Raw genomic sequence first — 122,590 nt, forward strand, 5'->3', positions numbered from 1 at the left:
GTAAAATTGCAGACAGATCAGGAGGAGGTGGAAGGGCAGCAGGATGGCCACCTGGGGAATTTTACAGGACCCTCCACCTACAAACCCGCCAGCAGGGGACCATAAAATTCTGCCCCAGGAAACCACAGGCCAGTGAGTCTGACATCATTCATTGGTAAAATACAGGAATCTATTATTAAGGAAGTGATACAGGGTACTTAGATAAACAGAAATTGATTAGGCAGAGTCAACATGATTTTATGAAAGGGAAATTGTGTTTAACAGATCTAATAAAATTTTTTGAGGATGTAATTAGTGGTAGATAAAGAGGAATCAGTGAATGTAGTATATTTGGATTTTCAATGGCCAGGAAACAGAGTGTAGGAATGAACAGGTAATTTTCGGGTTGGAAGGTTGTCACTAATGCCACAAGGATCAGCGCTGAGGTCTCAACTACTTACAATCTATGTTGGATGAATTAGATGAAGGGAATGAGTGTAATGTATCCAAGTTTGCTGATAATATAAAACTAATTGGAAAAGTGAGCTTTGAGGATTACACAAGAGGCAGGATTTCCCAGCAGGCTTCAGGGCCCCAACTTTGGGACCAAATGGGGGTCCCGAGCCTGCACTTGCCAGCAGCATGCTTTATGATGCAATCTTCCGTGACACAGCTTCCTGTGCTCAAGAGTGTGATCAATGAATTTTTCAATTCAAAGGGAATGAAGGAATATGAGGATCAGATAAGAAAGTGGAGTGGAGTCAAGAATTCACCATCATCTTATTAAATGGCAGAGCAGGCTGTAAGGCTTTCTCCTGATCCAATTTCTTATGTTCTTATGTTGTCACATTCTCCTTTACCCTTTACCCCTTATCTCACAATCTTTTCTGATTTACAATCCTCAGCTGGTGTAAGTATATAATTCTTGCTTTCCCCCTCCCTCTTCACACCCTACCCATCTGACTTTCTCCTTTCAGATACCCGAGAACTGCAACATGGCCAGGCAGTGATGCAGGGACAAAAGGTGGAGAAGAAATACGACACGAATGGTGAAGGAACACTGTCAGTCACTCTGATACTCACATCCGCCACCTCAGATATTGACACTGCGCGAGCTTTAAAGGGAAACTTAGAAGCAGGAACAGCACATGCTGAGGCATCGGGTATGGCTGGCCTGCAGGGAGCGCAGGGGAAAGGGTACCACAGATGCCAGCATATTGGAGGGTGAGGTTGCGTACGACTTCTATTGTCAAGGACTCAGATGGAGACTTCGATGGGGCGGTATAGAAGAACAGACTGCTGAGCACACAGAAATTCTTGGTGTTTTGGCAGACCTGCCAGAAAGCCTGAGACCAGTGTCATGGGGCATAGAGGAGACCTGCACAGGGTTTTGTGCAGAGCTTGGAGTCCATCCTTTCCAGCATGGAAGTGGCAGCCAACAGCACACTTGTGGACCCAGCCATAATGCAACATCTGATGACTGATTCATTACAGTCAAGCAGAAGCCACACAATGTCTGAATGCTGCAGTGGAAGCTTGGACTGAAATCACACAGGCTCAACTTGTCACCATTCAAGCACAATTTGTTGTTCCAGCCACATGAGGAGAGGTGAAATGATTCCCCTATTCTTCCAAGTCTGACCGTAACAAGGTATTTTTGGAATTTAGAGAGGATGTGCTTTGCCAATACTGCAGGCGTCCCATTATTTACACCTTCAGTTTGTAAAATATTACTCAGACAGGTTTGCGTAGGCTAAACAAAACATGATAAGTTTATTGAAACTATTTCCCAAATCAAAAAAAAGACTAGGGGTGGAATCGTCCGGTCCCGTTGGTGGCGGACGTCATGATGGGCGTAAGCGGACAATATGGTGAGAAGGCCAAAAATCAGATTCACGCCATCGTGAAACCAGTTAGCAATCATCCTCTCCTCCCATCAATGGCGGGCCACGTTGCCTGCTTTGCAGGAACATCGTATTAATACAATGTATTAACGCACGCTGGAATCAAACCCCCACGTCAAATATAACGCCAACATCGGCGTGGCTTCAGATCAGCGTCCTTCATGACTGCCTTCAAAAGGCGTTCACCTGGTGACCTGAACTCAGAGGTGAGTGCACAAAACATTGCGCAGCGCTCACAAGCATCACACATAGGGCATCAAGGAAGACGTGCCACACATTCAGTGGTGGGGGAGCACAGGCAAGTCGTTTTTTCCCAGCTGGCTTTCAGTATGGTGCCGGAGCAGGGGCTCCAGTGCGGGTCAGGCCGAGGGGCAGTGGCGGGGGTCGGGGGGGCGCAAGGCAGCACAGACTGAAGGAAGTACACAAGCACATGCCAGGAGCTCCAAGGGAGGGGTGTGAGGGAAGCGGCCACGCACTTGGAAAAGCTTGTCAAAAGTGAGCATTCTTCTGCAGCTGAGACCGTTCAGCTGCAGCTCCATTGGCATGCTTGGAGTCAGGCCTCTAGAGCATTTCTGCCCACTCAAACAATGCAAAAGCATAACTGTGCGACCAAATGCTCCAGAATTTTTAACCCATCGAGACCGGACTGCAAAGTAATGTGCATTTTAGGGGCAGCAGAACAAATGGCTGACTGGGCAAGTTGTAGAATCCCCTTGTGAAAGGTGGCCTTGGCGCAGTCACTGGTGGAGGCGCTCACAGCCCCTTGCAATGTATTTATTAAGGTTTGGACCACTATCCATCACGGTCCAAGCTAACAGTGCAGCCTTGCAGTGTGGGTTAGGAGAATGGCTGTGCCTGAACTGAGAGCACAACATGCAGCCCAGTGGACAAAGCTGGTGCCAATTGGTCAGGTGGAGTGGGACGGAGGTGGGTGGGGTTTCAGGCAGCCATGAAGCGTACTAGAAGCTGGCCATCCAAGTGGTGACCAAAACTCTCCAGCATGCGTGAAGGGGCCTTGAGACTTAACAAAGAGAGGTTCTTCGGACACCTATGCTAACCCATGTGACCCTCTCTTTGATCCTGCAGCAGAAGAACATCAGGGGCAGACTTTTCCAATGTCATCGTGCACTCGCGCAATATTTCGGTCAGCGGGCACGCACGAGAGTTGGCAGCGTGCCCACCAACAATTAAGAGGCCTGTTAAGGACATTAAAGTATTAATTAATGGGGGTTTTCTGCTGCCCGTCCAACCTTATTATTGGCAAGTGGGCAAAACGGCCAGGCGGCCTTTGCATTTTTCAGGGTGGGATGAGGTTTCCATAATTAAATAAAGAAAAAAAATCTATGCATAGGATTTTTATAATGTCCGCGCACAGGTGACTCATCCTGATGGGTGCACATTTTTTCTGGATTTTAAATTCTGGTTTTATTGAGTTTAAATTCATCAGCTCCCTGGGGCAACTTTCCTTCCGCGCCCCCCTGCACCCGGGCTGACTTCAGCGCTCGTCCTCCTCCCACCCCGGCAGCACAGAGCCTTTCAGCGCGCACTTCACGCAGGCTGGCCCTTGATTGACCAGCCAGTGTGAAATTACGGTCAGGGCCCAATCGCAGGCGGTGGCCCATCTCCCGGCTGCGATCGACGGGCCCAGGTGCCGGCCCGCAAATTCTACCCCAGGATCATGGAGCCTGGTGATCTAGCGGTATGTCTCATGACTCACTGGGAGCAGAGAAGAAGAAGTGGCGGAGGCACTCAGCTCAGCAAAGGGAGCGGCACCACCTTCACGACCCAGTGTCTATGCACGGCGCCTGCCATTCCTGCAGCTGACTGAGAGCCAGTGTTGCTGAAGACAGTGCATGTCTAGGGAACTGGTCTGTCACATATGCGACCTGCCGCAGGATTTGGCGCCACAGCGACATGGAAGGCATCCACTGCCAGTGGCCATGAAAGTGACCACGGCGCTCAATTTATATGCCAGTGGCTCCTTCCAGGGCTCCGCAGGTGACCTGTGCAGGATCTCACAAGCCTCCACCCACAAGTGTATCCAGGAGGTCACAGATGCCATCTTTGCAAAGGCACAGAGCTTTGTGCATTTCGCACGGGATCAGGAAAGCCAGGAAGTAAGAGTGCTGGGGTTTGCACAGATCTCTGGTTTTCTATAGGTGCAGGGTGCCATCGACCGCACTCACGTGGTGCTCAGATCTCCATGGCAACAAGCAGTCAACCATGTCAACAGGAAGGACTTCTACTCGTTGAATGTTCAGCTGGTCTGCGACCACCACAAACACATCCTACACGTCTGTGCACAGTTCCCAGGGAGCGCCCATGACTCCTACATCCTTAGCAGGTCTCAGATCTCCGACATTTTCCAGGATCCACAGAGGCTGGAGGGTTGGCTCCTCAGGGACAAGGCTGAAGCCACCCATGCGACGTCCTCAGACTGCAGCAGAGCAAAGGTATAAAGGAGGCTCGTGCCACAACCCAGAATTTGATGGAGCAAACACTTGAAAGTGAGGTTCTGGTGCCTTGTCAGGTCCGATGGAGTACTACAATTGTCCCCAGAGGGGGTCGCACATCATCATAGCTTGCTGCGTGCTACATCCGGCACTGCAACTGGGGGAGGACTTGGCTGAGGATGAGAGGGAAGAGCTGCACGTCTCCTCCAATGAGGAGGACATCGAAGGGAATGGCGATGACGAGGTCCTTAAAGGAAAGGATGCCGGCAATGAGGCCATCACACTGCCCAGACGAGGCAAGCACGCTCAAGGGGTTCTCGCAGCCACAAGATTCGTGGGGGATGATGATGAGATGCAGTGAGGACAGTCTTGACATCCTCACCTCACATCCGTAAACGTTTGACTCCTGCGTGGCTGATGGCAGCGCACATACCCTCAGCACTCAGGCTCATGTCATGGAGATGCAGTGGAGGCCCTAAAAGTCGCTAGATTCTGGGTGGATGATGACGACATGCAGTGAGGACACTCCATAGATCTTCACATTGCTTCTGTGAATGCCTGACTCCTGTCTGGCAGAGGGCAGCTCACTTGCGCTCTGTGATCAGAGTCATATTATGAAGATGCAGCCGTGAAATTTTAAATGCACCTAATCCTTTGACAGCCTTCAACGGCTGTCCCCTACAGGAGCACAGCGTCACCAGTCACAGCCCCATATCAAAGGTGCTGAGAGCACAGAGAGAATCACAGAACTCTAAGACACCTGCTTACGACATTCTGGCAGCAATGACAAGCACCGTCGAGGTGCAGGCATCAGTAATGTGTCCAGGGAGTGTGAGGCCGGACCATCACTTAGCTCTGAAGGATACACACTGCACAGGGAAGAGGCCCCGGACTGAGGCACCTGCCTTTATCTTGTGCAAGGGGGAAATGCTCTGCTGGTTAGAGTCATACCTAGCACAAAGGAAGATGGTTGTGGTTGTTGAAGGTCAGTCATCTCAGTTCCAGGACATCACTGCAGGAGTTCCTCAGGGTAGTGTCAAGATGGCCCAACCATCTTCAGCTGCTTCATCAATGACCTTCCTTCCATCATAAGGTCAGAAGTGGGGGTGTTTGCTGATGATTGCACAATGTTCAGCTCCATTCGCGACTCCTTAGACACTGAAGCAGCCCATGTCCAAATGCAGCAAGACCTGGACAAATGCCAGGCTTGAGCTGACAAGTGGCAAGTAACATTCATGCCACACAAGTGTCAGGCAATGACCATCTCCAACAACAGAGAATCCAACCATCGCCCCTTGGCATTCAATGGTATTATCTTTGCTGAATACCCCCCACTATCAACATCCTGGGGGGTTACCATTGATCAGAAACTGAACTGGGCTAGCCATATAAATACTTTGATTACAAGAGCAGGTCAGAGGCTAGGAATTGTGTGACGAGTAACTCACCTCCCGACTCCCCAAATCCTGTCCACCATCTACAAGGCACAAGTCAGGAGTGTGATGGAATACTCCCCACTTGCCTGGATGAGTACAGCTCCCACAACACTCAGGAAGCTTGACACCATTCAGGACAAAGCAGCCACTTGATTGGCACCCCATCCACAAACATTCAGTACCTCCACCACCGATGCACAGTGGCAGCAGTGTGTACCATCTACAAGATGCACTACAGGAACTCACCAAGGCTCCTTAGACATCACCTTCCAGACCCACAACCACTACCATCTAGAAGGAGAAGGGCATCAAACACATGGGAAGATCACCAGCTGGAAGTTCCCCTCCAAGTCACTCACCATCCTGACTTGGAAATATATCGCCTTTCCTTCACTGTCACTAGGTCAAAATCCTGGAACTCCCTCCCTAACAGCACTGTAGGTGTACCTACACCACATGGACTGCAGCGGTTCAAGAAGGCAGCTCACCATCACCTTCTCAAGGGAAATTAGGAATGGGCAATAAATGCTGGCCCAGCCAGTGAAGCCCACATTCCATGAATGAATAAAAAAAAAGGAACCAAGATTTCGCATCTGAATAACATGAACACTGCTCAGCATAACATTTCCCAGACACACCTGGGTGAATGGCCCTGGGGTGTCGAGCTGCTGGTCCTCCTCCCTATGGATGCCTGACGATCCCTGGCTGACTCCTTGAGGAGAAGGCAAAGCTGGAGTGAGATTGAGCTTCCCTGCAACCCCTCCCGTGTTGACACTTTTGGAGGCCAACTATGGCATCAGCGATGGAGTTCAGCCCACGCAGCAGTGCAGGACTGATGGGCAGGTCTCCGTTGTAACTGCCATCCTGCCAGAGTTGACCTCAGTGCATCGGTATGCCGGTGCCATCACCTCATACTGAAGGCAGGTGGAATCCTCCATCGTGCCTTGCAATCTGAGGAGTGCACTGGACATCCCTTCTTGATGTTCCTGTGATTGGTTTTCCAGCTCCACCAACTGATTGAGGACCAAGTCCAGAGGCTCATCATCTGACTCGGACTCAGCAGATCCCTTGCCTCCACTAGTCCTCCATGTGCTAGCAACCAAGGATGTCCCTGCCTCTGCCTGCTGTGGAACAGGTTGTGTGCTGTGCTCACCAGACTGTGATCCCAAGGCTTCTCCATATCTAGGTCCCGCCGAGGTGCATGTTGCTGCGCTGGCGGAGGGTCTGGGTGACCGCTGTGACGGGTCTTCAGCGGTGCTGCCATCAGGGTCGTCATCCGAAGTGCTCTCGGCGCTGGGGTCAGGGTCAAGGTTGCCTGAGGGCGATGTGTCAGATGTGCCTAGGAGAGAAGGTGGAGATTAATCATGCTTGGTAGCCACGATGAACATAGAACAGTGGACTCAGAGTAGCGTTGAGAAAGGGTTGATGTGGTAAGGATCCTCATGTGGGTGCTTGCCGGCGGCCTCACTGTTGCTGCAGGAATGGTCCTTGTCCTCTCTGGCCGGCTCCAATGTGCGACTCTCGAACGGACTGAGGACCTTGATGGCTGGGACGCCACCCCTGGTCTGGGACCTCTCCCGGTGATTGTGTGCGATCTTGTTGCATATAGACAGATGGAGAGAGTGTGAGCAAAGTGCATGCCAGGCCAAATGAGAAGGATGCCAGGTGTGCATGTGCGCTGAGTGGAGCCATGGACAGGAATAGGAGGCAATCTCCAAACTCCAAATGAATATGTGAGGGTGTGTGTGAGAGAGTGAGCGGTGATGTCCCTTGATCGGGCAGCGAGTGAGATGCCAGTGAATGTGTGATGGCCTTGTGAGTTTGTGTTTAGAGTGGTGAGATGGTTGACTTACCCTAGTGATATGGATGAGATCATTCATCTGTTTTCTGCACTGGATGGCCGACCTCTTGTGTGCAGCATTGGCACTGACCACCTCTGCCACCCCCTCCCAAGCCAGAGTGGTAAGACGGATGGGCCCCCCATGGCCAGGGCTGGAGAGAGGACATTGCGATTGGCCTCCACGACATCCAGAAGGCATTCCAGGGGTGTGTCACTGAATCGGGGGACTGCACTGTTCTTGGCTTTTGGGGTCACGTCTTCACTGGAGCAGTCCTGGCCTGCAAGCATTGAGAAGTGTGTGCATGGTTGCAGTTTAAATGTGGTGCCCGGCATAAAGAGGTGGCAAGGTGGGCATATCGGAGGCCACCTGCCAGCAATTCGGTGTGTTTCCTATGACTGCATAATTAATGAGGCAAGAAGGGACAATATGGTGTGAAAACCCACCATTGCGGCTGATGGGTAAAGCATCATTTTTCACGCCCGCTACCACACTTACCGCAAATCTGGGACAATTCCCCCCTATGTAAATTGCAACCACCACTTATAAGTCACACACACTCGCCTGGGCCCACAAACATACAGGTACAGATAGTAGAACAAGAGCTTTGGCTTAAGGATTTTTTTTTAACAGTTTATGAAGAAGGTAAAACAAAGGAGTATATGGTTAGCTGACCTTTGGCTGGTCTCAAAGCGGTGATTCCACATAGCAGCTGTTTTGTTAAGTTGTCTTCCTGTCTGTTTTTGAATGGAGCAGATCTCCACCTTTTCTTTCCAAAAGATCTCGGTTTATAGTAGATTTCTCTTCTCAGGATGGTTACTTTGCAAATCCGGGCACAATAATTTCAAGAAAGAGGGAAAACAGCTTTAGCCACCTGTTTCAGCACAGCATTGTCTTGATCTATCACCTTCTTGAAAAGGAGCCCCATAAAGTACTGTACTGGCTGTATATTCCAGAGGAATTCAATTAATCCATGTCTGCTGTAGTCATTGTTTTTTAGAACAGGCAATTGCATTTTGATATCTCATCTCAGAAACATTTGAAAAGTTTCAGGATAGTGTAAAGCCAACAGGAGATGGGGGTCTTTCACACTCTCCCAGAGAGTTGAGTTTCTTTTTTTCCCATCCCACTTGGTGGAATGCAAGCTGTATATTGTAGCCATCTGGACAGACTCCATTGTCTTTAGAGTATTTCAGTTTTTTTTAAAAAAAGGTCCAATCAGGAAAAGAAAAATTAGAAATTATACCTTTTAAAAAAAGCACATCCTTGTAATATTGTTGCCACACTTGCTCAGTCTGCAGCCATCAATGCAGTGGAACTGGTGATTGCAGAGTCTTACAGCAGTCCAACAACATGTCCTCCAACACATTGCTAGGATTGCTGAGGCACCATCTTATGGCAGTGGCAGTGGATCAATGGAGAACAAACCTGTTGCCCTCTCTCAAGATGACAGCATTCATCCTCCCACCTCTGTGGGAGCGCCAGTGCCCTTGTTGCCTGTCAGCCAGTCAACCCAGACTATTGCCACCCATGCCGAGATGGCGCAGTCTGAAGCTAGCCCATCTCGGCTCAGAATCCCTCGAGGGCATCCTGCAAGGCCATCTGCCCCTCTGAAGATCAGCAACCTTCCAGCAGCCATACTGCAGTCACTGGATATCACTCCGCAGCAGCACAGGCAAAGGGATAAGGAATACAGGCATTAAGAAGGTGCAGAAGAGTGACCAACAAATAATTTTTGTCACCCAGTTCTCGTGGCGGCTCAAACTGATGGTACAGCGGCCTGCTGCAGAACAAAAGCATCAATGACTGTTGCCTGGATGCCAAGCATAGACCTGGATGAGGTCACACTCCAGCTGGACATTGAGCGAGTGGAATGTTTTACTGTTGCAGGACATTTTTAAATATACATACGGCACCCGCGAAGCAACATGTGTACAGTCAATGACACCCTGAGCCTTGGAGGAGCCCAATATCCCGGCAAAGCTTGCTCCATTTGCATTCTCTGAAAATGGATTCCTCTCTTTGCATCCTGTGTACCCGTCACCTCCCTTAAGTAGCAGCAGACAGCAAACTGTGAGGTATTGGGCAGGTTGGCTTTAGATCTTAGCTATCATGAAAGATTGGATCAGTTGAAGTTATTTTCTTTGGATCAGAGGAGGCTGATGGGAGTCTGAGAGTGATGGGAATCTGAAATTCAATGCCTGAAATGGTGGTAGAGGCAGATACCCTCATTGCATTAAAAAAGCCCTTGGATATGTACTTGAGATACTGTAATCAACAAGGCTATGGGCCAAGAGCTGAAAGGTAGAATTAGACTGGATAGTCCTTTTTCAGCCAGCATAGACACAATGGGCTGAGTGGCCTCCTCATGTGTCATAAATCTTTCGATGTTTCTATGTCACCTGCTCCAGCCTGGAAGGAGCCCAACATAAAGAAGTTCATGGCCACCAAGGCCTTTAGAGCCACAGTCAATGCTGCCCTTCCACTGCTCTGAGGCTGCAGCTCTGCCTGCAGCAGCTAGCGAATTTCAGTGAGCACCTCCTTAGTGAAGTGGAGACATCACGCACTGTCTTAGGTTGAGGTAGGGGAAATGCTTCCGAAGACCTGGGTGAATATAGCTTCCTGATAACAGTCCTTCTCCCCTATGTCCCCTCTCTATTCAAGCAGCTTGTTTTCCTCTGTGTCATTCTCCCTGTCATGTTGCAGGGCAAGGGGGATGGATAGAAACTATAGCATCTGTGACTCGGAGGAGCAAGTGGCCTAAGTAGAATCCTTGAAGTAAGAGCAAGGGGCTTTACCTCCTGCCACAGCTCTCCCTCCAGGCTTCACCAACTTGCAGTAGCAGTGCAAACCTCCAATAACTTCTACTAACTCATCAGCAGCCAGTAGAAACCTATCAGTTACTAACCTGAAGTTAATGATCCCTTTAAAAAGCACTGGTGGTGATAGGGGTGGGGGGTTCCTTCCTGCTGCTGAACACATATGTGAAGTTAGTTGGAGCATTCAAGTCAAAATGGCACCACTAGAACCAAATCAGCATTACACATGGACATCACAATCTGTTCTTCATACTTCTGGTGCCACGCCTAACATAAATGCGAATGACCTACCCAAAATGGCATCTGCGCAGTTTGACCCAGATGTGTATGCGTGTAGCGTGGGTGCCATTTTGGACCTCAGACAGCACCAATAGAACCAAACATATAGGCACAACACAACCACATTTTGCAGCTTGCTGAGTCTTAATATATTTTATATTAGTCTTTCATGTATAATTTACTATCAGTCTCTGAAGTAGATCTCAGAAATATAACAGCTTGATGTACTTGGAACAAATGGATGCTTTTTCATTACAAATGTCCATTGGAATGAATGGAAGCCAGTGAATTTGACTGCCATGCAATGATATTCCAGCAGAATTCTGGGTGCTTGTTTTAACGAATGTACATTTTTGTCAAGTGGACTATGTACAAGTAATGGCCAACACACAAATGCAATTTAAACAAACTATACAGTTATAATATGTTAGGAGCAATTTTTCTCCTCCCACTCTGCTCACTCGCTGGTCAAGTTGTGCATACCCAATGTGTGCTCTGGCTGATATGAACTGAGCCCGCCTGTTTGTCAAGATCCAGGTATTGACATGGGCCAGATGTTGCCTGCCAGCGCCTATTGTTTGGAAGATGTGGGGAAGGAAGTCAACCTGAGAAGCCTGCAGCTGCAGTAATGGCCACCAGCTGTGGAGCCTTTGGCTGATGTCCAAAAACAGCAGCCAGAAATTCCACCAGCAACAAAGGCCTTGCTAAAGAGAAAGGTGCTTATTTTCTCTCACTCCCATCTTCTTGCTGCTAATCCCTTTTCAGAACCCTTTTCAGGACTAGCACATAAGGCCTAGCTGTCTTCATGGTCACTAGGGGAATTCATGACTGCTGGGCAATGTGTCAGCAAAATAAAGCTGGCATTGCGGTTATGTCACTCTCATCTCATTTGCATATCATCAGCATACATGAGGGAGCCCCTCCCTCATGGCATAGTCCCAGGGCACAAAAAAGGAGAAAAGCTAATGGGATGGATTTTAACCCCTAAAGCTGGTGGGTTGGGGTTTGGTGAAATGTAAAAACTGAAAATCTCAAGCTGACCACAACCCTTGTCTAACCCACCCATTTCCGGTTTTTGTGGAGGTGGAACAAGGGCAGGGCAGCCAGCCTGCTTGCAGGAGGCAGGTTCACCATTGAAATATTGTGATGCAGCTGAGAGTTTCATATTTAACCTGCTTGTCAGGTCGAGTTTTCGGGAAGCTCGGCAGGTGAGTGGAGGCAAGGACAGAATTGCAGAGAAGGTAAGTTCTTTTGCAGCACTGCTTGTGTGCCAGGAGGAGCACAAGTACTTACCCCAAGCCTCTTCCCTTGGATTGGACCCACAAACAGCACCCCTTAAGTCTCCTCCCCATAAAAAGACCCATGGGGTCAGGGATCGACCAAATCCCCTACACCTACCCCCCACCCCCAACATAGGGTTGGGTGTTGAACCCTGCCTCGGATCAAAATCCCTTCCCCTCCCCCACCCCCAGCCCAGGGACAGGAATCTGACACCCATCCAATGTAGCTGCTGTGGCCTGCTCTAGATTGTTCCAGTCTGACTGGAAGGGCGGAGTATCCTAGTAAAAGGAAATATGCATGCTTTGGTGTCAAAACTCCATTGTATGGATTTCCCCACCTAAACACCACACCTCACCACCCACTCCTCTCACTATCTACACAACCCGCCACCTCCCCCCCTGCCCCCCACCCTTCTTCATATCAATGCCAAGGATCTCCCACCCTTAATCTCCACATGGCTCCCAGGATCATTCCCTGGACACAAATCAGAGAACACTAACAGAATTACCTGGAAAAACTCAGCAGGTCTGGCAGCATCGGCGGAGAAGAAAAGAGTTGACATTCCGAGTCCTCATGACCCTTCAGCAGAACTGAGTGAAGTTAGGAGAGGGGTGAAATATAAGCTGGTTTAAGGTGGGGGGGGGGAGAGAAGTTGGGGGGGGGGAAGGGGGTGGTTGTAGGGACAAGCAAGCAGTGATAGGAGCAGATAATCAAAAGATGTTACAGACAAAGGAACAGAGAGGTGTTAAAGGTGGTGATATTATCTAAACGAATGTGCTAATTAAGAATGGATGGCAGGACATTCAAAGTACAGCTCTAGTGGGGGTGGGGTGGAAAGACTGACGACAGGGTATTACAGTTATAGATTTAAAAATAATGGAAATAGGTGGGAAAAGAAAAATCTATATAAATTATTGGAAAAAACAAAAGGGAGGGGGAAGAAACGGAAATGGGGGTGGGGATGGGGGAGGGAGTTTAAGATCTAAAATTGTTGAATTCAATATTCAGCCCGGAAGGCTGTAAAGTGCCTAGTCGGAAGATGAGATGCTGTTCCTCTAGTTTGCGTTGGGCTTCACTGGAACAATGCAGGAAGCCAAGGACAGACATGTGGGCAAGAGAACAGGGTGGAGTGTTAAAATGGCAAGCGACAGGGAGGTTTGGGTCTTTCTTGTGGACAGACCGCAGGTGTTCTGCAAAGCGGTCGCCCAGTTTGCGTTTGGTCTCTCCAATGTAGAGGAGACCGCTTTGGGAGCAACGAATGCAGTAGACTAAGTTAGGGGAAATGCAATTGAAATGCTGCTTCATTTGAAAGGAGTGTTTGGGCCCTTGGACGGTGAGGAGAGAGGAAGTGAAGGGGCAGGTGTTGCATCTTCTGCGTGGGCATGGGGAGGTGCCATAGGTGGGGGTTGAGGAGTAGGGGGTGATGGAGGAGTGGACCAGGGTGTCCCGGAGGGAATGATCCCTACGGAATGCTGCCGGGGGGGGTGAAGGGAAGATGTGTTTGGTGGTGGCATCATGCTGTCCACTTTGATGATTCCATTTACCAAGCTCTTAAACTTGATACCAAAACGACATCTAAACCTGCATATACATGAAACATAAATCAGTCTTTTCTCTTTAAAGTCGTAGACTGGTCAGTTGTGAATTTCCAGCATTTTTCTGTTTTAAGTACCCACAATCTTTTATTTCTTTTGTTTTTTCTGTTTTCAGTACCCACAATCTTTTATTTCTTTTGTACATAAGTGAAGCTAATTATTTGCTGTTCCAACCAATGTCAAGAGCAACAATACAAAAGCTATAGCAACCAGTTTCACTTTGAACTGAACAGGGAAGCCAGTAGTGCCAGTCACGATACACTGAAGTTTGAACCCGTCAAAGGTTCAAATCATCATTGATATTGTTGAAGAACACCATGCTGGCCTCACAGTACTGGCCCAGAGTGCTGCCTACCCCCAGGGAATCAACTTGGGAGAAGCAGCGCTGTGTGAATAAACTCTTCCTCAATGTTTTAAAATATTGTTCTAGCTATACCCTCATGCATGTAAAGCTACATTGATTTAAGCTATTACAAGTGCACTTTGTGGATTGGTTGTTCAATTTATCTCTTGTTAGTAAAATTTATAAGGTATTAGTTTTTAATTTATGTCTGTATTTTGTCAAGTGGCCAACATATGAAAGGACCTTTAAGTGAACATGCAAATGCAATGTTTCATTCTCCAATACCCGCCCCCCCCTGCCCCCCATGCCCCCACCACCCCACCCCACAACTGTTCCCCAGCACCTGTCAAACCTTCACATCCACCTGGATGGAGGTTAGGTGGAAAATGTGCGGTGTGCTCTCTGACTGTCATGACTTCAAGCATTCCTGCCTTCTGCCTTGGTTTCCTGATTCCTGTCAGCTGTATTGGATTGGCATTCTCCAGATGAAGGCCGGTCCTTGGAATCGGGACCAAAAGTCCATCCACCTCTGCAGGTCAAAGTGTAGGAATGACTACAAAGCTTGAAGCATAAAGATCCTTGTGAAAACATGTTTCAATTCCTTCTTGAGGCTCCCTGACCTTGCTGCTCGTCTTTCTCACTTTCTCCAGTTTGCGAGGAGCCCAGTGCAAAACTCCTGCTAACTTCTTTGGAGTCTCAAAGGGGCACCTGCCTGGAGTACCTGCAGGAATGTGAGGAGTAGACACTGTTAAGTCTCTCTCGGCTTATTTTCAAGGGCCTCTGATGCTTGGCCCTGCATTAGATACAAGCACTTGGCTTTCCATGGGAAAAGTTCTGGAAATCTGGCAAAAGAGGAAAAGACTCAGCATAATGGCTGTTGCACATCTTCTGCCATGGCTTCCAAAAGTAGGCACACTTGGATTGCCTAGTAGGGGAAAATCAGCACTTCTGTGTTTCCATTTACCAAGTTTACACTTGACTTTTTGTATGTTAAACCAATTTAACTAAGAATAATAGCAAAAGTAAAAGCAAGGAAGAGAGGGAAAACCTGAAAACTACTTTGAAAGAACATGAAGTATTTAAAATGTCATTATGTGAAGAATACAAAAGAAATCTTCCACTCGCTTTTCTGTTTCTTTTGGGGGGCTTTGGGGGTCGACCTAAAGGATAAAAGGGGCTCTAACTCTGGGTCCCTCCATTCCCACTGGTGAGTGCCTCTGGAAGGCACAGAATGCCCAGCAGGGAGGGATGCCCACTTACCAGGACCTGGGCCTACCCAGCAGGGTTTTCCTAGCAGTAGGCACACATTAAATGCCAGCAGAAGCAGGACGAGGCCCTTGAGTGGGCCTTAAGTGATGGTTTGTGGGCCTCAATTGACCATTGCACTGGAAGGCCATCTGCGAGCCTTCCCGTCCATGACTGAATTGGAGGGAGGCGGGGAGGTACGGGATCTCCACGGTGCACCTTCCTGCCTGATCACATACTCCTCCACCCCCACCTCCAAACCCACCACAGAGGTGGGGCATTAAATACCACCCCATGTCTCCATTTATGGACCCTGTCTCACCCATATTGTGTCCTGAGAGAAGGCACTGCCTGTTATGGGGAGACGGTGGGGTAGTGGCAATGCTACTGGACTAGTTGCCCAGAGGCCCAGGCTAAAGTTGCAGGGACATGGGTTCAAATCCAACCACGGTAGCTGGTGGAATTTAAATTCAATTAATAAATCTGGAAAATAAAGCTAGTGTTGCTGTATAAAAAGCTAGTCTAGATGTGTAAAAATGTTAAAAAGACAAGACTAAAGGCACTGTATCTGAGTGCACAGAGCATTTGCAATTACACAAACAAATTAACAGCACAAATATATGTAAACAGGCATGATATGATTGTTATTACAGAGATATGGCTGAAGGATGACCAAGGCTGGGAACTGAATATTCAAGGATACTCGATATTTAGGATGGACAGGCAAAAAGGAAAAGGAGGTGGCGTGGCGTTCTCAGTAAAGGATGAAATCAGTGCAATAGTGAGATGGGATATTGGCTCAGAAAATCTAGAAGTAGAATCAGTCTGGATGGAGCTAAGAAGCAACAAGGGGTGGAAAACATCAGTGGGAGTTGTCTATAGGTCTCCAAACAGTAGTGATAAGACAGGGGACAGTATTAAACAGGAAATTAGAGATGCATGTAACAAGGGTGCTACAGTAATCATGGGCGACTTATATCAACATATAGACTGAGCAAACCAAATTAGCAATAGCACTGAGGCAAATGAATTCCTGGAGTGTTTATGATGTTTTAGGCCAGTATGCCAAGGAACTGACTAGGGAACAGGCTATCCTAGATTTGGTATTGTGCAATGAGAAGGGTTTAATTAATAATCTTGTTCTGTGGGGTCCTTTAGGGAACAGTGACCATAACATGATAGAATTTTTCATTAGGATAGAAAGTGAAGCAGTTCAATCAGAAACTAGGGTCCTAAATCTTAACAAAGGAAATTACGAAGTTATGAGGCATGAATTGGCTACGTTGATTGGGGAACTTCATTAAAAGCCATGATAGGTGGATAGACAATGGCTAATATTTAAGGAATGAATGCATGCATTACAACAGTTATATATTCCTTTCTGGTGCAAAAACACAACAGGAAAAGGGGCACAATGATGGCTAACAAAAAAAAATTAGGGATCGTATTAGATCCAAAGAGGAGTCATATAAAGTTGCTAGAAAAAGTAGCAAGCCTGAGAATTGGGGGCAGTTTAGAATTCAGCAAAGGAGGATCAAGAGATTGATTAAGAGGGAAAAAATAAGAGTATCAGAGTAAACTTGCAAGGAACATAAAAGCGGACTGTAAAAGCTTCTATAATATGTAAAATGAAAAATATTTATGAAGATCACTGAAAGCAAGCATGCAGGTGCAGCAAGCAGTTAACAAGGCAAATGGTATGTTGGCCTTCATTGCGAGAGGACTTGAGTATAGGAGCAAGGATGTCTTACTGCAGCTATACAGCTGAGACCACACCTGGAGTATTGTGTGCAGTTTTGGTCTCCTTACCTAAGAAAGGATACATTTGACATAGAGGGAGTGCAGCAAAGGTTGACCAGACTGATTGCTGGAACGGCAGGATTGTCGTATGAGGAGAGGTTGGGCTGACTATATCTGTATTCGCTGGAGTTTAGAAGAATGAGAGGAGATTGATTCATTGAAACATATAAAATTCTGGCAGGGATGGGCAGACTGGATGCAGGGATGATATTTCCTCTGGCTGGGGGGTCAAGAACAAAGGGTCACAGTCTCAGGAAAGGGGATAGACCATTTATGACTGAGATGTGGAGAAACTTCTTCACTCAGATGGTGGTGAACCCATGGAATTTTTCACCACAGAAAGCTGTGGAGGCCAGGTCACTGAATATATTTAAAAAGGAAATAGATGGATTTCTGGACTCTAAAGGTGTCAAAGGGTATGGGGAGAACACAGGAGTACGGCATTGAGATACAGGATCAGCCATGACCATATTGAATGGCGGAGCAGGCTCAAAGGGCAAAATTACCTGCTCCTACTTCTATTTTCTAATTTTCTATGGGCAGAACTTTTCATCCCGTGGCCGGACACGTGCCCAACCCAAATGGGAGTAAAATGGGGCACAATGACGTCGGGTGAGCACCCCGATGTCATCACGCACTCGTGCGATATTTCGCTCGGCGGGCACGCGTGGGTGCCGAAGCAGCACCCACCATTAATTAAGCGGCCACTTAAGGCCCTTAACAGTACAACTGGCAGTGACTTTTCCTTACCCAAGAAAATTTCTGCTCCTTGCACAGGCAAAATGGGCAGGCGGGCAGCTGACATTTTCACAAATCTCATCCAAAGGCAGGATAAAAAGGGTCAGCAGCATTGCCAGTGTGATTAGTGAGGAGTTTTGGAGATAGTTTGCAGCTGGTTGCTTGGCAGCTTCATCTCTGCACAGGACTTCATTCTTAGCATTTCCAGGCCTCATTTCAGGACTCATTGCTGCGTGCCAGGTACCAGGAGGATTCAGGCCATGTGGACCTTTCCAGGTATCACACAGACTTCCCTTACCCCGGTAATGGGGATTGTGGTCACCACTGGAGGCACTTCCTCTGAGGAGGAAGAGAGGGACAGGGAGAGGAGGCCAGGTGTCCCAATGCAACTTCCAGGGAAGGGACCTGTGGGAGGAGAGGCGCAGGCACAAGGGACGCAGGGCCAGCAGGTAGTCCAAGGTAGAAGGGGCCCCAGAAAATGCCACTATCCTGCTGTCAGGGTTTATAAGTGGCGATGCAGCTACCTCAATATGTCTGAGGTGCAATGCCGAAGGAGGCTCCAACTCTCAAGGGAGACAGTGACCTTCATTTGTCAGATGATTGGGCCTGAGATCAGCTCTGAATGTGTGGGTGGACACCCCATGCCAGTGGCTCTGAAGGTCACAGTGGCCCTCAACTTCTATGCCTCCGGCTCTTTCCAAGGGTCAGTGGGGGATCTGTGTGGAGTCTCCAAATCAGCTGCCCACAGTTGCATCAAGCTGGTGACAGAAGCTCTGTTCAGGTGGGTAATGATATTTATTTTTTACCATATGGACGAGACCAGCCAGGCTGAGTGAGCCAGAGGCCTTGCAGCAATGGCTGGGTTCCCCTGTGTCCGGGGTACCATTGACCACACACATGTGGCCATCAAGGCATCAGTGGGTCAGCCGGGTCCCCTCATCAACATGAAGGGATTCCAATTCATGAACATGCAGATAGTGTGTGACCACAGGATGCAGATTCTGCAAGTCTGTGCAAGGTACCCAGGCAGCTCCCATGACTCCTACATCCTCAGACACTCCCAAGTGCTGAGGCTCTTCAGTGATCCAGCCCGACTGGATGGATGGCTGCTGGGTGACAAGGGCTATCTACTGAAAAGGTGGCTCATGACGCCTCTCTGCCACCCAAGAACAGAGGCAGAGCAGCGGTACAACAGGAGCCACACCTCCACAAGGGCGGTGGTAGACAAGGCCATAGGTCTTCTCAGGATGTGCTTCCGATGCCTGGACCGTTCAGGGGGCGCACTGCAATACCCCCCAGAGTTGGGGTCACTGATTGTGGTTGCATGCTGTCCTCTCCACAACATCGGACCAGTATACATAAAGTTAACAAAAATGGACATAAAATTACCCGTGACCTGCCCCTCTTGTGTTCATGGTGCCTTCAACTTATGTATGCGAGTGCTACGTCTAGGTGCTCCCCCCTCACAGGCACCAGCATTGGAGGCAGCTTGCTCACTTAGCTGTCTTGTTGGCCTTGATTAACTTGGCAGTCGTCCTCTGGCCAGTGGAGCCTGTGCTGGCCCCACCTGGGACGGGGCAGCCAGTGCCACACCTGGGCGTCTCCCCAATCGTCGCTGCCTCATCAGATGCCATGGTCACTGGCTGAGGGGCGGGGAAACTGCTGCCGTCATCCAAAGCACCCTGAGAGGAGACCGCAGAGACGACAAGCAGCTCGTGCACCAATGTGAGTTCGGTCTGGATCTCCCAGCCCACCACTGATGGACGGGCACCTAGCTGAAATACTGGGTGCCTCATCCATCTCCAACACTGACACTGACCACCTGAGGTCATTGCCTGTGTGGGGGATTGCAGGTCAACCCCAGGAACCCCTGATTCTTTCCATGGAGTCGCCACTCTCTTAATGGAGGAGGCAGTGCGCTCCGTCATAACGGTCAATGCAGTGCTCATGCTCCACATGGACTCCTCCATCATGGAGACCATGGCACACAGACCCTCATGGATCTCCGCCAGATCCTCCCGTACATCTCGCTGGACATCCAGCATCTGCCACCTAATGGACAACTCCAGAGGTTCATCATCAGCCTTTGACTGAGCATTGTCCTAGTCCTCAGCATCAACATCAATGAAGAGACTATACCAGAATGGAAGCACAAGCCGAAATTCTCACCTCTGTGCACTGCACTCTTACCTTCATTGCCTGGTTGCACGTGGGGCGTCCAGCTCTCAAGCTCCAGGGCATCTTCTCATACCTCGAAATGATTAAGAGGTTAGTGGAGCCTCTGCCAGTCCACGATCTTTCTATATTGTGGTGGGCAGTCTTCTCCTGAAACAACAGAGGAGCATTGATTACTCCACTCTGTACCTGCAGCACCATTGCAGCCTGACCAACCCCAGCTGAGGAGCACCTAACAGGGCACATCCGGGTTGTGGCCCTTGAGCCACAAGACAATCAGTCCAAGCAGCCAGGGCTCACCTCCTTGGCCAGCTCCGGTGTGATTGACAGTTGGCACTCAGACTCTAGCACCCCTGAGGTCCACGGGGGGACGGCCACACCTTAATCTGCACATTGACCCATGCCAACATGGTACTCACCCTTCCTGAGTGCAGCAGGTCATTGAGGCGCTTCCAGAACTGCACCCAGGAGTGCCCCACCACATCATGGCTGCTGATCAATGCTGTCACATCCTCCCATGCCATCTTGGTGAGGTGCAGTGGCCTCCTCCTCCCATCTCTGGAGACAAGGTTGTCCCTCCTGGCAGCCACCTCCTCCAGGAGGACAGCAAGGCATTCATCAGAGAAGCAGGAGGTTGTGTGCCCACCCAACCTGCTCTCCCGCCTGCCGTGTCCATCTGCACCCGACTGCATTGCGAACGTACAGGAGACACCCTCCATGGCAGCCTTCCAGGGGCTTAATTGGCCCGCCAGCGTGAAATCACTGTCGGGGCCAATAGCGGGCAGCAACCCATTTCGCGGCCATTCCCAGGCCCGCCCAATGAAGGGAAAATCCTGCCCTATGTTTCTATGTCTTAGTAATGGTGACCACGAAACTATTGTCAATTGTCATAAAAACCCATCTGGTTCACTAATGTCCTTTAGGGTCCTTACCTGGTCTGGCCTACATGTGACTCCCTCCAGACCCACAGTAATGTGGTTGACTCTTAACTGCCTCCACAAAGGTATGGCGAGCCATTCAGTTCAAGGGCAATTAGGGATGGGCAACAAACGTTGACCTTGTCAGCGATGCCCATATCCCATGAAAGAATAAAGAAAAATAAATACTTCCTAGCTCAAGAAAAGTTCCAGAATATTGATTCATCCTCACACCTCCACTATTTAATCTTTCTCTGCTGTCTCCATTGATAATATTATAGCATTCACCACCCCTCTCCTGGCCCCAGCAACATAGGAACCACCATGTCTCCTGAAGTATTTGATTACCATATTCATATCCCTTTTATTTTCAATTCTTCCCTAAACCAGATATTTATCTAGCTCTTTCCGAAGCACTTAATTAACCCCGTATTCACTGTACACTAGAATCCAGCTCCATTGCCCACTATTCTGTGGGGATCAGGCTTAATGAAAACCTTACTGAATTAATTAGATGAGCCCAACTGTAAGTTTCAAATCTACCTCCTGGTTCCCGCACTGGTGGTGCCTAGTTTAAGTGACTGGAGGCAGGTGCCCAGGGCAGGGCTTGGCAGCCAGCACTCCATACAGGCCTAGAGGCCCTCCCTGCCTGCCTGACTGCAAGAGTTGTTACAGGCTGCCCTGTAGAGGTGTTCCCACACCAACCCCCCACAGTGGCACTGAATCTACTTTTTAATTAACAGTTTAAACATCTTGGAGCTAGGGTGCCTCCATGTTGAAATACCCCCATCCCTTACTTACCTTCAATAATAGCCTGCTGCTAGTCTCAAGGTGGGAGGTCTCTGATTGAGCCTGCAGCTTCAAGGGCCAGCCCACCATCCTTAATTGGACAGGGTGCCTGCTTCCATATCAATTAACAGGACATCCTTTTGAAAATCACAGTGACTGACTGTTTCTTCCCAGGACCGGGTTCGGGAGCAGGAAACCATTCTAGCCCTTGATTTCCATCCCTAGAGGGAAAATCCAGCCCCATGCCTAAGGATAATGCAATTAAGAGACAACATGTAAATTAGAAAGAGGAGGAGTTTAAAATGAAGGAATGGGGAAGTCAGTGGACCAGAAACTTATTAAGATATGTAACAGGCAGCCAGACCAATCCAGTTGGCCAAACCAATTAGCAAAGAGAGAAAGAGATAGAGAGAAAGCGTTAATCACGTATGGTTGGTTGCCCACTGGAACAGCAATAGTATCCAGATCAGGTGGTCGGCTGAGGCTTTGGAGTAGTGTTGCATCCTCTGGAGATCTCTAGGGCAGCATTTAATGTAGTGCTGGCAGCCTCGTCCACTGGCTGAGAGCCAGCGAGACATCCATTTGCCGCCTTTGGGGAAGGCATTCTGAATTAAGTGCCAGAGAGCTGGAGCCAATTAGAGGCCACCAGCTGTGCATTGCTCACCCGTGCCGCCGGATACACCATCCACTGTTTTATTTACCCTCTCTGCAAGATTCAGGTCAGGTAAAGTCCATTCTTTCGAAATAGCCTTCCCTTGTTCCATACGTTGCTCCAATGTCTCAAGAACAGGAACCTTTCTGTCCTGTACCAACTCCGCAGACCAGCTACTAACCTTTCTGACATTCTTCTTCTTAAATTCTCCAGCGTGAGGCACAGGAAGCAATCCAATGCCATTCTTGAAATCTTGTTTTTAAATTTAGTGCCTAGTTCCTTAAACTCCTTCTACAAGACCTAACGTATCTCAATTTAAATCGTTGTTTCCAATATCAACCATGGCTTTTAGCTGCTCCCTTTATAAAAGTTCTTTCACCGTTCTATGGAATCTTTCACCCTGGCACTAGGGAGACAGCATATTACCTGGGAACCCCAATTCAGACTGCTACACAGGATATCTATATTCCTGACTGCATCATCTCTCGCTCCTATTCTCCTATTCATTTAATCTGTTTTTCACACCCTCCCTTGCTTTCCATACCAACACCTACCCCCCATTCCCAATACCTCATTTCTCCTTTTCTCCACAGCGCTACAATGTTGGTCAGGCCCAACAATCCCCTCATTCACCGTCCTTTTCAAACCAATAGGCTCATTAAAGGCCTAGGTTTGATGCAAACCAGGAAAGTTTCCCATAATGTTTGTGGAGGGTCTGAGCATGGAAGGGGTTGGTCAAATTAATCCAGTAAATTATTGTTTTCCAAAAGTTTTAAATACCACTGTACAAAAGTTCCGAAGGAGGAAATTGGACTAAAAAAATAAATCCAGGAGATCCAGGAAATGTTATTATGTCATCTCCATTAGTTGTCTCAAAGGAGGTTGTTCTTGATCTGGGCTTACAGCTAATGCTAGAGGTTAGTAAATGTTATCTTTTTATTGAACATTATACTAACTACGTACAGTACAGGCTAAGCACGAGGCTCTACATAGAACTATCTCTCACCATACTCTATTGTCATGTCATCTTACATCACTGATGATGGAGACTATTTATTTACATATTTAACATTAATCATTTATATTATAGTCATGTAAATGAATAGTGTAAGTAAGTTCCAGAATATTGAAACAATTGTACAATGAGATAAAAAGACAGGTGTGTAGAGTACAGATTAATCAAAAAGGCACAGTGTTTATTAGTGTCCATAATCTCTTCTTGTTCATAGAATAATAGAATGGTTACAGCACAGAAAGAGGCCACTCAGCCCGCCGTGTCTGTGTCTGCTCTCTGCAAGAGCAACTCACCTAGTCCCCGCTCCCCAACCTTTTCCCCAAAGCCCTGCAATGATTTTCTCTTCAAATAATTATCTAATTCTCTTTTGAAAGCTGTGGTTGAATCAGCCTCCACCACACTCCCAGGCAATGCATTCCAGATTCTAACCACTCACTGCGTAAAAAAGATTTTCCTCAAGTCGCCATTGTTTCATTTGCCAATCATCTTAAATCGGTGCCCTTTGCTTGACCCTCTGCTAATGGAAACAGTTTCTCTCTATCCAAACTGTACAGGTCCATCATGATTTTGAAAACCTCTATCAAATCTCCTTTTAATCTTCTCCAAGGAGAATAGCCCCAGTTTCACCAAGCTATCCACATAACTGAAGTTTCTCATCACTGGAATCATTCTCAAGAATCGTTTTTGCACCCTCTCTATTGCCCCCTTACATCCTTCCTCAAGTGTGGTGCCTAGAACTGGATATAGTACTCCAGTTGAAGCCTAACCAGTGTTTTATACAGGTTTATCATAACTTCCTTGCTTTGATACTAGATGCTCCTATTTATAAAGCCCAGGGTACAGCGTGCGTTATTAACCACTTTTCTCAGCCTGCCTCCTTCAAGGCTTTGTGCACATAAACCTGCTTTAGAAGTGTACTCTTTATTTTAAATTGCTTCTCCTCGCTCTTCCTACTGAAATGAATTACCTCATATTTCTGCATTAAATTTCATTTGCCACTTGTCCGCCCATTACATCTGTATCCTTGAAAGTTTAACATTATTCTCCTCGCAATTCACAAGATTTTCAAGTTTTGCGTCATCTGCAAATTTTGAAATTTTATGTACAAATAATAAGCCCAAAATCCCTCAGTCATGTAGAGTACTTTTGAAGGTAGAAGGTGAGGAGATAGTGGAAGTAGAGCAAGGCTCATCCTTTTTGAATGGTGAGAAATTCCAATAACATGGAATGCACACTTCTTCCCATCCACAAACCTCAACCCGTACCCAACTCTCCCATTGCTGACACCAGAAGAGGAGGTGAGACTGTCAAAATGCCATCTGCTCTCCAACTCACCAATTCTGCATAACTACACCCTCCACCAGCCCCTGTCCCACTCTTCTCAACCCCCCACCCCCACCCCAAAACCACTGCAAAAAAAGATATTTTCAAAAATGATTTGATTGTTGGCTGGAACAATCCACCCCACCTCACTGAAGGAAGTGTGTGGCCCTGCACTGCTCCAGTTGATATGCAATGGAAATCCATGAATGGCACATTTCGCAAGAGCCAACTTCATTTTGTGGAAATGACTCTGATCCTGAGGCCTGGATTGAAGTCAGGGAAAAGGTGGACTGCTAGATGGAATTAATTCACCCCACTACACTCCTGACAATGCAGTTGGCCTCCAGCAATCTGAGGCAATATGGTTTAATTTTATATATCAGCCTTGTGTCATTAACGGGTCTACTGACTACAGTAGCTTTAGCAACTGTTTAATGCCAGGACATCAGCTGCTCAGTCACTGTACAAGCCGCATAACAAAAAGTTTTTAGTTTATTCAAATGTGTTCTGCACTAGAATCATGTGTAATAAACTGTTACTATATAGAAAAACACTGAAGCAATGAAGTAATGCGATGCTTGAGACCTTCAGGATAAAAATATTACAGTAAGTTGGCTCTCAATCAAAACTCTTGGTTATTTGAGTTGGCATCTTTTATAGCCTCAAGTTATGATTCTGAGGCTTTTGATGATTTTGGCTCAGTGTGATGATATGTTATGCTGTTGGTTCAGGCTAGATTCCAACACTGACAGATTTTTTTGATGGTATGACCAATGTAACTTGGATAAACCTGGTCAAAATGTGGCACAAGGGAGGTGCCAGTTCTACAGTTCACAACAGCACCATGCTGCATCATATATTAGAATCTCAAGTGCAAGGCACCAATCATCTCTTCATGAAAACATTCAAGCACCATAGGTAGCTTGCTTTGGGTAAAAAGCATGAAATTAGGTTTTCTCCACCAGCCCATGCATTTGGAAATTTATTCACAAGTTGACAGAGAATACAGGTTAGCAAAATTAGGACTCATCCAGCAATCAGTCCAGCAATTTTCATTCACCCATTGTGCATCAGGAAGATCCTACCAGTCTCACCTCCTCAAGTTCAGCCAGGCAAAGGAGGATGGAGGTGAATGGGGGCAGGTTGGGCTCTGGTTCAAGAAAAAAATGAACAGCCCTCAGACTGTCCTTGTTGATGATCCTTCAAATAGGTGGTGAGGGGCTCTTCCTGCTGCTGAATATTTGTTCAGCTTTGTGTGTTTAAGACTAAATGGTAAAATGGCAGGCCTGGCATCAAATCAGCCTTAGAAGCTGACTGGCATCATGATCATGGTCAGGCTATACAAGTAAAGGCCCGGACCCTCTGTGTAGCAGTATATAACTGCTACAATATGCCTATGATGCACATTATCTTCCCTTCACCTTGAATGAAGTAAGCTGCAATGCGCTGTAAAGTGAGTAAGAGTCACAGGACAAGAGAGCAAGCATACCAACCAAATCATCTAACTTCATTTTCACACTTGGTTATCTTGTGTGATTGAGATGTGCACGTGCAACATGAAAGATATCCTCTTTGGAATGAAAATCATTGGGTTCCAAACTCAAGCAATGTGCCTGTTGATCAAATCTAGACTCTACCATAAGCTTAACAAGTACAATATTGCCATTCCTCCAGCATCACAACCAGGAAACATACACCTTCTTAATCTAACTTACTTACCGGGAAGCTGACAAGATCAGATAGGACACCTATTTTACACACTGACCGACTTTACTTCCCATTGAAGTTAATGGAGAGTGCAGTCAGGCAGGGCGTAAAACAGTCAACTCATCTGAGCCCATTGGTTTTCCACCAGGGAGTTTAAGTTAAAATTATCCCAGAATCACAGTCAGTCAGGTTTTTGAAAGGGAAAGCCGTAAAGGTTGCAGCAAAGGCTTTGAGAAAGTTTGAATGCAGGAAATTAGTCGTTCTATTTAAAACATGCAAAGTAACCCATTGATGCAGGGAAGTGTAGCATTTTCATTATTTTGTATTTTTGCATTGCATTATTTTGATACCATGCTCTAGTATAAAACAAACGCTTGAAATGGTCACACATTCACATTATTTGAATCTTCCTTGCTTTTTCTTCTCTCTGTAACTGGAATGCAGCACCTGCACCAAGATTATTTTCTTTTATACCTTTCTGTGGGATGTTACAACTCTAATTCTACCTTTCTCTTGCACCATTCCTGTTTTTACAGGGAAATGAAGTGGGAGTGTTTTTCAACCATCCCAATTAAATAACAATGACATTTCTGAAGCTAATCTCATCATCACCTGACCACCACATACGTACACTTCCAGCCACAAAGACCACAGGCATCATTAATAAATGTAAAGCTGCTTAGGATTCATGAGTTCTATGCCACCATCTAACCTTTCACAAGTGATATCAGGAGATACATGTGTGCAATGATTCCAGCAAAGGAGGTCCCTGCCTCCACTGTATGCTCAACAGGATTAAGCATAAATACAGAGGGTATCTTTATGTTACCTGGAGCTCTGCTCTTGGGTGCAACCATCCACCAGTGTTAATCAACCTGTGTTAGGAAATTTCTCTGAACTTCTCTCCTTACTCCCTTATTTAAAACTGACATCCTTTTTTCACTGATTTCCCAACCAGAAGAAATATTCTTCCCCTATTAATTCCATCAAAAGTTTCATAATTTTAAAAGCCTTTATTAAATCTCCCCTTAGCCTTCTCTGATCCAGGGAAGAAAGTGTCAGTATCTCACATCTCTAATCATAACTACAGTTTCTAACCTCTGGCGTAAAGTGCTCTCAGAGGAGCAGGACAAGGTATACCTTAGAATGACGAGGTAACCTTGTGAATAAGCAGCGTAAAGTTGCCTACATGCCAAGCACCAAAAACAGCAGGATGCAGAAAAAGATATTAGTGAGTGTACCTATACCACATGGACTGCAGCGGTTCAAGAAGGCAGCTTACGACCACCTTCTCAAGGGGAATTAGGGATGGGCAATAAATGCTGGCCCAGGCAGCAAAGCCCACATCCCATGAATGAATTTTTTAAGGTCTGACAACCAACTGATCAAAACAATTACACTGTAACCTTTCAGTCAGGGATGCTTGGGACCAAGGCATTTCTGGATTTTGAAATGTTCTGGGTTATGGAGCAACATTAGAATGCCTAAACATAAATGTGTGAACCAGATATAAATATGTACCTGATACATAAAAGAGTGACAAAATATTATAAAGCATAAATAAAAATTGTTGTATTTATCCAAATACTGCACCTTTCATGTTTCCAAAGAACTGTATTGTGTTAAAATGATACCGATGATGCCAAGGAAACAGATGGTTCCATACATTACTTTATTTCACCAATAGTTGGAAGGGGCATTAAAGAAAGTGGCTGACCATCAACAGTAAGAGCAGCTAATTCTGGGTCCTGTATTTCGTTGAGTATGCTGGTTGATGGAATTGGGCTTGGAGATACTGATGGCGGGCTTGCTCAGGATCTTCCAACTTTAACAAACATTTTCTGCAACATCATTTGTTTCACGTATTTAGGCTGCTCTCTTCTTAATTTCTCTTGGATCCTGTGCATTACATCTTGTTGGCTTATACAACTTTGCTGCTCTAGAAAGTGAATGAAATGGGAGGCCAGATTTACCCCTTTCCCCATGATAACCTTCTCCTCAGGAACATTATCTTCTTCATCGCCGTCCCCACTATCCACAGACTTAGGGCGTAAAACAGCCTCAATTATCTCTGAAGCTGTAACTTGTTGCACAGCTGGTGCATCATCCTCACAATTTAGTCATATCACATTGGGTAAAATTGTCCCAGATTTGCACTAAGTGTGGTAGCAGGCGGGAAAAAGGATACTTTAGCTGCTGGTCATAATGGCAGGTTTTCGCACCGTATTGTCCCGATCCTGCCTCATTCATTATGCATTCCCGGGAAACACCCCAGGTAAACCAGGCGCCATATTTAAAGGCTGCCCCTGCAAAGAGCTAGCCCTCTTCAAGGGATAGGAAGCTGCTGCAAACTGATGGCTGCCAAAGGAAAGAAACACGCTGCCCCCAGGTTTAGCGATGCCTCCCTCAAGCGCCTATTGGACACGGTGGAGTCCCGCCACAATGTCCTCTACTCCCGATCTGGGCGAAGCAAGGCTACCAATCATGCATGGGAGATGGTGGCAGTGGTGGTCAGCACCAATGCCCTGGAAAAGAGGACAGACACGCAGTGTCGAAAGAGGATGAATGATCTTCTCCAGTCCACCAGGGTAAGTCACTCTTCTCACGCTCTCAGCCCTCACACTCACAAACCCATCACACATCCACAGGGCCCTCACTCGCTGCCAGTTCAAGGGCCATCACCATTCACTCTCCCTCACACACTTTCATGTGTCCTACAGAGCTTGTCCTCATTCTGTCCATGGCACCAGTCACCACCCACACACGTGCCAGGCATCTGGCCTGGCAGGAGTCCTGTTTACACTCTCTCCACCTGTCTTCATGAAGGACAAGCTAGAAAACAACAAAAGGGAGAGGTTGCAGTCTGGTGGAGGAATGCCTGAAATCAGAGTCCTCACAGACTTTGAAAACAGAGCTATCCAGCTGGCCGGCGATGATTTGGACCATTCCTATCCTGACGGTGAGGTCGGCAGTGCTCAACCAAGTGAGCATCCAGCAGTGCAACATCCATCAGACAACCACGTTGTGAGTCAGCTCCCCTGTTCCGCAGTTTCCTGCCATGCACTGATTATCTCTCCTTGCTTTCACAGGCACATCTGGGAAACAGCTGAGGGGTCCACGAGCCAGGTCCTCAGCTCAAGCCCTGAAGGCTCCTCGGAAGAAGAATCTGATGACGGCCTAATTGAAGGCCAGTCCCAGCTCAGCCACACCCTCCACCAGCGCATCATCCTCATGGAATCTAACCACTATTAGGGCCTCCGCTGTGTCTCCATGACATGAGCCTGAGCACTGAGGGTATGTGCGCTGCCATCAGCCACACAGGAGTCAAGGCACCGGAACCTCATTTTGGAATGCCTATAGTTTGCTTCACCAAAGTCCGGGTTGTGGCATGAGCCTCATTACACCGTCTCTCTGCTGCAGTCTGAGCCACACACAGGCGACATCAGTCACGTCCTCTGTGGGCAGCCCTTGTCCCCAAGGAGCCAGCCCTTCAGCCCCTCTGGACCCTGGAAGACGTAAGGGATCTGAGCCCTGTTAAGGATGTAGGAGTCATGGGAATCATGCGCAGGCATGCAAGATGTGGCTGTGGTGGTCGCACAGCAGCTGTACATTCAGCGAATGGAAACCCTTGCAGTTGACGTAGTTGACTGCTTGTTGCCACGGAGATCTAAGCGGCATGTGAGTGCAGTCGATGGCACCCTGCACCTGTGGAAAACCAGAGGCCTGCATAAGTTCCAGTGATTATGCTTCCATTAACCATGTAACATTGTCTTCCTCATCTAGGCCTGTGCCTATGTCTCTTTACATTTTCTTGGCATAACACAAGGGATCAGCTGTCTTTGCTTTCATTAAAGCCCTCAAAGCTTTCCCCTGCTTCCTCATCATTAGACATAGTTATAGGACACAACTTATGCCATGCATTTGGCAGTGTTCTCCTAGTGACACTGTCCCATATATTTGCCAAACACCAAGAAGCATCTTTGATACTGAAAGCATCAACACCACCACTGTAGCTGTTCACAAGATGATTAAAAAAACTATTCCTGTAGTGGCTTTTCATTGATCTAATAACTCCCTGGTCCACTGGCTGAATTAAAGATGTGTCATTGGGGGGTACATGTGTAGGGAAGACATTGTCAGCATCTAATTGTTCCACAGTGTGGGTGAGTTGAAAAACTGCCCAAAAGAAGCACAATTTTTCAGTTCACAGAAAACCCAATGTTACAACAGTGTGCACAATCTTCGGGGACAAAATGTTTATGGAACTAATTACTCATGATCTCCTGGGTGACCCATGCACATTTGTTGGCCTCATAAAGCACTGACATAATTTTTATCCCTTTAAACACATGAAGCTTAACACTTTTACCTATAACCAAGAGGTACACTTATGTGTTCAGCATTTGCGCATGTGAGCACAGTGAGCTGTTCTTGCAATCGTGCACCACCCTCTCCTCTGCACCAGCAAGGGTGTGTCACAGCAAATGCCTTGATAATAGATTCCTCTTGCCCGCATTGTCTATTTGTTCAAAGCTAAGTTCCTCATCCTTCATTAGCTTCACAAATTTAGTTGCATAAAATTTGGCAGCCTATCTATCAGCAGAGGTTTGTTCACCAGTTGCTTTTAAATGGCGTATCCCGTGCCTATATTTAAACTTTTGAAATGAGCCTTGAGGGTAATCATACGTGGCATTAATTCCCAAAGCAGTATGAAAGTGCTTGACATTTTCCATAAGCATTGTCCCTGAAATAGGGACCCCCTTTCTCCTTCTCTATTCATCTTCTGAGTTAAAGATGACCATGTTCATCATCTGGGGTGTTTGGTAGGTTCCAATGGATACATAGGTGACTGCTAAGGCCATTCTGCACCTGGAAGGCTCTGCTGAAAATAGAAGCAAATACTACAGATGCTGGGAATCTGAATTAAAAACAGGAAGTGCTGGAAATACTCAGCAGGTCTGGCAACATCTGTGGAGAGAAAGAGTTAATGTGTCGAGTCCAATATGACTCTCCTTCAGGACAAATACTGCAGACGATTGAGTTTTGGATGTGTTGCTGGCTCAGTGTTCCCTCTTCTTGCATTTTGTCTCTGCATCTGATATGCACTTGCTTTCCAAGGGGACCGCACCATTTCTATTTGGTTGCCCCAGATGCGGTGATACTGGAAGAGCTTCATCTGTAAATAAAGTTAGATATCAGATGGCGAATCTAAGATTTTAAGGTATTAATCCTAAGGTTAGCAGTATCAGACTAGCAACATAAAATGGCAGAATTGACCTCAGCTACTTAAAATGGCTGATAACTTGAATATTGTCTATGTATTTATAAAACAAAGGCAAATGTGAAACACGGACAAAAGAGTTGAATTCCAGAGGTGAGGTGAGAGTGACTGCCCTTGACATCAAGGCCGCATTTGACCAAATGTGGCATCAAGGAGCCCTAGCAAACTGGAGTCAATGGGAATCAAGGGGAAAACACTCCGTTGGTTGGAGTCATACCTAGTAGAAAGGAAAATGATTGTGGTTGTTGGAGGTCAGTCAGCTCAGCTCCAGGACATCATTGCAGGAGTTCCTCAGGATAATGCCCTCAACCCAACCATCTTCAGCTGCTTTATCAATAACCTTCCTTCAATCATAAGGTCAGAAGTGGGGACATTTGCTGATGATTGCACAATGTTCAGCACCATTCACGACTCCTCAGATACTGAAGCAGTCCATGTCCAAATGCAGCAAAACATGGACAATATCCAGGCTTGGGCTGACACATGGCAAGTAACATTCATGCCACACAAGTGTCAGGCAATGACCATCTCCAACAAGAGTGAATCCAACCATCGCCCCTTGATGTTCAATGGCATTACCATCACTGAATCCCCCACTATCAACATCCTGGGGGTTACCAACTGAGCCGGACTAGCCATATAAATACAGTGGCTACAAGAACAGGTCAGAGGCTAGGAATTGTGCGATGAGTAACTCACCTCTTGACTCCCCAAAGCCTGTCCACCATCTACAAGGCACAAGTTAGGAGTGTGATGGAATACTCTCTACTTGCCTGGATGAGTGCAGCTCCCACAACACTGAAGGAACTCAACACCATCCAGGACAAAGCAGCCCGTTTGATTGGCACCACATCCACAAACATTCACTCCTCCACCGCCGACGCACAGTAGCAACGGTGTGCACCATCTACAAGGTGCACTGCAGGAATTGACCAAGGTTCCTTCAACAGCACCTTCCAACCCCACAGCCATTACCATCTAGAAGAACAAGGGCAGCAGGTAGATGGGAACACCAGCACCTGAAAGTTCCCCCCAAGTCACTCGCCATCCTGACTTGGAAATATATCTCCGCTCCTTCACTGTCGCTGGGTCAAAATCCTGGAACTCCCTTCCTAACAGCACTGTGGGTGTACCTACACCACATGGACTGCAGCGGTTCAAGAAGGCAGCTCACCTCCAGCTTCTCAAGGGCAACTAGGGATGGGCAAAAAATGCTGGACCAGCCAGTGAAGCCCACATCCCGCGAATGAATTTAGAAAAAAACATCAAAACGCCCCATTATACAGATTAGCCTTCCACACATTTAGCCTTCCTAATTCTTAAATTGATAAGATTTATTAATAAGATGGACAATGGGGGCTTGTTTCGTTTCCGCAGACCTTATCCTTAAAAATGCACACCATTAGCATAAAGTCAGTCAGTCATCTTTGGAATATAAAGGGTCAAAGTTCTCTTTTGAGAATTCTCCTGGGTTGAGACAGGGATACATCAAACTTCAATATAACCATATTGAATTCATGAGTAAATATCTTACTTAATTGTTGCTGTTTGTTTGAGTTATCCAACAAGATTTGCTGATAAGGTGGATTTATAAATTTCATGTATTCAAGACTTCATTATTGACATTATGTTTAGTTTTAGTTATCATTTATAACTTCATGTGTAAGCTATAACCTATAATGGGCTTCAATAAAATGTGTATGTTTTTGAAGCATATAGGACGTGTAGTCTGAAATATTTATTATCTTGGGAATCTACATAAATACACTACTCTAGAAGTCTTAATAAGATTTCTAAAAGCTGGTATTGGTAAACTTTCAAAGAAGTGGGCCTACTAAGACATGCCTCAGTGTATGTCCCATCCCAAGGTAATTTTGTGGGCTTTGAAACTCCTGGAGGAGAGGACTTGTATTTGAGGACCCAGTCTAAGGCTATGTTCCTTTAATGCTTAGAATCTCTTTAGTTGAGACTTTAAGCTAGCAATAAGTTCAAAGGAATTGCCTACCTTGCCAGGGGCTAAAGATTGTAGAATCATTAAAACTTCCAGGACTCAGGATCAATATCAAATCTCCTAAGTGAAGCCTTCAAAGTGTCATTGTAATGCTTCATTTGACCACCATAAGAGTGCATCCCAGATTCAAGGTCTCCATAGAAGATTCCCTTTGGTATGCAAGTGTCAGGCACTCTGGCTACATGACCAGCCCAACTCAGTTGTGACTGTCTCAATATGGTGTGGATGCTTGGCATGCCAGCTCAGGTGGGCACCTCAGTGTCTTGTATTTTGTCCTGCCACCTGATCTACAGAAGCTTCTGAAGGCAGCTCAAGTGAAAGTGGTTGAGTTTCTTGGCATGACGCTGGTACACAGCCCAAGTCTTGCATGCATAGAGCAGAGTGGGCAGGACTATTGCCCAATAGGCTTGCAGTTTGGTAGGCAGATGTACTCCTCTTCATTCCCAGACTGATGTTCAAAGTCTGCCGAAAGCAATACTTCCTTTAGCAATTCTTGCACATGTCTCGTCATCAATGAAGACAGCTCTAGAGAGTGTTCTGCTGAGATCAGTGAGCTTATCTGTTACTGACAGGTTCTGGTTATGGACTGAAACCTTGAACTCGAGATAGGGCTTTCCTAGAGCAAGCTAGTACACTACATCAGTTTTCTTCATGATGATCCTAAGGCTGAAGTTGTCCATGCTACATTGTATGTCTAGCTCTGGAGCAGCAGCTAGTGCGCAGTCATCAGCAAACAGGAAATCGCCAAGCATGTCCGTGGAGACCTCGGTCTTTGCTTGGAATCGACTCAGATCGAGCAGCTTCCTGTCCATGCGATATTTGATTTCAATACCAGGATCACCATCATGGAAGGCATCAGATAGCATGGCATAGAAAAACATGCTGAAGAGGGTTGGCACCAGCACGCAGCCCTGCTTTATTCCCTTAGTGATTAGAAATGGGTCAGAAGACTCAATGTCATCCAGGACACGTCCAAGTATGACCGTCATGGAACCGTCGAACAATTTTGATAAATTTCTCAGGGCAGCCAGATTTCTTCATTGTCTTCCAAAGGTCCTCAGCGGCCTTGTTCAGGTCAACAAATGTGGTACCGAGGTCCATGTACTATTCTTGGCATTTTAGCGGTTCCTCAGCTTTTTCTGAAATCACACATTCTCTGGCAGCAGATCCGGGTCGAGATGTTGCATTAAGTGGTTCAGAAGGATTCTGGTGAAGATTTTGCTGGCGATGGAGAGGACTGAGAGTCCTCTATGATTGTTGCAAGATTGGTGAGTCCCTTTCCCATTGTACAGGCGGACAATGGATGCATCTTTGTATCCTTGCAGGATGGTACATTGTTCCTGTGTAAGCTGAATAAGTTCAATGAGCTTCTTGACGAGGCATTGGCCTTCAGTCTGTAGTCCTGAACTGGGATAGTATTAGTTCCTGGAGCTTTGCCACTAGACAGGAGTTTGATTGCATTCATTGTTTCTAACAGTGTGAGAGGGTCATCAAGGTAGAAGTTGATGGTAACCTGTGGCAGCCTGTAACTGCTTCTTGGTGGATGAAGGCTAATTGAGGATGTGTTTAAAGCATTCTTCCCAACTTTCTAGGATTTGGGCATTTTCTGTGAGCAGTGTTGGCCTGTCGGCACTGAGGATTGGTGATGAACCAGTAAACTGGGCCCCTTAGACAGATTTCAAAGGATTGTAGAGTCTTCTCCAGTCTTTGTAGTCTGTACATGACTGAAGTTCACCTGCTTTCTCATTCAGCCAATTATCTTACACCTCTCTGTGATTTCACTGGACAGTCCTGCAGATATTTCGATAGGCATCATGCATGGATAGTGATGACTTGTCATTGAAGCAAACTCTGTAGCGATGATGTTTCTCCTCCAGTAGTTTCTGTATTACCTCATTGTTTTCATCAAACCAATCTTGATGCTTATGAGAGGCAGGGTAAAGGGCCTCTAGAGCAATGGAGTAGACTATATCCCTGAAGGTCACCCAGTCACCCTCAATGCAGTAAATGTCCATTTTCACTGTACACAGGCGACTGTCAAGTTCCTCTGAGAGCGATTCCTTCATGACTGCCTGTTTTACCTTTGAGACATTGAGACGCTTCTGGACTTTCATGCCCTGGAGGCGTCAAGGGGATAGATCTCGATGTTTAGCTTTGGAATTACAAGACAGTGGTAAGTCCAGCGGTCAGCACCACAGATGGCTTTCATTAGACACATACCTTGCCTGCCTCACTGTCTGGTGATGGCACAGTCAATTAGATGTCAATGCTTAGAACAGGGGTGCATCCAAGGCATCTTGTTCAGATTAGATGGGCGGAAATTGTGTAGGTGATTAAGAGCTCATGCTCATCACACATCTTCAGCAAGAGGAGACCATTGCTGTTCCAACTGCCAACCTCATTCTTCAGATGACCTCCTTCCCATGATTGCTAATCTGCACCAATTCGTGTGTTGACATCACCAAGAATGATGAGCTTCTCTGATTTTGGCAAAGTAACAATCAAAGAGTGGAGGCTATCATAGAGTTTATTCTTGACTTCATCATGATTGGTCATGTAGCGGCGTACACACTGATGAGAGTTGCTTGCCTGTTGCCATGCAGGGCCATTAGACGATCATTAACCCCCTTGGGAAGGCAAGTCAATTTACTGATGAGATGGTTCATGACAACAAAACTAGCAATAAGTTCAAGGGAATTGGCTTACCTTACCAGGGGCTAAAGATAGTAGAATCATTAAAACTTCCAGGACTCATGAAGCTCATCAGGTAGGCTTTGCTGTCTCCCTCACGTAGATGAATCTTGCTGAAAACAGATGGCTAGACATTGTACCTAGACAGCTCTCTACCAACAAGAGCAGCTCATCTCTCAGATCTGTCAGCTGTGGTATTGTCCATGAGAGTACGCACATTCCATGTTCCAATGTTGATTGGTGTCAGCTTTTTTTGAGATTGACTTACGACTGTTTTGTTAAGATCCCTGCCAGCTGCAGCCTTCTGCGATGGACAGATGTGGCATTGCATTAAGGTGAGGGTGAGGGTCAGTGGTGGATGGTCAGATGGGGATGTGAGAAGGTGCCTAGATAGACAGATGGATGCGCCTGCAAGTTAAGTTAGTATGAGGAGTGATATGCTGTACTAGGCTTGGGAAAGCAGTGAAAGGGGGTTGGGGGACATTTGCAGGCCAAGGAAGGCATCAGTGAAGCGTGATGCTGCCTTGCAATGTTATGAGTCCATTGCTGCAGTTCCTTGTTCTGTGAAATACATGGACTATCCTTGAACTTTCATCCTCAAAGGGGCCCTTTAAATATTTCAGCTGATGTCGACATATGCAGGTCATCATGATGTACACTCGCCCTTAGTAATCAGGAAACCTAGAAGTCAGATACAAATTCAGTGGCTGTATTAAAAAGCCACTGACAAATATACAATTTAAAAGCTCCTGGTTCTCCCTTGCTGCTGGGCTCCCCCAATGGCAGTGGGTCCAAAAATTAAAATTGAGTCCAATAATACATGCAATAAGTAGCATTTATTTTTCCTTTAATTTTGTGCTCTCATGGTGGGAATACGTTACAGTAAGCGCTACCTGCATTCGGGAGTAAATATAGTCAGACCTCCCCCCCAGCATCCTCAGGAAAACCAAAACAAGACAGATATTCTACATGAGCCATTGCTTTGCCTCCTGAGACTGCCTTGTGAGGATGTGGTGGATCTGAGGTAAAATAAATTGGCCTATATCTTGTTAGCTTTGGCCAGAAAATCAGTTACCCTGGCATGGCTTAGAGAGAAGCCTTCTCCATTTAAAGTGGGGCTTGAATTAAATTGCAATGCAATGGCTATGAAGAATTATCATCTATCGTTCCAGTTCAGAAAAACGAAGCTACTTAATAACTCTTGTGATCCAGTCATAAATATTTCAGTGGTATTGAAACAATACATGTCTTTTAAGAGGCATAAACCTGAAAAAATTACGGTGTGACATTATTATACAAATAATTAACATGATATTTTCATCATTTTTATTTTAACAGAGACACTAGCCAATTTATCTTAAATGGGCTAATACTCTATTAACGTAGTGGATGGAAGAATTTTATACAAGTGTGGTAAGTATAGTAAATACATAACAACAGTTTCAAGTTGACTGTTATCATTGTAATAAGGTTTGTCATTAATTATTTTAATGCAGCTTTTGAGAATTGTGTGCTATTTATTCACCCCAGGTTTTGGGAGCAGGGGCCACGATTTGCAGTATGCCCACACCTGCTAAAGATAAGGAGGATAAGATACAAAATTTGTCTATCCAACTCAATTCCCTTTTGGTAGCAGGGCCACAAGCGGCCCTCGCAAAGCCATGGACTCCATTGCTCTATAGGCGTTTTCTGCACACTCCAGGGGATTGAGTACATTGTAAAGAAACCACATGCTCCAAGCCATCTTCCCTTTTTAAAGATGCAGTCATTATAAAAGGGAGGTTGTAGAAATGCACTGCAAGAAGCTGGATAATCATTTATTAACCATTCAGGGACAAGGTATAGCACATGAAGGAAAGGCGAGGCTCCCCATATTAGTAACGTAGTGCTGGACTCAGTATGTAGAGACATCGAAGTCAGGAAGGAGACCATGGCCGAACCTTCCGTGGATTGGCAATCAGCGGCAGACTGCCACTCCACTTCTTTTTACTTACCCTAGACAGGAGCTGCACATTTCTCACCCTGACATCCTACCCGGGCCTGCTGAGAAATATGCAGCAAAGCAGCTCCAGGCACCCCTTCTGTGCAGTGCAGCAGCATAGGGGGGAGTGAAGCCACACTCCCTTTTTACAGCACTAGCTGTCATGAAGAGGTAAGTTTAAAAGTTTCAGGCACTTGTTCTCCCTACCTTTCCTCCTCCTCCACCTCTTCCAGCTGTGATGCCAGTTATGCCTCAGTTTGGTAGCACTCTTCCCTCTGAATCGGGAGATTGTAGATTCAAAACGCACTCCAAGACTTGAGCAAAAAGATCAAGGCTGACACTCCTTTTTTGCACAGCTGCACTTGCATGGTACCATAAAGGACTTGACTTGTGCAACACTAAGGGAGTGCTGCACTGACAGAGGGGCTGTCTTTCAATAAGATGTAAAACTTGAGGCCCCATCTGCTCTCCAAGGTGGACGTAAAAGATCTCATGGCCCTATTCTGAATAGCAGGGGAATTATACCTGGAGTCCTGGCCGATACTTATACCACTGTCAACATCAGAAAAACAGATCATCTGGTCATTATCACATTTCTGTTTGTGGGAGCTTGCTGTGTGACTGCATTTCCTACAACTGCACTTCAAAGTACTTCATTGACTGTAGGTACTTTGAGACATCCTGTGGTTGTGCAAGGTGCTATATAAATGCAAGACTTTATTTTTTTTTCCATCAGCTTCTCAATGTATACCTTGTGGCAAGGACTGTGCCCTCATGATGGCAAGGTTGAGTAGCCTGTAACATGCCAGTGTGAGTGCAGCAGGATTCCTCCAGAGCAGTGCAGGCAATGGGAGCATTGCTTAAGCACCCCAATTGCTTAATGACTGTTCAATGACATTCTGTGTGGCAGTATCGCTCTCGTTAGGTGCTTGGCTGTCTTCATGTGCTTGGGTTACACACCGGAGTCATGAATTAGATGCTCAGTAGATCGCCCTTGTCACCCAATAGCCAGTGTTTTGCTTTGTTGTGGTAGCTCAAATGCTGATAATACAGCAAACTGGAGTAAAGTGAATGCACCATGACTGCTGTCAGGATACCAGATTTAACTGCATAGTCTGCTAAGCATGATCATGCATAACTGAACATTCTGGATGTGGAACACTTTGCAGTTACGGTCCAACTCTACATTTACGTGCAGCATCTGCAAAACCACATGTGTGCAGTCAATGGCACTCAGCACCATGGAGAAGCCACTACCCTGGTGAAGCCATGTGCTCACTCTGCCTGCTTCTCTCTGCTCAGGCAGAATGTAATGTAATCTTCTCACCTGGCACATAGAGCGTCAGTCACTTCCCTCATTCAGCAGTACACAGCAAACTGTGAGAGGTTACAGATGTCGGCTGCTCCAGCCTGAAAGGATCCCAATGTAAAGATGTTCAGGGCGACAACCACCTTTACAGACATTGATAATGCTCTGAGACTTCAGGTCTGCCTGAAAAAGGTGGCAGATTTCACTGAAAACCTCCTTCCTAAAATGGAGACATTGCACACATAGCTCAGTGAGGTTGAGATGAGACAATGTTCCCTGAAGACCCTGGGAGAATAAGACCTCTTGCTGAAGGCCCTTCCCCCCTGCCTTCTTCTCCCACTGTGAGCAGCTTGTCCTCCTCTAATGTTATCTCTCTGACATGATGCAGCCCAGGAGTGATGGTAACTACTGCACTTATGACTGCGGGCAAATGGTCTGAGCAGAGCCTTTAGAGTCAGAACCAAGGTCTACAACAAGTGCAAAGCCCATTCCCTATACACTCTACTAATCGTAAATAGCAGTAGAAAGTTCACAGCAATTCTACAAACTCAGCAACAGCCAGTAGGAATCAATCAGCAACCACTCTGTTGAAAGTTCCTTTGAGTAAAGCTGGTCAACATCCCCTGGACATGGGGCCTTTAAATGTGTTTTTTTGCACAGCTGCACTTGCATGGTACCATAAAGGACTTGACTTGTGCTCAGCCTTCCAGGTTGCTGTGTGTCCACACGGTCATGCAGCTTAGAGAGAACATTGCTGGTGGGGCGTCCTTTCTGCTGCTGGACATATATTCAGCTCTGTGAGGTTAAGGGTGGGCATTAATTGGAGCGTTGAGGTCTAAAATGGCATCACTATCTACCTCCTCTGCATACTTCCAACGTATGTTCCTAAAGCCCACACCAATACCCTTGCCAAAATGACGCCTAAAATTGTGCGCACATGACACCGAGGCCAAAACGGCATCTGCTGCACCAAAAATATAGCATTATGGAGCTGAATTTTGCTTTTGAAGATGAGAAGTAGTTATAATGAGACCATTGTGTACAGACAGTTTTGAGTTCCTTTAAAGGATGACGCTCACAATTAGAAGTTCAGAAATTAATTTGGCCCTTGAAGGTATAGATATGACATATTTCAATATGCATGAACTCCAAATAATGTACGGGAAGAAATTGAATGGGCTTGATGTAGGATTGTGAAGGAATAAAGTGCACTCCTCTGAATCAGAAACAGAGGGACAGGTCTTCCTCTTTAACACTTGATAATAAAACATAGCTTGAGCATAGCAGAAGAAAGAAAATTGGACAGGGAGAATTACACACTCATAGCAGAGTCTAGTCTATCTGGTTTTTCATTCATTCAGATTAATAGTCATGCGACTCCCTGTAAAACAGGTGCTGCATGATTCAATTTCTAGACCCATGGTTTCAGTCTTGCCGACCCTGAATTGAAGTTCTTGTTAATGAAGGACTTGATTCTGTTAAGCAGTCAAAGCTGGCCCTGGAATCAAAGATGGTGGGAGATTTGTGGATTTGGATGTTGTCAACCGACCTCAGGCTTATGAATGATATCGCCAAGGCAATGTCATGTAGATGAAAATTAAATAAATGGGTTCAGGAGGGAGCTTTTGGATAAACCCAAGATTACTATACAGGGCTAGGAGAATTAAACCATTGCAGGAAAAGTAGGAGGTGCTCACAGGGGAAAGAAAAACGAATGATTAGTTAACTTAAAGCCACAAGAAATGAAGGAGGATGAGAATGGATATTGTGGCAAGGTAGAAAATGATTGAATGGTTTTGAAGGGGAGTAATAGGAGAAGTGGGCATGAAGTTGGGCGGTAATGGTGCATTCACAGACTCTAGGGAGGAAAGAAAGCTTGGAAATGAAATGATAACTGGAGTGGACGGAAAGACTGATGGTGATTGCCAAGAAGAAGGTTGATATAAGAAGTCTTAAGACAGAACCTGAGGAGACAAAGCTATTGATGATATCAATGAGTGTTCAGGCCAAGAGCAGTAATTACGTGATCAAAATTTGTGTTGGTGGAAACTGAAGGTTGCAGGAGGTAGACAAGGACCAATGAGGAGATGAGTGAGAAGCTGCAGAATGATATGGGGTTAGAGCGAGTAGATTGAAAAGACAGAAAGGAATCCAGAAAAGTGTGGGGGAAGGATTGGGAAATGTTGCACTGAAGTGTCAGTCTAGACAATGGTTCTGGGGATGAAGATTTTTACATTGGGGTAGGGTGGAGATTGGCAGAGCCAGGAATGTCTGACAAATATTAGAAAAGTGCCCCTGCATAAATTGCGTTCAGCTTCAGGACTTCGTGGAAAAACAGCTGGTCTCATATTGGCAGCTACAAAGAAGTGGCAGGGTTAGAATGTGATGAAGTCATCCATCTTAAATTCCACAGCCTTCAGCTTTCCATCCACCTTGTATTGTGTGCCACTATTTAAAAGATAAAGTTTGCCCGGACCTGCTCATTAGGGCAGGAGTACTTGGCTGAAGGGGCACCGCGATTGTTTATGATGACTTTAGGTCATGTCTTGGGACTCACAGCAAATGTTGCAAAGGTAATTTCACTCATACTTAGGAAAGCTTCCATTACGTTTTGAAGTATCCTTAGAAAGCAATCCATTTTAACACAACTGCTGATTTAGGCAACGAGAGCTGCATAACAGGATTCCCACTTTAGATAATCTATATACTGGAGGAAGCAGAGCAGCAGTAGATTAATCAGATAATAAGAGAGGAGAACCAGACCATTCCAGCAATACCCATCCAGAAGAATCTATGGTTCAAGGAGTTTTGTCAGGGGCTTGCACTTCAGTTAGGATGCTTCGGAGGAGCTCTGTTCATTGCTGCATCGGGATCTATAAACAAATCCACAGCATGCTCATATGGCAGAGAAAGAGACCACTGCCCTCAACTTTTACACCATGAGTTCACTCCTGGGAGACGCAAGGGTAAGCAGATTCACCAGGATTGTTGGGATTACACTCAAACAGCATTATGTGCCGTTAATGTAAATGAATCTCAATGACCTCTATTCCATAAATGGGCAGCTCTTTTGAAATGACATGCAAACATTCTCGTGTGTGAGTTTACAACACGTTGGCAGCTGTCATCATGCTTTTACTTTTTGCCTGTCCAGTGTCTCAGTTCAACAGTAATGGGTAAGGGCAGGAAGGCAGCTGGGCGCTAAAGAACATCTGCAACTTCCTTGGCATATGGGACCTCTTTGAAGGAAGTGCCAGTCCAATGAAGCACACATAAAGACAAGATTGCACAATAAGAAGTTTTAGTATCTGGGTAGCAACAATTTGTATTTATCTAGATTTCTTAATGTAATAAAACGGATGCTCCACAGGAGCATTATAAAACAAAATTTGACACCAAACAATATAAGGAGATATTAGACCAAATGGCCCAAAACTTGGTCAAAGAGGCAGGTTTAATGAGTGTATCGAAGGAAGAAAGGCGACTCAAGAGGCAGAGAAGTTTAGTGAGGAAATTCCAGAACTTAGGGCCCAGGCGCCTGAAGGCATAACCAGCAGGAGTGGGGTGATTAAAATTGGGGATGCCCAAGAGGTCACGGGCCAGGATTATAGGATCACAGATATCTCAGATGGTTTTGGGGCTAAAGGAGGTGGGAAGGGATGAGGTCATGGATGGATTTGAAAACAAGGACAATTTTTTTAAATCAAGGTGTTGCTTAACTGGGAGCCAAAGGAGGTCAGCAAACATAGGTCGAATATGACTTACTGTGCATTAGGACTTGAGCAGCAAAAATTTGGATGACCTTAAGTTTATGGAGGAAAGAACATGGAAAGCATGAATGACGGCTGCAGCAGTAGATGAGCTGAGGGAGGGATAGAATCAGGTAATATTACAGATATTAAGCTGTATTAGTGATGGTGTGTTTTTGTGGTCAAAAGCTTGTTGCAGGGTCAAATATGGCCAAGGCTACAAGCAGTCAAGTTCGGCTACAGACAGTTGCCAGGAGAGGGATGAATTGGGTGGATAGAGAGCAGAGATTATGGCAGGGATCAATGATGGGAAATATTTAGTTGGAGGAAATTTCTGTTCATCCAGTACTCAAGCAGATCAAGAAGTCTCGCGTAACCCTCTCTTGCAAATTGCGGTGTCATGTTGTGTGCTTCACTACTTTGCAATCAGGGAAGGACAAATGGTAAATGCCCAAGAATAACACTGTTAATAAAGAACTGAAAACAGATGTGTTGGTGCCAGCTGTTATACTGTCAAGACGGATTCATTCAGTACACCTTTGCTAAGGGATAGAGTGTTATTAATTGGAAGATGCAGCCCATAAAAAATCTGCCTTCTCTCACCAAGCTGCCTATGGCTTTCATGGTGCCAGCCTCTCTCCTGGTGACAGGTCATGTGACCTTTCTAGCCAGCTTCCTTGGTGCCTGTTCATTTATGTATAAAGATGCAGGGCCAGGCTCCCCAAGCACCTAGAGTGGGGATGCAGTTTGCTGAAAAGTCCCCTCACCACTCAGTAGTCCTGTGACAAGACCCAGATCCCTTGGTTCCAAGGGAGTCACAGTACCACAGCGCAGCTAAGCACCATTGACATGCCTAGAACTAAGGTATCACTTAGGCACAGCCCTCGGATAGGTTTAAGAACAACACAGGCAAGTACAATGGGTAGGCTCAGTTGTAAGAGAAAGTATTTTCTGTAAGTATCACCGTACACAATAAAATCACAGAACTATGAAGGCCAATTTTGTTGCTTCCTGGATTGGGCTGCCCACAGATCAGCGGAAGGACAGATCTGATAATATCCATTAGGTCCTACAGATGTTGATATCAACTTGAAGATTTCAAGGTTACTTTACATTGTTTTCTTCAAACGGTCCTCCAAGATCTGAGGTAGAGTATTCACTATCAAGGGATTGACTGGGGTCAGCGGAGACTTGATGCAAAAGCCAAAAGAGAAAATGTTGGAAATGTTCAGCAGGTCTGGTAGCTGTGGACAGAGAAACGGAGTTAGTGGACGGAATTTTACGGCCCCGGCTTGGCTGGGGTAGGGCCGAAAAATGCGACGAGCCACTCAAAACTCCATTGACTTCGGCGGGAACAGAAGATCCCGCTGGCTGGAGGGGCAGTAAAATTCTGCCCAATGTTTCAGGTCATGACCTTTCACCAGAACTGGGAGAAATTAGAAATGTAGTTGGTGAACTGAAAAAAAAATCAAAAGGGAAGATGTGTGATAGGGCAGAAGACGGGAGACATTAAAAGACAGAAGAATTGGAGGTGCAGGGCCAATTGGAACAGAAATGAGACAAGTGAAGAAACAAAAGATGTGTCCAGAGGAGATGTGAATGGCAAAATAATGAAAAGCTGCTGTCCGAAAGCAAAAAGGGGAAAATAATAAGAGTAAGGCTGACCCATGTAAAGGAAAGGAAGCAAAATGGGGGAGCAGAGATTATGGCCTGAAGTCACTGAACACAATGTTGAGTCCAGAAGGCTGCAAAAGATGAAGCACTGTTCCTGGAGCGTTGGGCTTCATTGGAACATCAGATAAGTCAACATGAGAGCCAGGTGGAGGATTAAAATGGCAGCCCAGTGGAAGCCGGCAGGATGGGGTTTTTACTGTTTGTGAACGTTTTACTCCAAGCAGAATTCGACCCCTTTTCAGCATTGATCTTGAGCTAGTGTTAAGATACATTCGATTAACGTGATGTAATAAAATGTATATGCTGCCATTAAATTCAGAATCGTTGACAGTGTCACACTTACAAATGTCACTGTTAACAATAGGACAAATCAAAAATAGGCTTGTTGAAGTTCTTATTGATCAGAATTTTGCATCCAAAATCTGGTCGACTTTCAAGAGTATTTACATAATGCGATCACCAGCAGTCTTAGCTTCACCACGTTCTTCTTCAAGTCAACTGATGTTTTTGTAATGAGCTGTTTCATGCAAAATGGAAGTTGCTTGCTTGTATTTTTTTGCGGAGAGCGGTAGGAGAGGTAGCCTGTCTTTCCCTGTGGATCATAGTCATTTTAAAAGCATGTCCAGATGTGCATAAAGAATGAAATGCTGACTCGGGCACGACTGAAAAAAAAACAGCCGATATTCCCATTGTCTCCAGGATTCGAGCACATTACACCGTCTATTTAAGAAATAACCGCAATTAAAACAATGTGATCTTGCTGTCGGTTAAAGTTGAAATCAGTGAAAGCGAATATGCCTCCACGACCCAATTTCACATCTGGCTAACATCTCTGCATTTCTTTTCAGAAGTGATAAGAAACCTGCTCTGCAAGAAGAGGTGCTGGGGCCGTCTGCTGCTTCTCTATTTGTCTGGACATGACTTTTCTTGTCCTGTTTCTCCTTTTTTTAAGTGAAATAAGAGCACAGATTTTTTTGTTCCCTTTAGGCGCTAGTCTGTGTTAAGAATTGGCTGATAATACTGGGCATCCCCAAATCAAAGCCACCCTGCATTCCTCCAACTGAGAAAGTTTCTAAATCCAATTCTAAATTTTGTAACACTTATATCTCTTTCTTGTCGCAATTCGAATTAGACACGTCGTTCTGGAGATGTACAAAATGGTATCGATACATAATGTGCTATTGTAAAATTACTAAGTTATTCGGTTACGCAGCATTTTTGTTTGACGTGTGAGTGATTTGCCTGACTCACGTACAATTCAATAGACACAAAAGGAATTTGAATATGTGGCATCTTTTGCAGCCTTTAGCTCCAGATAAGAGGGCAGTGTCTGGTCATCTGGGGAGAACCTCAGCCACGATTACAGCTAACACTGCAGTTTAAATTTAGCCCCCATGCCAAACAGGTCGCAGTGTCATTAGTGGCTTTCTATAGAATATATGTGACATTATGAAATTAACTTACATAGCTAAAGAAATAAGCACGAAGTAAGCAGTGGACAGGTTACATGTTTATATAATTTTGGACATTCGCTATCTTCAGAAAATATATGAAAACCTGTTGTAATACAGCACCACCCCCGCCCACCCTTCCCCCTCACCAGTATAATTGCGTTCATATGATGAAACTTGAATTTGGAACTGTAATGACAATTCCATCTTTTTTTAAGAAACTGACACAATTAAATGCATTTCCGCTAAGCCACGAGTACAGTTTAGATGAAGCCTGGTGGGTTCTGATGCGAACGAAAATCTTTTGGTTTACGAATGATAAGACTTGCAATACCACTATAGCGAGGGCAGCTCTGAATGGCGTTAAGTTTCGAATGAAAAGGATGAACCAACAAGTTTAACATTGTGTTAAAAGTTTTGTCAGCTTTTCAGAAGCTACATTTCACTACATTTGTAGTGAAGCTTATTGAATGAATCGTTTCGTTTACAGAGGCAGTGTTACTTAATCGTTTGACGTTAATAACATTTCGTACGGGGGGCGGGGGAACGAAATGTTTCTCATTCCTATTGTAGCTGATGGGGGGACTTAATGTTCATTTTGTGCCTGTTCATTATTGTCGTGTATAATATTACCATTGGATTGCTGCAAATCACGATAAAATGACATTGATGTAAATTAAATGCAGATTCAAACAAAACCATTCGTGTGTGTATTTTTATAACGGATGGTACCATGCATGTTTAAATCTGTCACATTTGGTTTATTGTAAAGGGATACACTTATTTTGAGGTCTCATATCCTTCAGGATGGCTCTCAAGTTATATCCTTTGTGATAGTGAGCGAAGGAGCGCATCTGTCTCTACGGTGCATCTAAATCAATCTTTAGGTTGATGGCTGCTTTGCAAAGGGTTGATCTGTAATTTTCAGCTCCTGCCGTTAAACAGTTTGTATGCAATCGTTATTGATAAGCAGCTAATGAAAACGTTTAGGAAATGAAACAGGCAGAGTGCTGTTAAAGCTGCATGGGTTGAGACAGCGGAGCAGCGTGAACTCTTGGGGAAAGGGCGTGGAGCTCAACTTGTCATCCTCTGATTTCGATGTACTTTCCTCCCATTGAAATCAGTGTCGAAGCTCCGACTAAATCCACTGGAATTTAATGACTGCCAAGCAGTTACCACAAATACTCGTTCTTTCCGTTGCAAGTTACTGAGACGATCGTTAGGCTTTGCTGCTGAAAAGATCTAATTTGTGCCCAAAGGAAACTATTGAAATGCTCTGTTCCTCGAGTTCGCAGACAAACTTGCACTTTTTCTCTCTCTAATCCTGCTTTGTTAGTGCTAGTACTTTGCTGACACGATAACCATCAAAGTGGGGCACATATTAAATACCCCAGCCAGTTCGCGAAGACTGACCCGACAAAGCAGAGGGCTGGATTTAATTAAGTGTTTCTGGATTCGTCATTGCGATGATGCTGTGCCAGTATTCCTCTGGCGCAGGCTGGGCGCATTGGAACATGCTCCTCCAATGGACCTGTTGGGGTTGAAAGCATTGGGCCGTAGGGTTTCTATTGGTTAAGGGGATGTCCTGACACGCAGACAGGGATCCTCCTGTACTATAAGAAGGGTACATCACGCTGAAGATACGGCAGGAGGGTTCTGTAAAGTCTGGAGCTATCATCACCTCTGTTTTATGCTTGCTGGGTAAAAAGGCTGGGCTATTTTTCACAAGGAGTCTGCATGTCTAACATTTAGACATGCTCAGCTTTGTGGATACACGGATTTTGTTGCTGCTTGCAGTAACGACGTTCGTTGCAAGAGGCCAATATGAAGATGAATGTAAGTGCCCCTTTTAAATCTGACAATGTGATGTATATGTTTGTTTGGACGCTGCAGCCCAGTAAGATAAGGCATGCCAGATTCTTTCAGAAACCCTAAGTTCAAACGTATGAAAAAGTATAGCAGCGAAACAAGAAAATAAAGTATAAATCATATTTTGTGACCCGTTATAAATCCAGTAATTTCTTTAAACAAGTAAGGCAATACAATAGCAATCGCACCTTGCTTATTTGGTAAAATATATACATATCTATTTGCTTAAAATTTCTGTGTATTTAAGTACTTAAAAGGGTGTGATCGCACAAGCGTTGAACTTTTAGCGAAAACTAGTGCGGGTGTATTTAATACGTTCCATCTGTAAATTGGGCGCCAGTTTAAGCTATCCTGTTTCATTAAGCACAGATGATACAAGAATCCGTGGTCAACCTTCAGATACAAAAATAATAATAAATAGGAAAGTATCTAGTCTGGGAAGGGGGATCTTGTGTGAATTGATTTAAGTTATGTTTTCCATGACAATGCTGGGCTGGGCGGAGAGGGGGTAGCGAGTACTTTGTGATGTCGCCACCTTGCGGTAGCGCTTCCACTTTAACTCGGCGCTTTACCTTATTGTTCTGTCGAGGCAGACTTTAGTAATGACCAATTTACTATATTTTATAAATAGTTTTTAAAGATATCTGCTCCAATTTCGGATATCCTTGCTATCACTGGAGAGTCGACAAGGGGATCTAAGTGCTAATTTCTCAAATAAGTGAATGTTTCGCACGCCTGGGTTTTTTTTTAATACCCACCTAATGTGCTCTTTGGAGAAAACGCAGTGCAGCTTAGAAGGTGCCTACATAAAGGGCAGTTTCTGAAACCTTAAGTTTACTTATGTTAAACCCAAAGAAGGCGTGGTCTTTTTGAGCAGGGGAGTTGGGGAAAATGTGGGAGACATCAGCAGGATGGATCATTGGTAGGAATGAGGAACAATCTGCAGAATCTGGGTACAGCCCCAAAAGAATTCCCACAAGTTACAAACTGGGAACATATGTGGTGACGTTAATAACAAATGCGTTTCGGATCGTTTAACGTATTTGACGGATTGTATACATCGCCTACAGAGTGATTTAGTTATACATATATATATGTCTGCAATGTACACGTACATAGACCACACCTCTCTATATATACACGCATACACACATATGTAGATCTGAAACCAACACGAGAACTGTGGAGCCCCCTACTGTTAATTCGAAGTAGGTGCCGATTTGACCATGGAGAAAGCTGGGTTTGGAGAGATTAGTCTTCATTCCGCAAAAGGAAAGTAGCTAGTACAGTTAGGACATAGATAGATGCAACATTACAATTTAATTGATTTTTAACATTTTTCACAGCAATCATTCTTTCCATTTTATTTTGTTTAAGGAGTTTCTTACACGGCAGTTATAATTTTTGGGCCTTTTTTGAGGTGCTGCAAGGCGGCTGGATTGTTTTGCACATCACAAAGTGATATAATTAAATCACATTATTATCACTTATTGAAGTGATATTAATTTGCATCCACTGCAAGTTCAAAACTCACCTGTGCCTAACTTGTACTCATGTAAGGGCATATTGTTAATTAAGTAGTTTCTATCTAATTGTAACGCGGCCAGTATTATAAATATCACGCATCATCATAAACATGGGAGAAATACTTTTAAATATCATCCGACTGCCGTTGTTACAAGTGTATAATCTTATACTCAAATATCATTGCCACCAACAAGCTAGCAAACGTTGACTGTAAAATGCCAAGTAAGCTTGTACTGTTAAGCTTTTTTTGTGAATAACTTTGTTTCAGTGCATTGAAAGCATTTGTGTGTATATATATATATATATATATACATGACTTGTGGTTTGTGGCCACTTGCCATCATCTCCCTGTTGCAGCAGGTCTAGCTAACGGTGTAGGGTGAATCAAAGTACAGGAAATTAAGAGCAAGGAGGTGTTGAAACCTCAGCCTTGTTGGCCAGTTTTGTGTGACAGCAGCCTGATGACATCATTGGAGATTAGGCAAGGTGGCTGCAAAGTCATGGGGGAGGAAATGTCGTCTTAGAGTCAACCTTAATCCTAACACCACTAGCCTTAGTTGGTCTTCCAGACCACACACTTTTCTCTGTTCTGCTTTCATCTGAGTCATTGGACTATTAATGTTAATATATAACAGGACTCCAAACTGAAAGCTGATAAGATAATTATCTACATTAAAGAGATTTATATAATGTTCTTAATGTATAAATACTATTAAACAATTCTGCAAATCTAATTAAACAGCAATTAATAAGGATAATGAATGATTATGACATCAATTTAAAATTCCTTTGCATTTTTATAATAAATATTTGAAGATTAATGCACACTAACCAATATAAAACATTTGCTTCACTAAAATTGGCATTTGAGATAATTTTTAAAACAAGTACAACATTTTAAAACATTTCTTTGTGTATTTCCAAAAGCAGAGGCCTCGTGACAGTTTTAAAGTGAAGAGTTTTTCATTTATACTCATTAATTTCAAGACCAAGTTAGTATGTAACTAATTGCTGATAAATAAATGGATTAGATAGGAATTCTTTTTTTAAATGTTTAAATTCCAAAAAAACTCTGCAAATTTGGTGCAAAGCATACCCACCGATTGGTACAGTGACAACAATGGACATCTGCTTCATTCCCCTTTAGCTGAATATGAGTTTTTCTTCTAAGTTAAAGGGGTCATCGCTATTTGTGACAGGTCTGGATCCTACATTAATAAAAACTAACAGAAAACTGTTAACACTATGTCCAGTTCAGATGAGGAAGGGGATAAATAAGACCTACTTTTAGCTGGTACAGGTGGTTTAGCATTATGAATTCCTGAAACAGCCCAAAGAACAATCACTGCATGTGATAGTACAGTGACATGCATTTTTGTTCTTAAGTCCACATTATATGATAGGATAAATTATTTTTAGTTCAGTTAGCAGTAAGAATTCTATGTGATCTTAGTTTGGATAGTCTCAACCTTGTTGTCAGAATGCAAAGAGCACAATTGTATTTTTCCAATAAATGGCAACCTTGCTTATCAAAGTCTCAAGCACAATGAGCTATAGACAATGAGGATTCATTTCTTACAGTGGGTGTTGGGATTCAGCCACATTGTTGCTATACATCCAGCTCTGATGTGCCTGACCTGGGAGAACTTGATGCTGGGTGCCTGAAATAAGAATGTGTTCTATTTGTCTATGAGTACAAAATTCAACATAAAAAAGCAATATCACATTTCTGAAAAATTACATATGATTCAAAGAAATCATTTATCACAATTATTAAGTGTATTAGTTACTAAGAGTTAAATTTACTTTAGTCATATTTTGCTTTGTAAGCTCCTGGGAAAAGCCTTGGGACATTTTATTACGTTAAAGACACTATTGGAAATTCACACATTGTCCATTGCGGTTTATTTATTGCTGAAAAATATTTAAGGTGTTAAATGTCCTGACCAATGTAAAAAAAGACATTTTTATTTCCTGAGCCTGAATCCTCATCTTTATTTTATACATTTCGAAAAACATCACAGACACCCTTTCAAATATGGGAGAACATTTTATTGTTATTTTTAGCAAAATCACAAATCAGGTGTAGAATGCCATTACAATTTCACTACAAATAGTGAACAGACAAAACATTCCGCCATTTTCACTGTATATATTGACTATTACTTTATACTACTGAATCAACCAGGAAAGGTTTACACCAGTTTACAATGACATTTTATATGTGGAATGTTGTGTATGCACAATGTATGATTAACTCTACAGTTACATATATGGTAAATTCATAACTAATATCTTATTTTCTGCTCTTTTTCCACAGATGCATATGAAACCGAAGTAAGTGTTGACAATCATTATGCTGTTACTGTTAGAAATTCCATTGTATTTTGTTTTTGTCTAGATAAGATAATTAAATAATTTTGTCTTCTCTTGCTTGTTGCAGACCTACCAAGATGAATTAACAGTATGTAAAATTATATTATTTTTTTCTTTGTGTGACTGTGGGCTCTGCGGCATGGGGTATTTCTACAAACTACTGAAATTAAAAATACAGTGAGACAACCTTGAATAGTCTCAGCCCATTCCCAGCAAACATTTGACCACAGTTTAATGCTAATTGGACAAAGCCCCTCAGACGCTATAAGAACATTTCACATATCCATTGGAAATTGCCACATCAGTGCATAATATAAACACAATTCACAGGTGATGCTCATGGTGACACCATACCTAATGTAATCTGTGTCACTCCTGAGTTACACACGTCCACACTCATGTGGCATAAATAACATTCCTTAGGTTTTTATAGCTTGTTGTCTGCATTGTGTGTCCACCAACTTGATAAAAAACAAAGATACAACAAAAAATAAAATGACAATAAGTCAGCATCCTTATAGACACGAATGTTGGTGGCCCACTAATGTTTGAGGTGTGCTGCAGGTGAGATGAGACAGTTGAATTCAGTTTGTCCCATTTCTCCCTTCCTGTTCCATTCCACACCCCTTACCCTTTTTGTGTTCATTCGTATGGGATGTGGGCATTATCCGTAAGGCCAGCATTTATTGCACGTCCCTAATTGTGCTTGAGAGGGTGGTTGTGAGCCACCTTCTTGAATACAATTAAGTATTTGCTGGACCATTTCAGAGGACAGTTAAGAACCAACCACATTTTGAAAGCTGACCTATGGTATCAGCCGCACTGGACCTCTGTTCAATGAAAGATTTAAAGTGTGATTTTTACATGCTTTTATTTGCTGGCTTTTGCCTCTTCACATTTCCTGTGGAACCTCTCTCTGTGGGCAGCTGTCATCACACTTCTTTCTCCAGTTTTGATTTCAGGATGAAAGCAAAATACTGTGGATGCTGGAAATCTGAAGCAAAAATAAAAATTGCTGGAAAAACTCAATAGGTCTGACAGCACCTGTGGAGAGAAAGACAGAGTTAACGTTTCAAGTCCGTATGACTCTTCTTCAGAACTAAAGAGAAGTAGAAATGTGGCGAAATATATACTGTTTAAGGGGGGTGGGACAGGGGAAGCTGGATAGAAGGCCAGTGGTAGGTGGAGGCAAAGGAGAGATTGACAAAGATGTCATATCTCTACTTTGCCTCCACCTATCACTGGCCTTCTATCCAGCTTCGCCTGTCCCACCCCCCTTAAACAATATTTCACCACATTTCTACTTCTTCCCTTTAGCTCTGAATGGTCATACGGGCTCAAAACGTTAACTCTGTCTTTCTCTCCAAAGATGCTGTCAAACCTGCTGAGTTTTTCCAGCAATTTTTGTTTTTGTTTGATTTCAGGATGGTCTGAAGCACAGGTATTTGCATGAATGCCTTGCAGGGGTTGCAGACCAACTGGATGATGTTACTTTGTTTTCCTGCATCCATGAAATAATACTCCTTGTTTAAATATAATGTTTTATTGAGCAGCTTGGCTGAGCACTGACAGCTCACCAAATCAAAGAGGCTCTGAAACAGAATTTAGGTGATGGATCAAGCTGATATGCTGCATACTCTTTCTCTATTCCTTCTACATGTGTTGTGTAGTAAGCAAGCAGCAGTATCAAGCAGCCCTGAATAAACATTTGGCTGCGGTGCTACTGTGAAGCACGCATACAAAGAACTACATTATCACACTTATCCTATTTGCTTACCTTTTAATTAGGCAGCTTTTCATTCTCTCACTTGTCACAGTATCTTCATACACTGACTGGGAGAGACAATGGGCAAAGTTGAAAAGGGAGATTGGAAGCAGCATTCTGTTGTAAAGTATGTGCTTTTTTTATTCAGGTGAAGGAAACAAGTTTGCATAAAAATTGCATTGTCTTTGAATGTCTTTCAACATGCGACATTTTCAGTGCATACAGTGAGACAGCTTCACATGTATACATTCTAAAATAATGATCCATCCTTGATTTAAAAATATTGATGTTAATTCTCTTTTCCCAGACCTTTGCAAAACACTTTTGTTTCAGCCTTGGTTCAGTGGTAGCATTTTTGCCTCCAAAGCAGAAGGCTGTAAACTAAAGTTCCACTCCAGGGCCTCAATTTTTAGGATAGTGGGGTCTTGTTTCCTACCATGTGAGCTGTCACATTCCCGCAGACTCCAACTGCCCCGCAACCAATTTGCGCTCCAGCGACGATTAAGTGGCTACAGACCGGACTTCCGCTCCTCATTCGGGAGGAAGTTCTGCCTTAGAGAGCTGCCGGCCAATCTAATTGGCCAGGAGCTCTCCAGCCCTTGCAGTGGGGACTAAGGCCGGAATTTTCCAGCCCCTCACACCGGCTGGATCTTCCATTCCTGTCGACGGGAACGGAGATTTCAATGGCTCACCGGCCCCGCTGTGGAGGGGCTGGAAAATTCTGGCCTAAGTCCAGGAACTGGAGGCCCAAGTAAGTTCAGGGGGTCCCATGGCGGGGAGGGTAGGGAAGGCCTGAGGGGAGGGTGCGTGTGGGGGGTGCGATCAGGGTCTTGGGGGAGGGTCCAGAGGCCACCAGGCAAGTGGGGGGCACCTGATTTCAGAAGGGGGGCTTCTGATGGAGGCGCTCCTACCCCACCACCTGCCCTGGATGTAACCTTGATATGTTTCGGGCATCCCCCACGCAGAGGTTCAATCATTCACCAGCCTGAAAATTGAAGCTGGGTGGGAAATGGCCCTTAATTGGCCACTTAAGGGCCTCAATTAGGGCAAGGCAGGTTTCCTGCCCTAGACCTTGCCCACCCCAGCATAAAATTGCTGTGTGGTCGGGGTGGATGTGAACCCAGAGGGAATCCTTTCCCTTCAATTTCACGCTCCCCGCCCACTGCCTAAAAACCCGCTGGTGGGGGATAACGCAAAATTTGGGTCCAGAGGTTTGAGCACATGATCCAGGCTGGAACTTCAAAAGAGGATCGAAGGAGTGATGGACTGTCAGAGGTGCTGTCTTCTGAATATTGTTAAACTTAGGCCCACCTGCCTTCTCAGATGAACATAAAAGATACTATGGCATTATTCAAAGAAAATCTGAGGAATTTCCCAGGTGTCCTTGCCAACATTTATCCCTCAACTAATATCATCAAAAATAGATTTCCTGATCATTTACCTCGCTGTTGCTTGTGGGAGCTTTCTATGGCTGCCATGTTTCCCTAATTACAACAGTAAAGCACTTCATTGTTAGGGATGTCATGAGGTTATGAAAGGTCGCTATCATAAGTATAAATACTTCTTTCCATCTATCTTCTTAAACATACCTATGATAAGATCTTATCACACATAAGTCTAGAGGCAGTGTGATATATCAATCTTGTAATCATTTGGTAGTTTCATATAAACTGGAACATTTGGAATTATGTTACAGCTTTGTATATCTAACCTGATTCAAATATTTATGTTTTTAGGGACCACAAGGACCCCCAGGCAATCGAGGTCCATCAGGAGACAGGGTATTTATGCTTGAATTGGATGAGTTTACACAAACTAGACTTTTTTTAAAAATTAAAACTTTAATTTAACCTGTCTTGGAGAAAATGTTGTTGCCATAGAATATTGTCTAATTTTTCTAGCATTGCTTTGTTTATAATATTGAATTGATTAATTTATATGAATTTAAACTAATATTAAAATGGATAGCCACATTGTCTATCTACTATATTGATTAAACTATCAAACCTAAATATTTCCATTTTTAAAAAAATTGCCTATGGTGCATAGTCACAATCGATATTCTTTCTATCATAGGGCCCTCCAGGACAAGACGGTAATGATGGATCACCAGGCACACCAGGCCTTCCAGGACCACCAGGCGCACCTGGCATTGTAAGTTATCAATGCAAACTTAGCTGATTCTGTTAGTTATTAGACCAGTAATTTACACCAATCTCAGCTGCCACTAATTAATATATGTAAATAGCACCAATTAACAATAAGCATTTAGTCCATCTCTCATTGTTCTCCCTTCTACCAATAGCAATAAGAAATATACTTAGTATATTCACTCCTGCAGTTGTTGTTCCTGTACAGTTAGCTTAGTAAAATTACATGGTTTAAATCAGAGCCTATTGATAACAAAAAAAAACTGGGGTGTGCTCACTATTATCCAGTGCTTTATCCAGGCCCTAACTCTTCTATCTTCTAAAGACAGTGTCAGAAGGATAATGCAAAATAGGAACATCACAGCCAAACCTTACCCTGCCTTCACCCGGTATTCATACAGGCATATCTTTATAGCTGGAGGGGGTGGCCGTGCAAGCAGTGGGGTTGGGTGGTGAGGTGGGAGGGTGCAGACAGAAGCTACTGAAAAGGAACTAGAGTCTAATTGATTTGTTTTCTCTTGATTAACTTGTGGACTCTGGAACTAGTTTGTGTGCTCCTCCATATTCGCCTTAACTGAGTTCAACAGAGTCCAGGAATTGATGGGACTGTGATTTTTTTGGTCCACTAGTGGTGAGACTGGAAATTCCCACCAGAAGTCAGCGGATTTTTGGATGCCTCACCAGATTTTCCACCCCGACTGCAACAGGTTCCACCGCAGATGGGATGAAAAACCCTGGCGTGGGATTTTCCTACTCCATATAGCAACAATATGGAATAATTTTCAGTCAAGCCTGTTTTATTTTATTTTGAATGATAACTACTGAATATGTAAAGCTTAACTATAAGAAAAATAAGAACAGTGATGAATGTAAAAATATAGTTTAATATTTCTGTCCTTTTTCATTACCTCAATCCCACTCCTTTCCTTGTAGACAATTGGTTAACAGGGATGTTAGCTTTACACTGTGAAAGAGTTTTGTGTAGGTTTTATTTTATTCTTTTATGGGGTGTGGGCATCGCTGGCTAGATCAGCATTTATTGCCCATTCCTAATTGCCCTTGAGAAGGTGGTGGTGAGCTACCTTCTTGAACTGCTGCAGTCCATGTGCTGTAGGTACACCCACAGAGCTTTTAGGGAGGGAGCTCCAGGGTTTTGACCCAGAAACAGTGAAGGAACAGCGATATATTTCCAAGTCAGGATGTTTTGTGGCTTGGAGGAAAACTTGCAGATGGTGGTGTTTGCATGTGTCTGTTGCTTTGGTCCTTCAAGTTGGTAGATGGAAGGTGCTGTTGAAAGAGCCTTGGTAAGTTGTTGCAGTACATCTTGTAGATGGTGCACACTGCTGCCACTGTTGCTGGTAGAGGGAGTGAATGAAGGAGGTTACTATAATTTATCTATCTATTAACATGGCTCTTAACATGGACATACTATACATACATGCATGTGTTTGCAAAATTCTTCAATTAGTGTACCGTTGGTGCTTTTAAGATAACAAATATTTCCACGACTACATATAAGTTAATAATCAGTTAAGGCCTCTCTTAAAGTAAAAATGTGTCTCTTTTTTTTCCTCAGAGCTTTGCTGCTCAGTACATTAAACAGGACGAGTTGACACCAGGAATTGTGGTATGCATTTAGGTTCCCTTTCTCAATCATTTCACAACACAGTAGGGTAAATTTCATAATCCAATCTCCCCCAGCGCGGAAGCCACATTTGAAGAGATTGTGCAGCTTAAAGTTGCAAGATTGTAGCTTTAATTATTCAGTTTACATTTCCAGCAAATGTGGCTGATCACTTGGATTGTGGGATTACAGAAATAGCCTTTATATAATGTTGTTTCTGAATGTTCTTGTTTTATTTGAGTGTCCTGAAAATAAACCAGGTATTATTTGAAAGCGATCCTTTAAAAAAACTGAAACCGCACGCTACCTTTAAAATGTGCAAATGATATAAATTTGTTTTTATAAGAAAGAGTTAGAAACCCCAAAATATATATAAAACAAGAATATAGGTGAAAGAGTGAACTTAAGCCTTTGAAGCTGTTAAACTACCTTGTAATTACAAAGATCATAGTTGCCCCATGTTGTATCTAGGAACTATTTCTGTGCCAGATGTTCCATATAACTAAGTCACTTTATACTTAATCTTCAGATGTTGTTTTAATGTAAGGGAACATTTCAGGATTAACTATTCCCCAGGCTATTTATTTCAAAGCATGAAGTTAAGGTCTTTGGAAGATGCCACCATTCTTACTCCTGTATCTTCCCAGCATGCATATCCACCATTTTGATCTCTACTCATATTGAGTGCCACTCCATATAGTTAGTCCAATGATATGGGTTACAGATGTCACCAGGAACAGCTCAATAATACAATACAGAATTCAGAGTTTGAAACAAGTTGGATACTACTTCAGTGGTACCTGAGCAAAGAGAATACTGGATTTTCACAGCTCCGAATACAAGAAGAAATCCAAATTGCAAGTTTCCACTGACTGAAAATATAATAATAACCTATATAGAAATTCCCATTTTTTTGAAATTATATCGGTGATGACGGTGTATTGCTAAATCTCTCCAAGTACCTATAACATGACAAACCCTGTAATTCCCCTCCAAAATAAAACAGAAGACGATGGCCAATAAAAAAAATATTGAGTACTTTCACTTTTTCTGTTTTTCTCCAGTAAGGTTAGTTTAGGAGAATGACATAATTTAAATCAACACTTGTCAATGGTGAAGAATTCACTGGCAAAATAAAGATAAATAAGGTGACTATGAATGAAAATATCTCATGTAGCTTGTTCTCTAATTGTTAGCAGAAGATTTGCTTCTATTCTAATCGGCAACTCTTATTGCAACAGTGAAAGAATTTTTGATCATTATAATTAGAGAACAGCTGAAAACGTTTTCCTTTTTCACTTTATTTTAGGCAGTTCCTTTTTCACATGAACATTTATTTTGACATACGCTTACCATTGTGAGCTTGGGTTAGTTGGCAGCTGCCTCTGTCAGAATGCCTGAGATCCATTCCAGTATTTCAGCAAAAATCTATGCTCAGACTTGGTGCAGTACTGATGAAATGCTATATTGCTGAAGATGCTGCACTTCAGATGACCCATCTGCATGTTTCTTTGGTTCAGTCAGGTGTTAAAATTGCATGGCACTATTTAAAGAAGAATAGAGTGCCCTTCCAGTGACCTGAACAACATTTTCTTTCAACCAACACCACCAAAAACAGATAAACTGGTTACTCATCTCAGTTTTTGGTGAGAATAATTGGCTGTGACTTTTCTCCATATAAAAACTCACTGCACTTCAAAGTAATTTATTGTGAGGCTCATGCGACACTTGTGAAGCATGATTAAATCAAATATAAATCCAAATTTTCATATTTACCTTTAATTGGTAGAAAATTAAATATGTAAACAGATTAAATTGTTTGAAACATGAACAGGTTAAAATATTATTAACATAAAAGCAAAATACTGTGGATGCTGGAAATCTGAACTAAAAGCAGAAAACGGTGGACTTAGCAGGCCTGGCAGCAACCGTAGAGAGAGAAACAAAGTTAACGTTTCAAGTCTGTGACCTTCCATCAGAATCCATATCCGCTAGGATACTTTCAATTCAGTTATATGATCACCTAAATTCACATTCACTTATAGTTTAGTGTTTGTGGATTAATTTTTTGTTAGGTGCCATCTGTTTATAAAGTCTAAGCCTAAAGACAGTCAAAAACATACCGGTGTGGATTACTTGCAAGTGAATTATATCATCAGTCACGCCAATCTTATCTGCCTTGTCTCCAGCTATACTGTATTTATGTTTCAACAGATTGTTTTGCTGCTTTGATACTGATTAGCATTTTGTGCACTAATTCCAATTTGATCTATTTTTCTTCAGGGACCAATGGGACCAAAAGGCCCACAAGGAGCCTCTGGTGCTCCTGTAAGTTTTACAGCTTTTTGATATTTTGCACTTGCCCATTTATAATTGAAACTATGCAACACATTGTACTACCTCCATTTGAACTTGCCATGTTTAACAATTATTTTAGATACCTCAGACTTAAAAACTTGAGTCAAATGCATGTGTTTATTTTCAGGGTTCCCCTGGCCCCTCAGGAATTCCAGGCATTGCAGGTGAATCTGGTTCATCTGTAAGTACACTTAAAATCAGCAGTTTCATTTTGTGGCAAAATTAAGTAATTGTGTATCTTTTATTTCACAATGATTTTCATTATCTTTCTGTCTCTATTCATTAGGGTCCACTCGGTCCTCGTGGTCCCCAAGGTGTACCTGGAAAACCTGGTGAAGATGTAAGTATAGATTATGGAGGAATAAAATAGGAACCATGACAATATTTTTAAATGTTATCAGTTCCTTGAATCACAATAACTATATGTATCAAACAGATAATATCCCTCGTTGGGATGTTTCACGTTGTACCTCACCCTATCTGAAACTGATTGTCAATTATTCTTTGTTGCCAAGCAAAGGCAAAGTCTAGAGAAAATAAATTAGAGTTAAGTTCTGAATAATTGAAAGTAATGTCTACAAACTAGAGCTGGTATTTGGATAATTCTTAACTGCAAATTGAAAACGTCATACATCTCCTCACTATGCTAAGGTATTTGTCGAGCTCCAAGTCCAAAATTGAGGTGAGTGAATATGTAGGGAGAAGATATTTCAGAACCACCAGAATTCAGAAATTAATCCTACCACAGTGCCTTTTCTTTATAATAAACTGCATACTTCAAAGAATTATCTAGTTTTCAAGTTGCCCTCGGTTTTTGGCTTGTTCCATAAATAGCCATCAGCAACCTCTAGTGTGTCCTTTTCTCTTTTGTGCCAAAGATAAAGAGCTTGCACTGGAATATAAGGAAGGATCAAGGTGATTCATAGGAAGATAGATTGACAGTATTACTAACACATAGGGCAGAATTTTCCATTCGGCGTGTGGGTGCGCGCCTGACACGCCAGAGCGTTAAATGATGCGCGTTGATGTTGGGCGTGCGTCCTGGTGTCATCACGAAGTCGCGCAGTATCCCGTTCGGCGGCTGCGTGCCGGAGTCGGTTGCACGCCTGCCAATAATTGATAAGCCTATTAAGGCCATTAACTAGATAATGAACTTGAATTTTACGCTGCCCGTCCAACCTTACGGCTGGCGGGCAGGTGAAAAGGCCGAGCAGCCGTTACGTTTTTTAGGAAACCTCACCCACCAGCAGGATGAGGTTTGCTAAAGCTTTTACAAATTGAATAAAAGCTTTTTTTTTGAAAATAAAAACATGTCCCATTTCATGTGACACAGTCACATAAGGGGACATGTTTCATTAAATTTTTATTGCATTTTTTTTTAAAAAGCGCTTCAATCCCCCTGAGGCAGCTGCTTGCCTCAGGGAGATTGAAGCGCTCTTTTACGCGCATGCACGGAAAAGCGCTGGACCCGACTCTCCCTCCTCCCCCTGCCCACACATAAATATAACTTTTTCCCTTTTGTGATTGACAAGCATCTGACTTCCCTTGATAGTCAGAACGAACATCCTTGACCGCCTTTTGACTGTTAAATGCTATTGGGTCCTATCCTTTGTGAAACAATTCCCTTCCTGTAATTTGTGTGTCTCTGGATGTTTTAAGATCAAATCCAATTTCATCTATTACTTCAAAACACAGGGTGGAATTTTACGCTGGTGGGATTTTACAGTATTTATGGACTTTTGAACAGCTCACCACATTTTATGGCCCCACCCCTGCCGTGATGGGACCGTAAAATTCCGCCCACAATGTGAGTTGTGTATTCAGTGGCAGAAGCTGTTAAGTACGTCAATGGCAATGCATAAAGCCTCACTGGTATCGCCAATGGAAAACTTACAACAACATGCCAACATGCAAATCTAACTCTTCAAATTTTTACTCAATTGAACAAATAATGCCATAGATATGAACTAAAGAAGAATGCTATGTATTTCATAATGTAATTCAGTATTACAAATATGAATTACTAGTCTAAAATGAACACCATTAATGATGGGAAAACCCTGGATTTTTGTCCAAGTTCCGAAGAAAGACTTCGCTCATGTTACCCTGACCAAGACAATAGCTAATCACCTGTTCCCAGTTCCTGTTGGTTTCTGTAAGCAGCATAATGCTCATGGGCACATGATGAATTCAAGTCAACTTTCCCATTACAGGGAAACAACCTTAGATCTTCTCTGCAAATGAGTAAGGGTGAAATCAGAAATAACATAGTGTTAATCTGAGCCCTATCTGGCCAGGGTATGGTTTTAGCAATCTACCCCATTGTGCCTCCAGAAAAAGATAAATTCAGCTATCATTTGATCTGGAGACCAGTATGCATTTGAATCCGCCATGTTGGATTTTGGTATACTGTACTGAAAATCTATTCACCTCATGGATATTAAACAGTTTGGAAATGTTGTATGCATGAACATCCTACTTACATTAATAATTTTTAATGTACCAGAAGTAAATACATTAATGACATAACTTAGCAGGTAGAAGAATGGAGCATGTCTCACAAATCTGAATAACAATATAATCTACCTTATATCATCAATATTTGTGCATCTCTTCTTTAATTAATGCTCTATTTGTACTAAGCATGACTTTTCTTTAATAGGGTAGCAATGGCAAACCTGGCAAACCTGGTGACCGTGGTATTGTTGGAGCTCAGGTAAGAGATATTGCAGCGTGAGGCATTATACTAACATCTGGTTTTGTGCTATCTAACTTGAAGGCACAATCTTTCAGCTGAATGCAAATATTTATTTTATACTTTCTTTACAAAGCAGCCATAACAGCCATGCCAAATCTTTCCATTTTGCTGATTCAGTCGTGTTTCTGCTTCCTTTTCATAGGGTACTCGTGGTTTCCCCGGAACTCCTGGTCTCTCTGGCAGGAAAGGACACCGAGTGAGTTAGACATTTTATTTTTGACACTTTAGATATCTTTTTTCTACTGCAGTAAATAATTAGGGCTATACTGTTTAACTGACATCATTTATTATCTTTTATTTCATAACAGGGTTTCAATGGCTTAGATGGTATAAAGGGAGAGCCGGGTGCCGGTGGTGAAAAGGTAAGACATACAGCAGTGATCAGAAGACTGAACTGTTAAACATTAGTTTGGGGGGTATATTATATATGCAGTAAACAAAAGAAAATGTTTGTATCTACTGCTACTTTTCAACTTATAAACAATATACTTAGGTTTCATACCAGAAAATTAAATAGAAACCTTTAACGTTTTCTAATTATGTTCAGATGTAGAGAACTTCATATTTTTCTGTTAAGCATGTTTTGCCATTTGCTTGTTTTAGGTGTCATTTCTGAATATTAGAATTTTAATGAAAACCACACATGAGTACAAAACTGAATATGCCATATCGTACTCATGCTGGGGAAAGATTTCACTGGGAAATTGGAATGTCCAGGACCGGAAAATACAATTGCAGTCCATGTAGGGGATCCCTGAGATCCCTTGTAAAATGCAGGTTTAGAATCCTGTTACATACACCCAACAATGGAAATCTTCCTGCACTGACCTGTCAGCTAAAACTGTCAAAGACAGTTTCCATGTCATTTTAATCTCATTGTGCCTGAATTGTTCACAGCAGCCCTCTTCCACATCATAATACTGACACATCTACACCTATGTTGCCATATGGGTTTTCCTGGAAATCAAAGCTCTTAGTTTAGGCCTTTTATGTGGTTCTTTCTCCTATATGTCTGAGATACATCTTTTTAGTCAATATAGTTAGCATTGCTATTGTACTATGACCAGCTAGCTTCTCGTATGCCACAGCAAGCTATGAAGCAACAGCAGTGTTCCATTAAATGTGTGTCATACTGAATTATGCCATAAAATAATGAAAGTCAGAAGCACTCACTTGCAGCTAACATCATCACAGAAAGTTCATAAAGCGCCTGATTTAGCAGGTTTGCTCTTTACATTCCAAGCCAGTTCTGGAATTAAAGAATTCATGGTTCTCACATGTAAAGATGCCCATGAGGGCTATATAAGACTGATTATTATCAAGCTATAGTCATGCAAATGAAACAGGGATAAATAACTATGATTTTGCCTAATATTTTTATCTCCCAGGAATTGGAGCCTGGTTGGAGGACTTCAGAAACAATGTGCATACAAAAAAAAATAGTTAGAATGAAATATTATGTGGCTGTGACACGTACAAAAGAATACAGTACCAAATGTGCTCAGAAGCTGCTGAGGCTGTTCAGTTACTCACCACAGTTGTGAGTTGATATGCCAAATGTTCTTTCTCCAGACCATGTGTAAAAATTTACATTGTTTCATGAGGGCAATGACTCATTCTTTGTCAAAAATAAACACGTTTTAGCTTCATAGCTATGCATACCCCAGTGCAGAAATGAGAAATAGATTTATAACTTTAGGGCCATTAATTGTTTCCATGGCAGAACATGATAAAGTATAGAAATCAAATGTTAACTGTTTCATCATATCTTTAAGAGAAGAAAAGCTGCTTTGGGGTTTTGAAACTGCAGTAAATAGTCAAGTGCCAGGCTTCCTTGCAAAGTACCTGGACATATTTTAAGTAGATATTCAAGTTCACCATAAAACAACCAAAACAGTTCTCCAATAAACATGCCAGACATTGTTTCCAACATAAATCTCTGGGGGAGTCTTCCCAGCCTCACAGATATGGGTTACCTGTCAGCAGTAGGTAGCCAATTTGGGGGAAAGGTGATGGCACTCCCCTCCCACCCCCACCACCCCCGGGTTTCTTACCAGTGACGGATGGGCCCCCCATTGAGGTCAGAGCCCATAATTGAACGGGAGATGGTGAGCCATTGAAGCCTCCTCTCAATCGCCCCAGCACAGAGGGGCTCCCTCTGCACAATGTCAGCCTGACAGTTGTGTCTTTGCATGATTTTTAATGTTTCATAATGCTCCATTTGAGGCACCCTCAGGGTCTCCTGTCTGCCTCAGCAATACCTACTTGTCCCAGTGTGGCTACCGGCGAGACATTATTGCAGGCCTCCTGATTGAACCTCCCACTTCCCTGTCTGTCCACCATCCTTAATTGGATGGGGCTTCCAAAAGTGTCTTCTTAATTGCTTTCCTCCAGGAAGATTGTGACCAATGTCCTGCTGCAGTCGCTTCTAGGTTCCTGATCCCAAATTAAGGCTGACTTTAGCATTGTGAACAAACCAGAAAAATTCATCCCTCTGTATTTAATGATTTATTTTAGATAACTTGATGTTATACAAATAGGAACATTCCACAAGAGCCAGAAATGCTTAATTTCCATTGTAAGCACATCTCAGAACAGGTTCAAAATTTGCATTTCATGATTCCATTGAACAATCCTCAGAGATTGGAGGTTTATCAAAGATCATGGCAGACAACGAGGATCTGGTATTATTTTTGCACTGAATCATGTTTCTGACAACCTAAAGAGGCAAATGATTACTAAAGCAGCATCCAAGTATACCCTATATACTTTTTCTCTTTTGTTTGATAAGGGCAAATCTTCTATTTCTCAACCACCCTTATTTTTATCAGGCCTTATTGGTTAAGCCCAGAGTAACACATGGAAAAATTGACACAATAGAGACAGGCCAGAGAAACTCATATCCATATCCTCAAGTTTTCTAAAGATGATAGTATACACATTATGCAAAGTGAAAGTAGCAAATTGCATGTCAGAATTCTCTACTCCGTTATATCCTGCTGTAATCTTGCAGCAGATGTAAATGAAAGAATATTATTACCATTTAACATCACCTTGAGGAAATAATGTACAGTCCTACTCATTTTGATTTAAAGTTTCTTGATTCAAATAAAATGCCAATTCAGTTTTTAGTGCTAAATTTATAATTTACTGTGCTATTTACATTACTGTGTTCAAATTATTAGACATTTTGAACTTTTCCATCAAAAAAAATGACCGACTTTGTCGGGATTACAGTGTAAGTGGGCTACATCTGCTACTAAACATGAGGAACATTGAGCAATCTTTAAGCTATAAACAGAGCTTATATCATTCATCACTGGAGTAGTTTTTCCACTACTTTCAGAACAGTGAGCAAGTGCATGTTTCAATGTCCAAAAGGAAGTACAGAGCAAAACCATTTGCTTTAAGCTAGCCAGGCATCAAGCAATGAAATATTTTGCACAAATTAAACAATAGGATCTTCGTTATGAGGTAAGGTTAGAAAGTATCATTCATTCAGGTTTCATTGTTTCATGTGCTTCCTTGTGTTATTAATATTGTAAAAGGCAACAAATAAAATAAATATTGCTTTCATTTTTTTTTCTAGGGTGAAACTGGTAACCCAGGATCAAACGGTAGCCCTGGACTCTCGGTACGCGTTTCACCATTCAATATTGAAAAATAGTTCTAATCTCGCACTGCATAATCCTTAATGATAATTTTGTACACCATATCATATGCAACTTTTAATAATACATTCACTGAGCAAAAGTAAACATACCTTTTTCTTTTGCTAACAGGGCCTTCGTGGTGGTCCAGGTGAGAGAGGCCGTGGTGGATCTGCTGGCCCAGCTGTAAGTTTCAAGCTTTTAATATTTTCTCAGTTCCACTTGTTAGCGCTCCCAGCATGGAACCTCATTCAATAAGAGGCAGACCAGACAATTCGGCTTGATGGTCGGTACATCTGATTCACAGCCCTCCTAATTCTTCACTTATTAATTGGCAAAACTGCCTTCGCATTGAATGAAACCCTGCTTTCAGGTCACCAATAATATTTTTGAACATTATAAAATATATGCCATTAAATGTAGATCTCTAAGATTATTTTTAAAATATTGAGAATGATTAAAAATGCTTTGCCTCTTTGTGATGTTATATTGTAATCCATTCTAACATTTTCATAACAGCTTTTATTTCAATATTTATGCTGATGATCAATTTGATGCCTATTGATAGTTTGTCTTGTAAGATTCTTAGATTTTGGTAATTGTACTAATACAACTTTTGTGTTTCCTTTAAGGGATCCCGAGGCAGTGATGGTCTGACTGGACCTGTCGGCCCTCCTGTAAGTATTCCATTTGCATATTATTAATTGAAACTTCCATCATTTAATTAGAAAATGTGCAATTATTAACAAGTTATGAGTGATTCTGAAATCCCTCAGTGGAGAGTCACAGTCTCTGGCAAAGCAAAGAGTAGCTACTGAGCAACACTGATAATATGGCTGATGATTCCAGTGCACAACCCAAATACTTGTGTGCAGCATCCATACAATGAAAGCCATGCTGTTATGCAAAATGTAATAGAGCAAATTTTCACTGCTAGGCCACTCTGAAAAAGCCCTAGAGCCCTTGACAAAGCTGTTTCAAAATTCGTGATAGTCTGCTGCATGCTGCACAACCTTGCCATGATGAGGGCACAAACCTTGCCACCAGCTACTGGCAGACAGTTGAGGAGCAGAACGATGAGGAGGAGGACCGGGAGAATGAGGAAGAAAAAGAAAAGGAAGGAGTAACGCAGTCATTTGCTGCTCAGGCTGTCATTGACTTATCTGAGTGCAATATTAGTAACCGCAGCCCAGTTCCCCATTCACCAACCATACCTTCTCTCTATCAATGACCATCACAATGTCCACTGACCGCAATGTTAGAATAAAAGTCATAGAATATATAAATAAATAGTCATAGAGGTCTACAGCACAGAAAAAGGCCCTTCAGCCCATCGAGTCAGTCATCACAATAAAAAGACAAATTTATATGTGAAATGACATAGCATACAAGTCAACTAATCTCCCTTGTGCATTCCCTTAGTGCCTGTCTTCTGTGTGCCTTTGCCTCTTCTAGGGCAAAATCTTTCCCCCATCAAGGGGGGAAGAGCAGAAGCAAGTGTGAGCAGGTGGGTTCCCAATCGGCACCCATTTTACGTGGGCGGACCAATTAAGGCCCACCCAGCGTGACGTCCACCAGGAAGCATGCGCTTCCTGTGCGGGCGGGAGGGGGCAATTCCCTCAGTCAGGAGTGAACTCTTTCATGCATACGCGCGAAATAGCGCACAGATCTCCCTAAGGCTAAGTGCTGCCTCAAGAAGGTCAGCTCAGATTTTCAACTTTTAATAAAGGAGTTCAAAAATTTTCCTGCAATGTCCCCTCATGTGACACTGTCACATGAGTTGGGACATGTCCATAACATTTATTTAAACCTTTCATTAAAATTTAAATACCCTCATGAAACCTCATCCCGCCAGTGGACGAGGTTTCACGTTTCTTCACAAGCCCGCCTGGGCTCCCGGCCTGCCCGCCAACCTTAAGGTTGGATGGGCAGGTTGATTAATGAGCTGAATTGGTTTTCTAATGGCCTCAATAGGCTGTTGACAGGTTGGCGGGTACGCATCCAACTCGGCTGCGACCCCTCCAACCTGAAAATGGAAATGATGTGGGGTGACGTCGGGAGTTCCACCCGACGTCACCCCGGATCATTTTATTCATCAGCGAGTGGGCCCTGCCCCCACTCGCCGACCAGAAGATCCTGCCCCTAGCGTTCCTACTCGGTACTACCCCAATGGCTGCAGCATAGCTAGTGGAAGGCAACTGACAGACTGCAAATGGCCTTACAGGACACCCTCGAGCAGTTCTGAGCCTTGAGAGCCTAGCTGCGGACTGCAACATCTTAGATGGATGGCATCAGTCTGGGCTGGCTAGCTGACTGGTAACAGCAAGGGCACTGATGGAGTGTTGGAAATGAGACGATGAATGCTGTCTTCCTGAGCGAGGAGACCAGGTTTATGCTTCTTGAAGCCACTGCCACTCTCCCGTGCCAATGCCTCAGCAATCCTAGTAATATGTTAGAGAATAGATTGCTGGACTTCTGTGAGACTCTGAAAACTCCTTTGAACATTATAGTCCACGACCATGATAGCATCAAGCTGACTTTATATCACAGCAAGCTGAGCTTTCACTGCAACATCCAGACATTGAGTTCCTGTTGCTTCTTCTGGGAAGTTGTGACATCAGCTATCAAATGCTGCATCATGGTTGCATCCACAAGCGTTCTCATGGAGTTGGCACCACTTCCATGTTGGAAATGATTGGCTCCAAGCTCTGTGTAAAGCCCTGTGCCAAATTAGTGCCAGACTCCTCCATGCTTCCTGACATTGACCACAGGACTTCTAATAGACTTACAATGCACCAAGAATTTTGTTATGTATGCCCATTCAGCATCCATCTATAGACTGCCCCATTGAAATACTCATCTGAGCCCTAGGCAGCAGAACTTGCCTACACCTCAGCCTTTGGTGAGCTGGCATGTGTGGTCTCCTTGTTCCCTCCCCTCTGCAGGTTACTCATGCCTAGTGTCATACCACATGCAGATCTCACCTCTATATTACTCTTTTGTCAGTGTCCTTTCAATGCCTGGCCAAGCTGAGCTTCTTGGATAACTGAAAAGAGAAAGACACAATTGTAGAATTATCGTTCGGGTTGGAGAAAAGTCTATTTATATGTGGCTACACCATCTTAGGTTATAGATCAGAAAAGAGTGTGGAATTATGAGGAGGAGTGTGAGAGAAGGTGGATTAGGTATGAGGCTACTTTCATCTTCAATAGTTTCATCCCCACCACTGGCCACGGCCTCAGCAATCACTATTCCCATAATAGCCAGCATCACCTCCCCCATGGGGGTTAGGACACACAGGCCTACCTGTCCCTGCCTTGTTAACTCGTGCTGCCTCCAATTATCCGCTAGCTTGTCTTGCAAGGGAAAGGGAAGTGTGTCAATGAGTGTGGTACAATCTGTTTGGATAATGTGGCTGCCAGTGTATGAAAGGTGTGAGATCTGGTTTTGAAGCTTGCAACAGTGCTAAGTGTATGAAAGTGCTGTGGCACATGGGAATGTTGGGTATGAGTCCTGATTGATATAAATTGTTGGTAGGAGAAGATTAGCCATGGTAAGTTAAGCATTGTGAGAGGCTAGTGAGGAGTAGATGGGACATGGCATTTGAAGATGTATCCACTGACCTTGATCATTCGTGAGAGGTCATTAAACTTCTTGCAGCACTGTATTCAGATCCTCAGGGCTTGACTCCAGCCACTGACCTCTGTGGCTACCAGCTCCCGCAGCCTTCTGTGAGTTGGTCTGGGGGACCACCTGGCCCCCTGTGGATAGATGACATCTCTCCTCCTCTGCACCTCCTTAACCAAGGCCTCCAATGCAGCCTTAAATCTTGGAGCCACATTATTCTCCAATGTTCCCCAAGTCAGATCATTCCCTGCATGACTAACACTATCTGCCCCGGCCATAAGACAGCTCTACGTTAAGAAGCACAAGCTAGGTTTCAGCACTGCAGGCTAGCTTTAAGTGATGCTAGCCACTCATGATACTGGCCCCGCTGATGTATCCAGGCAACCAGTAGCATAATTTGGGTTGGCTGAATGGAGAAAGCATTGAAATGATCAGGTAGCACTGTGTTGCAATCAACAGGTGCAGGTTAATCACCCATCAGGATCCCTATGTCCGTTTTCAGCTGCTATTAAATTGCACCTCCAATATCATCAGTGTATCAGCATATATTTTTGTAAATTACTGTTAGTCTGGTACTACGCATTAATAATATGAAAAAATAATAAGTTAATTTATATAACATAACATAACATAACAACTAGGGGCAGGAGTAGGCAATTCAGCCCCTCGAGCCTGCCCCGCCATTCAATATGATCATGGCTGATCTCATTTCGGCCTCAACTCCAATTTCCCGCCCTCTCCCCATAACCTTTCAACCCGTCACTAATTAAAAACCTGTCTATCTCCTCCTTAAGTTTATTCAGCGACCTGGCATCCACTGCACTCTGAGGTAGTGAATTGCACAGATTCACGACCCTTTGAGAAAAGTAATTCCCCCTCATCTCTGATTTAAATCTACCACCCCTATGGCCTTTCATTCTAGAATGCCCCACAAGGGGAAACATCCACTCCACGTCTACTTTGTCTGTCCCCTTTAGTATCTTATATACCTCAATTTGATCTCTTCTCATCCTTCTAAACTCTAGCGAGTATAGGTCTAAACTGTTCAAATCTCTTCATGACCTCCATGAAAGTTACTGTCTATGGTAGTACTCCTGTAAAGGTGGTATAATATAACATTGGTAGACAGGTACAATACTACAATAGTATCTCTCCAGGTACTGATGCCTAATCTGTAATAAGCAGGTCCACTCTGATAACATTGAATTGATTTGGGTGGTGGTTTTTAACTATTTCCCCATTTAGTACAGTCTTCATTAGCATTAACATAAAAGTTGCCCCTGCAGGCTTTGATAAAGCACAGAAACACATGGTAAAAAGCAAACCATTAACATTTGCAATTTCTTTTCTTCAAAGGGACCCATAGGTGCAAATGGTCCCCCAGGCTTCCCAGGCAGCCCTGGATTCAAGGTAAGGTTTGTCATTTTTAATAACAAAATGTGAATGCAGTACAATATGAACAAGGTGAACACGTTTTATCATAAAAATATCATTTTCAGTGTGGGATATTCTTGTATTTTTATGACCTTTTGTCTCTAACCATTAGGAATTATGAGAATGCTCTAAATAAGCTATTTACCAATTCATTGTAACCTGTCACAATTTATTATCGCTAATTTTAAAATGCTTAAAGTACAACAATGACTCCCATTCACAAACCCGAGTTGTAACACAGGTGTTTCACAACCAATTGCAACAATTGTTTAGTTGTTTGAACATAATTCTACACAGACCAAACATTTAACTTGTTGTTACACAAATGCCAAACTTATTGTATTCAACACTGTATCAAAGTAAATATTGTATTATCTTGAGAAATTACAGAAGTAAAATAGTTCTGCAACTTTTACCAGGTCAAATTCTAGATAAAGCAGTGCAAACAAGAACAATCATTGAGATCATTTTATCATTATTGGAGCCACAAAGGGACTATTTTGACTTAGCCCCCACAAATCTAAGCGTATGAGAGTTGGTAGCTGTCACTAGGCATTTATTTATTAACTGGATTTCTTAACTGTATCCTATTATTTTTTTGTGCTTCTATTTGGACACTTCCAACATCACAAGAATTCAGAAACCCAGTGATATTAAAGGCACAAAACTCAAAATTTTACAACATACCTGAGAAAAAGGCGGGCAGAAATACGTTTATTATTCAAACTAAAATTATGCTGAGTTTTTAATAACTAAGTTAATTGTCATGGCTATCTTAAGACATTCTGCCTACCAGAAGAATGTTGCATCCATAACTTATTTCAGACAGTAAAATAGTTTACCATCAAAAAGTCTCAGTTTGGTGGTTAAAAAGCCTAAAAGATTCTCCAAAAGCCGAATGTAAATCAGAACAATGAAGTTATAATTTATGTATTCTAGCACCAAAAGATTTTAAATTAAATATCCTCTCTTTGCTGTACCTCAATTGAAATTATTCAATAGTATTTGATTATTTTAGATAGGATCTACTGCAGCTACCATTCCATTTGTCTTAGCATCTTCATGGAAACAACAGAATTAAAAATAATTTGAATTAAAATAGTCCATGGCTAAATAGAATTAGACTTTCTCAGTTTGTAATGTTCAGTAATCATGTGTTGGTCGAGAAGATTATAAAGAAAGTTAGTTTGTGCTAGATGTGCTTAGTACTGAGTTTTTAGTACCTTAATAAGTGCAACATATTTGTGATAACAACCTATATTGAATAAATAATTTTCTTTTCTTTTCTCCCTGTATAACATAGGGTGAGATTGGACTGGTTGGTGCTCGTGGTCCATCTGGTGCTCAGGGCGCTAGAGGTGAGCCAGGTGCTGTAGGTCCAATTGGACCTGTGGGTCTTCCTGTAAGTACTTGTGGTGACAATATCATTATTGCATCTTGAGATATGATTTTACCTAACTGGAAAAATTGCATCTACTATATTCATTATTTTATTCTAATCCTAGGGTAATGCAGGTGTAAATGGCCTTAATGGAGCAAAGGGTGCATTTGTAAGTATATATGGCACACCTATTTAGTGCTTTCAGAAGCAGCCTCATTGATAAATCCACTTGTATTTTAAAATATCAAATGTTTGTCTTGTGTTTTTTTTCACATAGGGTGCTCCAGGTGTTGCTGGTGCTCCTGGTTTTCCAGGACCACGTGGTCTTGCTGGCCAACATGGAGCAATTGGTCCTGCGGGTCTCCGGGGGCTCTCTGTAAGTAAAAAATATAATCCTATAGTAAAGCAATTGCTAGAAATAATCCCCTCATCAGTTGCAACAACAGCATTTTACCAAAGTTATGACTAAAATTCTAATAATATTTTCCTTTTGTAAACTTACCACACAGGGTGATCCAGGTGTTCAAGGTATCAAGGGTGAGACCGGTCCCAAAGGCGAGCGCGTAAGTAATTTGTAATAGATGCGCATTTTATGTTTTAATTGTGTAATTTCTTTCCTATTTTTGATTGCCTTTGCCCATGTCTTCAACTTTTTTGTTCCAAAACCAGGGTGATCCTGGCCCAGCAGGTGTCACTGGTCCATCTGGTGAAGAAGGCAAGAAAGGGCCTCGTGGTGAATCTGGTTCTCAGGGACTTGCTGGAGCTCCTGGTGAGAGGGTAAGATTAATTTTAAATAGTAAAAATTACATTGATATATTACTGAATTATATAGAGAAACCTTCAAATTTAAAACAATAACTAATGGTAATATTTAGAGACATTACATGAAATACTTAGTGTCTAATTCTAAAGTCCTAGCATGATAGTTCTGATTTAATGAATCTCAAATTATTAAGAGACTCAGTATACTCACAAATTAATTTGTGTCTGAATACTATTCATCATTTAAACTTATTTGGATTATTTTCAACACATTCTAATGTGCTGATCACAAGAGTTTTTTGAGGGACAATCCTATACATACAGAAAAGACCATAATAGCTTTGACTGCATAACACTAATCCATATACTTTATAATAATTTTATATAAATTGGTGGTATAGCAAACAACATTAATATAAATAGGAAAATATTAATTTTGTGTTACCATTCTTTACTGGTACTCCCCAGTAAGTTTAATACATTCACAGTTCATTGAGTCTCAGGGGTAAGTAGATTTTCATCCTTTTCTCTCATTTCATTTGCAGGGTTCCCCTGGCAACCGTGGTATCCCAGGCCGTGATGGACCAGTTGGTGGCATGGTAAAGTTTGCTTTGTTATGATTAATGCATTAAGTATAAATTGAGAAATGTGTCTTTTTTAAGGATCTGTAACATTTTCTCTATTAAATAACTGGAATGGTGCATTTATATGTTACATTCAGAATGACACTACCTTCTTTTTAATTCATTTCTAGGGTCTGCCTGGTAGACGTGGTGAACCTGGTCCTGCTGGTCCCAAAGGGCCTCCTGGTGACGGTGGACGTCCTGGTGAAAGTGGTATGCCTGGTGCACGGGTATGTAAAATGGAAACAACTACAATAGTAATAGGCCTAGTTGTATTGCATGGAATTAAAAATTTGTTGAGTGTCATTTATCATTTATTTATATACTTTCAGACTTTATATAATGTTTATATTTTCTTACTCAGATGTACTATTATATTTTTTAATGCAAATTAATTATAATCGACATTTTAGTAGAAGCTCCCAGAATTATGTTGTAGACAATAGAAATTATCACTTTATTAAAAAGTACCATGTAATTTAGTCATTTTAACTTATTTCCTGATTTTTAAGAAATAAATATGTCCTCAAGAGAATGTCATGTCACTGATTTTGTTTTTCTTATTTCTTAACTTGGAGCCGATGTTCCATTGGTTTTTCTGGGCACTTTTAGGAGCAACACACTTTATTTTCACAGATGTGATTGTCATCACTCCAAATTAAAACTAATCCTTGAGAGTTTTTTAAAGACTTTATGAAATGGAGTAGATTTCACTGAAAATACAAAATAAAGTATCTTTGTTGTATACACGATAGAATGACAGTTAAATTTGTTTTGCTTTCCTCAATATTTATAGGGTCATAGTGGACAACCTGGTAGAACTGGTGCTGTGGGAAATCAAGGTGTTTCAGTAAGTTTTCTCACCTTACAGTAATGTGTTATTTTTTCAGGGCATCGTAGGTAGTGCTGGCATTATAGGTGCTCCAGGCAAATCAGGTGCTGCTGTAAGTTGATTTTGAGGTTTTCTGTTCCCCATTCTTGACAGCTTATTCAATCTAAAAGTAGGTTTGAATCAAGCATGGCAAATTGCATGGGGATAATACATTACCAATGTTGCAGAACATTTAAAAATTAAAAGGCTTCAATTGTTAGGTTTTGCTAATAACTAAAGTAACAACTCTTTAATTAAGAAGCAATTCAAATAATTTATTAATATAGGTACAGTAACTGCAAACACTGTGCCAAATAGTGATACTAACAATTACTTATTTATGGTGCAATAATATTGCATACCCATTATTATTTAACAGAAGTAACATGAGATAATATTTTCGTTTAATATTGTACATGAAACTCACCCCCTACACAAAAGGTATACTTCACAATTAGCTACATTAACGCAAATATATAGTAATGTGACATCAGTTATTAATTACCTAAAAATGAACCCATATACTTATTATAAAAACACATGTTTAAGCATAATGCATATATATTATGAAATTCAAAATAGTCTCTTAAATACAATATTGCAGTGACATATATTTGGAGAAAGTATCCAAGACTGTTAGTACACAAGGAACTCAATGTACTAAAACAATATTCAGCTACACAAAAGGCAAAATGTCAGAAAAACCTGCCTGAGAAAATATGGGCATTTGGTTTTTAGAAAGGGGCTTCCATGTGGCAACATTTTAAATGTTAGATTAGAACCCAATTACACATTGAACACAAAATTTAGGGTATCAGCCATCTCACTGCAATTATAGCAGTTTATTTGAATTGGTTGCATTTTATATATTACTGTCTAGTGATAACTGGAGCGTTATTAAGATTATAATGTCCTGATTTAAATCCCAGCATTTCAGACCAATACATAGGTTAGTAGATTAAAGGTATAAATCCTACTGCAATTTACATATCACTGGATATAATATCATAGGTTAAGTAGTGATCCTCAATTGATTTTAATTTTGTGTTGTCCAAACCACAATTTTCTTCAATGTAGAATGTGATCTTTAAAATACTAAAGCGTACTAATGTGTGAGGTTCGTGCATTGTACCTTATGCCAACTACTATGGAATTACAAATGAATAACAAATGCAGAGTATTCACTCAAATGTTTTTGCAATTAGTAATAACATGCATGGAAGTAAAATAATAAACCAAAGCACAATTAATTGACCTTAATACAAAAATAATCTACAGTAACTTGTGAAGAGCATTGTTTCATTGTCTAAGATTGTACATTTTAGGGCCCAGCTGGTGAAGAAGGTCGTAGTGGTCCCCCTGGTGCTGCTGGCCCAAGAGGTCAGGCTGGTATGATGGGCTTCCCTGGTCCAAAGGGTGCTACTGTAAGTGACACAATTACATTTTTATCAGTAAATAAATTCTAAATTACAAAATATTTTGTTTTAACATTTTCTGACTAGCCTTTACAGTTGGTCTTTAAATATCATTTTTCTAAACTGAAATTGCTTAGATGATTTTTAAATAAGTTTTTCCTTAAAAACGTTTGATATTTTATGAACTTAAACATATATATTACAGACAATTTTGCGGCGTGTTCTGAATTTTAGCTTTGATGCTCAAAAGACAGCTTTAGTTAGACAAATATAAGTGATTGGAGGTTGATTCCACAACTAAATAGATGCAAAAGATGTTGACTGGGATTTTCCAGCCCCGCCCTAACAGGACCTGGCACTGGGGATGGGCAGCCTGGCCAAGAGTCCATTGATTTTCAGTGGGACCGGAAGATCCCAGTGGTCGGCAGGGCCAGAAAATCCCAACTGTTGTTTCTCTTTAGTGACCGATACATTTAATTCATCTGTGGTTTAGATTGTGCCTGAGTGATATATCCATGCCAGCTCCCAGCATTTACATAACTAAAATCGGCTCAAAAAGCTGAATGGCAGAATTGGTAGCCCGGGCAATATAAATCCAGGGGGCGAATATATGGATGCCAGCTCTCACAGTCTCATTGCCAGAAACCATAAATGTGAAAGCACCTTTAGCTTCTGCTGCACTAGTTCTGCAGCCAAGTATTGTCTGGTATTAAGCCCACAAATTTTGGTTCAGAAACAAGCCTTGTTAGTCGGGTTAAATAAAATATAAGCTAGTTTGAATTAATTTAGATGAGTTCAAACAAGATTTTACAAAATTCCAAAGGTGAAAAAGCTTGTAATGGGGTCATAACTTATTCTTATTAATATATCTGTTTTATTTCCCAGGGTGTACCTGGTAAGCCTGGTGACAGAGGAAGTGTTGGCTCTGCTGGTCCAAGGGTATGTTCAATGCCATTAGTTCTTCTGTATAAGTTTCAACACTATTGCTTATTTAATGCTCCGTATAAAGTCAATGCATAATAAACTCAAGGATTTTCCCAGAGACCCCTACCTGAGGACCAAATGGGGCTTCAAGCCCCCACTTGCTGGGAGCAAGACGGTGAAGAAACCTTCCCAGAGGCGGCATCCTAATTGCCTGCCTCTGTGTTCACCATCCAGTTAAAGACTGTGGGCAGCTCCTGAGGCTGCCAGCCCAATCAGAGGACAGGCAGCAGAAGAGCTGGGCAACCCCACTGGGAAAGGTGGGTGCTGCTGATGTTGGAGATCACAAGGGTGCCTCAACATGGAAACCAAAATTTAAATGAAAATTTCAGAGGGGCCAAGCCTGTAAGTCTGTTAACGCAGAGGAGAAACCATTCCAGCTAGATCATTTGGCCTTTCCTGCTGGCAGTCCCCTCACTGGGGCCGGGGGCCATTGGCTCTGATGGCCCCCTGACTGCTCCAAGGTGTGTCTATTTCATGAAGCTGGTGGCCTCCGCAAGTGGTGGTTGGAGGTTCTGCCATCAGCAGTACTGCAAAATCAGTCCTAATTGGGACCTTGTTTGTAAATTGGGTACCAGCCTCTGTTCAGAGAGCAGCCAATCAGGCCTGGGAAACCTCCCGAGTGGGGATGAGCGTGTAACCACCCCTCGCAGCCACCCCGCTATTTTCTCAGATCCCCCATCTCCAAGCCGGTCATCACGGGGCGAGAAAATTCAGCCCAATCTACTTCATCACTTAAAGTAAGAGTGTGCTTTTTTAGAACCATTTAAGTATTGGAGCTGCTGTTGTGATATCAGCAGAAAAACAACTTTTTTGCATAATGCTCCCCTGTCCGTTTTTAACAGAGGGTTAAACAGTCTTAAATGAAAGAGTTAAATCCTGCAGTAAGATAGCACAGAACCATTGTAAGGAACCTGTAAGTGTTCAACTGCTAATATTTATAATAGTGCTTTTCAGCCTTTAATGCCTGATCTATGTGGACTATGTAACAAATTCCACTAATATTCATGGCTTTCACTTAAAGATAATTTAACTGCGTGCACTAGAAATGCAAATACAGGAAGTATTATACGTTGACTTCAGTGGAAAGTAAAATTGTGCAGGCTGTAAAGCAAACAGGCAATTCTTGTACACAGGTCAGTGTACATTACCTCCATCTCCCACAGCATTGAAATTCTCCAATGAAATATTAGCATTCAAATTTTAATGTGTCTTCTGAAATTCCTTTCTTCACTGTTTTATGGAGACATCAATTGATTTATTTCAAATAGGTTCATGGCTATACTAAAATGGTGGAGGGAAGAATTTTAGACAATTGTATTAGCATTCATATGCAATATTTCATCATATAATTCAAAGCTGTGGTCCTATTAGCCTAAAAAGGTGAACTCTCCCTCAGCATTAAGCCACTCAGACAACTAAAAGATGATATTTTCAAAAACAGGTAACTAGACAATACACCATATTAAAAGCTAAAGTGAACCTTCAAGAGGAATGTACTTAAGAAGAAGTGTAAGAATATTGATTGCAATCAAATGGTAGTGTGATGTTCTGTAAGACAACCTGGTAAAAAAAATTATATGCAAGGGGCTTACATTTTAGGAGCCTATCTTTCTTCAATTACTCACAAGAATCATGCACATTATGTGGGAACTTAAGAAAAGAAATGATTGAATGCAAATGGGCAGGAAGTTACCAAATAATACGAGGGAATTTCAAATTTGACCAGAAATGGATATTGAAAAAGCAGTGAATCCATTACACCCACCTAAGGCCACAATCCCAAGGCCCCAATCATTTTCATGTTCTGGCCTTATTTGAACTATGCAAGCGAGTTGCAGGAATGAAATGGGCACAGGTTATCGATTTCAGACCTTGGAAAATTGCCAGCTTCCACTCAGTGTGGTCCTCCTGATTTTACATAATTTTAAAATAAAAAGTAACTTTTCTTGCCCTTTCTATGAACCAATCGTTAGGCCCCTCAATGTCTGGTAGAGCTCTAATTAGTGTGTATACCTCACCCACATTTATATTAGCATTACAGTCAGAAAACCGGATTTACACCTTGAAATAACCGGTTGTGGATGAGAGAGGCAGGACACCTATTTCAAGTTCTGCCTGAAGATTGAACCAGGTGGACAAATTGTTGTCCAAAATATTCCTCAGGTTTTCCTCTGCTCATCACTTGTTTCCCAGGCAAGGAAGGGTACAGCCTTTGTTGAAAATCGCTCCCCAATGTGAGAGAGAAAGCAATTATTGTTAATATTTTTTGATCAATTTCTCTTAATTAAAGTTTCTTTGAAAAATACACAAAAAGCAAAGGCTAAAATAAAAGATGTCATTTATTATATTTAGAAAAATGCATAAATCTGTATATGATTCTCCATTTCTGGAAAAAGATGTAGCAATAATTCCTGATTCTCCAATAAAGTCAGTATTAGAGCAGCAGGGCACTGTATAGGATATAGAGTCACAAGAGTTTCCAAAAATGGCAAACATAAAATGTAAGTTAGTTGTTTGTTCTGAATGTTAAAATCAGTATGAGGAATACAGACATGATAGTAAGTCATGTTTATTGATGTAAGTAATATCACAGACAGGATTTTTTTTCTGACTCCTTTGTTTTTCAGGGTGCACCTGGCAAGGATGGTGAAGTTGGAGCACAAGGTCCTTCTGGTGTTGCTGTAAGTAAATAATTACAAACATAAAACTATATGACAGGTTTTGGATACAAAACTGGGCCTTAAAATGATGCTGTATGAATATTAATTGATGAATGCTTAATACTTTGTAATTCCTTTTTCTTTACTTTAACAAAGGCTTTAGCCAACTTAAAATAAGTGGGACAACGCCTAGACTTAAATAATGGAGAGAAATTGGATATAGTGTATTATATTAAAGTGCTTGCATGCTAATAGACTTTAATTTGAAAATCTTAGTTTTTATAAAGGCTGTTATTTCAAATCTGCAAAATGTTTTCTTCGTGCAATTTTATACTGGTGGGTGTTACATTGCAGCTAAACTAATAATAAACATATGTAACTGACTTATTAAGATTTATGCGATTGGAAGTTTTAAATGACAATATTATTGCTGAATAAATTAATTTACTTCTTTTGATTACCATAAATATTGTATATACAAATTTGACAAGTTAGATATACTTATCACTCAGTAATTTGATCAGATAAACAACTTTAGTGTTGTTATTATTTAGGGTCCTACGGGTGCAAGAGGTGAAACTGGTCCATCTGGCGGTTCTGGCTTCCAGGTGTGTATCTGAAATTGAGTATCCTTTTTATACGAGATACAATAGAATAAGCTTGTTGAATTATCATACTTCCCTATTGAACAACAGAGTAAAATGAGACTTTTAAATAGATAAAGCAATCCTGAACATTTTACTATACAAACAGGTTGCAATTGATTGGTGTACTAGTCTAAATTTAAAATAAGTGGGTTTTGTACAAATAATTGATGTTCATGCATTTTGTGCTAATGTGTGTCTTACTGAAAGCACACAGTTTAATTTCAGTGCAAATATGTCCACTTGTATTTAATCATCTTTTCCAAATTTTATATTATGGCTGACTGGGAGTTGTTAGAGTCACTTAATTCTATTGTGTTAGAATTACCTTGCCAACACTGAATTAAGGAAATTACAAATATTCCATTGCTGCTGGAGGTAAAAGAAACCAATACTGGATTTGAACCTACAGCAAGTGGTTGCAGGCTGCAGTTAGCCAACTGTGACCTTTTCTATCTATCTGAAGCTCCTTTAAAACCATTAATTAAATCTTAGTTCCCCAGGGATGTAGTATTTTGTGTTTTGCCAATAAAATAAAACATGTATTGTATGTAAATGTCCTTCTTACATTAAAGCAATTTGTATTTGAAATGATAATACAGGGGCATTTGCTAACTATTAAATATGGCTGAGGATTGAATAGCTGAGATTGATAAGATATTCTCTTAGCTAAAAAGATACATTTAAAAGATCTCCCATTTCATTAACTCTAATCATAAGCAACATGTGCTAATTTCAAGTCTTAAGGGTAGAAATAGTGTTAATGATATTAATGTACAAACATTTAACATACTCATAACAATAAATGGATTAATTCCTCTGTAAATATTAGAAGGAAGAAGTTGGTATAAACAAGTTAAGTAACTCATGCAGTAACATGTCCAGCAAAAATTTCTGCAATTTATGTAAAGTTTTTAAAATTTGGTGTAATTACTGAGAAGAATGTAGTATGAAGTAATTTTGCAAAATGTTTTTTTTAATTCTTGGACAATTAAAGGTTTTATAAATGTTATAAATAATAACACTTGTCTAGTCTGCCAGCTGCACATTTTCATAAATAATGTCTCTTTTATCTGGTATTGTAATCACAATGTGCTAATGTAAAGCATTTTATTTCTGTCATTATAGGGATCCCCTGGTCTTCCTGGTGCAGCTGGAGAACCTGGTAAACCAGGTAATCAGGTAAGGCAGCCAATTATCTGTCCATTCCAGGAGAGACAAAATGTGAGAAATAATTTGAGTGGTCTATATGTTTGAACTTGAATAATCTGAAATGTCTGTACAAAGTTATGCCAATATGAACTTTGAAATAACAATACTACCCCTACCTAGTTTATTGAGCAGACATTGAGCAGAACAAACCTGCCAATGGATTTCACTGGATGTCCGTAGCACTTTAATGTTCGGACCTCTTTAAAATATTATTTCTATACAAACATATATAGAAAAAACTTATCTGGGTAGTTTTTTGAGCAGCCTTAAATGGTATATTTAAGGACTAATGGTCTGGTCGCTTTACAGCAAGTTCTATTGGGTGGTGGTGGCACAGTACATGCGCTATGTGTTGCAGTATTGAAAGTGCATCAGATTCCTATATATGTCATCAGACCCCAATTTGAATAAATTAATGAGATTCCTGTCTACTTCAGGCAGGTATGGCGGCCCACTTCAAAATCTTGACAGGCCAGAGATTAGCAGGATAAATGCTACCACCACATCCACACAGAGAAGCGGAGCTACACTGAGAACAACATTTGCCTAATTACCTCCAATAGCTTGATTTAATTAACAAATGATGCACCGATAAATCACCTTTTCTGCTAGTCTTTATAAACTGAACAAAGTTGAAGGACAATTATGCTTTCAAGTTTATATATTTGTCCTGACATAAACTGTAGCAGTATTCATCCTACTGACATTTCATGTATATTAATCTTCATTGAAAGTATTTGGAATAGATTTTCATCTTCAGCAGCTGGGTGGTAACTTGATGAGGCAGATCGCATGCCCTTTATAGAACTCATCTGATTTCCATTGCATTAATTTCAACTAAATTAAAATCAGGTGGTTTATGTAATGGGCAGACAATCCACTTGGCCAGTTACAACCCAGACAATAAAGATGGAAATTTACCCCATATTTTCAGCATTAATTCCAGCTTTTTGAGCTGTACGTGATGAAATCATAAGACCAAAGGGTTTAAGGATTTATTACAATAGCACTCAGAAAAATCTTCACCATCATGGTGAAATTTAAGATATTGCTTTTTTTTTGTTACAATTTGTACTTTATAATGCATTGCGATGTCAAAATATCTTACTTATTACCATGTCATTTCTCCACAGGGTATCCGAGGTGATACTGGTAGCCCAGGTGTCGGGGGCCCAAAAGTAAGTTTAAGTTTCTACTGAACTTTAGAACTTTCAGTTTGGTTAATTTCATAAGATCATGATTAAAGCATTGTGGTTCATATTTTCCTTTTTTAGGGTGAACGAGGTCTCCCAGGTGAACGAGGTTCTAGAGGTGCCCAAGGTCTTGCTGGTTCTCGTGGTCCCACTGGTGCTCCTGGTACTGATGGTGGAAAGGTATGCTGAAAGCAAACAACTCTGTTGAACAAACGATGCCATTTTAAAAGTTCTTTGAAAACAAGGAAGGTGCTTGGTTGATACCTTGAAATCTAATTACAGACATCACAAATGTGCAATTGATGTTACCCAAACTCGCTCAACAGCTAATTAGTGAATTCCTGGTAGTTTTATTTTGAAATTCTAACAGAACATTGCCACACATTGATTGTTTCCCTCCTAAGTAGAACTAATTATAAAGCTCTATTGTAGTTTGTTTTACTTTGAAAATTATAATATTTAGTTTGAATAAATCATAATATAGATCATTATCAAACCATAATAACCTGGGGTAAGTAAATCACTTATATTTTTCCTTCTGTCTAAAAATCATATTAAATATATTCAAAGTCAGTATTTGCAAAGGATTGTAAATGGCAATTTATGTGTATACTTTTAACATGCACAAACATTAGGCAGCATTAAATCGTTCTCTAATACCTAATTAGATGTCGCTGTATTTTGCACAAGCCTAGATATTTGATTATATTCTATCAAGTTTAGGTCAATTGTGAATTCACAAGAGTAAAATTAGGTCAGTGAGGGGCCATCAAAGCAAAAGGTTCATGCCCAAAGCCAGGGCCATGAGGCTGAAAGGTCACACTCATAGCCGATACCAATTCTTTGGAGGGGTTTCCCTCCTCTACCAGCCTCAGACTTCTTTGTTTACTACATTTCATTCACACTTCTGAGGGCCCTCGTGGTCCACCATCACCATCAGCAGCGCCCACTTCTCTCAGTAGGGTTGCTGGCCGTCCACAGGTGCTGGCCTTCTGATTGGTCCTGCAGCTTCAGAAACCCGCCTTCCATTCTTACCTGGAAGTCACCACCCAGAAGATCACGCGGGAGTGTGAATTATAGACCGATGTGGGATGAGGACCTGGAGCTGGTGCCTACACCTGCAAATAATTTATCACTGGATTGATTTGATCAAGGAAATATTTACAAGGAAACATATATCACACAATATAAAGGACCATAAATAAAATGCATTTAAAGTAGAAGTTTAGACTTAGTGAAGTTTTGTTTTCTCAGTTTCACACCAATACTATACTTGTTTATTATAAATCAGATATTAAAGCCCAAACTGTCTCCTAAATGAGAGTGTGGAAACTCTCCCAGTGTGCCTCACTCCGCTTTGTTCCGGTGTCAGCTAGCCCCTGATGTTGGATTTTGATCACATTCCCATTGTAACTGCTGTGTCAATATGAAGTGAAAGCACTTTGCACTGGGGTTGCACCTATAATCTCCAGGGGGAATCAAATAAAAACCATTCGCACATGATATTTTCTCCCTCATTACTGATAATATCTTCTCACAATTTAACTATTAAGTTCTTAAAATATTTTTAGAGTAGCTGACAGGAATATTTCTAGGAGACTAATTATCAATATTCAGCCTATGCTTTGGTATCAATTCCTTGACCTTCTACAGTATTTCTTTGAAATCATTTGATCATATTTCAAATATGGATTCAAAGAGGGTCAAATTTGCATTCTCCAACTTTTCTGGCCTAAGATCTTCAAATTTCATACCTAAGTTGTGCTGGTAATATTCTGGATGTCATATTGACCTTTAGGGCAGAATTTTCCCAGCCCCCGGAGACAGGTTTGCAGGCGTGACGGAGAGTGAAATCAGAGATGAGTGCATTGGGTCAGTGCCCCAACACTTTCTCACCTCTGGGTGGTCATGCTGGAGGTGGGGTCAACACAGCACTGGCTACCCGCCAAGCAATGGTGAATAGTCAAATGGTCCAATTAAGTGCCCAATGGAGGAATCAGTGGATACTCTGCCAGGATCTTCCTGGTATCAGAACGGACCGCCAATAAGTGCGGAGCCGGGCATCTCCATGGAGACAATCTCCAGGTGGCAGGGCAGTGGGAGGGTCACCAAAGCAAGATGTTTATGCCCAAAACCAGGGCCATGAGGATGAAAGGTCACACTCACAGCAGGCACCAATCTTCTGAAGGGGTTTCCCTCCTCTACTGGCCTCAGGCCTCTTTATTTTCAGCATTTCATTCATGTTTCTGAGGATGCCTTCATCTTGAGGTGCTCTCACGGACCCCTATCTCCTTCAGCAGTGCACACTTCTCCCTGTGGGGCTGCTAGCTGTCCACAACTGCTAGCCGTCTGATTGGACCTGCAGCCTCAGGAACCTGCCTGCCATCCTTATTTGGAGGTCACAACCCAGAAGATCAGGCAGGAGTGTGAATTACAGACCAGTGTGGGACTAGACCTGGAGCTGGTGTCGACACTTGGAAATGGTCTATCAGCAGAAGATTTTGCCCTTAGTTGTCCAGAGAACACACTTGAATCTGGCATTAGTCTCCTTAAATATGTTGGGGTCTTACGCTGTTAACAGGATTTCTTAGAAAGGTATCAAAGGGGCTTTCAGTGCTTTAAGTGTGGTGTTGTATTAACTAACTCTCAGAAACCTTAAATAGTTGATTTTTATTCCTTATTAGGGTGAAGTTGGTCTTGCTGGTCTGCTTGGTTCACCAGGTGGCCAAGGTGCTCAGGGTATGCCAGGTGAGAGAGGTACTGCTGGTTCTATTGGCCCCAAAGGTGAAAAGGTAATTTGCTTTTTTATATTATGAATCTATTTTTAATCTATCTGAAAATATCTCAATGATTTCCCTTTTTAAGGGCCCCTAGCTGATTTGTGGTGTAGGCTTCTGTAGGGCTCTCTCCTAATACAGTGCGCCACCACCAATCTAAATAAAAACTGTTGAAATTTACATGTGTTCTGTGCTTCATACAAGAAGCTTTATAATTATAGCTCTCTCCATGGTCAGAATTTTATGTCCCGTGGGCGGGCGTGTGCCCAGCCCGATCGGGCGTGAAATCGTGCGAGTGTCCCGACATCAACACACACTCGTGCGATACTTCGCTCGGCAGGTGTGCGCAAAAGTTGGAAGCACGCCTGCTGACGATTAAGAGGGCAATTAAGCCCACTAACCGCGCAACTGTCTGCGATTTCTCGTGGCCTGTCCAACCTTATGGTTGACGGATGGGCCAATCGGCCAGGCGGCCTTTGCATTTTTCATGAAACCTCGCCCAAGGGCGGAATGAAATCTCCACTAGGAAATAAAATAAAAATAAATATCTGGGGATAGCATTTTTATGAGGTATGCTTTCAGGTGCTTGATTGAGATGCGTGGACATTTTTTTTTGCAGCTTTTTACAGCTTTATTTCATTATTTGCAGGTTTGCAACTCCCTGAGGCAGCTGCCTGCCTTCAGGGAGCTCTCTCAAAGCAGCCCCCCTCTTCCTGCCCCTATCCCGGCTGCGCTGAGCTTTTCAGCGCATGTTTCACGCCGTTAATTGGGCAGCCAGTGTGAAATTGCGGTCGGGGGCCGATCGCGACAGCCCGTTTCCCTGCCACTCCGGGGCCCGCCGATGGTGTGCGCCCGACCACTGAAAAATTCAGGCCTATATGTTTCTATCATTTAGTATTGATTATTTTTAATGATTTAAAGGATACATTGTGATGGAAGTAGAAACAGGGCTACTTCAGCTCATGGCCAGAGCAATAGGTATTCTACAAAAAAGTATAAAATTAGTTTAAGTTTTAAGGTAATTCTTTGAAGAATTCATAGAGATATTGAGTAACAATATGGGTTGTTGTTTCTTATATATGCACCATCCTTTATGTAGTCTAACTCGTCATGCATATTTTTATAGGGTGAGGTCGGCCCAGCAGGTCCCCTAGGGAGTGCAGGCATAGATGGCCCACGGGTAAGTGTTCCATAATTTTCTGCATAAAGTTAAGCTTTTAATATTGCTGCGCCTAGAAGTACACACCAATGTAAGCTTGATCTTATAACCTTTAACCTTAACTTTCATACTGCTATTTTATAGGGTGTTCCTGGTCCTGCTGGTGCTCCTGGTCCCAGTGGCCCTCCTGGTGATAGGGTAAGTTTCTGAAAGGTCACATGCACAATTATCAGAATTGCTGTTCTTTCTATTAATATCGCCATCACTAATTTCATTGTTATCTTTTATTACTGACATAAATATCACCATTATTCTAATTAGTGTTACAACTCAGATTTCCTTCTCATAATAGTTTTCATCTCTACCATCATCAACTGACTTACATTTTTTTTCCGCAGGGTGAATCTGGTTCCTCTGGCTTCTCTGGTCCAGCTGGTCCTCGTGGTGCACCAGTAAGTAGAAAAAACGGGAACAAGTGGTAAAATAAATTTAGACTGAGTTCCTGTATTGTTTTCTTTTATGTTCTTCTAAATATCTTATCAATTGTCGATAATGCAATGAATAAAAAGTCTGTTGTAATTAACAGTAATAGAAATGACATTTCAATCAGGCTATTATTTGAGAAGGAGCATGGACAATAAGATCATTTGGTTTGAATTTCCTCTGCCTAGGGTGAACGTGGTGAAGCTGGTCGTGCTGGTCCTGCTGGATTTGCTGGTCCACCTGTAAGTTTAAATACTTTCTTTTATTTTATTTTAATTATTTTCATTTCATTAAAACTATTTGCCTATTTAAAAAAAATCGTACTCTTTTCTTCTTATGTAGGGTGCAGATGGACATTCTGGAGCCAAAGGTGAGAAAGGTGTCAATGGTGTCAAAGGAGAGCTTGGCTCTGCTGGTGCTGCTGGTCTACCTGGTCCCGCTGGTCCTGCGGTAAGTATCCTAACATAAAATCATTAGAGTAAAGAATAATTCTACCTCAGTTCATTGACAGTTAATTTTCTCTTTATACATTTAGATCATGGTTTAAGACAGTAGAAATCATCTGGCATAAAAATGGTCAGTGATGTGGCTTAATGCATCCCTGCCCAACTTTCTGCTGCCGCCCACTACTATTACTGTAACTAAAGTAGCGATAAACAGGAGGAAAGTCCTGAGTGAACTGTCCAAACTCTAGGACAGTTCTGGTCATCTTTAAGATATCCTTGACTGTGAGGATGAAATGTTAGCTGAGATTATGATCCTAAGGAGTAGTTTACGTTGAGATAAATTGTTGAGATGCTGAAGGGCACAACTTACTTTAATGACAACATACTTGCGCAGCATATGATTTAGGCTGATGTCCAGACAAACATTTAATTTTCTTATGCATGCCTCGAAACTCAATCTATGTCATTTACCCTGTGATAAGTAAGGAATAAGTAAGCAATATTGGTGTCTGTAGGGGAGCCCTTGGTGATGCATGGCGTAGCCGTGTGAAGGCTGCCAATACTCCATTCATCCAGAGAGGCTAGGATTTCCTCTCCAGCGCTATTATTAGCAGAGGTGCAGTGGGCAGGAATTCCACCTACCTGTTGGATTCAGCGCTGACCCCAGTGAACTTTCTGCAGTTAGCTGAATGGAAATATGTTAGGGGGTCTCCCTATGGCACTGACAGGTATTCTTGGGAACTCATCACTGGGACATGGCAGGAAACAATTGTTGCTACAGAATTGCAGTACCTGAAGCAGTTTAAAGAGCCAAGCAATATTCCCAACTATTAGTGTGCCGCTGTCTCCACTCAAATACAAATTTCATTACTAAGGAACATAAGATTGAACATCCTTCTCTCCATTAAAGTTCCTGCTGTGGCCATTTAAACATTTTTGCTCATTACTTACACTTTAGCTTGTCTGTTATTAATACAAAAGTATCATAAGCTATGATGGTAGAAGGTGCAAATGCAACTAAACTTCCAACCTTGCTTTCCTTCCAATCAACAATGATACAGCACACAGGCTTAATATAATCGTGCTGTGGAAGTTCACCGGGAGGTGACCATTTACTTATATAATTCTAAGCTGTTGACAGCAAACTAGCTGCATATTCAGTCAATAAAGCCCCTTGCAGTTCATATGGAGCGTTACATTGTGCATACGGAAACAAATGGCAAGAAGCATGCAGCAACTCCTGTACCTTTGGGAAATATGTTGCCCTATTGGTGCTGCTGGTCGATTGAGAAAGGAATTAAATTACTGGCATGGCAGAATAAAATATCTGCCATGGCTGTGATGGATCTGAGCATAGAAAGTTAGTTGACACTGAATATATCTGCAGTGCTTGCCTGGAATGCCTCTAAGGCACAGTAATTCCAGTGACCATTGCTGTCACTGGCGTGCTGTGTCAAGATGTACTGTTGGCCTTCATTCAGCGGATGATTGAGGTCTCTAAGAACCTTGCAACTTAGCTCCAGCTCTACAAGGAACAATATACTTGATGCTTCAGGTTCTGCCTTCTGCATTAACTTACTACACAAGCTGCCCACTGTCATTTTAAGCTGCTCTTCCTGGGCCATTTGTGATGTAAGTGACACACTGAATATAATTCCACTTCTTCCTTCAATGCTTTCAAAATCATTGCTCACTTGTCCAATCTGCTTTTTTCTGAGCAGAGCAATTACAAAAATCAGCATTCAATCCACCACATATGCAAAGCAATAACATTGCAAAAATGCACAAATTGGATTTGAATCGCCATTAGGCAATCATTACATGTTAAATAATGTTACCACAAGGAATCAACAAGATAATGCCTACTGGTCACTTCATGCTGGGAGTCATGTTGTAACATACAATGAAGATAGGTAATATGTGCTCTCTGCAGCACTCAGGAAATGACTTGCTTGTAACTATCTTGTGCATTATTAGTTATCACAGCAGCCAATTCTGTGCTCAGTTATTTGCATTTCTCTCCTTAGGGTGCTGGTGGAGCTGCTGGCCTGCAAGGACCTGTTGGTTCTATTGGTCCATCAGTAAGTTGAATAATAATTGTACTACAAATACTGCATTGAGTCGAATGGATCTATAGAGTTTAGAAATATAAGATTTCATAGAAAACCTAAGACCTAATGCTGTTCCTAATTCCGATGATCAACCTGAGAAAGGTGGCTTGGAATACTTTCAAAAACTGCTTTACTTTTTCTAGGGTATGACAGGATTCCCAGGTCCAGCTGGTAGATCAGGCACTCCAGGTCCAGCAGTAAGTATATTTTTCTAATGTTGAGTAATTAACTTTGACACTGTGATGAAGCTGATGCAGAGCATTCAAGTGGCTCAAGTTAATGTTAGCAATAATATCTGTCTTCTGGTGCATAGGGCAATATTTGTTTCTTCAAACAGTAATAACTTTAGGGTTTGGTGCGATGAATAGCAAAGGTAGACTAAAGGTTCATGTTGCAAAGTCAAAACCAGTATCCATTATACCTCAGTACATGAATGGTAATTCTGTGTTTAATTAATAAAGATTGGATCTGAGAATAATTAGGAAAGATAAGTTGATTGACTATTTCACTATTTGCAGCTATCCTCAACGTTGTGTTCAGTTAATTCACCAGTATCTCAACTCTCAACCAATAGGGATAGAGTTACAGTCACAGAGATATTTGTTATAGAATGCTTCCTACCTCTCGTGAATTTTATCTTGGGCTAGACTGCTAGCTTAATTATCAAAAAAAAGAAGCTATCATGTCAGGGTGGAGGAAGGAAGGAAAAGAACAGGAGGAGCAGGTGCCAATATCATGTTTCTTGTCAAAAAATGAAATGCTGCAGACACTCGAAATCTGAAACAAAATCAGAAAATGCTGGAAATACTGGGTAGTTAGGCAGTATCAGTGGAAAAAGGAAGGTAGGATTAACATTTCAGCTCCATGAGTCTTTGTCATTTATGATGAAGGGGTAAACCTGAAACATTAGCCCTATCTTCCTTTTTTCACAGATGTTGTCTGATCTGTTCAATGTTTCTTGTATGTGCCCCTTTTTTTTAATTTCATGGTTCTTGTTCCCTGCTTTAATTATTCCTTTTGTTAAATAATCATGGATTTGACCATGCAAATTTAAGATTGTTTTAATACCACATTGTAAAGATCGCTAGCATTTATCTTTTGACATTATCTTGTCCATAAAGACATCTATCTGAATATATCCCACCAAAGCTCATACAATAGCAGAGGAGACCATGTGTGGTTTTTGGCATGCATATTCTGAGTATACATCATATAGTAGACCTTTGGAGACTTGTTTTGGCAACAAGGAAAAAGCATGCTTTATACAGTTTTTTTTATTAGGGAATTAACAATAGAAAAGTTGTTATATCAGGAGGCATTAGAAGGTGTAATCAAGAATATAAATATTGGTGATTAATGTATTGTACTTTCATAGGGTCCTCAAGGTCCACAAGGCCCCACTGGTCCATTTGGTAATTCTGGCCCACAAGGTCCAAGAGGTGATTCAGGTGCACAAGGTCGTTCAGGTTCATCAGGTTCTCCTGGCCCAATTGGTGCACCTGGAGACAGAGGTCCATCTGGTGAATCAGGCCCTGTTGTAAGTTACTTTGAACTTAGTAGTAAAATAACTTTATAATTGGTGTATAACTTTATAATTTCCATTACTCCCTTCAATGAACATTTTTACTTATGCATTTATGTTAACATTTCTGTACAGGGTACTCCAGGCCTTCCTGGTCCTACAGGTTATCTTGGCATAACAGGTATAATTGGTCTTCCTGGTTCAAGAGGCGAACATGGTCTTCCAGGTATCTCAGGTGCAAATGTAAGTATAACAGTTTTATCAAACAGTATCTTCTGAAATAGTTAACAGTTAGTTAAGCAGTGCCATGGTTTGTTCATACTTTCCATGTACCTGCTTGGAATAAATACAAAATACTGTAATATTAGCTCAAACCAAACTTTCAGAAATTTTGCATGAAGTGATAATATATTGAAAACTTGAACGTTGTTCAATATTTTTATTATTCAGAAACCTAGGTAAATGTTGAAAAGAGTAAGAAAGGAAATAAAATAAATCAAGACTCCTCCATGTTGCAGACCAATTGGAAGAAGCATTGAGAGCGGCAAGGGTGCTGAATGTACTCTGGGTGGAGGACTTTAACATCCATCACCAAGAGTGATAGGGGAGCACCATTACTGACCCAGCTGTCTGAGTCCTGAAGGTGTATAAAATTATGAGGGGCATAGATAGGGTAGACAGGAAGGAACTTTTTCCCTTGGTGGAGAGATCAATAACCAGGGGGCATAGATTTGAGGGGCAGGAGGTTTAGAGGGGATGTGAGGAAGAATTTTTTCATCCAGAGAGTGGTGGAAATCTGGAACTCACTGCCTGAAAGGGTGGTAGAGGCACAAATCCTCATAACATTTAAGAAGTATTTGGATGTGTACTTGCGATGCCATGGCATACAAGGCTATGGGCCTAGTGCTGGAAAATAGGATTAGAATAATTAGGTTCTTGTTTGACCAGCACAGACTTGATGGGCCGAAGGGCCTTTTTCTGTGCTGTAGACTTCTATGACTCTATGGGCAGAATTTTCTGCCTGTCGGGCGGGCGGGCCCAACCTAATCACTGGCGGGCGCGGAGCCAATCACCGCCGGCAAAGCGGGCCGTGCCACCATTTTACATGGGCGGGCCAATTAAGGCCCGCCCAACGTAACGTCTGCCAGGAAACACTATGCACTTCCTGTGCGGCAGGGGGGAATCACTAAAAGCGAGATGCGCACGAAAGAGCACACATCTCCCTGAGGCTAAGATTAGCCTCAGGGAGATCGCTCCAACTTTTAAAACTATTAAACATTGAGAAAAGAAAAATCCCTTACATGTCCCCTCACGTGACAATGTCACATGAGTTGGGACAAGTTCATAATTTACAGAATAACTTTATTACAATTTTTAAAACCCTGCATGAAACCTCATCCCGCTGCTGAATGAGGTTTCATGTTTTCTCTATTTGCCGCCGGGGCCCCTGGCCGACCCGCCAACCTTATGTTTGGACGGGCAGGTTCTTTAATTGGTTAAATGATCCTCTCAATGGCCTCAATTGGCCATTGACAGGTCGGTGGGCGGACAGCTGATTTTGCTGCGCCCCCGCCTTCCTGAAAATTTAAATAGGGCGGGGTGACATTGGGAGTTCTGCCCGACGTCATCCCGCGTCATTTTACGCATCGGCAAGTGGGCCCCGCCCCCTGCCCGCCGACAGGCAAATGCCGCCTTCTGATTCTTAAATGGTTAACTTGGGAATATGGGATTTCATGTGGCCCTAATGGGTAAATTATGAATCTGCAGCTCTGCTTTTCTCTCTATTCATTTGAATGGATAGAAAATCAGGGCCGCAGGCCTGGAATTCCTTGAAAAATACTCCTTGCGTTCCTCTCCGGGAATTCCTAAATATGGAATCACCCTTTATGGTTACTCCTTCTAGAACATTTGTTTCAGATATGTTACTGTTACTGTTATTATCCAGAACAGAAGGCCCACATTTTTAAAATTGTTTTGAACCATTCTTGTATAAGTCAATAAATCAATCTGAAGTCTCAATATTAAAGGTCAGTGTAGCTTTTTCAGATACTTTCAATATCTGTAGCATTGGAATTTGTAATTAAAAGGTGTATAAAAACAATATTCCACAAATTTAGCAATCAAGGGATAGGTTTTTTAGTACTATGCATATTCAGGCTTTCACTAATAGGCATTGGCAGTAGGCAGCTATTTCTAAAATTTATCCCTTTAAGATACAAAATTTCATTGAGGTGCTATTGGTCTCTCATTATAACTTTAACAGAGGACTGACAAGAGCCCATAGGAAAGTGTGTAATTAGCTGTTCAGCCATTTCCCTCAAATTTCTTGTGGGAGATATGCAGAATTTCGATAGAATTGAGTGCTGGAATACTGTTTATGTTTATGAAGTATTTCACTTTCCATATGAGATGGTCTTGCTGAGACATTTCTTCTACATTTAACTTATTTCTCTGTTATTTATTTCTAGGGTCTACCTGGTCCAACAGGTCTTATAGGAGCTCCTGGACCCCGTGGTCCAGCTGGTGCAGTTGGTCCTGGTGGGCTGACTGGTCAGCATGGTGAATCTGGTCGTGATGTAAGTGAATGAATAGGTCACTACTGCCAATGTTATTATTATGCATGTGATATCCTAAACGAGTAAACTATACATCATTAACTGGTCTTTTCTCTTCCTTTCTTTTGCTTTTAAGGGAAACCCTGGTAGTGATGGTCCTCCTGGACGTGCTGGAATCCCCGGATCTAAGGTCTGTGCACCCTAACTTCTATCCTCACTAAAGTTATAGGTCTTTGGCCTAATATCACATTAATACTTCTTCGATGATTAACTGGGTTTTTTGTTTCGCTTGTTTTCAGGGCGAACGTGGTGATCCTGGTAGGCTTGGCTCAGCTGGTTCGGCTGGTCAACCTGGTGCCCATGGTCACGCAGGCCCTGCTGGAAAGTCTGGCAATCGTGGTGAGGCTGTAAGTCTACAATTTTATTTTGCTTTCAGACAAGGACGTGTGTAATAGTAGATTTACGTCTTACATTTTGTAATTTATAAATAAAAATAATCTTTTGTTTCCTTTTACATAAGGGTCCTGCAGGTTCAACTGGTGCTGTTGGTCAAATTGGTCCAAGAGGTCTTGCTGTGAGTACATGTTCAAGCAGCTGTAATATTATTCATATTGAGAGGGAGAAAGGTTAGATGATTTAGGATTAATATGTATCCCCCTATGCCTAGAGAAGTCACAGGTGCTCTGGAGAGGAAAAGGGTTGGAGAACCCACTATGTTGGGTCTTAATTGCATGGGGTTTTCTGGAGCTTTTCCAGAGGAGCAGAGCAGGATCTGCATCTATGATAAGTCACAGTTCCAACATTGACATGATCATGATGTGGGAATGGGCATTTCCAGCTTTCCCACCTCATTGTTTTTTGCAATCTTCAAAAGATATCCACTGCCACTGGGCTTTGCACCAGAATTTCTCTCAAGCTGCAGGACCTAGCAAGGTAACAAGGCCCAGAAGGGCCAACAGGCGAGTGCCTTTTGTACTGCAGCTACGATTGGATTTTGCCTCAGGAGCTTCTTTCTGCTGTTCTCTACCAGCAGAGCCTGACAGCTAGGCACAGAGATATTGCTTCTGTTTTCGCCCACTACTTCTAGAATTAGGGCCCGAGTGGGGGCCTTTCTTTGTCATTTTGTTCTAGCTCTTTCCCATATGATATCAGCAATGAAGTAAATCTATTCTCCATTTTGTAGGGGCCACAAGGTCCTCGTGGAGGAAAGGGTGAAACTGGCTTTGCAGGTGTCAGAGGCCTGAAAGGATTAAGAGGACCTGGTGGTTTACAGGGTCTTCATGGCCTTTCTGTAAGTAATTTCTATGATTCTTGAATCTTTCCCCTATCGCCACCCCCGCCCCAACGCTTCACTTTTTTCTATCATTCTCAGTACAAAACTGGTTGAATTCCTTTCCTTTATAGGGTATTTCTGGTGAACCTGGTGGTCATGGCCCTGCTGGTCCTTCTGGCCCAAGGGTAAGTAAATAAATACCTACTTCAGAATTCTACTGACCAGTCATTTTCAATTGAGAGCAGTACACTAATAATGAACTAAACTGCTGTATTAATTCCATACAGGGTCCTGCTGGTCCTTCTGGTCCTTCTGGTAAAGATGGTTCGGCTGGACATGCTGGTCCTATGGGTCCTGTTGGTCATCGTGGACGTCCTGGTGATCATGGTCCGTTGGTAAGTTGAAATTTTATAAATTTCAATAAGTTTCTTATAAATTCCCTATTGGATTCCGTGGTGTCTATCTTTTATTGATGGCCTCTAGAAATGCTCTTTCTCACAAAAGGAAACTTTCTTCCTGTGTCCACTCTGCCAAAAGCTTTCATAACTTTAAGTACCTCTATAAGGTCACCCCCAGCCTTCCTTTTTCAAGAGAAAAGGAACAGAGTCATCAATCTGATATGCACACCCATGCATTTCTGGCGTTGGAGGAGGATGGTGTGGTCAACCATTAAAGGCCTCAGACAGATCAAGAAGTGCGAAGAGGGATGGTTTACCTCTTTCACTGTCACCCAGAATATCATTTGTAACTTTGCTAAGAGCTGTTTTGGTACTATCGTAGGGGCAGAAACTTGATTGGCGTGGTTCAAACATGGAGTTCCAAGAAAGAGGATAGAGGCAACAACACAACCAGGGACTTTGGAGAGGAAAGAGAGGTTGGAAAAGGGGTGGTGGATGCAAGGATGGTGGGGTGAATGGCCTGTTTTGTGAGGAGACGGGTGCTGACGGAAGATTTAAAGGAGAGCAACAACCCCTGAAGAAAGAGAACCATTAAAAATATCGGCTATTTGCATATCCCACTGGCAATTGCAAATCAAGCCCAAAATTTCTGTTTGTTCAAGGCAGAGTAGGCACTCTCTCCCCTATTAGGACACACTTGACTGACATCTGTCCAGAGGACGTAGGCAAAGATTAACAAGGTTAAGGCATGGGAATCCTGAGTTGTACCCTTGGGTATTGATGGTGCTTCACCAACTAAAATCATAGTTTGTCAGGACTGAGCCCTCTTCCCCGTTCCCGCACCCCCCGCTCATCCATCCAAATCACTCCATCCACAGATCATGGCTTGCATGGTAAACTAAGATTGGAGAAGGAGGATTTTCAGCTTCCAATGAACTAGGCTGACTGGACAATAATGATGCCCTCGAATACTGTGGCTTTGCCTTGTTCAGGTATTTAATTACCAAGGTACCCACAGAAAGCTGAACTTCTATCAGCAGACATGTCATCATGGAACCACCTGGACCCAACAGGGACTACTGACCTCTCTCCCTCTACTTTCCACCCCAAAGGAGGCAATTACTAGTTGGTAATTAGACAACTGACAAGTATGAGTTTCAGTTAATTCTAAATTCTTCTATTGCTGAACATAGAAAGCAACATTTCTCTAAATAATTGAAAATTATCTAAATTAATTATCTAAAACCTTTGTGAGGAGAATTGTATGATGATAGTAGAGAATCGCATACAAGTAATTTGTCACATAAGAGGAGTCAACTGAAAATAGGAAAATTACTTCTAAACCTTGCCTTTTTTAGGGTCCTCCTGGTCCACCAGGCCTTCCCGGCCTCGCAGGTGCTGCTGGCGGTAATTACGAAGTGAGCTACGATCATGAGTATTACAGGGCCGATCAACCAGCTGCAGTAAGAGAGAAGGATCTTGAAGTTGATGCCAAACTGAAAGTTTTGACCAATCAGATTGAGAACATCCGCAGCCCCGAAGGCTCAAAGAAAAATCCTGCTCGCTCCTGTCGTGACCTGAGACTCAGCCACCCAGAATGGAAGACCGGTATGTTCATGTACAAAATTACTACATGGCTATCAGTGTTTTTCAATTTTAAAAAATCACTAAAAACACCATGTAGTAGGCTGTGTAAAGACCAAGAAGGTCATAGGGTTAATCTTTGATCCGTGCTGAATGAACTAATTCAGCCCCTGGGGAAAAGTTACGATTGGCTCCTGTCTTCAACCTAGGGAGGAGAAAAAAATAGCCAACATTCTAATTCTCAATTCAGTGATCCCTGCTGGAAAACTGGATAAAGACGTAGACATCCGATGAGGGGTTAATTAAGTTTCACTAGGATGTCTCCAACTTTGAGAACAATCATTACGTAGCTCGCACATGATTAATGGCCAGTTGAGCAAGATGCCAGGGGACTGCCAACACCTATGAAATCAGAATAAAGAAATACATAGACCTGAATTTTTCAGGCGGCAGACAGGCTCGGCGGGAGTGGGCAGGGGTGATCACGGAGCCAATCGCTGCCCGCGATAAGCTCCGCGCCGCCATTTTACGCCAGCAGGCCAATTAAGGACCGCTCAGCATAAAATGCAAGCAGTAGCGCTCAGTGCTACCTGAGTGGGCAGGGGGAGGAGGAAGAGTCGGGGCCAGCACTCTTTCGCACATGCACGCAAAAGAGCCCTTCAATCTCCCTGAGGCACAAAGCTGCCGTATTTCGTATTTAAATGAAGGGTTTTTGAAATTATTAAATAAAAGGTTTAAAACTTTATTTAAACATGTGCCCTCATGTGACTGTGTCACATAAAATGGGACATGTTTTTATATTTCAGAAATTTTTTTTATTTATTTAATGAAAGCTTTTGGAAACCTCGTCCTGCTCATGGATGAGGTTTCCTAAAAAATGCAAAGGCCGCTTGGCCTTCTCGCCTGCCCGCTAACCGTAAGGTTGGACGGGCAGCGTTAACAATTATTTCAATTACTTTATTAATGGCCTTAATAGGCCATTTACATATCGGCGGTCAAGCAGCCGACTCCAGCGCACGCCCGCCGAAAGAAACATCGCAACTCAGCGCGATGACGTTGGGACGCACGCCTGACATCATCACACGTCATTTTACGCATCGGCATGTCGGGCCCACCCCCGCATGCTGACTGAAAAATCCTGCCCATAAAGTAAAATACATTTAAACGTCAATACTATCTCCTTCGAAGGAAATTACAAATAAAAATTATTTTGTGTTTATTCCCAATTAATACAGAAATAAAATTAAACATTTTGGATTTTTCCACTTTATTACATTCTGCAACTTTTAGTTTACAAACTGTGAATTTCATATCCACTTATGAAAAGTATATTTCAGATTTGTGCACTTGCTTTGTAAGTTTTTTTACAGAGGTCCAGCTCTGGCAACAAGAAACTATGCCTTATTATTGTATGCTCCCAAATTTAGGTTACTATTGGATCGATCCCAATCAAGGATGTATCATGGATGCCATCAGAGTTTACTGCGACTTTGTATCAGGCGAGACTTGTGTACATGCCAACCCAGACATCATTGAGCGCAAGAACTGGTGGAATAACAAGACTCCCAAAGAACAGAAACACATATGGTTTGGTGAAACCATCAATGATGGTGTCCAAGTAAGTCCAACTCAGATGTTTATTGTGAAGGGTCTTTCTACCCTTGTCAACAAAATCTATGCAGCATATAGTACAATACTTGAAATATTGGGAGATGGTTATCTTACCTTGAATTTCTTTGTTCTAGTTCACTTACAATGATGAACACATTACCCCATTTGTTATGGGTACCCAGCTGACCTTCCTGCACCTCCTCTCCAATGAAGCCACACAGAATATCACCTACCATTGTAAGAACAGTGTAGCATACATGGATGAGGCTGGAAACCTGAAAAAGTCAGTTATTCTGCTTGGTTCCAATGATGTTGAACTCCGAGCTGAAGGTAACAGCAGATTCACTTACAGTGTTCTGGAAGACGGATGCACAGTAAGTCCTTGTTACTTGTTTTAACACTAATCATGTCCAATTACACTGATTGTGCACATTGAGAGAAACATGCAGCTATCAAATGTATTATCTGCTTGCACACATTTTTTCTTAACTGGAAGCAGAATAGTAAAGCACCAGAGATCTCAATGAAACAAATTGTAAACTCTAATCTGAATTTTTTCTGTGGTGGATATTTTTGCAATACCCCTAACCAATGGTCCCAATAAGCTGCAAGCATAAGTGGCAACACAGTAGCCTAGAAGCTACCGTACAGATTCTGTTCCAGGCTACATATCGCGTGTGTATGGCTTAATTGAACCTTCGTTGAAAAAACTGGCCATGCACTAAGAGATTTTACAGGGAACATGACTTGTAACTCTGAATTCCCAGAAAATATTCTCAAAGTAGAATTCTGCTTCTTTTTAAATTCCATTATGTACCTTTTATTTTTCTTTCGTATTTAAATCTTTCTTTTCAGTAATTTAATTGTACAAAGAAAATTTGGCCCTTAAAGCCACATCTATTTCATTGTTAATCTCAACCATATTCCAGACTTCTCGCTATATCCATCTCTCACTTTTGTTCCATTCATCCATTTTGCATTAACCTAACCACTTCCAGTAATGACCATGCCTTAAATTTTATTTCTATCACATCATCTCATTGCTCCTAGCTTTTTTATCCTATACTCATGGAAATTGAGATATCTTACCAGAGATTGGCTGTGACACTGTAAAATGAAAATCAGATTATGAGAATTTTGTACATTTGTTAAATATATCCTGTAAAACAAAGCATCCTAATCACAAAAAGAAACTGCAACATATAAAACAGTGTTCATGAGTAAACCTTGTGCTTATCTTAGCAAAATGATGATACCAATGACCATAAACACACTAATAAAAAAAAGCCACACATATGTTTGAAACCTTTGATAGGTCTGGAGTGTGAAGACAATGATAGGAGAGTTCAGTAGCTTCTGGAAGAATATTTTAAATAGCATGCTCTCTTTCTATTCCTTTATGGATATTGAATAAGGAACCATGTGAATTAAAGCAGATTGTGTCATTATGTGGTGCTCTGCCAAAAATAAGATTCATTTTGCATGTGAATCTGACATTTTGGCTGTGATCTTTTATGGCGGAAATTGATGATCAAGGGCCAAGGTGAGCATCAAACCCCCCTGACCTCGACGACAGAGGCCTGGCCAATTTTAACTCCTGGGCCTCATCTCAGTTATTTGTTATAAACTGACAGGAAATGGCAGCAGGGCAGGAGCGAAATCTCAGATGGGCAGCAATAAAATTGCTCCTTTAGTGACCTGTTTAGCTTAGAATGAAACAAAATCTAATTTTCTCGATCACAACCCACATCACATTTATGTTTTTAACAAAGGAAATGCATTGTCTCAAAATAACCCTTCATTCTGTTTTACTTGTAACAGAGACATACTGGTGAATGGAGTAAGACAGTCATTGAATACAGAACACAGAGAACATCTCGCTTGCCATTTATGGACATTGCACCTATGGATATTGGTGGCCCTGAACAAGAATTTGGTTTGGACATTGGCCCAGTCTGTTTCAAATAAATGAACTTGAGCTAACTTAGAATACTCTCCGCATTTTTTCTTTTATTTTTTACTGAATGCTGACTCATTCCATGTCTTCTGCTCATCCACTTGCTTAAGTTCTGGGCTTAAAGAGAAGTAGGAAATCCAAAAAAAAAGGAACATTTTTTTCTCCATGCAATTTTAATGCAGTTCCCAACAACTTGGAAATTTCAAGAGATTTTTGCAGGTGAAATCTTGCCCTGAAGGTTTAAATCACGAATAATGGAAAGTAAATAAAAGAAAATGAAAATGAGTGTCATCTGTAGTCTTGAATATTTTTCAAAGAGGAAGTTTAAAACCACAGCTTCCCAAGGTTTAAACTACCTCATATACTTATTTTAAAGTATTAAACACATAATTTCTTTCTCAAAATTAACTGTGGTACTTGGGTTTCAAGTCATTTTGTAAAGGTGCTAAGTGGTATTGAATTGTGCAGATACCGTACTTGAAGTACTGACTGTGGTGCTAACTGAATGTCCCATGCCATCACTGAGACTGTCACTATGTGAGGCCACGTTTCCAGTGCTGTATTAAGTTGTACAGTGGTTTTATTTCTTAGTAAAATCCATTGATTATGATCATGAGATCCTCTTGTCTATTCCCAAACTAAACATGTGGATACCTTCCTTGCCATTTCCATCTCATTACTTCAGGTGTTCATGCTTTTAGCCATGCACTTTCACTCCAATTGAATGGAAAAAGGAGGCGACAGTTCTAAAATCAAATAATAAAAACTAAAAATGTTCCTATTTTGTATATGTGACAAGTGAGATGTTTTAATAATTGTGAAATAAAGCATGAAAATGTTCTGAAGTAACTTGTTTCATGACTGTGGTTCATGTTACAACTTTGTAAAGTAGAATTACCCTCAGTCTCTACCTTCCTTATAGACAGAGGTGTAGTTTGTTTGGATGTCGCCACCTTTCTCATATGGAGATGTAAGATTCTCTCCAGCTCAGTGACTAGTAATAAAAGCCTGTTGTTGCCAGTCACACATTGTTTGAGTAATTGGTAATCTCACTATAGTTCTCAAGGTAAATTGGCTGGAAAGTGTAGAGAAGTGGAGTAATTAGTGCAATTAAACTTTGTGAACAGGTAGTGCCCATTGTTTGGGAACTATGGATGCAATTTGGGAACCAAAATTATGTCTAATTTGTGCAAGCACACTTTGCAAATCATGCCTGAGGCCATCTTGTAAAAGGACAAACAAGAGGCATCCTTTACCCATGTCTGAAACAGGCATTAGTTCATTTGCATATGCAAATAATTAGCCTAACACCTGCCTCTGGTCCTTGCTTCAACTTTGCTTTTCCCTGAGGCAACCAGTGTCAGTGCTGATTGCCTCCGGGAAAACCAATGCTAAATACCACAAAAAGGGTAAGTTTGAAAAAAGATAAGTACTTGCCATAATCACCACTGCTTCTGGTCCTGAAATCTGGACCTCATTCCAGACTCTGACCTCCAGGACCCTCAATCTCCCCCTGCTCCCAGCCTGACCTCCTAGCGACCACAACCACCCCCCGCAACCAAGAGCTCTTCCAACCCATCCAATGTTACTCCCAAAGTCTGCGATCTTCCTACCCAATCCCCAACAGAAATCCTGAGCCCCCTCCAACCCAACCCCTCAACAGTACTCCCATGTTTCCTCATGAAACCTTGATCACAGACACCAAGGCTGAGCCGTTCCTCCTCAGGATCCCCATGTTTCAATCCAATCACTTTAGGAATTGGAGCATTTACCTGTGCAGGTTCCTACTGCAGTGTGATGAGCTCCAAGGCTCAAAATCAAGCACCTCCCCATTTGGACACAGGCTGTTAAGACTGTGAGGGTAAGGTGCTCAAAAATAGGCACATCCAAATTTCTAGGCCTTCATTTTTTAAAGTGGGGGGTTGACAATTCAAACTCAAGGCACTGGTTAACTTAAATAATTACCAACTTAGAACAAACAGAAAGCATCTCTAGAACAAAATATTCTGATGGATTTGCTTATTATTCATGTTAAACACAACAATTTCCTACATCAGAACTCAGAAAATTGGTGGAATTTACATTCTTACAATCGTAAAAAACAGTCACATAAGAATGTTCGTCGTTATGTTTTCCAATCTATGACCCTGCACTCAATTTCCAATCTTAGAGTGGGTTACGAATGTTCCACTACACCAGCACCATCTAGTCCTACCATCTGGAATTTTCTCCCTTAGCCACATCACCTTGTCATTTGTCTTTGTATATTTAGAAGTCCCATTCATCTTCTAGCCAGTTAAATTTCCTTACATTGCCCTACCTTTCCACATCTCCATATTTGACAAATACAACTTGTATTTATATAGCATCTTTAACATAGTAAAATACCCCAAGGTGCTTCACAGGCATGAAATCAAACAAAAATTAAATGCAAAAGCAAAATACTCTAAATGCAAGAAATCTTAAATAAAAACAGAAAATGCTAGAAATAACAGGTCTGGCAGCATCTGTGCAGAGAGAAACAGAGTTAATGTTTCAGGTTTATGATTAAATTAAATGCAAGCTGTTTTTAAAATAAAAATCTCAGTCGAGACAGCTTTAACTATATCAAGATGAAAATACAGTCTCCCTTTTCCTGGGCCTAGTGTAGGCGTTTACTGAAGCCTGTGATATACTTCCTATTGTCTGAAATTCTAAGACCATTGGGTATAGTTTCTCAATTCCCTAATGTCAGGGAAAAGTCATCAGGAATGCAAGCAGAAAACAAGCTGCTGTGCTTTATAATCATGCTGACTTTTTCATTAATATTAGTGAACAGTGGAAATATCTTTTTTTTCCCCTAAAGGCATTGAATCTTTGATGGAATAAAGTTATAAATGCATCATGCACCTTTATAACTCTGGTAAGTGTCTAATAATCATGCATGAACATCAATAGTAGGTGCCAGTAGCGGAGAGTAGGTCATAGCTTAAATGTCCCTGTCTTTGCAATGACCATACATGTACCGTTTAAGTGGGGGCATTGGATAGTCATCAAGAGCAATAACCTCAACTAACTTTTCCCTTCTCTCACCAGAAATACTGAGACCAGTTGTAGCACCCATACCACACTATGGCTAAAATGAGCAGATAGCAGGGATTGAGTCTTTTTTATACAAGATACGTTTTTTGAGATGTAATTGTGTACTTGAATTTATAATGACTAACTTGGTTTGAGATCACTGTTTTGAATTTTGTTTGAAGTTTAGGCTTCAATTTTAACCCTTGTTCATCCCACCCCTTCGGTGAGCAGGAAAGAGACAGGTGAGAGGTTAAAATTGTAAAAACTGAGATATCACTTCCAAGTCGCGTTCCTGGACACCATAATATTTACGTTTATGGCAGAGATTCGGGCTCTGGACAAGGTTCACATTGGAAAGCAGGCAGGGGCCCACTAAAAATTCAAAGTCAAGGGCCAATGATGTCTTCAGCATTGCTAATTTTAAGGTCCATAACCTGACTGTTCATGGCCCAGCAGCAGAAACATAGCAGGTAATCCAATTGACCAAAAGAGGAGGAGAAGAAAGGCTCATCCCTGAGGCTTTTCAATGGATCCTTGGCCTTCCCTAGCTTCAGCATCCCCTCAATCTTCAGGGAATCCCCAGCCCCAACATTCCCCTGGTCTCCCACTAAGAAGAAACCCCGGCCTATCCCGCCCACCACGATGCAAGGGAATCCCTTCCATCCGCTGTCGGGATCTGTTCCCAGGATCATTTGATTCTCATTCCCACCTGCTGGCCAGGTAGTCAATCAGGTTCAATTCTGGAAATACTTATTCAATTGAGGTTCAGCTATTAGGTTTGGCAGGGCTTCCATGTCCCCCACCTTGCCTGGTTCATCGGCTGCCTCTGGGTCCCTGGGCACCCTTCCCATGCCCCCCCCCTGTAAAAATCAGGGCGACGGTCTACAGAAATGCCCACTCATCCCAACTATTCAAATGACATATTTGAGCACCATTGTCTCCTAGTCACCCCTGAATAACCTTTACTAAACTTTAGAACTGTTGACTGAAAGCAGCCAGTGGTGTTCAAAATAAGAAGTGCTGCTCACAATCCACTGCTCCCATTCATGTCAGTAGACACGATAATATCGTAGAAGGAGACAGGGTACACAGTTCCCAGGTTGGTTCTAATTAGTAGTTAAAAAGTATAAAATTGGGTAACAAGGGATAATTCAGAACCATCAGTAAATTGTAAAACATCTCCCTTTATATTAAGATTTAAAATTAGGAATCAATTCTGGAGTCAATGGGAATCAGGGGTAAAACTCTCTGCTGCTTGGAGTCATACCCAGCACAAAGGAAGATGGTTATGGTTGTTGAAGGTCAATCATCTCAGTTCCAGGACATCACTGCAGGAGTTCCTCAGGGTAGTGTCCTCGACCCAACCATCTTCAGCTGTTTCATCAAAGACCTTCCTTCCATCATAAGGTCAGAAGTGGGGATGTTCACTGATGATTGCACAATGTTCAGCACCACTCACGTCTCCTCAGATGCAGCAAGACATGGACAATATCCAGGTTTGGGCTGACAAGTGGCAAGTAACATTCACGCCACACAAGTGCCAAGCAATGATCATCTCCAACAAGAGAGAGTCTAACCATGGCCCCTAGATATTCAATGGCATTACTATCAATGTATCCCCCGTTATCAACGTCCTGGGGGTTACTATTGACCAGAAACTGAACTGGACTAGCCATATAAATACAATGGCTACAAGAGCAAATCAGAGGCTAGGAATCCTGTGGTGAGCAAGTCACCCCCTGACTCCCCAAAGCCTGTCCACCATCTACAAGGCACAAGTCAGGGGTGTGATGGAATACTCTCCACTTGCATGGATGAGTGCAGGTCCCACAACACTCAAGAAACTTGACACCATCCAGGACAAAGCAGCCTGCTTGATTGGCACCACATCCACAAACATTCGCTCCCTCCACCACCAACGCATAGTAGCAGCAGTATGTACCATCATGCATGTACCATGCACTGCAGGAATTCACCAAGGCTCCTTAGACAGCACCTTTCAAACTCATGATCACTACCACCTAGAAGGACAAGGGCAGCATATACGTGGGAACACCACCACCTAGAAGTTCCCCTCCAAGTAACTCACCACCCTGACTTGGAAATATATCACCGTTCCTTCACTGTTGCTGGGTCAAAAACTTAAACTTCCTAACAGCACTGTGGGTGTACCCATGACTGCAGCGGTTCAAGAAGGCAGCTCACCACCACCTTCTCAAGGGCAATTAGGGGTGAGTAATAAATGCTGGCCTAGCCATCAATGCCCACATCCTGTAAATAAATTTTTTAAAAGATTATACTTTTCCTTTAAGCTGATTAGTTTTGTTAACACATCTATTGAAATGGCTACAGATAAAACAATAAAATCAAAAAGATATATAGCAGCAATTCATCATGTAAAGCAATATGCAGCTGGAATTCTTCAGTGATGATAAATTCTTTGCTAGTATATAGCAAAACTTCAGCCAATAAACACCACTCATTCAAAACATAAAACTGACATCAGGGTAAATGTTTCCATTGGGGTTCATCTGCTGTCCCACAATAAGTGTAGCAGAAACATCGGAGCAACTGTGGAAACTATCCTGTGTTATTTCTCAGGGTTTTCATCACAGTTGCGATGGGAGGAACATAGGAACAGGAGTAGGCCATTCAGCCCTTCAAGCCTGCTCTTCCATTCAATTACATCATGGCTGATCATCTACCTCAATGCCACTTTCCCGCACTATCTCCATATCCCTTGATATTATTCGTCTCCAGAAATCTATCGATTTCAGTCTCGAACATGCTTAAATGATTGAGCTCCCGCAGCCCTATGGGGTAGAGATTTCCAAAGATTCACCACCCTTTGAGTGAAGAAATTTGTCCTTATCTCAGTCTTAAATGGCCGACCCCTTATCCTGAGATTATGTCCCCTGGTTTTAGACTCACTAGCCAGGGGAAACATTTTATCTACGTCCACCTTGTCACGCCCTGTAAGAATTTTGTAAGTTTCAAAGAGGTCACTCCTCATTCTTTGAAATTCTAGGGAATACAGACCCAGCCTCCTCAATCTCTCCTCATAAAATAATCCCACCATCCCAGGGATTAATATGATGAACCACTGTTACACTCCCTCTTGGCAAGTATATCCTTCCTTAGATAAGGAGACCAAAACAGTGCACAGTACTCCAGCTGTGGTCTCACCAAAGCTCTATGTAACTGCAGCAAGACATCTTTACTCCTGTACTCAAATACCCTTGCGATGAAGACCAACATACCATTTACCTTCCTAATTGCTTGCTAAACCTGTACGCTAAAGATTAGTTACTCAAGAACAAGGATACCCAGATCCCTTTGGACATCTGCACTTCCCAGACTCTCATCATTTAAGAAATATTCTGCCTTTCTGTTTTCTTCTGCGTAAGTGAATAACTTCACACTTATTCACATTATATTCCATCTGCCATGTTCTTGCCCATTCACTTAGCCTATCTAAGTCCTCTTGAAGCCCCCTTGCAATCCTCGTCACAATTTACGTTCCCACCCAGTTTGGTATCATCAGCAAATTTGGAAATATTACAGTTGGTCCCCACATCCAAATCGTTTATACAGATTGTGAACAGCTGAGGACCTAGCACTGATCCCTGCGGTACCCCATTAGTCAAAGCCTGCCATCATGAGAATGACCCGTTTATTCTTATTCTGTTTTCTGTCTGATAACCAATTCTCAGCCAATACCAGTATATTACGTTCAATCCCATGTGCTTTAATTTTGTTTATTAACCTCCTCTGTGGGACCTTATCAATAAACTTCTGAAAATTTAAATACACCACTGGTTCTCCTTTATCTACACTATAAGTAACATCCTCAAAAAACTCCAACAAGTTTGTCAAACATGATTTCCCTTTCATAAAACCATAATGACTCTGCCCAATTTTACCATTCTCTTCTAAATGCTTAGTTATCACATCTTTTATAGTAGATTCTAACATTTTCCCTACTACTGACATCAGACTAACAGGTCTGTAGTTCTCCATTCTCCCTCTTCTTCCCTTCTTCAATAATAGTTACATTTGCTACATCCCAGTCCACAGAAACCTTTCCAGAATCTATAGAATTTTGAAAGATAACCACCAATGCATCCGCTATCTCTCCAGCCACCTCTTTCAACACTCTGGCTGAGTAGCATTGGCTGAGTGGCAGGAAGCAGAGGGTGATGGTCGAGGGGTGTTTTTGTGACTTGATGCCTGTGTCCAGTGGGGTTCTACAGGGATTGGTATTGGGTCCCTTACTGTTTGTGGTATATATAAATGATTTAGACTTGTGTGTAGAAGGGTTGATCAGTAAGTTCGTGTATGACACGAAAATTGGTGGGGTGGTAAATAGTGAGGAGGATAGCCTTAGATTACAGGAGGATATAGACGGGCTAGTCAGATGGGCTGATCAGTGGCAAATGGAATTTAATCTGGATAAGTGTGAGGTGATGCACTTGGGCAGGACAAACAAGGCACAGGAATACACGATGAATGGTAGGACTCTGGGAAGTACTGAGGATCAGAGGGACCATGGTGTGCATGTCCACTGGTCCCTTAAGGTAGTGGAACAGGTAGATAAGGTGGTTAAGAAGGCATATGGGATACTTGCCTTTATTAGCTGGGGCATAGAATATAAGAGCAGGGAGGTTATGCTGGAGCTGTATAAAATGCTGGTTAGGCCACAGCTAGAGTATTGCATGCAGTTCTGGAATGCGCATTATAGGAAGGATGTGATTGCACTAGAGTGAGTGCAGAGGAGAATTATCAGGATGTTGCCCTTGACGCCCCCCCCAACTCACCTCACAACATACTGTCCTGCCCCCACACAGCTTGCTTCAGCCGCAGTGCAACCCTTGCTCTGGCACCGCACTGTCGGCCAGCTGGGAAAAAGTGACTCGCCTGAATGCGCATGCCTCAACCTTGAAGTCAAACTTGCAACTCTGCGCAACATTAGTGAGCATTCACCTCCGAGTTCTTCTCGAAGTGCAGCTTGCCAGCTGTATGGCTTATAAATACTGTTGTGAAACATGTTGGCGTGCAATCATGCCAATGTGCCCGGATGATCCAGCATGGGGGGTAGTTCGGCTGAGCAGGGCTTACAATGATATGCAGATGTATTAAAATGAAGTTCCTGATGTCCGCTGGCGGGAAAGGCACCCCTCCATTGACGGGCGGAGTGGACGATCGCAAACTGCTTTCACAGCGGTATGAAACCAATTTGTGACCTTTCAGCCATATTTTCTGCTCATGTCTACCATGATGCCTGATGCCAAGGGGCACGAAGTTTCCACCCATAGATTGAATCTCGTTATACTGGAAGAAATGCTAATAACCAATTTTGCTCCCTCCTAAGGAGGAATAATGGAATCCTGGTCAAGAGCCCAGAAACTAAGTGTTAAGCTGAAATTGACCATTAATAGGCCATGTCACATGATCCAAGCCTCTGGCCTTTTGGATGGTTTTAACATTGCAGATTTAGGCCTCACAGTCAGACTGCCGTTTTAACATCAATGGGAGAGAACCCCAGCAGCCAGGCTGGGTAAGCAGTCTCAACTCCATGAAGCTTGCCTGATCAATGCCCGCCAAGTGATCTAAACACAGAAAACTCCCTCAGGCAGTAGCACCATTCATTTCCAGGATTTTTGTATCATTTAATCAACCATAAACACACCAGAACAGAACCCCACCATGAAGGAAACATTCTCTGGACTCTGACTTTGGACTTTCCAACTCACATGAACCAAAATTCATTTTTCTGTGGTCTTTATACTGTAAAACTCCTTTTCTCTATTCTATCTCTGCCCATCTTTTACTGTGTGAATGTGTGAATGTTCGGAGTGGGAAGTGGTGAACATTCCCTTTTTCTGGGTTTGAATGTGTAAAATAAACTAACCTTCTGAGTTAATCCTAACTTGAGTCTGATGTGGATTATTAGTAAAATTGGATCACAAAAGCCGAGAGATTGGGAAAGCACGCCACGCCTATTCTGTTAAAAACTAATATCTTCTGTTTAGGGACAGGTGGTAAGAGGAAATCAGTGCAGGGTGGCTGTCCCTCTTCTGTCTGTATAGTCTACAGGCCACCAACTGGTGGGAAGATGTAGAGGAACAAATTTGCAAGGAAATTACATGAAATGCAAGAATTGTAGAGTAGGTATAATGGGGGACTTTAGTTATCTGAATATGGACACGGGGAAGAGTATTGGAAATGGCAGAGAGGGGCAAGAGTTCCTAGAGAGTGTTCAGGAGAATTTTCTACAGCAGTATGTTTTCAGTCCAAAAAGAAAGAAGGCATAGCTGGACCTGATTCTTGAGAATGAGATTGGCCAGATGGATCAAGTTTCATTAGTGGAACATTTAAGGGACAGTGATCATTGTATCGTGAGGTTTAGGTTGGCTATGGAAAGGACAAAGAGAATCCAGAATATTAATAATTAACTGGTGGAAAGCCAACTTCAACGGGGTAAGAATGGATCTGGCCCAGATAAATTGGAATCAAAGATTAGTAGACAATGAGCTGCCTTTAAAGAAGAGATAGAGTAAAGTCAAGGTATATTCCAACAGGGGGAAAGGTAGAACAATCAAATCCAGAGCTCCCTGGATGATGAAAGAGATAGAGATTAAGGTAAAGCACAAAGTGTGTCAGGTGGGTAATATAATTGAGAACCAGGCTGAATATAGAAGATTCAGAGGGGAATTGAAAAAGCAAATAAGAGAACCAAAGAGAGAGTATGAAAAGATACTGGCTGCTAACATAAAAGGGAATCCAATGGTCTTCTATGGGCTATATATAAATAGTAAAAGAGTGGTAAGAGGAGGAGTGGGTGATTAAGGACCAAAAAGGGGATTTATGCTTGGAGGCAGAGGGCATGGCTGAGTTACTAAATTAACATTTTGCATCTGTTTTTACCATGGAAGAAGATGCTCCCCAGGTCATGGTGAAAGAGGAGGTAATTCAGACACTTGAGGACTTTAAAATTGATAAGGAGGAGCTGTATGGCCAACCTCTTGTGGGCATTATTATCACTGACCACCACTGCCACCACCTCCCAAGCCAGATTGATGATGTTGCAGCCCCTCCTGAAGGCAGAGCTGGAGTAGAGGACACCACAGCAGACGTCCACAGCATCCAAAAGGCATTCCAGGGACGCATCACTAAATCGGGGGATGCTGCAGTCTTCTTGCCTTTCGGGGCCATGTCTCCTGTGCAGCAGTCTTGGGCTGGAGTGATGTGCGCATAGCTGCACTTTATATATGGCGCCCAGTGTGAGGATGCAGCAAGGTGATGACATAGTAGGAGAATCAGAGGCCGCCTGCCAGTGAAACAGCGTGTTTCCTGTGAATACATGATTAATGAGGTGGGATTGGGACAATACGGTGTGAAAACCTGCCATTCCGGTCAGTGCGTGAAACGTCCTTTTTCCCGCCTGCTACCATGATTCCCCCCTTTCTCTTTTGTGATAATTCAGAATGCGGGAGCCAGTTCGCCTGCACTTCTTCTGCTTTCGTTGATTACAAGGGGTTTGTACAATGAAGTGTGAAATTCCAGAAGCTGAAAAAACAATTCTTTTGTTCTTGAAACTGCTGGGTATAGCTCCCAGGCAGAAAGCCAACCTTATGATCAGGTGACTTGTAGCAGCTATCTTAACTCTCTTTGTTCAGCAGAAAAAGTTTAGTTTTTTTAAAAATAGCAATAAGAATAAAGCTTAAATATAGTGTTTCATGTCATAGGAGCCCAACACAAGCAATGTGATTGTACCTTTTTTGTTCCTTAGATCTGGTCAAATTCTGTCCTGACCCCTTTGGGATATCCTGTCTCTCCAGCACTGATTCTCCTTAATCAATGCTCCACCCACCCACCTTCCTCTTTTCTTATATTTCCTGAACACCTTGCATTCAGGAATATTTAATACTCAGTCCTGCCCTTCTTTGAGTCAGCTGGTCTCTGTTATCGCCACAACATCATGCTGGCATATTTGTAAGTAAATAGTGCAGCAATTTTGGGTAATGTTATTTCCACAGTTTTAATTTGTGTTGGAGATTTAAATGATGTTCAAATAAAAGAAGGTAGCAAGGAAGAGATAAAGCTAGCTATCTTTGGTATGAAAATGAAAGTTTCTTCCATGCTTACTGATAACCCATAAATAGACAAAGGGAGGGACCAAAGATGGAACCCACAAGCACATCGCAGGTGATTGTTCTGGAAACTTTTAGATATGTGAATACAGTGCAATGGAGGTGAACTATGGAGAAATGATGGAGGAAGATGGTACAGTTGAAGCACTGATGCATTGTGGGAGCAGATATCCAGAATACTATTGGTAACTTTGAAGCAATATAGGTTGTTCTACTGAGTCTGTACCTATTTTTAACATTTAGCTGTAGTGGTATTGCAAATAAAATGTATTATCTATTAATTATAAGAATCATTCACCATTTTCATACGATTCCACGTCAGGACCTTTAAAAATTTATCATCTAGGTCTGAGGTTCTTAGATTTAGTTCACCTCTGAAATAAATTACACTGCTAAGTCCAAAGTATGTTATCAATGACACAAATCAAACTAACCACAGGAGCAACTGTAAGATACATCCATACCCAACACCCATAGTTTACAGTGACCTATATTTTTGTTTTGAGCTGACTGAGGATTAATAGATGTAAATGGTAATTAACAGAAAACAAAACATTATATTCTTGTCCCCTGGATAGGGACCTGTTGGTTGCCTGGATGTCCTATCTTTTTACTCTAACATGATTGTCTGGCTGCACTGTAAATTTATACACTATCTTAATCACCAACCATCAATCTAATATGCCAAGGTACCGTGGTAAAAACTGCCCAATCAGCTCTCCTTACTTACTTTGCACATGGTCCGTACATTAAATCTTTAAATCTGATCATAACCTGGTCACTATTTGTCCACTGCTGTCTGGGTTAGAGGATCCCAAAGATGAACAGCCCATTGAGAAAAGAAATTCCTCCTCTTCTCCATCTTAAATGGGGGACCTCTTATTTTTAAACTGTGCACTCCCTAGCTCTGGATTCTCCCAGGAGGGGAAACATCCACTCAGCATCTACCCCAGCATCTTATGTTCCAATAAGATCACCTCTCATTCTTCTAAACTCAAGTGAGTATCAGCCCAACTCACTCAACCTTTCCTCATAAAACAACACCCTCATCCAAGGAATCAGCCTAGTGAACCTTGAAACAAAAACAGAAAATTCTGGGAAAACTCAGCAGGTCTAACAGCATCTGTAGAGAGGAAAAAAAGGAGTTAACATTTCGAGTCTTCAGGTTTCCAGCATCTACAGTATTTTGCTTTTATTTTAGCCTAGTGAACCTTCTCTGGACAACTTCGAATACAAATATATTCTTCCTTAAGTAAGGAAACTCAAACTGTACACAATACTCTAGGTGTGGCCTCACTACTGCCCTGTGCAGTTGTAGCAAGACTTCCCTACTTTTATACTCCTAATTACCTGCTGCACCTGCATGCTAACTTTTTGTGATTCATGTACAAGAACACCCACATAATTCTTCCCACAGCATTATGTAGTTTCTCTCCATTTAAATAAGATTCTGATTTTCTATTCTTCCTATTAAAGTGGACAATCTCGCATTTCCCACATTATTCTTCATCTGCCATATTTTCACCCACTCACTTATACTACCTATATCCCTTTTCAGGCTCTTTGTATCCTCCTCACAACTTGCTTTCCTATCTTGACTATTTGGCTGCAGTACAGTTGGTCCCTTCATCCAAGTCATTAAGATAGATTGTAAATAATTGAGGCCCTAACACTGATCCCTCCACTAGGTATTCCGCTAGTTGCAGTTTGCCAAGTTAAAAATGACCTTTTTATCCCAATTTTCTGTTTCCTGCTAGTTAGCTCCTCTGTCCATACTAATATATCACCCAAAACACCATGAGCTCTTAACTTTTAAGACATGAGGATACAGGCCATCAGGTCCAGGGGACTTGTCAGCTTCTATTCAATTTTAAGGGGTGCAGGAGCTGAACATGTGCACAAATCTTTGAAGGTAGCAGGATAAATTGAAAAGGTTGTTAAAAAAGCATATGGAATCCCTGGCTTCATTAATACAGGCATAGAGTGTAAAAGAACAGATGGTATGATAAAATTTTATAAAACACTGGTAGGCCTCAGCTGGAGTACTGTGTTCATTTCAGGGCATCACACGTTAGGAAGAGTGCCAAGGCCTTAAAGAGAGTGAAGAGATTGACTAGAATGGTACCAAGGACGAGAGACTTCAATTATGTGGAGAGACTAAAGAAATTGGGGTTGTGTTTTAAAGAGCAGAAACAAGAGGATATTTAATAGAGTTGTTCAAGAACATGAACAGTTTTGATAAAATAAATAAACTGTTTCCAGTGGCAGAAGGGTCAGAAAGCAGAGGGCACAGATTTAAGGTAATTACTAAAAGAACTAAAGGCAACATGAGAACACATATTTTGACAGAGTGATTGGCATGATCTGAATACACTGCTTGAAAGGGAGGTGGAAGCAGATTCAATAGTATCTTTCAAAAGTAGATTGGATAGATATTTAAAACAAAATAATTTCAAGATTATGGGGAAAGATCAAGCAAGTGAGACTAATTGGATAGCTCTACCAAGGAGCCAGCATAGACATGATGGGCTGAATGATCTCCTTCTGTGCTGTATCATTCTATGACTCTACTATGATACAATGAATGGATATTTGTTATTTACTGATAAGTTTGAATTATTGCAGGTGTAAACATTAACATATTGCAGTTTCTCAGCATGAACTGTTATTACAGTGAAATATTTACACTTAGTGCCCAAGATCACATGGTTAGCAAGGTTACCTTCATAGTTTATATTCAATGCATTTCAAAAAATGCAGTTAGTCAAGTACAAATTGCCCAAATCTACCATGACTGTTCTTGATCAGCTGATAACTTTCAAAATGTTCATTAACGTCATCATATATTGTGAACTCTAGAGGGCAGATTTTCCTATTATTGTGCTTGCACACAAAGGATTGCCTTGACGCTATGCAGTGAGAAAAATCGTGGGATGGATTGTACAGCCATGATGAAGCCCACCTGAATTTGTCCATGAAGACAGCATATCCTCCAACTTAACATGATTCAATGTCACGTAAGATTCAGTTGTTTACTTTTATCTAGAGAGGTTATCAGGTTATCTTGTTTTGCAAGATGGGGGAATAAATCAAGGATGATGCAAAAAAAACCTCCAAATTCGAAATCTCTGAATTAAAATCAGAAAACACTAAAAATACACAGCAGGTCAACCATTGACGGAATGAGAAAGACTGGTTAATGGTTTCCTGCTGTACTGCTGTATTCAGCCACCTGTGGACTGCTGCTTTTCTCTTGAGACGCAGCGATGTTTCCAGCCAATGAAAGCTTTGCGCTTACACTCGATTAGGTCCTGTACCGCTTGGTCACTTTGTCAAACCAGTCACAATGTTTCCTCGTAGAAAGACCAAGGACCTCTTTGCAGATGCTTGTTATGGTGAACTTTAGGGTCGACCAGGTACTATTGGCAGGAGGTTGAAAAGTTGGCATTGAGGTACTAACTGAGAAGGGCCGCCTAGGTGGGATCTTTGAGGCCTTCTTGTGGCATTGCTTCTGATGCCTCCGCTTTTGGGAGCCTGGCTGATGGAGCTGGTGTATTGGATAAGGCGGTGATCAGTCCAGGGCTCATCAGTACCTGTCATGGAGCAGGTGATGTGGACATCTCTGTGGTCCCTTGTTCAAACAATGCCGTAATCAAGCAAATGCCAATGTTTGGACCATGGGTGTTACCATGAGGTCTTGTACTTGTCTCACTTGCGGAACAAGGTATTGGTTATGACAAGGTTAGGTTCTAGACTTTTTCAGGAGTACTCAGTTGGCGTTTGCTTTCTCTACTCCTTCCTTGCTTATCACATTCTTCCAGAGATACACGTCCTTCCGACTCTGGTGTTGAAATCTCTGAGGAGGATCAGTTTGTTGCCTGCTGTGACTCAGAATGGGAATTGTGGAAAGCTTGTGTAGAACCCTTCCTTGACCTTGTCTGTTTACCTCAAGTGTAAGAGCATATGCACTGATGATATGCAAGCTGATTCCTCATTAGGGTGCTAAAGATCACTGCTATTAAAATGCAGCATTGAGTCATGAGAGACTCACATCCCACAGGGGGAGAAACTGAGGCACCAGACAAGCTCATGTTTGATGGCAAAGCCCACCCTGTGGATGCATTGTTCCTCTTGTGGAAGGTCCTTCGAGATAACGTGTACCCACTGCCTTGTTCCTTCAGTTGGCCTTCTCCTGCATGTCATGTCTCACTTAGGGTGGCAATGTCCATGTGAAGGAGGCTGAGTTTATGAGCTATGATAGCTCTGTCATGGTTAGGATTGTCCATGAGGGTCCTGACGTTCCAGGTCCCAAACTTCATTTGGATGTGTGTAAGATGCCAATACGTGATTTTTTTAATACGAGGTGGTCGTTGCACGCCGATGACCATATGGTCTTGGCAGACCAGTGTTTTGGTCCAGTGTCAACACCCTCCCTCTCTCTCCCCACGCTCTCTCTATCACTGTCTCTACACTCTCTCTTGTCGCACACTCTCTCTCTCTCCACACTCTCTCTCTTTCTACACACTTCCTCGCTCCTTCTCTCTCTCTCCACACACTCTTTCTCAACAGACATGCTCTCTCGCTCTCCCCCCACACGCTGTCTCTCTCTCCACACACTCTCTCTCCACTCTTACTCCACTTTCTCTCTCTCTCCACAATCTCTCTCTCTCTCTCCACACAATCTCTCTCTCTCCACACAATCTCTCTCTGCACACACTCTCCCTTTCTCCACACACAATCTCTCTCTTTCTCTCTTTCTCCAAGACAATGAAAGACCAGGCTCTTCTGTGAGACATGTTAATTTGTTAATTCATGGGATGTGGGTGTCTCTGGCTAAGCCAGCATTTATTGTCCATCCCTAATTGCCCTTGAGAAGGTGGTGCCGAGCTGCCTTCTTGAACTGCTGCAATCCACGTGTGTAGAAACACTCACAGTGCTGTTAGGGAGGGAGTTCCAGGATTTTGACCCAGCAACAGTGAAGGAAAAGTGATATATTTCGAGGTAAAGATGGTGAGTGGCTTGTGGGGGAACTTGCAGGTGGTCGTCTTCCCATGTGTCTGCTACCCCTGTCCTTTTAGATGTAGTGGTCATGGGTTTGGAAGGTGCTGCCTAAGGAGCCTTGGTGAGTTCCTGCAATGCATCTTGTAGATGGTACACACTGCTGCTACTGTGTGTGGAGGGAGTGAATGTTTGTGGATGGGGTGCCAATCAAGCGGGCTGCTTTTTCCTGGATGGTGTCAAGCTTCTTGAGTGTTGTTAGAGCTGCACTCATCCAGGCAAGTGGGAGTATTCCATCACACTCCTGACTTGTGCCTTGTAGATGGTGGACAGGCTTTGGGGATAGTGAGGTGAGTTACTCGCCGCAGGATTCCTTGCCTCTGACCTGCTCTTGTAGCCACAGTATTTATATGGCCAGTCCTGTTCAGTTTCTGGTCAATATTAACACCCAGGATGTTGATAGTGGAGGATTCAGTGATGCTAATGTAATTAACCATCAAGAGGCAATGATTAGATTCTCTCTTGTTGGAGATGGTCATTCCCTGACACTTGTGTGGCGCGAAAGTTACTTGCCACTTGTCAGCCCAAGCCTGGATATTGTCCATGTCTTGCTGCATTTGGACATGGACTGCTTCAGTACCTGAGGAGTCACGAATATTGTGCAACCATCAGCGAACATCCCACTTCTGATGGAAAGAAGGTCATTGATGAAGCAGCTGAAGATGGTTGGGCTGAGGACACTACTCTGAGGAACTCCTGCAGTGATGCCCTGGCACTGAGATGACTGACCTCCAACAACCACAACCATCTTCCATTCTGCTAGGTATGATTCCAACCAGCAGAGTGATTTCCCTCACTTTACTGATGATCGAGAGTAGGCTGATTGAGCGGTAGTTGGCCAGCTCAGATTTGTCCTGCTTTTTGTGTATAGGACATACCTGGGCTATTTTCCACATTGCCAGGTAGATGCAACTGTATTGGAACAGCTTGGCTAGGGATGCAGCAATTTCAGGAGCACAAGTCTTCAGTACTATTGCTGGAATATTGTCAGGGCCCATAGCTATTACAGTATCGAGTGCCTTCAGTTGTTTCTTGATATCACATGGAGTGAATCGAATTGGCTGAATCTGTGATGCTGGGGATCTCTGGAGGAGGCTGGGGTGGATCATCCACACGGCACTTCTGGCTGAAGATTATTGCAAATGCTTCAACCTTATCTTTTGCACTAATGTGCTGGGCTCCTCCATCATTGAGGATGGGGATGTTTGTGGGGCCTCCTCCTCCAGTGAGTTGTTTGATTGTCCACCACCATTCACGACTGGATGTGGCAGGACTGCAGAGCTTAGATCTGATCCGTTGGTTGTGGGATCGCTTAACCCTGTCTATCACTTGCTGCTTATGCTGTTTGGCACACAAGTAGTCCTGTATTGTAGCTTTACCAGGTTGGCACCTCATTTTTTGGTTTGCCTGGTGCTGCTCCTGCCATGCCCTCCTGCACTCTTCAATGAACTAAGGGATGCTGTTAGACCTGCTGAGTTTCCAGCATTTTCTGTTTTTGCTCCAGCATTTTCTGCTTTTGTTTCAGATTTCCAGCATCTACAGTATTTTGCTTTTATCATAGTCCCCTGGCTTGGTGGTAATGGTAGAGTGGGGGTTGTGCCAGGTCATGAGGTTACAGATTGTGACTGAGTACAATTCTGCTGCTGCTGATGGCCCACAGCACCTCATGGTTGCCCAGTCCTGAGTTGCTAGACATGGTCGAAATCTATCTCATTTGGCACGGTGGTAGTGCCACACAACGCAATGCAGGGTATCCTCAAAGTGAAGGCGGACCTTAGTCTCTACCAGGACTGTGCGGTGGTTGCTCCTACTGATACTGCCATGAATAGATGCATCTGCAGCAGGCAAGTTGGTGAGGATGAGGTCAAGTATGTTTTTCCCTTTTGTTGGTTCCCTCACCGCGTGCTGCAGACCCAGTCTAGCAGCTATGTCCTTTCAGACTCAGCCAGCTCAGTCAGTAGTGGTGCTACCGAACCATTCTTTGGTGATGGACATTGAAGACCCCACCCAGAGTACATTCTGCACCATTGCCACCCTCAGTGCTTCCTCCAAGTGGTGTTCAACATGGAGGAGCACTGATTCATCAGCTGAGGGGGGACAGTAGGTGGGATTCAGCAGGAGGTTTCTTTGCCCATGTTTGACCTGATGCCATGAGACTTCATGTGTTCCAGAGTCAATGATGACGACTCCCAGGGCAACTCCCTCCCAACTGTATACCACAGTGCCGCCACCTCTGCTGGGTCTGTCCTGCCAGAGGGACAGGACATACCCAGGGATGGTGATGGTGGTATCTGGAACATTATCTCTAAGGTATGATTCCATGAGTATAACCATGTCAGGATGTTGCTTGACTAGTCTGTGAGACAGCTCTCCCAATTTTGGCACTTGCCCCCAGATGTTGATAAGGAGGACTTTGCGGGGTCGACAGGTTGCCGTTATCGCTTCTGGTCGATACCTGGTGGTCTGTCCAGTTTCATTCCTTTTTTGAGACTTTGTAGTGGTTTGATACAACTGAGTGGCTTTCTTGGCCATTTCAGAGGGCACTTAAGAGTCATCTGCATTGCTATGGGTTTGGAGCCACATGTAGGCCAGATGTCCTTCCCTAAAGGGCATTCATGAACCAAATGGGTTTTTGTGACAATCAACAATAGTTTCATGGCCATCTTTAATTCCAGAATTTTATTGAATTCAGATTCCAGCATCTGCCATGGTGAGATTTGAACCCTGGTCCCCAGGGCATTACTCTAGATCTCTGGATTACTAATCCAGTGGCAATACTATTATGCCATCATCTCCCCCTTAGCCTTCTTTCACACAAAGCCCACAAAGAACAAGTAATGGGCAGGAAGTGTGTAGGAATGCCAACAACTTGAAGACACCAACAAAATGTATGTTTTCTCCAGCACTGTCAGGACAATCTATAGCCCAAAACACCCAAGGCCCCACCCCACTGAGAGCTAAGCATGGAGGGGAGCTCATCAAGGACAGGGAGGTAGTGATTGCTCGCTGGAGAGAACATTCTGAAGAACTCCTCAATCGAGACTCTGTCTTCGACTCAAATATCTTCAACTCTATTCCTCAATACCCCGTCCAACTCAGTTTCGACACTACCCTGACCTGGGGTGAAGCTGAAAAAGCCACTTGACATTTGAAAAACAACAAAGCCCCTAGAGCAGATGGAATCCCAGCTGGAATTCTGAAACATAGCGGAGATATGTTCCTGGCATGGCTGCACAACCTCATATCCCTCATCTGGGAAGAGGAGTGCATGCTGGAGTATTTCAGGGACACTGTGATCATAACCATTTTCAAGAAGGGAGACAAGTTTGTTTGCAACAACTACAGAGGTGTCTCCTTGCTGTCTGCCACAGGGAAAATCTTTGCAAGGATTCTCCTCAACTGCCTCCTTCCAATGGCCAAGGATCTCCTTCCAGAGGCCAAGGATCTCCTTCCAGACTCGTAATGCACTTCTCACCCATTGAGAGGCACCACAGACATGATTTTCACTCCGTGGCAAATTCAAGAAGTGCAAGGAACAGTGCCAACCACTGTAATCACATAAATCTTTGACTCTGTCAACTGTGAAGGCTAATGGAGTATCCTTCTCAAATTTGGCTGCCCTCAGAAATTTGTCACCATCCTCCACCTGCTCCATGATGATTTGCAAGCCATGATCCTCACCACAGTCCCTATCTCAGTGAAAACTGGGGTCAAACTAAGCCCAGAATTAGGAGGCACTGTTTTAAAATTAGGGGTCGCCCTAATGAGGAGAATTTTTTTCTCTCAGAGGGTAGTGCGATTTTGGAACTCTGCCTCAGAAGGTGGTGGAGGCGGGGTCATTGAATATTTTTAAGGCAGAGGTAGGTAGATTCTTGTTAGGCAAGGGAATCAAAGGTTATCGAGGTAGATGGGAATGTAGAAATCGAAACACAAGAAGATCAGCCATAATCTTATTGAATGGTGGAGCAGTCTCAAGGAGCTGAATGGTCTACTCCTGTTCCTATTTCTTATGTTCTTATGTTCAAACAAGGCTGAGTCATTGCGCCAACTCTTTCCTCCATTTGCCTTCCTGCAATATTGCCCCTCACCTCCAGCAAATTACCCACAGGCATGGAGATAATCTACAGAACAGACAGGAAACTGTTCCACCTATGCTGTCTTCAAACCAAAACCAATTCCAAAACCATTCCAACCTCAGTCCTAGATCTTCAGTATGTAGATGATGCTTGTCTGTGTGCTCACTCGGAAACTAAGCTCCACATGATTATCAACCCCTTCTCTGAAGCACATGAGAAAATGGGCCTTTCACTAAACACCCAGCTCCCACAGCACAATGCCTCCCCCTGTCCATTAAGATCAATGTGAGATCCCAGAAAAATGTGGGTGTGGATCATTTTCCTTATCTTGGGAGCCTCTTGACAAAGGCAGACATAGATGATGAAATTCATCATCGCCTCCAATGTGCCAGCTCAGCCTTTAGCCAACTGAGAAAAAGAGTAACTGAGGATCAGCATCTCAAACCCAAGACTACGGTCATGGTTTACCAGGCAGCAGTGACCCCCATACTCCTATAGGCTCTGGAGACTTGAACAACCTACAGCAGGACCTCAAAGAACTGAAGAAATAGCACCAGTGGTGCCTTCGCAAGATCCTCCAAATCCAGGGCAAGAAAGGAGGCCCAACAGCAGAGTTGTTCATATGCCTGACACCAGAATCCTGAAGCAACTGTTCTACTCAGAAGTTGATCACAGCAGGAAACTCCCAGGAGGACAGCGGTTTTAGGGATGTCCTCAAAGCATCCCTGAACAGGTCAAACATGCCCGCGAACTCATGGGAGAGCCTGGTTTGTAAAAAACCGAAATGGAGAAGGCTCATTCAGGAAGGCGCCAAACACATCAACAGGCTTTGTTGGGGATGTTTAGAGGCAAAGTCAAGCTGTAGAAAGGAGTGCACAATCTTCTAAACAACCCATCTGTCTAACCCTTCAAGCACCTCCTGCCTCACATGTGGTAGAGTCTGCAGATCACACATTGAACTGGAGTGGAAGCAAGTCATCCTCAATCCCAAAGGACTGCCTAAGAAGGTTAATGGTTTGGATGGCATCTTTCATTAGTACCCACTCCAG

At 42.6% G+C, this 122,590-nt stretch overlaps 1 protein-coding gene across 2 annotated transcripts; it reads left to right on the forward strand.

Annotated features, from left to right (window-relative positions):
- The first annotated feature begins 48,074 nt into the window (after positions 1 to 48,074).
- On the forward strand, positions 48,075 to 102,043 carry col1a2 (collagen, type I, alpha 2). Of its 2 annotated transcripts, none has more exons than XM_078538759.1 (52): positions 48,075 to 48,271; positions 52,152 to 52,168; positions 52,275 to 52,295; positions 55,709 to 55,753; positions 56,049 to 56,126; positions 57,699 to 57,749; positions 60,030 to 60,074; positions 60,232 to 60,285; positions 60,391 to 60,444; positions 62,767 to 62,820; positions 63,005 to 63,058; positions 63,171 to 63,224; positions 66,452 to 66,496; positions 66,645 to 66,698; positions 67,145 to 67,189; positions 71,496 to 71,549; positions 72,877 to 72,975; positions 73,079 to 73,123; positions 73,232 to 73,330; positions 73,464 to 73,517; positions 73,624 to 73,731; positions 74,262 to 74,315; positions 74,471 to 74,569; positions 75,136 to 75,189; positions 76,536 to 76,634; positions 77,511 to 77,564; positions 80,237 to 80,290; positions 80,824 to 80,877; positions 82,042 to 82,095; positions 83,259 to 83,303; positions 83,400 to 83,498; positions 86,003 to 86,110; positions 87,222 to 87,275; positions 87,399 to 87,452; positions 87,653 to 87,706; positions 87,926 to 87,979; positions 88,080 to 88,187; positions 90,211 to 90,264; positions 90,438 to 90,491; positions 91,670 to 91,831; positions 91,952 to 92,059; positions 94,285 to 94,392; positions 94,508 to 94,561; positions 94,671 to 94,778; positions 94,892 to 94,945; positions 95,555 to 95,662; positions 95,776 to 95,829; positions 95,932 to 96,039; positions 97,401 to 97,650; positions 99,054 to 99,244; positions 99,372 to 99,611; positions 101,059 to 102,043. In XM_078538759.1, the coding sequence occupies exons 1-52, from the start codon at positions 48,190 to 48,192 to the stop codon at positions 101,203 to 101,205; spliced, it is 4,110 nt and encodes a 1,369-aa protein (XP_078394885.1). In that variant the 5' UTR covers positions 48,075 to 48,189; the 3' UTR covers positions 101,206 to 102,043. The 2 variants fall into 2 exon arrangements, with proteins under 2 accessions (XP_078394885.1, XP_078394886.1); XM_078538760.1 differs by lacking the exon at positions 75,136 to 75,189 and adding an exon at positions 75,230 to 75,283.
- Positions 102,044 to 122,590: the final 20,547 nt, after the last annotated feature.

The sequence above is a fragment of the Cetorhinus maximus genome, chromosome 3 (genome assembly GCF_964194155.1).
Source record: "Cetorhinus maximus chromosome 3, sCetMax3.hap1.1, whole genome shotgun sequence".
NCBI classification, from domain to species: domain Eukaryota; kingdom Metazoa; phylum Chordata; class Chondrichthyes; order Lamniformes; family Cetorhinidae; genus Cetorhinus; species Cetorhinus maximus.

Excerpts from the sequence above, each read along its gene's own strand:
- col1a2 (XM_078538759.1), top strand. The coding sequence starts at position 48,190 with ATGCTCAGCTTTGTGGATACACGGATTTTGTTGCTGCTTGCAGTAACG. Across the intron at positions 80,291-80,823 it reads AAGGTCCTTCTGGTGTTGCT|GGTCCTACGGGTGCAAGAGG; the intron begins GTAAGTAAATAA and ends GTTATTATTTAG. Across the intron at positions 82,096-83,258 it reads CTGGTAAACCAGGTAATCAG|GGTATCCGAGGTGATACTGG; the intron begins GTAAGGCAGCCA and ends ATTTCTCCACAG.